The sequence below is a fragment of the Neoarius graeffei genome, chromosome 17, assembly GCF_027579695.1.
Source record: "Neoarius graeffei isolate fNeoGra1 chromosome 17, fNeoGra1.pri, whole genome shotgun sequence".
Lineage (NCBI taxonomy): Eukaryota > Metazoa > Chordata > Actinopteri > Siluriformes > Ariidae > Neoarius > Neoarius graeffei.
This window is the reverse complement of record NC_083585.1, coordinates 66,892,801-67,036,979: the sequence shown is the minus strand read 5'-3', so window position 1 is coordinate 67,036,979 and position 144,179 is coordinate 66,892,801. Positions and strand designations below refer to the sequence as shown.

The following is a 144,179-nucleotide window of genomic DNA, read 5'->3' as shown; positions in this document are numbered from 1 at the left end:
TCATTCCCCAGTGCCCCACACTGAATCAGGCTTTGATGAATGGAGGTCTAATTACAACCCAAATCCACCAAAGCCTGATTTGTACCCTCTTGAACACTCACTGGTATGCGGTACGTTCCAGCTTGATTGGGGGCGGCTTCTGGTGCGTTGGGGACCCGAGACAGTGCCCCAACCTCCATCACCTGGCACTGGTCCTGGATGTGCCCCGGCTCCCCGCAGTGCCAGCACACCAGCCCAGGCCTCACCTCTGCACTGCTGGGGCATGGAGAACTCACCTGCAGGGAAGATGCAGAAACACACAGGGAGAAGGGGAACCACAGGCTCAGGGAGCTGGCTATGGGGGAATTGGCCCCCACTTCTGTGGTGTGGGGAGGGGACAGGAAGGAGGGGAGAAACAAGAGGAAGGGGGCACAGAACAGGGGAGAGACAGAGAGAGAAAGAAAGAGAAGTTGGATGTCTGCCTGCCACTGGAACTGCTGCTAGATGATTCTCCACCAGCTCAATGGCCTGATCCAGCGATGCCGGGCGGTGGCACTGGACCCATTGTGGCATCCCCCTCGGCAGCCAAGCAATGAATTGCTCCAGTGCCACTGCGTCAATGAGTTCCTCGACGTTGCGGTTCTTTGCTCTCAGCCACTGCCGGCAAGTGTCCCACAGCTGCTGGTCATAAGGGAAAGGTTGGCCATTCTCCTCCAGGGTCAGGTCCCGGAAGCACTGCCAGTGTTGCTCTGGGGAGCAACTGACTTGCTGGAGGATCACATGCTTCAGGTTGGTGTACACCAGCCAGTTCTCTGCTGGCAGTTGCTGGGTAGCAAGTGGTGCTTTGCCAGTCAATAGTGGCAACAAGTGGGCCACTCGCTGCTCATCTGGCCACCCCATGCCTCTGCGGACCACTTGAAGAGATCCAGAAATGCCTCCGAATTGTCGTGTGGCCCCATCTTGGTGAGGGTGATGTGTGGGAATCCTGTAGGCTCCATGGCTGGTGCATATGTGGGGTTAATGAGACACAGGAGTGCCTGTCAATTGTCCTGTTGGGCCTGCAGCAGTGTCTCAAAGCACCGCTGCTGCTCAGATCTCATAGCAACCAGTGCCTGGTGCTGGTTCTGCTGGGTGGCGGTGAGGGCAGGGATGAGCTCACTGAATGGTGAGGACTCCATAGCAATGGCTCTTTTTCCAGGGTCATGGGTTTTGGCACCAGTGTAAGGATTTCCCCTAATGCAGTGGACACTGGAACAGGCAGGCAGTATTACAGTCATGTTTGTTTTATTTTCAAGTGAAAAAACAAACCAAAACACGCTTTTCAGCAGTTACACAAATTCAATCTGTGCCACAGCATGGATGTCAGTTAAGGGAAGACACCCCCATACTCTGCTGCTCTCCCCTTTTATCTCCTCCTTCTTGCTGCACACAAACACACACAGACAGCACATTAATTAATAACAGGTGCTTCCACTTTCCCCCTCACCTTCCTGGCCTCGCTCTCCATTCACAAACCCGCTTGACCGCGCCCCCGCTGCCATAGTTACCTAATATTTTATCTTTTATTTTAATTTTACTAGCTTCTCCATCAATCCTAAAATTAATAAAATAAATAATATAAATCTTTGCAAGCTTAAAAAAAAAATATATAAAAAATATATATATATATATATATATATATATATATATATATATATATATATATATATATATACACACACACACTCATTTACATGCAACAAAGAATATTTTCATTACCTTAGCAAACAGTAAAAATAATACATGGTAAAATCACATAATATTTTATTTTTTATTTTAATTTTATTAGCTTCACCATCAATCCTAAAATTAATAAAAAATATAAATCTTTACAAGTAAAAAAAAATTATATATGTATGGCAGGGGACCACAACAGCATTAGCCAATTACTATGGGCCCACACTATAATATAATATAATATAATATAATATAATATAATATAATATAATATAATATAATATAATATAATATAATATAATATAATATAGGGCGGTACGGTGGTGTAGTGGTTAGCGCTGTCGCCTCACAGCAAGAAGGTCCTGGGTTCGAGCCCCGTGGCCGGCGAGGGCCTTTCTGTGTGGAGTTTGCATGTTCTCCCCGTGTCCACGTGGGTTTCCTCCGGGTGCTCCGGTTTCCCCCACAGTCCAAAGACATGCAGGTTAGGTTAACTGGTGACTCTAAATTGACCGTAGGTGTGAATGTGAGTGTGAATGGTTGTCTGTGTCTATGTGTCAGCCCTGTGATGACCTGGCGACTTGTCCAGGGTGTACCCCGCCTTTCGCCCGTAGTCAGCTGGGATAGGCTCCAGCTTGCCTGCGACCCTGTAGAAGGATAAAGCGGCTAGAGATAATGAGATGAGATAATATAATATAATATAATATAATATAATATAATATAATATAATATAATATAATATAATATAATATAATGCTGCTACTAGCAATGCACACGATAGTACAAGTAAGCATATAGCCCAAGTCTAGAACGGGCAAAAACAGGCAATGCCTGAATAGCCCAATCACTGATGATGATGATGATGATGATGATGATGAAAATTAATGCATTTAGACTGGATAATATTTTAATTAGATCAAAGACAGTTGTGTAACTATGAAGAAGAAAGAGTTCTAAAATCCTACTGTGGTATCTGACCAGGTGGGTGGAGTACAGAAGCATGACAGGCTAGAACTGAGATCACAAAACTCTTTTTATTTTTTCGCTTTTCAGCTTTCCACACTCTCCCAGCCACACACGCACACACACATGTGTTCTGGTTGGGGAGAGAGCTCCCTTTCTCTGCTCTCTCTCTCTCTCCTTTTAAAGGGCACAGTCACTGGGGAAGACACACAAACACAGGTTAATTCCCATCAGGTGCAATGATTCCACCACTTACTTTCCCTGACTCCGCCCTCCATTCACAGACCGACGCTTGGCCACACCCCCACTGCCACATACCCCCACCACCCGACTCAGGCCAGGGAGCTGTCCGGCCTGTAGCCGACTCCCCCCCCCCCGATGGGAGAGGAAATCTGCCACAACCACCTGTGCCCCCGGCCTGTGGACCACCTGGAATTTAAACGGCTGGAGTGCCAGATCCCAACGGGTGATCCGTGAGTTGGCATCCTTCATGCGGTGGAGCCACTGCAAGGGCGCGTGGTCCGAACAGAGGGTGAAAGGACCCCCCAGCAGGTAGTAGTGGAGGGCAAGGACCACCCACTTGATGGCGAGGCACTCCTTTTCAATTGTGCTGTACCTGCCCTCCCACACCGACAGCTTCCAACTGATGTACAGCACTGGACGGTCCTCCCCCTCCACCTCCTGGGACAGAACAGCCCCCAGCCCTCTGTCCGACACGTCCGTCTGCAAAATAAAAGGGAGAGAAAAATCAGGGGAGTGTAACAGTGGCCTCCCACACAGTGCAGCCTTTACCTCCGAGAAAGCCCGCTGGCATTACTCCGTCCACTGGACCGGATCTGGTGCTCCCTTTTTAGTGAGATCAGTCAGCGGGCTGGTGACGTCCGAATAATTAGGTATAAACCTACGATAGTAGCCAACCAGCCCCAGTTACTGTCTCACCCCCTTTTTGGTCTTGGGCCTCGGGCAGGCCACAATCGCTGCTGTCTTATTAATTTGGGGACGCACCTGCCCATTGCCCAAGTGGAACCCCAGATACCGTATTTCCACCCACCCAATCGCACACTTCTTCGGGTTGGCTGTGAGACCCGCTCGCCTCAGAGACCTAAGGACGGCCCTTAGGTGTTCCAATTGCTGCGGCCAGTCATTACTGTAAATAATAATGTTGTCCAAGTAGGCAGCCGTGTAGGTGGCATGGGGCGGAGGACCCTATCCAAGAGCCGCTGGAACGTAGCGGGTGCCCCAAACAGCCCAAAAGGAAGTGTGACTAACTGGTGTAAGCCAAACGGTGTGGAAAAGGCCATTTTCTCTCGGGATAGTGGAGTCAAGGGGATCTGACAATATCCCTTTGTCAAATCTAGTGTCAAATAAAAATGAGCTGTGCCTAGTCGATTGAGCAACTCATCAATACGAGGCATTGGGTATGCATCGAATTTAGACACCACATTGACTTTTCTATAGTCCACACAGAACCAGACCGACCTGTCGGCCTTGGGAACCAAGACCACCGGGCTGCTCCAGTTACTGTAGGACTCCTCGATGATGCCCATTTCGAGCATGGCCTCGAGTTCTTCCCAAACCATCTTTTTTTGTGTGTTCGGGCAGTCTGTAAGGGTGGCTGCACACTACTATCCCTGGGGGCAGCTCAATGTGGTGTTCTATGAGGTGGGTGCGGCCGGGCAGCGGCGAGAACACATCAGAAAATTCTGTTTGCAACTGGGCAACCTCTGTGAGCTGGGTCGGGGAGACATGGTCTCCACAGGGGACCGGAGCGGTGGGTGATGTCAATTTTCTTTTTTGAACCTCCGGCCCCAACTCCGCCTTCTCCGGAACCACCAACACCAACGCCACAGGGACCTCCTCATTCCAAAGTTTTAGTAGATTGAGGTGGTATATCGGTAATGCCCCACCCCTGTCTGTTCGCCTCAACTCATAGTCGATGTCCCCGACTCGCCGTGTGATGTCAAAGGGTCCTTGCCACCTGGCGATCAATTTGGAGCTCAACGTGGGCAACAACACGAGTACTTTATCTCCCGGCATGAATTCCCTAAGGTGCATGCCCCTGTCGTACAGATGGACTTGACATTCTTGGGCCTGCTGCAAATTCTCCTGGGTTAGGTGCGTGAGTGTGTGGAGTTTGGCACGCAGGTCGATAATGTATTGAATTTCATTTTTACTGGTCGAAGGTCCCTCCTCTCAATTTTCCCGTAGCACATCCAGAATGCCACGCGGCTTACACCCGTATAATAATTCAAATGGGGAGAACCCCATGGAGGCTTGTGGGACCTCTCGCACTGCGAATAACAGGGGCTCGAGCCATTTATCCCAGTTGCATGCATCTTCGCTTACAAATTTTCTAATTATGTTTTTGAGGGTGCGATTAAACCATTCGACTAAACCATCCGCTGGTGCGGATAGGCTTAATTCCCAGTAACCCATACAGTTCATGCAGTGTGCATGACATAAACATAGTGCCTTGATCAGTCAGAATCTCTTTGGGGATTCCGACTCGGGAGATGATGCGGAAGAGTGCTTCTGCAATACTACGTGCTGAAATATTGCGAAGAGGCACTGCTTCCGGATATCACATTGCATAGTCCACCAGAACTAAAATAAAGCGATATCCTCGTGTTGACTGATCTAATGGCCCGACGAGATCCATCCCAATTCTTTCAAACGGGGTCTCGATTAATGGCAGAGGGCACAAAGGTGCTTTTGGAATGGCCGTGGGATTTACTAACTGGCATTCGCAGCATGCCATACACCACCTATGGACATCGCTGCGAATCCCTGGCCAAAAGAACAGGGCCATTATTCAGGCTAGTGTCTTATCCTGCCCCAAGTGTCCAGCCATGTGATTAAAGTGAGCAGCCTGGAATATAAATTCCCGGCGGCTCTTTAGGATTAAAAGCTGTATTATTTGTTCCTTAGTTTGAGTGTCCTGCGTCACTTGGTATAATCTATCCTTAATAATGGAGAAATAGGGAAAGGACAGGGTGGTGTTTAGCTGGAGAGTTTGACCATCGATTACTCTCACTTGGTCAAACACATGCCGCAGAGTCTCGCCTCGCAACTGCTCTAATGGGAAATCCACGAGGGATTCCCCAAGAGAGGGAGGAGGAGCCTGCTGCTCCTCACTCTGACGCGGTGATGATGTGGACGGCTCTGTGACAGCTGCTCCCACCAATGCCACTCCAGGACCTCCCCCCACTGAACTATGGCAGGCCCCACTCTTCACTAAATGCATCATTAATTCCTGAAATCCCAGCCAATCAGTCCCCAAAATTATCGAGTGGGTAAGGCGAGGATTAACCACTGCCTTTACTGTAAATTTTTCCCCTCGAAATAGAATGTGGACCGACACTAAAAGGTAGTTGTGAACATCCCCGTGCACACACAACACCTTCACCAATTGTGCGCTTCCCAATGCCTCGTCTTGCACCAGGCTTTGGTGGATTGAGGTCTGATTACAGCCGGAGTCCACCAAAGCCTGATAGGTATCCCCTTGGATACTCACCAGTATGTGATACACTCCAGCCTGATCGAGGGCGGTCCCTGGCACATCGGGGATCCGGACCACCGCGCCCACCTCCATCGCCGAGCATTGATGCTGGAGGTGCCCCGGTTCCCCGCAGCGCCAGCATACCGGCCCAGGCTCTCTCTCTGCACCAGTGTTCTGGAGATCACTCACTTGAGTGGGGGAAGACACAGACAAGGAAGTAGGAAACGGTAGGGCACCAAGGGTGCGGCGGGCTGGCTGGGGTGGAGCCAGCCCCCGCCTCCACGGTGGGGGAATGGAGCGAGGACAAGGAACAGAGGGAGAGGGAGAGAAGAGAGGAGAGAAGGGGAGACACGCTGTCCTGCCATCAGAATGGCCGCCATATGGTCCTCCGCCAGCTCGATGGCCTGATCCAGCGACGCCGGGCGATGACACTTCACTGTTCCTTCCGGAAGTCAGGCGACGAATTGTTCCAGCGCCACCAGATCGATGATTCCCTCGGCGTCACAGTTGTCGGCCATCAGCCACCGCCAGCAGGCATCCCGCAGTTGCTGGCCAAACGTGAATGGCCGGCCGACCTCCTCCAGGAGCAGCACGCGGAAGCACTGCCGTTGTTGTTCTGGGGTGTGCCCCACGCATTGGAGGACGGCCCTGCGGAGGTCCGCGTAGACCAGCTGGCTGTCGGCAGGGAGCTGTAGCGCAACCAGCTGCGCCTCGCCCATTAGCAGGGGGAGGAGGCGTGCCGTGCACTGTTCCACCGGCCAACCCCACACCTCTGCTGCCTGCTCAAAAAGAGCAAGGAAGGCTTTGGGGTCGTCAGGCGGACCCATCTTCGTTAGGGTGAAGTGGGGAGGGTCCGTGGTGGTGGTGGACCCCGCCGACGCGAGCAGGTGCTGGAACTCCTGGCGAGCTTCCTGTTGCGCCAGCACCAGGGCTTCGAACCGTTGTTCCTGCTCCTTCCGGAGGGCGATCAGAGCCTGGTGCTGGCTCTGTTTGGCCGTGGCGAGGGCATGGACCAGGTCCTTGAAGGGGGAGGACTCCATGTGGCCGTTCCCTTCTGCACTCCTCCCAGGTTTCAGCACCACTGTGGTATCTGACCAGGTGGGTGGAGCACAGAAGCACGGTAGGCTGGAACTGAGATCACAAAACTCTTTTTATTTTTCACTTTTCAGCTTTCCACACTCTCCCAGCCACACACATACACACACACACACACACACACACACACACACACACACACACACACACACACACACACACAAGTGTTCTGGTTGGGGAGAGAGCTCCCTTTCTCTGCTCTCTCTCTCTCCTTTTAAAGGGCGCAGTCACTGGGGAAGACACACAAACACAGGTTAATTCCCATCAGGTGCAATGATTCCACCACTTACCTCCCCTGACTCCGCCCTCCATTCACAGACCAATGCTTGGCCATGCCCCCGTTGCCACACCTACATAATCTTACACTTAAGTGTGTGTATATTTATTTATTTATTTATTTAAATTTACATTTGAACAATTGATAATCAACCAGCAAGGAAAGCTGGACATGTTTCTATAATGATCCAGCAGAAAGCGTCCTTATCTTCTTCTCATTATAAAAATTTTCCTCATGAGGGAATAAAAGAGATTTTCACAGCAGCTGTGTTTATATGAACTCCTGTTCGGCTGTAGTAAAATAAATAAATTAACACAGTTTACTGACACAGATATTGACATTGGTGTGTTTTTACAGAGGACGAGTTCTGTTAAGCTACACATGAAGATTGGAGTGAAGCTCGAAGCTTCTGTTACAGGAAGCAGTTACAGCTAATACCTTTAATAACTTTAAATCTAGCATATGTCAAAATCCTTTGAATTATCCAGCAGGGTGAGGGTCATTCGTAACGTCTGGCAAATAAATGAATGAATGAATGAATGTAAGCTGAGGTTCAGTCTTCTGAGAAGTAGAGCTCCAGACTTCAGGGAATATGGTGAAGTATCGATCTGATGTTTGATGGCTTTTGCGACTGTATGATGACAGTACATCTGAACTATATCCAGCACCATCACAGGGAACCTACTCATATGTGCAAGGCAGCATATCTCATAAACACTTGACCACCGGACAACGAAATTCGTATCATTATTTCCATAACATAGATAGGTTTTTATCCAGAGCTTATTTTTAATTTGCTTTTTAAAAAATAACCTGGTGTTATTTATTAACCCTGTACCAGCCCTTGGCATTAAGAACAACAGCGGAGAGTCTCTGATGGGTGCAGATGCATTATAGTCTTCTTGAAGAGGAGTATAGCATCAAACAAATAAATGTATTTATCACCAGTGAGCAAGCCTGTGGTGATGGTGATGAGGAAAAACTCTTCAAACATGAGGAAGAAACCTCAAGAGGAACCAGGCTCAAAAGGGAACCCACCCTTATCTGGGTGATCACAGATAGCATGATTATAAATAACTCAGTTCTATAAGTGTGTCCTATAGAGTCACAAAATATAACTGTGTAGCCATGAAATTCATGATAGTTTTAGCATGAAGTCTGTTTTGTTGAAGTTATCAACTATTCAAGTGAAGTGAAGAAACATCAGATCATGTGATTGGTCTAAGGAGTCATTTGAGTGAATCAAAAACTCAATTCAAATGTCACTTGTCATACTGTTGCTTTGTTGTTAGCTCATCTGTCCATAAGGCCAATGAGCTGTTGCCATGGCATGGCGTCCATCATCCATAATTCAGTTAAACTGTATCTCCTCCTTCAGTTCTCCACGGATTTACATTCCAATTGTTTTGTCTGAAAGAACTCCGCACAAAACTTGGTTGTTGTTTTGTCAATTTTTTTTTGCTAATGAGTTAGTAATTAGGTCACCTTAATGAAATTTCCAGGCCTCTCATTAGAAGTTTATCTCCTCTCTCATTTCTCATCCAATTTCAGTTCTGATCGATGTTTTGGGTCGATCTTCCCTGAGGGAACCAAATTTACTTCTTTGTTGATTTTCCTCTTTTAAACAGGTTGTCATGGAGGTTGGTCCTCTCTCACAGTGTCACATTTCAGTTCTGTTTGATGTTTTGGTCGTCATGGTTGTTTTGATGGTAGCCCAGATGAGCTACTACATCCTTGATGCTCCAGTTTGTCTTTCACACACACATTGTACTATGACACTGATAACCTACCGTATAATACATTCGTCCACAGTGTGTTATTCATGAAGACTCCATATCTACTGGAATAGTTACATTACTGTACTGAACTGATTTTGTTGTTATTGTTGCAACCCCGATTCCAAAAAATTTGTGACAAAGTACAAATTGTAAATAAAAACGGAATGCAATGATGTGGAAGTTTTAAAATTCCATATTTTATTCAGAATAGAACATAGATGACATATCAAATGTTTAAACTGAGAAAATGTATCATTTAAAGAGAAAAATTAGGTGATTTTAAATTTCATGACAACACATCTCAAAAACGTTGGGACAAGGCCATGTTTACCACTGTGAGACATCCCCTTTTCTCTTTACAACAGTCTGTAAACGTCTGGGGACTGAGGAGACAAGTTGCTCAAGTTTAGGGATAGGAATGTTAACCCATTCTTGTCTAATGTAGGATTCTAGTTGCTCAACTGTTTTAGGTCTTTTTTGTCATATTTTCTGTTTTATGATGCGCCAAATGTTTTCTATGGATGAAAGATCTGGACTGCAGGCTGGCCAGTTCAGTACCCGGACCCTTCTTCTACGCAGCCATGATGCTGTAATTGATGCAGTATGTGGTTTGGCATTGTCATGTTGGAAAATGCAAGGTCTTCCCTGAAAGATACGTCATCTGGATGGGAGCATATGTTGCTCTAGAACCTGGATATACGTGTACCGGTACCTTTCAGCATTGATGGTGTCTTTCCAAATGTGTAAGCTGCCCATGCCACACGCACTAATGCAACCCCATACCATCAGAGATGCAGGCTTCTGAACTGAGCACTGATAACAACTTGGGTCGTCCTTCTCCTCCTTAGTCCGAATGACACGGCGTCCCTGATTTCCATAAAGAACTTCAAATTTTGATTCGTCTGACCACAGAACAGTTTTCCACTTTGCCACAGTCCATTTTAAATGAGCCTTGGCCCAGAAAAGACGTCTGCCCTTCTGGATCATGTTTAGATACGGCTTCTTCTTTGAACTATAGAGTTCTAGCTGGCAACAGCGGATGGCACGGTGAATTGTGTTCACAGATAATGTTCTCTGGAAATATTCCTGAGCCCATTTTGTGATTTCCAATACAGAAGCATGCCTGTATGTGATGCAGTGCCGTCTAAGGGCCCAAAGATCACGGGCACCCAGTATGGTTTTCCGGCCTTGACCCTTACACACAGAGAGTCTTCCAGATTCTCTGAATCTTTTGATGATATTATGCACTGTAGATGATGATATGTTCAAACTCTTTGCAATTTTACACTGTCGAACTCCTTTCTGATATTGCTCCACTATTTGTCGGTGCAGAATTAGGGGGATTGGTGATCCTCTTCCCATCTTTACTTCTGAGAGCCGCTGCCACTCCAAGATGCTCTTTTTATACCCAGTCATGTTAATGACCTATTGCCAATTGACCTAATGAGTTGCAATTTGGTCCTCCAGCTGTGCCTTTTTTGTACCTTTAACTTTTCCAGCCTCTTATTGCCCCTGTCCCAACTTTTTTGAGATGTGTTACTGTCATGAAATTTCAAATGAGCCAATATTTGGCATGAAATTTCAAAATGTCTCACTTTTGACATTTGATATGTTGTCTATGTTCTATTGTGAATACAATATCAGTTTTTGAGATTTGTAAATTATTGCATTCTGTTTTTATTTACAATTTGTACTTTGTCCCAACTTTTTTGGAATCGGAGTTGTATATAGCATCTAATAAGGAAGTTCCAAACCCAGTTTTGTTGGACTTATGCAGTGACAATCAAGATATTCTATTTGGTGCTTAAATCCCTGCTTGCTGGAGTCCCTGCTTGTAATCAGAGCAAAATGTATATTGTTCCTACTTATTCAGGTGACATTGGGCATACCTAACAACCTGTGGGTTTTTTTCACTCTCTCCCCCCCCCCCCATCTGTCCCTCTGAGTTACATGTCAATCCTGAGATCGAGATGCTGACCTCTTCTGCTCCTCAGACCTGCCTGATCCATCCTGGTGCCCTGTGTCTGGTTGGAGTCTCATCACATTGCTCCTGTGGAGGACAGCCCCATATGGACAGTTGAAAGTCACACTTGGAAGATGTTCTGGACTTTTACAGTAATGCTTTTATGGCTGAGGACTACAGTTGACTTGCTAACTTTAGGACTGCAGTTGTCATGAACAGTTTTGCACTCAAGTTTCCATCAATGAAGAGTTTATAACATCAACGAAACTGACTTCATGTTAAAACTGTTAATGTTATCGTCATGTTGTCTGTTGTTGCCCAAATGAGGATGGGTTCCCTTCTGAGTCTGGTTCCTCTCGAGGTTTCTTCCTCATGTCGTCTGAGGGAGTTTTTCCTTGCTACTGCTGCCACAGGCTTGCTCAATGGGGATAGATTAGGGCTAAAATTAGCTCATGTTTTAAGTCGTTCAAATTCTGTAAAGCTGCTTTGCGTCAGTGTTTATTGTTAAAAGCGCTATACAAATAAACTTGACTTGACGTGACTTGAAATCGCAACTCAGTGTCGTGTATGGGGGGAAAATGAATGATTAACAAAAGATAAAGCAATGAAGAATGCAAAAAGGGTAACACTTCATCATTTTGCCTTTATCTAGCACTTATGTGTCACACATATGCACATAGCGGCATATTTTGCTTCAGTAGGGAGCAAGTATGCACCACTGCTTCCTCTTCATAACAATGAAACATCAGCATGGGGTCAGAGCTCAAATAAACACAATAAGATATCTGTCTCTTACAAAATTAGAGCCAGTGTGACATTTATTTGATAAAACTGAAGCTCAGTTGCACGTACTAACTCCACCCTCGCTCTAACCCTGACCAGTAATATCCTTTCATAAAAAGTGGATCAGGCAAATACTCAGGAATTTGCACTCGGGACTCCTCGTTGGACAGGAATGTTTTGTGAAGGCAAACAAACTGGCAAAGTGTGGGAACATGTGGAGGAATGTCAGGGTCACGGCCCATAACACATTACAGGAAGCGCAGACAACGTGGATGAGTGTTTTCAGAACGAAACACTCTCAAAGTCCATGAGAGGACATGGTTCACCAAGTGTCCAAGCTGATAATGTGGACATGAACTCGTTTCAGGGTTGAAGATGAGCCAGTGCATGACCCAGAGATCCCATGATGCCTTGCACTACTCAGAAGTTCTTTCTGCTCTCAAGGTCTCAGTGGAAGTACATGGGTCATCACTTTTTAACAAGGTCCCTCTTAGAAAGAGTTTCAGAGAAGCTCTTAAAGGTTCTCCCAGAGAACCAAACTGAAGAACCCCTTGGGGTGCTATCTAACCATTTTTTCTAAAAGTGTTGACTAGTTTAATTACTGGTTATTTAATTTTGATTGGTTGAGTGTTGGTTGATGGTTCAGTTATTTTAGTAAGTTTTGAAAGCTGAACCAGAGTAAATAAATAAATAAATAAAATAAAATAAAAAAACCCCCACCAAATTTCAACATCCATTGTCAAGCTGCTGAGTATTTTTGCATTTGTCTCACAATAATAATCCAGTAATAAATCTATGTTAATTAGTTAAATGAATTATTATCTGTAGTAATTAGACTAGAACAGGGTGAGCTGGCAGCTAAAGCTCAGTCACTTTAATGTTAAAACCACGCATGAGGTTTCCGTTTGTTTTCTTCAGAGCTGTAGTGTCTTTTTATAGACAAGTGCTGAAGGAGGCTGCATACCGACACACTCTTGGCTCTGCAGCTATAAGGAAAACAAACAGAGGGAAACATGAGGAACCTCACACCCGAGCCAAACTCCGTCCTTGAGAACTGGTGAAATATATCTGGGATGTAATCAGGTAATCTGCACTGAGGTGGTGGTTATTGTTTTTACAGAACACTGTTGTGTGTAAACCAATCCCCAGATACACACACACACACACACACACACACACACACACACACACACACACACACACACACAATTAGAGTGCGTTATTTCTCCCAAATACAAACCCTGGGGTTGATTCCAGAAGGATTTACATACTGTAATTTAACTTTGATCCAAAACAGATTACTGTGGATCCCTCCATCCATCTTTCCATCCAGCCCCTCCATCCCTCCATCTCTCCATCCATCCCTACATCCATCCATTTCTTCATCTCTCCATCCATCCCTTCATCTCTCATCCATTCCTTCATCCCTCCATCCATCCCTCAATCTCTTCATCCATTCCTCAAGCTCTCCATCTATCCCTCTATCTCTTCATCCATCCCTCAAGCTCTCCATCTATCCCTCTATCTCTTCATCCATCCCTCAAGCTCTCCATCTATCCCATCATCTCTCCATCCATCCATTCCTTCATCCTTACATCCATCCATTCCTTCATCTCTCCATCCATCCCTCCAGCCATCTCTCCATCCATCCCTCCATCCATTCATCCCTCCATGTCTCCATCCATCCATTCCTCCATCTCTCAATCCATCCCTCCATCCATTCATCCCTCCATCTCTCCATCCATCCATTCCTCCATCTCTCCATCCATCCCTTCATCCAGCCATTTCTTCATCCAGCCATTCCTTCATCTCTCCATCCATCCCTCCATCTCTCCATTCATCTCTCCATCCATTCATCCCTCCATTCCTTCATTTCTCCATCCATCCCTCCATCCAGCCATTCCTTCATCTCTCCATCCATCCCTCCATCTCTCCATCCATCCATTCCTCCATCTCTCCATCCATCACTCCATTCATTCCTTCATCTCTCCATCCATCCTTCTATCTGTCCATCCATCCCTCCATCTCTCCATCTATCTCTCCATCCATCCATCCCTCCATCTATTCCTTCATCTCTTCATCTATCCCTCTATCCTCTCAATCCATCCTTTCATCTCTGCATCCATCCCTCTATCTCCCCACCCATCCCCTCCATCCCTTCATCTCTCCATCCAAAGAAGCTTAGGGTTTTGTTCAGGACAAAATCACATTTTCTGAATATTTTTCTTCTTCAGTTTCTGCTTGAAAAAAGGACCCCCCCACACACATCAGTGATTGCACTGCTTTAAAAATATTTTGACAATATATTATAGTCAAATGTCTAGTATTACAGATAAATTAGTTTTACAATAAACCACAGATATGATTATAAATCCTATTTCTAGAGAGTTGACTAATTAGTATTTATTTCTAGAAGGAAGCAAAATTAATTAACAAAATCTAAAGCATGAAATGTTTAAATACATCTGTGGCAGTGGGGGCGTGGTCAAGCGTCGGTCTGTGACCAGAGGGCGGAGTCAGGAAAGGTAAGTGGCAGAATCACTACACCTGATGTGAATTAACCTGTGTTTGTGTGTCTTCCCAGCAACCACACCCTAAATAAGGAGAGAGAGGGCAGAGGAAGGGAGCTCTCTCCTGCACCAGATGACTTGTGTGTGTGTGTGCGTGCGACTGGGAGAGTGTGAAAAGTTAAAGCTGAAAAGCAAAAATAAAAGAGTTTTGGAACTCAGTTCTGGCCTGCCATACTTCTGTGCTCCACCCACCCACTCTGACTTCTACAGTGGTGCTGAAACCCGGGACCGAGCACAGAAGAGAACAGCCCCATGGAGTCCTCCTCCTTCGCAGACCTGATCCACGCCCTCACCAATGCCCAACAGAGCCAGCACCAGGCGCTGCTCACCCTCCAAAAGGAGCAAGAACAATGGTTCGAGGCCCTGGTGCTGGCACAACAGGAAGATCATCAGGCGTTCCGGCACCTCCTCGCGTCAGCGGGGGACACCATCTCCACCACTGTGGGCCCACTCCACCTCACCCTGACTAAGATGGGCCCGCACGATGACCCTGAGGCCTTCCTCACGCTATTTGAACAAGCAGCAGAAGCCTCGGGGTGGCCGGTGGAACAGCGTGTGGCGCACCTCCTCCCCCTGCTAATGGGCGAGGCGCAGCTGGCTGCGCTACAGCTCCCTGCCAACAGCCGGCTGGTCTACACAGACCTGCCATCCTCCAGCGTGTGGGGCGCACCCCCGAACAACATCGTCAGCGCTTCCGCGCTCTGCGCCTAGAGGAGGTCGGCCGCCCATTTGCGTTTGGCCAGCAACTCCGGGACGCCTGCAGGCGGTGGCTGAGGGCTGACAACCGTGATGCCGAGGGAGTCATCGACCTGGTGGCACTGAAGCAGTTCATCGCACAACTTCCCAAAGGAACGGCAGAGTGGGTCCAATGCCATCGCCCGGCGTCGCTGGATCAGGCCATCGAGTTGGCACAGGATCATTTGGCAGCTGTTCCCGCGGCAGGATCACAGATCCCCTCTTCACTTCTCTCCTCTCTCTCTCTCTCTCGCTCTCTCTCTCTCCCCCTCCCTTTCTGTGTCTCGTCCTCGCCCCGTTCCCCCACCGCAGAGGCGGGGGCCAGCTCCCTCACAGCCGGTCCATCGCACCCGCGGTGTCCTCCCGTTTCCCACTTCCGTGTCTGTCTCTCCCCCCCCTCAGGTGAGTGAGCCCGAGAGTACCGGTGCAGAGAGAAAGCCCGGGCTGGTTTGCTGGCGCTGCGGGGAGCCAAGCCACCTCCAACAGCAGTGCTTGGTGATGGAAGTGGGCGTGGTGGTTCGGATCCCCGACGCGCCAGGAGCCGTCCTCGATCGGGCCGGAGCGTATCGCATACCGGTGAGTATCCAAGGGGATACATATCAGGCTTTGGTGGACTCTGGCTGTAATCAAAACTCAATCCACCAAAGCCTGGTGCAAGGCGAGGCATTGGGGGGAGCACAGGGGGTGAAGGTGTTGTGTGTGCACGGGGATGTTCACAGCTACCCTTTAGTGTCAGTCCACATTTTTTTCAGAGGGGAAAAATTTAGAGGAAAGACAGCGGTTAATCCTCGCCTCACCCACTTGATAATTTTGGGGACTGATTGGCCGGGATTTGGGGAGTTAATGAGTCATTTAGTAAAGAGTGGGTCCTGCCGTATTTCAGCAAGGGGAGGTCCCGGTGTCGCTTTGGCAGGAGCAGCTGTCACAGAGCCGTCTACATCATCTCCGCATCAGAGTGAGGAGCCGCCGGCTCCTCCTCCCTCTCTTGGGGAATCCCTCGCAGATTTCCCGTTAGAGCAGTCGCGAGACGAGACTCTGCGGCATGCGTTTGACCAAATGAGAGTAATCGATGGTCAAACGCTCCAGCCAAACGCCACCCCATCCTTCCCTTATTTTTCTATTATGGATAGGTTATACCAAGTGACGCAGGACACTCAGACTAAAGAACAAATCACGCAGGTCTTGATTCCAAAAAGCCACCAAGAATTGGTATTCCAGGCGGCTCACTTTAATCCCATGGCTGGACACTGAGGGCAAGATAAAACACTAGCCCAAATAATGGCCTGGTTCTATTGGCCAGGAATTAGCGACGATGTCCATAGGTGGTGTACGGCGTGCCGCGAATGCCAGTTAGTAAATCCAGCGGCCATTCCATTAATGCCCTCTACCATTAATCGAGACCCCGTTCGAAAGAATTGGGATGGATCTCGTCAGGCCATTAGATCGGTCAACACGAGGGTACCGCTTTATATTAGTTCTGGTGGACTATGCAACGCGATACCCGGAAGCAGTGCCTCTTCGCAATATCTCAGCACGCAGTATTGTGGAAGCGCTCTTCCGCGTCATCTCCTGAGTTGGAATCCCGAAAGAGATTCTGACTGATCAAGGCACCTCATTTATGTCACGAACACTGAACGAACTGTATGGGTTATTAGGTATTAAGCCGATCCACACCAGCATTTATCACCCACAAACAGACGGTTTAGTCGAAAGATTCAATCGCACCCTCAAAAATATAATTAAGAAATTCTTAAGCGAGGACACATGTAATTGGTATAAATGGCTCGAACCCTTGTTGTTTGCAGTGCGAGAGGTCCCACAAGCCTCCACGGGGTTCTCCCCGTTCGAATTGTTATATGGGCGTAAGCCGCGCGGCATTTTAGACGTGCTGCGAGAAAATTAGGAGGAGGGACCTTCACCAAGTAAAAATGAAATTCAATACGTTATTGACCTGCACGCAAAACTCCACACACTCATGCACCTAACCCAGGAGAATTTGCGGCAGGCCCAAGAATGGCAAACCCGCCTGTATGACAAGGGTACGTGCCTCAGGGAGTTCGCACCAGGAGATAAAGTACTCGTACTGTTGCCCACATCGAGCTCCAAATCAATCGCCAAGTGGCAAGGACCCTTTGAGGTCACACGGCGAGTCGGGGACGTCGACTACAAGGTGAGGTGAATGGACAGGGGTGGGGCGTTACAGATTTACCACCTCAGTCTGTTAAAACTTTGGAATAAGGAGATCCCCATGGCATTGGTGTCGGTGGTTCCGGAGGAGGCGGAGCTGGGGCCGGAGGTTCAAAAGGGAGTATTGGCATCGCGTACCTCTCCGGTCCCCTGTGGAGACCACCTCTCCCCGACACAACTCGTGGAGGTTGCCCAGTTGCAGACCAAATTTTCGGATGTGTTCTCGCCCCTGCCTGGCCGCACTGACCTCATAGAGCACCACATTGAGACGCCCCCGGGGGTGGTAGTGCGTAGCCACCCTTACAGGCTATCCGAACACAAGAAAAAAGTGGTTCGGGAAGAACTTGAGGCAATGCTCGAAATGGGCATCGTCGAGGAGTCCCACAGCGACTGGAGCAGCCCGGTGGTCTTGGTACCCAAGGCCGACAGGTCGGTCCGGTTCTGTGTAGACTATAGAAAAGTCAACACAGTGTCTAAATTCGATGCGTACCCAATGCCTCGTATTGATGAGTTGCTCGATCGACTAGGCATGGCTCGCTTTTACTCGATACTGGATTTGACAAAGGGTTATTGGCAGATCCTCTTGACTCCATTATCCCGAGAAAAAACGGCCTTTTCCACACCGTTCGGCTTACACCAGTTTGTCACACTTCCTTTTGGGTTGTTTGGGGCGCCTGCTACGTTTCAGTGGCTGATGGATAGGGTCCTCCGCCCCCACACCACCTATGCTGCCGCGTACCTTGATGACATCATTATTTATAGTAATGACTGGCTGAGGCACCTACAACACCTGAGGGCCGTCTTTAGGTCACTGAGGTGGGCAGGTCTCACAGCCAAGCCGAAGAAGTGTGCGATTGGGTGGGTGGAAGTACGGTATCTGGGCTTCCACTTGGGCAATGGGCAGGTGCGTCCCCAAATTAACAAGACCACAGCGATTGCGGCCTGCCCGAGGCCCAAGACCAAAAAGGGGGTGAGACAGTTCCTGGGGCTGGCTGGCTATTATTGTAGGTTTATACCTAATTATTCGGACGTCACCAGCCCGCTGACTGATCTCACTAAAAAGGGGGCACCAGATCCGGTCCAGTGGATGGAGCAATGCCAGCGGGCTTTTTCTGAGGTAAAGGCTGCACTGTGTGGGGGGCCACTGTTACACTCCCCTGACTTTTCTCTCCCTTTTATATTGCAGACGGATGCGTCGGACAGAGGGCTGGGGGCTGTTTTGTCCCAGGAGGTGGAGGGGGAGGATCGCCCAGTGCTGTACATTAGTCAGAAGCTGTCAGTGCGTGAGGGGCGCTACAGCACCATAGAGAAGGAGTGCCTGGCCATCAAGTGGGCGGTCCTTGCCCTCTGCTACTACCTGCTGGGACGCCCTTTCACCCTCTGTTCGGACCACGCGCCCATCCAGTGGCTCCACCGCATGAAGGATGCCAATGCGCGGATCACCCATTGGTATCTGGCACTCCAACCCTTTAACTTCAAGGTGGTCCACAGACCAGGGGCGCAGATGGTTGTGGCGGACTTTCTCTCACATCAAGGGGGGGGGAGTCGGCTGTGGGCTGGACAGCTGCCCGGCCTGAGTCAGGCGGTGGGGGTATGTGGCAGTGGGGGCGTGGTCAAGCATCGGTCTGTGACCGGAGGGCGGAGTCAGGGAAGGTAAGTGGCAGAATCACTACACCTGATGTGAATTAACCTGTGTTTGTGTGTCTTCCCAGCAACCACGCCCTATATAAGGAGAGAGAGGGCAGAGGAAGGGAGCGCTCTCCCGCACCAGATGACTTGTGTGTGTGTGCGTGTGACTGGGAGAGTGTGAAAAGTTAAAGCTGAAAAGCAAAAATAAAAGAGTTTTGGAACTCAGTTCTGGCCTGCCGTACTTCTGTGCTCCACCCACTCTGACTTCTACAACATCAAAACAGGCTGAATAAGCTTGAATAATAAGAAGATTCGATTATAACTTGATAAATCTGTGAGTGTTTAAGACATTTTCTCCACTTGGATGGTTTTGTGTAGCTGCTGTTGATCAGCATGAACAGGAACTAATACACACACTGACACATTTATGGGCCGAGGAACCATTGATTAGAGTTTGATGTAAATCTGGATATGTATGTGGACCCAGGATGTTCATTTTTCCTCTTCCCAACAACGTAACTCAAGAAGTAGTGAACAGATTTGGATGAAATTTGGTGGACAGCTTTAGTATTATCCTTGGTTCAAGTAATTTGATTTTGATGTTGATAGCATGTGGCTTGGTGGAGATATGCACTCTAGTCTACCAAGTGCCCTTCTAGTTTATGCATGAACTGCATTTTATGTATGAATGGTGTGATACAAACAAACAAACAATCAAACAAACAAAGGATTATTTTTCTTCAATGAAAATAAAATTAAACCAGATTGCTGTATCATGCTCTGTTTGTGTCATCAAAGCCAGCATTGTACTATAACTGCTGTATTATTTTAACCTGCACAGATGTTTTAAGTTTCATTATTTTTAAATCAGAAACATTTGGCCTCATTTCTCAAACAGGATACAAAGTAATTTAGTTGTAAATTGTTCATGGGCGCATTTACACAAGAAATGTGGTGTGCAGGAAAATCTAGTTAGATGGGGAAAACATTTGTTTTCTACATAAGGACCCAAGTTCCTGTAATTTTCCATAAATCGTGATTAAACAAACAAACAAACAAACAACTCCCAGCTGCTAGAACACAGCCCGAGCTGGTTGAAACTGGTTGCCTTTCACTGCCAGCTGGCTGAAGGAAGCAGTTACTTAGTTCGTGGTAACAATGCTACATCAATCCAAATGAAGTTGTTTGGAAGAAAATAACACAACATCAAAACATCCATCCATCCATTATCTGTAGCCGCTTATCCTGTCCAACAGGGTCGCAGGCAAGCTGGAGCCTATCCCAGCTGACTACGGGCGAAAGGCGGGGTACACCCTGGACAAGTCACCAGGTCATCACAGGGCTGACACATAGACACAGACAACCATTCCCACTCACATTCACACCTACGGTCAATTTAGAGCCACCAATTTTCCTAACCTGCATGCCTTTGGACTGTGGGGGAAACTGGCGCACCTGGAGGAAACCCACACAGACACGGGGAGAACATGCAAACTCCACACAGAAAGGCATAACACAACAGCAAAACATGACTGATAAAATCTCAAACGTGATCAATTTAGACAAGTAATAAGGAAGCTGGAATCAGGAAATGTTGCTGCTTTCCACCTGTTTGACCAGCTCAGCCTGTATGAATGATTCCTGATGGGGTTTCATACATTTGTGTTTATTTCCTGCTTCCAAACACTTCAGAAGCACCATTAATTTACACAACCCACCTCACCAGTCGCTGTCTCACAATATTCTCTGCTGAAAGGTTTAGGAGGTGAAAATTTAAAACATCACAAATCAAAGCCCAACTCTCTTAACGTCTCTTTTTCATTATTTCCAGCAGTCGGTTTGTTCTTCACACATCAGAGACGAAAGAATGCTCGTGCTTACAGGATGAACTATTTCTCTCAGGCATGTTGAAAGCAGATATGTTTTATTTGACATCTGAGCTGGAGCTGAGGCTTTTCATTTTGTAGGTCATGAAATCCATGCTAACTGAAAATTCTTTTACAACGATGTCATCAGCACCTGGTTTCTCCAAGTTAGACTCGCGATTTTATACTCCACTGACATTCTCACACTGATTTCTGGCATCATGCTAACAGCTGACTTTCATTTTCTAAAATCTGGAGAGTAAAAATTATCATTTTCCACTCTTTCCCATAAAATAAATGGCTTCTTGCAACATGATCATTTTTGTATTGTGTAACTTGCTAACTGCTCATTTTTTTTTAGACAATCCCAAATCAGCAAATGTTGGGACGGTATGTTGAAATTCAAATTAAAACTAAAAACAATGATTTGTAAATAATCTTTGACCTGAATTGCACTCAAAACAATACAACAGCACATACCGTATGTGTTTTACTCATGAATTTTGATTCTTGCAACACATTTAAAAAAAAAAAAACTTGGGACAGTAAAGCATTTCCCACTTTATAATGTTCCAGTTCCTTCTCCTAACATTTAAAAGATGTTTATGGACTGAAGACTCCAAGTGATGAAGTGTTCAGGTGTTATTTTTGTCCCATTCTTCCTGTAAACAGGTGTTAAGGTGTGGAACAGTTTGGGGTCGTCACTGTCATATTTTTCATTTCTAAATTCTCCACACATTCTCTATTGGGGACAGAGGGGACACGCCCTCTTCTTCCACAGCCACGCCTTTGTAATGTGAGCAGAATGTGGTTTTGCATTGTCTTGTTGAAATCTCCCTGGAAAAGACGCCGCCCTGAAGGCAGCAGATGTTGCTCCAAAATCTCAGTGTACTTTTCTGCATTAATGCGCCATCACAGAAGTGCAAGTTACCTTTGCCAAGGGCACTGACCCAACACCATACCATGGCACACCCTGGCTTTTGGACTTCTTCCTGCTAACAGTCTGGATGGTCCTTTTTGTCTTCAGAGCACACGACGTCCATTTCTTCCAAAAAAGACCTGGAATACTGATTCGTCTGACCACAATACATGTTTCCACTGTGTGATGGTCCATCCCAGACACCTCCAAGCCCAGAGAAGTTGACAGCGCTTCTGGACACAGTTAACATAAGGCTTCCTTAGATTAGATTAGATTAGATTAGATTAGATTAGATTAGATTAGATTAGATTAGATTAGATAAAACTTTATTGATCCCTTTGGGAGGGTTCCCTCAGGGAAATTAAGATTCCAGCAGCATCATTACAGATAAACAGAGAAAAGAAATAGAGAAAACTTCTAGATAAATTAAAATAAATTAAGTATTTACATATACAATAATTTATATATACAATATACATATACAATATACATATACAATATATATATATACAATAACAAATGCAATAATTTACTAATCTCAAAAACTGATATTGTATTCACAATAGAACATAGACAACATATCAAATGTCGAAAGTGAGACATTTTGAAATTTCATGCCAAATATTGGCTCATTTGAAATTTCATGACAGCAACACATCTCAAAAAAGTTGGGACGGGGTAATAAGAGGCTGGAAAAGTTAAAGGTACAAAAAAGGAACAGCTGGAGGACCAAATTGCAACTCATTAGGTCAATTGGCAATAGGTCATTAACATGACTGGGTATAAAAAGAGCATCTTGGAGTGGCAGCGGCTCTCAGAAGTAAAGATGGGAAGAGGATCACCAATCCCCCTAATTCTGCACCGACAAATAGTGGAGCAATATCAGAAAGGAGTTCGACAGTGTAAAATTGCAAAGAGTTTGAACATATCATCATCTACAGTGCATAATATCATCAAAAGATTCAGAGAATCTGGAAGAATCTCTGTGCGTAAGGGTCAAGGCTGGAAAACCATACTGGGTGCCCGTGATCTTTGGGCCCTTAGATGACACTGCATCACATACAAGAATGCTTCTGTATTGGAAATCACAAAATGGCTCAGGAATATTTCCAGAGAACATTATCTGTGAACACAATTCACCGTGCCATCCGCTGTTGCCAGCTAAAACTCTATAGTTCAAAGAAGAAGCCGTATCTAAACATGATCCAGAAGCGCAGACGTCTTCTCTGGGCCAAGGCTCATTTAAAATGGACTGTGGCAAAGTGGAAAACTGTTCTGTGGTCAGATGAATCAAAATTTGAAGTTCTTTATGGAAATCAGGGACGCCGTGTCATTCGGACTAAAGAGGAGAAGGATGACCCAAGTTGTTATCAGCGCTCAGTTCAGAAGCCTGCATCTCTGATGGTATGGGGTTGCATTAGTGCGTGTGGCATGGGCAGCTTACACATCTGGAAAGACACCATCAATGCTAAAAGGTATATCCAGGTTCTAGAGCAACATATGCTCCCATCCAGACGCCATCTCTTTCAGGGAAGACCTTGCATTTTCCAACATGACAATGCCAAACCACATACTGTATCAATTACAGCATCATGGCTGCGTAGAAGAAGAGTCCAGGTACTGAACTGGCCAGCCTGCAGTCCAGATCTTTCACCCATAGAAAACATTTGGCGCATCATAAAATGGAAGATACGACAAAAAAGACCTAAGACAGTTGAGCAACTAGAATCCTACATTAGACAAGAATGGGTTAACATTCCTATCCCTAAACTTGAGCAACTTGTCTCCTCAGTCCCCAGAAGTTTACAGACTGTTGTAAAGAGAAAAGGGGATGTCTCACAGTGGTAAACATGGCCTTGTCCCAACTTTTTTGAGATGTGTTGTTGTCATGAAATTTAAAATCACCTAATTTTTCTCTTTAAATGATACATTTTCTCAGTTTAAACATTTGATATGTCATCTATGTTCTATTCTGAATAAAATATGGAATTTTGAAACTTCCACATCATTGCATTCCGTTTTTATTTACAATTTGTACTTTGTCCCAACTTTTTTGGAATCAGGGTTGTATAAAAGAATAAGATATGGGGAAGAGGGGAAGGGGGGAGGGGGAAGTGGGGTTAAGGGAAGTGTGTGTGTGTGGGGGCAGCAGGAAAGATATTGCGCTTTATATTGCACTTTATATTGCACATTGTCCAATATTGCTTATTGTTAGGCTAGGCTACTGCTCCTTCCTGTCCTCTGTCTTCCTGTTACCCCTCCTCCCCCCCAGAGAGGAGTTGTACAGTCTGATGGCGTGAGGGACAAAGGAGTTTTTGAGTCTGTTCGTCCTGCACTTGGGAAGGAGCATTCTGTCACTGAACAGGATCCTCTGGTTGCTGATGATGGTGTGCAGAGGGTGACTGGCATCGTCCATGATGTTCAATAGTTTATCCATAGACCTCTTCTCTGACACCATCACCAGAGAGTCCAGCTTCATGTCTAGCACAGAGCCGGCCCACCTGATCAGTTTGTCCTTTTTGCACATTAAAGTTTTAACTGGTGTTTGTGGATGTAACTCTGTACTCTAGCTTGATAAAGAGTTGGGTCATTCCATGCCAAATCAACAAGAGGTTATGCTCGACCATCTCAGATTTCAATGAAATTTGGAGGGCTCAGAGACACTATTAAAAGAGGTTAATCCCCAAAACTTGAGCTTCCTATCACCAATAGTTGTAGTAATGTAGAAGCACTGTACAAATACATTTACCTCACTTGAAACCAGTTTTGGTTGGTTGCTGCTACAGGCCTCCCAGCACAAATTCTCAGTATTTTAATGGTGTGTGAGATATGATTGACAGGGTTGCTGACTCAAAGACTGAAATCTATCTGCTTGGGGATATGAATATTGACTGGCTAGATAGTAATTGTTCTTTGAAGAAAAGGTTATCATCGCTGGCTAATGCATGTAATTTGTCACAAATTGTTACTATGCCAACCAGAGTAGTCACTAATTTTGTGGGACATACTTCATTTACTTGCATAGATCATATTTACACCAATTCCCCGGAGTTGTGCTCAAAGCCGATTTCTCTACCTGTAGGCTTCAGTGATCATAATATTATAGCTACAGCAAGAAAATTAAAGGTACCAAAAACAGGCCCTAAGGTCATATACAAAAGGTCATATAAGGGGTTCATTGGAAATAATTTCTTAGTTGATGTTGGAAGAATTGATTGGAAAGGTGTGTACTCAGCTGATGATCCAGACATCTCTTTAAATGAATTTATGAACACTTTTATGAAAATTGTGAACTTACATACTCCTATGAAGAAATTTACAGTGAAGTGTAGAGCCGCCCCTTGGATCGATGAGGGGATGAAACGGTTAATGAAAGAAAGGGATGAAGCTAAAAGAGTGTGGGTTACATCTCGCTCTGCTGAGGACAGACTAACATACTGCACACTGAGAAACAGAGTGACTAAGTTGAACAAAGCTAAGAAGAAGGAACATTACAAACAGTGAATAAGTAATGTAAAACATGATGGTAAACAGCTTTGGAATACTTTAAATGAAATCATGGGAAGAAACAAAAATGGGTGTGCCCCTTTTGTAGAGGCCAATGGTGAGTTTATAACAAAGCCTGTAGATATTGCTAATTATTTTAATAACTTTTTTACAAGTAAAGTTCACAAATTAAGGCAGAGTATGTACTGCACTAATTCCAACACTTTTAACTTAATTACTAGTGAAATTATGAAGGATAAGAAGTGTAGTTTTAAATTTCAATGTGTTAATGTAGAGGAGGTCAAGAGGCTGTTAGAGTCCCTCCCTGCCTATGGTTCAGCAGGCACTGACAACCTTGATAGCAAGTTACTGAAGCTGGCTGCTAATCACATTTCAGGGCCTATATGTCATATATTAAATAGATGTTTTTTAACTGGAAAGTGTCCTGGTCAGTGGAAGGAGGGTAAGATTATTCCACTGCCTAAGGACAGCAGATCAACGTTCAGTGGACCCAACAGTCGCCCTATAAGTATACTTCCTGTGCTGAGTAAAATTATGGAAAGGATCATTTATGTTCAGATACAGGATTACTTTATTTCCAATAGATTAACCACCAAATACCAGAATGCATATAGGAAAGGATACTCAACTTGTACTGCTCTGACTCAGATGACAGATGATTGGTTAAGGGAGATCGATAACTCTAAGGTAGTGGCTGCTGTTATGTTAGACTTCAGTGCTGCTTTTGATGTAATTGATCATGAGTTGTTGATTGGAAAGCTTATATCCTATGGCTTCACACAAAATGCCAATTCCTTGATTAGGAGCTATCTCTGTGCTAGAACACAGAGAGTTTGCTACAATGGCAGCTTATCTAATATCAATAACATAACTTGTGGTGTGCCTCAAGGAAGTTGTCTTGGACCGTTACTCTTCTCTATATTTACTAATGATTTGCCCTCTGCAGTAAAAAATGCTACTATGGTAATGTATGCTGATGATTCTACAATGTATTGTGCAGCTAATACTTATAAAGAACTTAGTGAAATGATATCGCAAGAACTGGAAACTGTGTATGCATGGATTACATTGAACAAGCTTGTTTTGAATATATCCAAAACTAAGAGTATTTTATTTGGGTCTAGACACAAACTGGCTACTAAGCCAAAGTTGGAGCTATATGTGGCCAAATACCCCATAGAACAAGTGGAAAAGGTGAAATTGCTGGGCATGGTCATTGACAACCATCTGTCATGGTCAGAACATATAGATAGAATCATTCAAAAAATGGGCAGTGGTATTCACTATATAAGACAATGTGCACCATATGTGCCATTTAAAATCCTGGAGCAAGTCTGCAAATCTTTAATTTTATCTCATCTGGATTACTGCTCAGTGATCTGGGCCTCGGCCTCAAAAAAGGATCTGGCAAAACTACAAGTTGTTCAGAACAGAGCTTGTCCTAGGATGTTCATCTAGAACTAGCATCCATAAGATGCAGACTACGCTGTCATGGCTCAGCGTTGAGAAGAGGCTGGCCCTAAGCACAGTGACATTTCTTAGTGAAACAATGAAAACGCATAGACGTGAGTTTATGATACATCAAGTAGTGTTTTGTAATACAGTTCACAAACATGACACCAGGAAAGCGGGTAAGGGTGACATTGTACAACCAAATCCAATAACTAATTTACTGAAAAGAACTGTGCTTTATAGAGCAATTAAGATATGGAATGAATTGCCACATGATATTCGTCAAGACAAATGCAAAAGATCCTTTAAAAAGAGACTAAAAGTGTATCTTTTGAATGGTTAATATAGGTGTCGGCTTAAGCTTTATAGTTTGTATTTTTATATTGTTTTATTAGGTGTTCAAAGGAGTACTTTAGCAATGTACAGGTGGTAGCATTGCATTTTACTTTTTAAAAATTGAGGTGCATTTTATAACTGTTTGATACAATTGTTCCTGAACTTTTTAGTATAAGTATTTTTGTCATGCATTTTGCTATATTAGAACTTTTGAACTTTTAACTTGCACTTAGCATTTTGCAATGCATGTATATCTGTATGTTTCTTAACTGTTGAAATGATGTGATATGTTTTTAATTGGGGACCCCAGGAAGACTAGCGAACTGCTATGGCACAAGCTAATGGGGATCCTTTAATAAAAATAAATAAATAAATAAATAGTTTCAGAGATACAGGCATTTGAATTTTTCGATTTTTTTGTTTTTTGCTCAAAACATACATATTTCAAAGTGCAATATAATCTTTATTATGCAAGATAGAAACCTAAAATTTTGCACAGAGAGACTCAATGTCTTGTACTACAAGCTTCAACTTAGAATTTCAATGGTCATTGTATATTAGATGGTGATTTTAACAAGGAAATTAAAAAGACAAATTTGCATTTTTTTGCATTTTTAACTCATTCTGGAAGCTTGCCTGTGGCAGTAATGCTTAAACTAAGAATGTTATTCAAATCTACACAGAAATATCTACCAATTTCAGTTTTACCAAGTCTCCACTATTCCTAGTTTGTAGGGTTTTGAAATAGGGTTTTGAAATTCGCCGATTTCTAAAACATGCCATTTTCAGTAGCAAGAAATCCAGTGTGGGATAGCAGTTAGGAACTTGTAAATTGTTTTCAGTAATCCCCAAGACCCATATTTTATATTTCCAAATTTTTGTTCTGTATCTCTCAAGTATTTTTAAACTACAGGGGTTTAAAAAATCCATTTTCACCAAATTCGAATTTTTTATATATTTTCATATAACTGATATTTGAGGGTTAATAAATGCTTCAATAAGGCTCAAGTAGGTTAGGAGACACGTTTCTTCCTCAATTTTAAACAAAATTTCAATTAATGCTCAGTATTAATTATTTGTAAATTGATTTTAATTTAAGACTGTGTAACATTAGCAATCAATGACCAGCTATTGTGTACCAGTCAACAGCCAGCCTTATCAATATCAACACAGCACAATAGGTGACCTTTGATACCAGAACAGGTGGCTCATATCTTATAGTTTTAGAGTCTGTAAACTGCATACTTGTTCAGATAACATTATACCGTATTGCTTGGATTATATTAAATACATTGTAATACAGAGCACTGAGAAAATTTACCAATGTTATTAACTGAATGTGTTTCTTTGCAAGGATTGGATATTTTGAATAGTTGACTAGGGAATTTAATTGTAGTTGCTTTCAATTTGAGATCAGTATAAATGAGTTTGTTCTTAGACATCTAGAAATGGCTGAACTTCCTCCCTGTTCTATAGGAATTGGACTAAAGAAAGATTCTGACTGCCATAAACTAACATACAACAGAAATTGTAAGTTAAATACACTCTCTCAGTATAGTTTGGAGCAAATTTCATTAATTAAACAGAGAACTGAACTTGAGAACATTTCAAGCACAGACACAGTATGTCTGCATCATGAGAAACTGTTTCTGATGAAATATGAAGAGCTACAGAAAAGTTGTTGTGATCCATATGAAAGGCACAAGAAAAAAGTTAAAACAGAATTACGTTCAATTCTTCATGAAACAGCAGATTCACTTTCAAAACTGATAAATAAAAATATTAAACCTGGACAAAAATTGTGTTCTAAATGTTCACAGAGAGTGAAAGAACATTTAAGCCAAGCAGATTCAGCAGGTTCTACGGAATCAGAACAAGAGAGCATGTGTATAGATGTGGATCCAACATACACTGGTGAGGTAGCTGAATCACTTGACAAAAGCCTTGTGTCAATTGGTTGCTCTCCACTGAAAATTGCCAAGTATAGCCACAAACAGAAAGCTGCATATGGCAAAGCAAAGCTGCAATGAGTAGAAGAAACTTTACGTTCTAAAATGAAATTTTATTAATTAATGAAATTTGCTCCAAACTATACTGAGAGAGTGTATTTAACTTACAATTTCTGTTGTATGTTAGTTTATGGCAGAATCTTTCTTTAGTCCAATTCCTATAGAACAGGGAGGAAGTTCAGCCATTTCTAGATGCCTAAGAACAAACTCATTTATACTGATCTCAAATTGAAAGCAACTACAATTAAATTCCCTAGTCAACTATTCAAAATATCCAATCCTTGCAAAGAAACACATTCAGTTAATAACATTGGTAAATTTTCTCAGTGCTCTGTATTACAATGTATTTAATATAATCCAAGCAATACGGTATAATGTTATCTGAACAAGTATGCAGTTTACAAACTCTAAAACTATAAGATATGAGCCACCTGTTCTGGTATCAAAGGTCACCTATTGTGCTGTGTTGATATTGATAAGGCTGGCTGTTGACTGGTACACAATAGCTGGTCATTGATTGCTAATGTTACACAGTCTTAGATTAAAATCAATTTACAAATAATTAATACTGAGCATTAATTGAAATTTTATTTAAAATTGAGGAAGAAACATGTCTCCTAACCTACTTGAGCCTTATTGAAGCATTTATTAACCCTCAAATATCAGTTATATGAAGATATATAAAAAATTCGAATTTGGTGAAAATGGATTTTTTAAACCCCTGTAGTTTAAAAATACTTGAGAGATACAGAACAAACAATTGGAAATATAAAATATGGGTCTTGGGGATTACTGAAAACAATTTACAAGTTCCTAACTGCTATCCCACACTGGATTTCTTGCTACTGAAAATGGCATGTTTTAGAAATCGGCGAATTTCAAAACCCTATTACAGACAAACTAGGAATAGTGGAGACTTGGTAAAACTGAAATTGGTAGATATTTCTGTGTAGATTTGAATAACATTCTTAGTTTAAGCATTACTGCCACAGGCAAGCTTCCAGAATGAGTTAAAAATGCAAAAAATGCAAATTTGTCTTTTTAATTTCCTTGTTAAAATCACCATCTAATATACAATGACCATTGAAATTCTAAGTTGAAGCTTGTAGTACAAGACATTGAGTCTCTCTGTGCAAAATTTTAGGTTTCTATCTTGCATAATAAAGATTATATTACACTTTGAAATATGTATGTTTTGAGCAAAATGCAAAAAAATCGAAAAATTCAAATGCCTGTATCTCTGAAACCGTTGGAGATAGGAAGCTCAAATTTTGGGGATTAACTTCTTTTAATAGTATCTCTGAGCCCTCCAAATTTCATTGAAATCTGAGATGGTCGAGCATAAATTTGTCAGATATTTGTTGATTTGGCATGGAATGACCCAGTTGCCAAAGTAATCCCAAGCCCATGTGGTTCTATCAGCTGTAGATGAATGATGGTTTTTGATGCAGTGAGGGATCAGCAATCAAGGGGGTTCAGATTAGGCTTGAGCCCTTGCCCTTTATGCACCGAAACTCCTCCAGATTCCTTGAATTTTTTAATGATATTATGCACCGTAGAGGGTGAAATATCCAAATCTCTTCCCATTTTTCTTTGAGGAACATTGTTTTTAAACATTTCAATAATTTTCTCATGGATTTGTTGACAAACTGGAGATCCTCAGCCCATCTTTACTCCTCAAACACTCGGCCTTTCCTGGATACTGATATTGTCCCAAATCACGATTACAGTCACGTGTTGATGTCCTCTTTTTCAAATCACATCATTATTTAATTGTTTTACCTCATTACTTGCCCCAAATTTTTTGTTTTACAAAATTACTCGCCTCATAACAACTTTTTTTAGAATGTGTTGCAGAACTAAAACACAGGACTGGATGTATATTAACAAATGAAATGAAATTGACCAATAAAACATGAAATATCTTGGGTTCATTCTGTCTAGAATTTAGAAATCACTGCTTTCTTTTTTTATTTACAGTTTCTAAACTGTCCCAGCTTTTTCTGATTTCGGGTTATATTTTCCATCATCCTAGGTGTCCTTTTTTATGTCCTGTACATTCTAGCAGCAATCAATTTTCTCCTTTCACAAAGCAATTAAATTATAGAGCTAGCAGTGAATGCAATGAAGTCATTTTTGACAGTAATGAGGTAGCTATAGAACAAACAAAAGTTAAAAAGGGGCCAGAGAATAGATAATATAAATTAACCTTATATATATATATATATATAAAATCAGTTTTATTCTATTCAAAGATCCTCTATGAATCAGGCTCAGTGGGATCAATGCATCTATTCATGAAACATAGAGGCTGAGCTTGAGCGCAAATGGAATTTTGTAGTTTTAAATAATTCATATCTCATTATTAGCTGATCCTCGCTATTAAGAATGATCGATTGACAGATGAAATATGAAATGAAATAAAAGTGGCAAGAAAACAACAGCAATGCAAATAAAAAACAGAAAATAAATTACTATTAACGATATATCATCCTTATCCCAACTGTGAAGCATGGTGGTGGGTGCATCATGGTTTGGACTTGCTTTACTTTAGAATGAACTCAAAACTGTATCAAAAATAGAGTCAGTGTACCAACATATCACCAAATTTTAATAAAAGCTTCATGAAACAACAGGACTATGTCCCCGAATATGTCTTGCAGATAAACGTATTTCATTTTTGTCCACTATACTTTGGTCCACCATTTGCTTTAAGCTGGTGCAATTCTGCATTTTTCCCCCCACACTGCATGGCTTTAACCCTCATTTATTGCATCTAAAACTACAACTGAGCACATTTGGCTCAAAAACCCAGACTTTCCTGATCCTCTTTTTATCAATCATGACATCTCTATATATCTCTTCAACAGCACATCTTGTAATCCTTAACAGTGTTTTAGCTCCTGCAGGGAAGAAAACAGAACCAGGAACACTGACATTTTAATTCCTGGTGATCTACACTGACTGCTTTGCCAAAAAAAAAAAATACCCCACACACATCTGGTCACATGAAAACATTTTCCTTCATGCTCCATTGGAAGTTAACGACTAGCACAGAATTCCTCATGGTGTATTTGTTGGGTCTTAAAATTTTTTGGTAGCCATGGTGACTGTTCAAAAATATATATATATCTGGCCCCTTTTCTGACACAACACCTGGAGAGTGAAAGAAAAATACCTCAAATCCCTGAAAGAGAAATGAGAGACATCAACACAAATCCAACTGATGGATCAGCAGTTTCCCATCTGTCTTTTTCATCCAAAAGCTGCAGATATTTGGCCATCAGGCTCTGACTGGAAATGCAAAATTCCCAAATCTCACATGGTTGTCATTAACATTCCACATGTGCTCTTTTTCTCTTTCTCTCTCTAGGAGCTTGACAGATTTGGCTCTAGACCATAAAGTGTCCTTGAGAGAACTTTGACTAAGCTTCTTAGAAATACCACGTACACTAGGGAACCTTCAGGATGAAGAGAATCCATTTATAATCATACCAAGGAGATAAACATTAACAGACATCATAAAGCTTGAAGTTTACCATCATTCCTTTTTGTCATCATGTCTTTATTAACACTGCAGCAGGGAGAGCTGTATTTTTATTTATGAGTCAAATCAAGTCCAAGCTCGACATGCAAACAGATATTTGAGGAATTTTAATTTTCTATCAAATGTAAATCAAATTGAAAGCATCTGTGATTGTCTCATGTCTTTATAATCCAAGGGAAATAACAGTCAAACCAAGAAAAGCTGGATACATCAGTGCTTAGTTTGGTTACAAATATTTAATTACCATGAATAGAATTCCTATTAAATATTCAATTTTGCAATAAAAGAAAGCCTTAAAATCTGTTTTGATTTGTTTTGTTTTTTTTGCTTAAAAGTGTATCATACACTACATAGACTACATTTCTAATCGTGTCATCCTACATTATTTTACATTACCCCTTTTACATTATCACTTAAAAATGTTGCATAATGTAGAAAGATTAATTGGATGTTGAGAAAATGTCTCCTAAATTACTGGGAAAGTTAAAAGGCAGAACGTTTGGTTAAGTTTTCGAAAGTGAGAACAGTGAGTTCACTGTGACACAATGTATTGTCTGTGAAACATCGCCAGAGGGTCTGCATTGTTGTTTTTGTTTCGTTACAGCGCTGGAAATGACAGTCCATGATCATCATGGTTAGAGCAGAGTGGCGCTCCAGACTGATGCAGATATTGACATTGGTGTGTTTTTACAGAGGACGAGTTCTGTTAAGCTACAGATGAAGATTGGCGTGAAGTTCGAAGGTTCTGTTACAGGAAGCGGTTACAGCTAATACCTTTAATAGCTTTAAGTCTAGCATATGTTAAAATCCTTTGAATTATCCAGCAGGGTGAGGGTCATTCGTAATGTCTGGCAAATGAATGAATGAATGTAAGCTGAGGTTCAGTCTTCAGAGAAGCAGAGCTCCAGACTTCAGGGAATATGGTGAAGCATTGATCTGATGTTTGATGGCTTTTGAGACCGTATGACGACCGTACATATGAACTACATCCGAGTCCCACCACAGGGAACCTAATCATAAGTGCAAGGCAACATATCTCATAAACACTTGACCATCAGACAATGAAATTTGTCTCTTTATTTCCATAAGATACATGGGTTTTAATCCAGCACTTATTTTTAATTTGCTTTTTAAAAATAATGCTTGATTATTTACACATTTTACGGAAAATATTCACAACAGTTTCATATAAAATGAGTTAAAACAGTTTTATTAGTCCATTCGCTTGTTGGACAGTTAATGGTTGGAACCAGACGACTGTTTGACATCAAGTTTGAAATAAAGATCGCAGCTCGAACCCTTGGAGCTCAGACGCTGCATTCGGTTGAGAAGGATGTTTTCCAGTAGCTTTTTTTTCCCTTGAAGCTTTTTATCCCACAGATTTTTTTCATAGTGGGAAACATACAGTATCTTTACACTGTCTGCTTTTTTACCTGAACAATTTCTTACTCTGCAACTCATGTAAACATAATTATTGTACAGTTCAATAATGATGATGAGCATCTTTCGTTAGTGTTCAATAATCTAAACCTACCGTGGATCGATACTGATTAGTTCTTATGTGTGATAATATTGGATGGTAACTCTACAGTAGTGCTGTAAAGTGAAAGTGCTGGTTCACTGCTGTCCCCCAGGCACCCAGCAGAGTCACACCATAATAAATGGCTGGTGTTGTTTCTGACGCATGGCATGCGGCGTCAAAGAAAGGAATAAATATGTATCGTAACTGTGATGTGTATCTCATTATTGGTCTCACTGTCACAAGACAATGCAGTGATTTAGTGAGGTGAAAAACACAACACAATTCAATGGTTCCTTCATGGTGCTGTAATATTGTTATTCTATTCTGGGGGATTTTGTGTCCTTGTGAATATTTTACACATAAACTCATCAAGACTTCCACTTACAGACACTATCTATCTATCTATCTATCTATCTATCTATCTATCTATCTATCTATCTATCTATCTATCTATTTTCTAATTGCTACAGTGTTAACTGATTGCTTAAATTGAGTTTAAAGTTAGACGGCCTTTGGTGAAATTTAGTTCCCTCTGAAATGTGGTGATTGTGATATCTGTTTATTTCTGTAATATCTCACAAAATATCAGGCCATTCTGTGGCTGGGAAGTTATTTAATTTGAGGGGATTAAAGCAAATAATGTGCATGAAATTGCTCGCTTCGTGCAGTCAAGCAGACAGAGGAAGTCCGTGTGCGCATGCGCAGGTTTACCTTCTTCTTCTTTTGGGTTTTACAGCAGCTGGCATCCACAGTGTTGCATTACTGCCATCTACAGGTTTCCCTTTGAGCGTGCACTGACAGTTCCATCATTCTGTCACTAAACAAACAGCTGATCACACCGAGGTGCTCGCTGAGCGCCTATATTTATTAGTTTGGTCCTGCGTTTCCTTTCCTTCGTATATAACATAAGGTCTTTTCTTCTCGCATTCTGTTACTGTAGTCAGTCTTTCATGTTTCTTTCACACACTCACGTCCTCCATTTTTCTCTCCTGTTTCAAATTTGTATCCCACAATGCCTTGCATGAATAGGGAAAGCCCACACTGCAAAAAATGATAGCTTAGCAAGTGAAAATATCTTGAAAATAGTTGGAACAATCTAGCATTTCCTATTAGAAGAATGCAAGACACCAATTCTGAGATTATTAAACCTAGTTCCAGATTGCAGCCAACTTATTCTAAGATGTCTTATCAAGTAAAAAATATCTGTCCACACAGCAAGATAATTTCACTACTATTAAGTAATTTTCTCCTCAAATTCAGTTTTCAATTTTTTGCAGTGCACCACGTGATGCATGACGTAGTATCTTGAATTGGGTCATGGTGAAGCAGGAAAAAAAAATAGTGGAGAATTTAGGTCCATGTGGCTCTAAATTCATTAATTGTTCTATTAAAAATAAAACTAATAAAATTGGAAGTTTATGATTTGAATTCTGTAGCTTTCGGCCACTAAACAGAAATAATTGGGTGTCAGGGAAAAAATTTTTTATGACAAACACTTGAAAAATCTGAAAGGCAGTCTACTTTTAAAACAACTCAAAAAATTGTAGACCTATAAATAATGTCAATTTGATTCTCCTGAAAATTTTTATTAAAATGTGTTATTAAAGTGTGAGCTTCAGGAATAAAAGAAGATAAATAGGCAAAATATTTTTGTACACATTTAAATAATATTTGAATTGTCAAAAATAAAAAAATAAACCTGGGCTGAAGTGGTTTGTGGCATTTTGTTTTTAAAAACAATAAAGGATTCTGTAGCTGCAAAAGATTTGAGAAATGCTGAAATGACCATGTAGTAAAACTGTCCTTGTCACAATTTTGAAATTATTATTCAATGCTTTGAAGCTTTGGAAACAGCAAAGCAGCTCCAAACTCGGATGGATGAGGTTTTGTTGTTGGTATGCAGTGCCTTTTTTCTTTCAGATCATAGAATTATTCATTATTGCTGCTACTTTTGTCTGTTGTAGAACATCCAAGGTGTCTTTGCTAACTTGAAATGTGCAGCAAAGTGTTTTGGAAAGCAGTGATTTCATTCATGATGCCAAACCAAACTCCATATCCTCAACTGTGAAGCATGGTGGTGGGTACATCATGGTTTGGAATTGCTTTCTTTGATTAAATTGCAATCAGTAAATTAAAAATTCTATAAAATATGCAAGTAAATCCGCAACAGAGTCCATGCTGTAGTGTGACCTGAAGAAGGCTGCCCATGGAAAAAAAAAATATTGAAGATGTGGGTCTAAACTTCTTTCTCACTGTTGTGTAAGTCTGATCAGCAGCCACAAGACACTTTGTGTGGAGATAAATGAAGGTCTCCTCATTATTAAACAGTTTTCACATAGAACTATGGTAAATCCGCAGTGTTTCCCCTTCACCATACAGAAATATAATGAGGATTCTAATGAATACATGGTTACAGGAGATTTATATTTACATAAAAGTTTTATATTTAAGAGGAGAAGTTGAGAAGTGCAGACACATGCTCTGGAACCTTACACATCACCATATGCGATTATTATTATTTACCTGCCATCACAAAAACCCAAATTTCCATGTACACACAAAAATATTTACAGCAGGAATCTTCAAACCAGTGTCTTGATCCTCTAACATAAAAGCCTCAGGATTGCAGAACTGAGCATGTGTGTGTACGTGTCTTGCATTTCCTGTGCTGTAGATCATTAGGTTTTATGGGCATTGTGGAGTCACTGGAAGTAGCCCTGAGACTCGGAGAGGGGCCGAGAAATGTTGTGAAAAGCCCACTGTAGGATCCCATCGATGGAAGCCTGGAAGAACCCAAGAACCCTAGATGTTACACACCAGATTTCATACCCTGTTTGCAGTCATTCCAAATCCTAATTCTATAAACCAACTACATGCTCACTGCTGGGTTTCATACTTTACAGGTAAAATGTTTGTTTGTCCTTAAAATGAATGTTGTTAAAAATTAGTTCATACATGGTTCTTATACACTATTCATATACAATAATAGGGACATGTGTTTTTGTTGAAAATAATTATTTCTTGATGAGGGATTTGTTCAGTTAAAGATTGGATTTTTAAATTTTTTTTCAGTGCAAGATAAAGCAACTTCACCAAATGATAGATTTTTTTCTAACCCTTTTTATTAATTTTTACAAGGGGTGCCAATAATTGTGGAGGGCACTGTATAAGTCCACAAAAAACTTAATTTATTTCAGTTAAAAAAAAGGTTAATGTTGGTCTCATAATTTTCAGTGCAAAATGTTTTTCCAATTTCTACACTAACCTCACTCACCACAATTTCTTTCCTTCTGATGTAAAGTGGACAGGACTAATCTAGAGTAAAGCTTGCATTTGTTTTACTACCAATTAAATATCTGATGCCATTTGTCTCTTCTATACAGCTTTTATCAAAACTATGCTGTTTCAGTTGCAACTTATTAACTAAAAGTAAATTAACAAGTGAAAGTTAATGTGAGAAAAATCTAATCTAACAAAGTAAACTCCTGAATTATAGTTTTTGATTTCGCTGAGCTTAGATATTTTGAAACCCAACTGCATTTCTGAATGCTGGGATAAATCTCATCTCATCTCATTATCTCTAGCCGCTTTATCCTGTTCTACAGGGTCGCAGGCAAGCTGGAGCCTATCCCAGATGACTACGGGCGAAAGGCGGGGTACACCCTGGACAAGTCGCCAGGTCATCACAGGGCTGACACATAGACACAGACAACCATTCACACTCACATTCACACCTACGGTCAATTTAGAGTCAGCAGGTAACCTAACCTGCATGTCTTTAGAGATAATGAGATGAGGTAATGAGATGAGACTAACATATTTCATGCACAATCTGTGGCAAGCGGCAAGTCATTTACTACTTTAACCAGTGCTGAATCTCTACTCTTCCACTCTTCCATTCTACTCTACTAAAAAAAAAAAAGTTCTCAGTCCTGTGGGTGGGTGAATGAGGGAAGCTGTTCCAGGGCTTAGTAGTCACATGACATGCAGAATAAACCCATGTGAAATATGTCTATTTGATCAAATAATGAAGGTCAAAAATGTAGGATTGACAGCACTGTGGTGTGTAGGTTTCCTATGGAATGTGTGCATAATTGCAGAAAATTATAAATGTGTGTGTGTGTGTGTGTGTGTGTGTGCGCGCACCCTCACCTCCCCCACATAGGAGTCCAGTTCATCTTTGTTAAGAATCTGCTGTTCAGAGTGAGCTGATCCCTGATCCGTACAACGCTGAGCCACCTGAGGATGAGATAAGAGACAGACATAACATTGCACATTTAAAAATAATAATAAAGCAGTCTTAACTCTATGTAGTTTTCCAGAAATCAAGGTCCTAAAATGGTCTAAATAAACCAGTTCACTGACACACAACAAACACATTCATGCAGTAAAAGTAACTTAAAATTTTAACTGAATTCTGGATAAGTTATTGTTTCTTTAGTAACAGCTCATCCACATGTATGGATTTGTATGGCGCTGAAGTTTCCTGTAAGGACAAATGTGCTTTTTTAACATTAATGGAAGGAGTCTCCAGTGTCAGCGCTTTGTATCAGTCAGAGATAAAACTGTAACTCTTAGCGGTTTCTTAGTAAGATAACAAGTTCCGTTTTTTTTTGTCTTATTAACTTGAACAAAGTGGAGAAAGCGAGGATAGTGAAGAAATGACTGTTTATAACTGCTATAACATAATAAGAAAAAACAGGAAATAACTTGTTTCATGAATGTTCCATGACATTAAATATAAATGTAAATGGATGAAAGGTATGACATGTCCTTTAATAAAACAAAAATTGTCATCATTGAAAAATTGCTGAGGTACAAAAGGAATAAAATTAATTAAAGAATGGGGTGTCAACAATCACTCCATTTCATCACACCATCCCATCACTGATTATTTTATTACAACAGAACCACACACTGTGTTTTATTCCTTACTTTACATTGATCTCTTTCTTACTGACATGATAAATATTTTGCATTCAAAATTTTCAGCCATTAAACCACAGACAAAAGAAATCAGGAGTTGTCCAAAAACAATGGTGGAAAAACCATTGACCTGGCAACCTTGTTTTCCCTCTTCTTTTTCTTCTTCTTCTTTGTTTTAAATTGTAGTATATTTGGTATTGTATCACTGTTTACTGGCAGATCTCTGCCATGTGTGTATGTGTGTGTGTACCTGCACAGCTCTGGATGCTGCCTCCGTCTCTGTTGACACCCAAGATCTCGAACATGTCCTGCATCTCGCTCTCCCACTGGGAAAATAAAATTATTCACCTAATAACTCACATAAGGACTCGTAATGTGATAGTGACATTCTGTCTATAATCTCTCGCCATCTTTAGTCTCACTTACAAGAAACCCAAAGGGTAATGCGAAAATAAATAAATAAAACAAAACAAAACACTATTTTTCTGAGTCTGAATTCATACACTATTTACTTTTTTGGTTTTGTGTAATGCAAGTTGGTGAATAAACAATTTCTATACTCAATTTTACTATTTTAACTGTAAAAAAAAATCCATACTCATTTTATATCACTGTTAAGATGTTCCAAATAAATATAAAGAAATATAAAGAAATAATTGGCTATCAATGAGTGTTTTTAGTGTGTTATACCATTATTGGCCACTAGGGGCAGTTTTTTCCCTCCTAAGACTTTGTGAGCATCAAATGTGTGGAATAACGTTCAGGAGAGAGAAAGAGATCATTATAAGTCATTAACTTGACATTAGTATGTCATACCAGTTTCAACCACAAGGGGCAGGTGGTTCATGAAAAAGATCTCACAGCATAATAGCTAGTAGGTCTAGCTATCACAAAAAAAACACAAAGTGGATGAACGTAGCCGCCGTTTATGCCTTTTATGTGTTGATTTTTTCATATGTCACACTGTGAGCTTCAACAGTGGAAAAAAATCAAGCACAGAAAATAAATTTTACAGCCAAAATGGTCAAATTAACGCTGGAATTTTTTTTCCTTATTTAAAACATAAGTGGAAATTTGACTCAGGAACAAGCATTAATTATTTTCTACCCTTCAAGGTTTCCATATTTTCCATTTTAAGATTCCGAAGTAACATTAATGTTTAACATGAATGTTGTGTTACTTGGGGAAATTGCAGTGGGTGTGGAAGCTCTGCAGACACTCAGGGCAGACGACCAGCTCTCCTCGGCTCAGGTGGCAAATCCCACACCACTTCCTGATGCCCACCAGCTCTGAGTCCGGGTTCTAAGAACAGGAATATAACCACAAAATTTCCTGAAAGTTCTGTACTATTCTCACAAAATTTCCTGAAAGTTCTGTACTATTCTCACAACTTCTCAGTACAGTTAGGTTTTTTTCTTAAAGTGACAGCTTGGCAAAATGAAAAGTATGAAAAGTACACCAGGTCCCTCTTTGTCAAATCTAAGCTAATCAATCAGCAGTGACACGGTCAAGGTTCGAAGAAAAAAAATCAAGATGGATCACTTTATTTCTTGCTCATCAAACACACCCTTTAAAAAAGTTTCTTTAAAGGTTCATTGGATAATTATGGCATCTTCATTGCCAAGAACCTTTTCTTTGTAGAACCTTTTTTCTGAAAATCTCTGTTGTAAGGTTCTACATAAAACCTTTCAAGGATTCCTTTAAAGGAACAACTGAAGAAGCCTTAAAGGTTCTAGATTTTCTTGCACATGGCATGAGTCTGTCAATAAGGAAAGAAAGAACTCTAAAATAGTTCTTCTAGGACTCCTTTCTGACTGGGCCATACTCTGGTTCTACATAAAACTGAAAAATTCTTCAGGATTTTTCCCTTTCTAAGAGGTAACACCTCTCCTGTAGAGTTCTGCACATGACCTTTAATGGTTCTTCCTGAGAGCCAAAAATCAATAAGGGTTTTTAACTTTCTAAAGGGGTAATTCTTTTCTGAATAGGGAGCTCCCTTACAGTCAGAACCAAAGGATCAATGAGTATTTTTTAACTTCCTAAAAGGGTGTTCATTAGTACCCTTTCTGATAAAGAAACCCTCTTTTGTATGGCTCAATAAAGAAGCTGTAAGGGTTCCTACACAGGAACAACTACTGTGAGCTGGCATAGTGGTTAGCATGTCCGCCTCTTAACTGGGAGCTCGCAAGTTCTACTTGCGGTCGGGTCATACCAAAGACCATCATAAAAATGGTACCTACTGCCATCTGGCAAGGCATGTTGCAATACAGATGTGAGTGGGGAGTCAAACTCTCACAGTTACCAGAGGCCTAGCCTCCTACTGTAACCCTAGCTGTATAGTAGGTGAGAGGCCAAGGGCTATAGAAGTGGAGATCGGCACTGCCCGATGTGCCTTAAGGGCCTGGTTAGTACTGGGTTGGAAGACTGCCTGGGAAAACCAGGTCCTGGCATGGAAGGAACTTTGACTTTTGACACAGGTTAAGGTTTCTTCTGGGAAACTTTCTGATATGGAAACACTTTGGTATAAGGTTGGGCGGCATGGTGGTGTAGTGGTTAGTGCTGTCGCCTCACAGCAAGAAGGTCCAGGTCTGAGCCCTGTGGCCGGTGAGGACCTTTCTGTGTGGAGTTTGCATGTTCTCCCTGTGTCCGCGTGGGTTTCCTCCAGGTGCTCCGGTTTCCCCCACAGTCCAAAGACATGCAGGTTAGGTTAACTGGTGACTCTAAATTGACCGTAGGTGTGAATGTGAGTGTGAATGGTTGTCTGTGTCTATGTGTCAGCCCTGTGATGACCTGGCGACTTGTCCAGGGTGTACCCCGCCTTTCGCCCGTAGTCAGCTGGGATAGGCTCCAGCTTGCCTGCGACCCTGTAGAACAGGATAAAGTGGCTAGAGATAATGAGATGAGATGGTATAAGGTTCTACCATTGAGTCTTTAAGGGTTTCCCCACGAGAGACAACCGAAGGAGGTTTCAGGGCTCAAAGTTTCTTAAAATGGTTCTACTTGGAACTGTTTCTCATAAGGAAACATTTGGTTCAACATTGAGCTTTTAAGGGTTCCTCTACAGCAGTGGTTCTCAACCGGGGGGGCGCGCCCCCCTGGTGGGGCGCGGAGGTACTCCAGGGGGGTCGCGAGTAGGCTTCATGTATGGAGGAAAAAAAAAATCTGGGGCTAACAGGCTATAGTAGCTAAGCAGATGCAACACATTTACCCATGTCAAAATGCAGGACATTGGACTATTACATACAAATCAATACTATTATAAAATCTATCATCAATCTATCATAAAATCTTGTGTGTAGGTTATTTTAAGCCCGTGACGCGAACATGACGCAACGTCACGTGAGTGAGTCTGCATACCGTGGCCACCGTGTGAGTGCTTGCCACACACACACTAGTCTGGTTTCTTGCCGAGTTAACTCGTGCCGACTCTCGCTAGTCTACTATCATCAATCCATCGATACAGCGCAAAACCCAAACAGTCTTTTTAAAGACTACTACCCCACACTGTATTTTTGCTTTCCCCATTTCAGCTCTACCCAAATAATTTGTTGTTTTTGTAGTTTTCTTACTGCTAGTCTACTATGGATAATGCTACTACTGCTGCTACTGCTACTACTACTACTACTACTAATAATAATAATAATAATAATAATAATCTAGCCCAGGGCTATCTATCTATCTATCTATCTATCTATCTATCTATCTATCTATCTATCTATCTATCTATCTATCTATCGGTCGATATAAGGTGCTGTAGGTTGGGTGGCGTCACTGCGGGTGAGTGTGTTTGGGGGGGGATGGGGGCGGGACGAGAAGAGGGGCCCCCAACTGCAATGAACCAGCTTTGGTGGGGCCCAGGTTGCAAAAGGTTGAGAACCCCTGCTCTACAGGGACAAACAAAGAATTGTTAAGAGTTCTTAGGTTTCTAAAAGGGTATTATTGGACCCCTATATGACAGGGACCGAGTCTGTAGTTTTAGGGTTCTACATAGACCCTTGAAGGTTCCACCCCCAGAGAGACAACGAAATGATCCTTGAGGGTTTGTAGGTTTATAAACAGGTCCTTCTTGGAACCTGTACTGATAACACTCTGTTGTAGAAGTTTTGAGGTTTCCCCCAGAGAGACAACTGAAGAAAGCTTAGGAGCTCTTAGGTTTCTAAAAGGGTTCTTTACTGACAGGAAACCAACGTTGTAGAACCTTTAATGATTCCCCTCGTAGGACAACCCGAGAATTGGTACAGTAAGAGTTCTTTCTAAGAAAGTTTTCTGAGAACATAGATTGGTGTCATTTTGCATTAGCATCAGTCTCAGGTAGTAGGCATGACAAAGTCTGACGCTGGAGATTGGCTTTATTGAATTAGACAGTGCGGTGCGCATGATGCTAAACTTGTTAGCTCCATTAGCTTCATAGCTCAAGTGCACATCTGAGCTGATTGTCTACATTTGGGGTGTGAGAGGATCTTTGTGTACATTTCATTATGAGTTTATTTTGCAGTAGAACTAAAGCTGGAACCTGGAATGCTGCGGGCTGTGTGCTTGAGCTGCTTGTGAGCGTGGAAAGTGAGGAGGAGGAGAAGAAGGGGAAATCCACCGTGGAGTTGGAGCTGCTCTCTGTTACAGGAGCAGGAGGAGGAGGAGAAGACTGTGACACAATGACACCATGTTTATATTCAGCGATGCGTAATGTGATGTAGTTCAGTTATGAAATATTAGAATAGCGTTTGCTTGTTTGTTGATGCACCTGCAGAGACGTGTAGGTGTTTTCAGCTGTCACTCTGCCACCATTACACAACCTACAGCGCCATGAACCGCTAAAACAAACAAACAAACAAACAAATAGTCAACAATGTATTCATCAGTGTTGCTGTGTTGCTATGGGAACATCTCACACTGTTTGTGTTGCTTTGAATTTGACAATTTTTCCATTTTTTAGACAGAAAAGTGTGTATATAGGTCTGGCCTAGACCATTATTGATGATCGTTGTCATGGTTACAGTCCAAGAAAATTACAGCATCTCAGTATTATTGTTTCAAAATCTTATTAATGCAATATTATACATTTAATAATAATAATAATAATAATAATCTCATCTCATCTCATTATCTCTAGCCGCTTTATCCTTCTACAGGGTCGCAGGGAAGCTGGAGCCTATCCCAGCTGACTACGGGCGAAAGGCGGGGTACACCCTGGACAAGTCGCCAGGTCATCACAGGGCTGACACATAGACACAGACAACCATTCACACTCACATTCACACCTACGCTCAATTTAGAGTCACCAGTTAACCTAACCTGCATGTCTTTGGACTGTGGGGGAAACCGGAGCACCTGGAGGAAACCCACGCGGACACGGGGAAAACATGCAAACTCCACACAGAAAGGCCCTCGCCAGCCACGGGGCTCGAACCCAGGACCTTCTTGCTGTGAGGCGACAGCGCTAACCACTACACCACCGTGCCGCCCCTATAATAATAATAATAATAATAATAATAATAATAATAATAATGGGCAGCATGGTGGTGTAGTGGTTAGCACTATCACCTCACAGCAAGAAGGTCCAGGTTCGAGCCCCGTGGCCAGCGAGGGCCTTTCTGTGTGTAGTTTGCATGTTCTCCCCGTGTCCGCGTGGGTTTCCTCCGGGTGCTCCGGTTTCCCCCACAGTCCAAAGACATGCAGGTTAGGTTAACTGGTGACTCTAAATTGAGCGTAGGTGTGAATGTGAGTGTGAATGGTTGTCTGTGTCTATGTGTCAGCCCTGTGATGACCTGGCGACTTGTCCAGGGTGTACCCCGCCTTTCGCCCGTAGTCAGCTGGGATAGGCTCCAGCTCGCCTGCGACCCTGTAGAACAGGATAAAGCGGCTAGAGATAATGAGATGAGATAATAATAATAATAATAATAATAATAATAATAATAATAATAATGTGTATGAAGTTTGTTTGTGTGTGTGTGTGTGTGTGTGTGTGTGTGTGTGTGTGTGTGTGTGTGTGTGTGTGTGTGTGTGATAGAGACCTGGGTATGGAAGAAAGTGGAGGCGCCAGGCAGGTGAGGTGAAAAGCTCGAGGACATCCATCACAGCAAATCAGCTCACCACCATCCTTACATACTGCACACTCATCATCATTAGACTCCACCTGAACACACGCACACCAAAATGATGCTGATTAAACAAAGCTGATTAAAGCTAAAGCTCTCTCTGTCTCATTTTCTCTCTGTCTGTCTCTATCTATCTATCTATCTATCTATCTATCTATCTATCTATCTATCTATCTATCTATCTATCTGTCTGTCTGTCTGTCTGTCTGTCTGTCTGTCTGTCTGTCTGTCTGTCTGTCTATCTATCTATCTATCTATCTACCCCCCACCGATGTCTATGACATTTTCAGACGAAGATGTGTCTGTGTGAAGGAATGATATGATGATCCTGAGTAAAGGTGGACAGTGTAAATTTAAAATGCTGCAGTGAAATAAAACCTGAAACGTTATGAACAGAGGGTCATGGATTACAGTGCCAGCCTGCTCTACCTACGTCCATCACTCGGGTGTGTGTCTCCCCCTGCTGGTGACTGTGACTTTGTCCTGTCTGGGTCATGTGACTGCTCGCTGTCTCCTCTAGTGTAGAGGAGGAATAAAACTCTCCCCCGACTTTGATGCACTTCTTGGCTCCTCCTGCGAAAGGAAAGCAGAATTTCAGTGGTTTAAAAGTGATGAGGTGTTGAGCTCAAATCCCAGGCGTGTCAGAGAGCCACTGGAAAGATGTGTAAATGTGGAGGACAGAGAGCTGCACTCATCCACACTCTTCATTATAACAATGATGAGAAAGAAATGAGTAAAAAGGTTTGGGGTCTGTCTATCCATCCATCCATCCATCCATCCATCCTTCCATTCCACTCACCGCTCTCGATGACTTGTTGGATGAGAATCTCCTCCACAGGAAGTTCTCCAGCAGACAGAGTGACAGCGTGCTGCACTGACGTGGACACCGACTGCACACCTGCATAGACACACGCCACACACTGCATGGGATTTACTGTAATATTCACTAAACAACACACACTGAATTCTTTACAAACAGCAACAAAAATGAGAAGAAGATGTTTACCGCTGCTTACTGAAACCTGAGAGAGAGACGCGCTGTCTGGCTTCCTCAGGGGCTTTCCTTTGCCTCCTGGAACATGACAAATTTGCCCAAGTCAAATGATCAGATAATTATCAAACCCTGAGCCTTGTTATGTCTGTTAGAGCAAAATCAGACTCTGGATCATCCATCCTGTGCAGTCAGATGATGATCATGATGATGATGGTGGTACCTGAGCGGATGTGTAACGCTTTCTTGCCATAATTCTGAGGTCGAAGTGCCAGTTCTTTCTCCCCAATTCCCCTCTTCCTGCTGGGATGAGTCCGATTCTGTAACTCAGGTCTCGGACTTCTACCAGGCCTGCTTCCCAACCTCAGACCTGCCACACGTCAAAACAAACTCAGGCAACAAACCTGCTATTTAGCAGATGCTCTTATCCAGAACGACATACAACAAAACATACCCAGAGCAGCCTGGGGTTAGGTGCCTTGCTCAAAGGCACTTCAGCCATTCCTGCTGGTCCAGGGAATTGAACCAGTGACCATTTGATCCCAAAGCTGCTTCTCTAACCTTTAGACCATGGCTTCCCCAAATAATCAAATAACACAAGGCTCCAATACTTACCATTTTTTAATTTCTTAAAAAACAACATGCCAAGCTTTTTAACAATTTATAGTTACATTTAACGTAAATCAAACAAGTTAGTGCCTTTTCACACTTACGTTACAGCAGCTATAAACAGTCATTCCCTAACCAGCCTCTCTTTATTTTCACTCTTGAAGATAATAAGAGAAAAAGAGCAGCTTGTCACATTAAACATCTCTGTTCTGAAGATGTCGGAAGACTTCAACTTACAGCTTTACCTCTGACTGTGACAAAGTCCTGACACTGGAGACTCCTTCCAGAAATGTTCCATAAATAAACATCTCTTTACGCCATATCATTGACTAGTGTTATAGTCAAGACCAACTAAACCGAGACCAAGTCATGACCAAGACTCTGAGGGATTGAAATCCAGTCAAGACCAAGACCAAGGCAGGGTGAGACCAAGTCAAGATCAGAACCAGACCAGTGTGTGTGAAGGGGATGGGGGAGGGGTGACAGCCATTAACAGGAAGAAAAATTTCACATTAGCAATGAATCACATTATTGGTCACATTTGAAGCAGGAAGTTTTAGATCCAATCACAGTAACAATGTTACAGGCAGTTTAGTGAAATCCCCACAGTTGTGCTCTTGACCGGTCTTGAAATAAAATCCCAAATCCCCTGTGTCTGAGACTGAGACAAGACTGAGTAAAAATGAGGTCAATTCCAAGACAAGACTGAGACCTTCAAAAAGTGGTCTTAGGACCGGTCTCGAGTTCTACAACACTATCAAGGACTACACACATTTTTAATAGGTCAGTGTGGTGCATCTACCATACAAGTCCCTGTACATGAGTTGTTACTATGGAAACATTAATCTATTAGAATAAGTGCATTAATATAAACCTGTGATTTATTTATGCTACACTGTCAGAAATACGGCTACAGTAGGAGTCCATTTCTGTCCCCCAAGGTACAATCTACACTAATGTACCCCCTAGGGTTTATTATTGGAGCTCAAGGTAACTATGTGGATCTTTTTAGGACCAAAAAGATACATCTATGTTCCCAAGTAGTATATAAAGAGTACAAATAAGTATCATAGAGGGTACTGATCCAGTGACAAGCCATTGTACCCCTAAAGGTACAATACTGGACTTTATTTTCTGAGAGTGTGTAGCTGGATAAACTGTCAGAACTGATGTTATAGAAAATTAAAAAAAAATTAATCAACACCTTGTGATTCAAGAATTCAAGAAGTGCTGCTGTATAAAGCATCAGATCAGCTAGCTTTTCATATTTAGTTTCTATATATATTATCAGTACCTTTTGGTAAATTAGCAAAGAGGTTTTGCAGTTTGGGGTAACTCTCCTGATTGTACTCTTTGGACAGATTGCTCCAGAAGGCCTGAAGGACGGACGAGTCCTGCTCCAGCAGCCATGTTAAGAGGGAATACACCGCCTTATGGATCCCATCCTTCTGCTTTCTCTCCAGAGTTTCCTTAGAAATACATAGAACACAGATGTACAGCATAATATTTCTTAGAAATGCAAAGAGTTGTGCAATATATTGTACAGTGAGATACTAAGAATACATCTCATCTCATTATCTCTAGCCGCTTTATCCTTCTACAGGGTCGCAGGCAAGCTGGAGCCTATCCCAGCTGACTACGGGCAAAAGGCGGGGTACACCCTGGACAAGTCGCCAGGTCATCGCAGGGCTGACACATAGACACAGACAACCATTCACACTCACATTCACACCTACGCTCAATTTAGAGTCACCAGTTAACCTAACCTGCATGTCTTTGGACTGTGGGGGAAACCGGAGCACCCAGAGAAAACCCACGCGGACACAGGGAGAACATGCAAACTCTGCACAGAAAGGCCCTCGCCGGCCACCGGGCTCGAACCCGGACCTTCTTGCTGTGAGGCGACAGCGCTAACCACTACACCACCGTGCCGCCCTAAGAATACATGTTGTATTTATATCTTTCTTTTGTACCTCAGTTTGCATCTTTTTCCTGAGAAGGTGCATGGGCTTTAGGTATGTCATTGGATCAGCTAGTGAATTAGTCTTATCCCTTTGGAGGTACCTTTACTCTAGTTGTACCTTAGTGAATAAAAAATTACAGGTACCCATTTTCTCTGACAAAGTAGACTTTAGTAATCAAAATCAGAATAGAATTGGACCCAGAATTGAGCCTTGTGGGACACCTTTAGTAAAAATGAAGGCACAATCTTTTTTAGCCTCACCCTGAGAAGTCGGTCTGAGATGATGTCATGATCCACCAAACCATACAGCAGTGGGAAAGGGTCGTGGATGGCCATGGCGATTTCTGTCCTGGATGCTCGGAGCTGAGATCGAAGCTCGGACTCTTCAAAAGTCTCCACTTGCGCCATGCTGCCTGGAAGGTGTAGAAAAGAAAAAGGCTCAGAGATCTGGATTTTCTCCAAAGTTCAACAGAAATGTAACAGGTTCCATATGGCTTGTGCTCCAGTGAGTAACCATTTGTTCGGAAGGTGTAAGTTGACATACCTGGGTCACAGGTGACGAGAAGTGATGAGATGGCTTTTTACCTTCTCCATCATTGCTATTTATTTCCCACTGTGTATTCTGACCAGTGGGAATCTCTTTGCTGACCTTTGGCCTTTAAGTCTCAGCCCTTCAGGGAGCCAGTAATGTGGGCGGTGCATGAGAAAATTGTTCTGGAATGCGCCGTCTGAAATCCTGTGGGAGGCATTTTACCACACCAATGCTTGGGCAAAGTCCATCACAGTTAGCTGAGATCATTTCTGGGTGTAGTTTTGGAAAGTCCACAGTTGGGCAATAAGACACTTGTACTTTTATCTACACAAAAGTCTTGATGTTTCCTTCTGTCTTTACTGCCCACCTGTTCCTCTACAGGACTAACTGAAGTGTGTGTTCTGGTCAGGGGAACCCCACACATACTCCGCAGCACTCTCACACACTTAGTGTCAAAGGATATGGATAAACAGTTTGGTTTCGGTCAATAGAAACTAAAGGTCAGGGGCAAAAATATAATGAAGGTAAATACGCCGCATGCAACATCTCTGTGTGTGTGGTTGGCATCTTTTTTTTTTTTTTAAATAATATTAACAAATAAAAATGATCCGATAACCAGGTAGCTGGTTTTGGCAGGAATCGCTGCATTTTTTTTTTCAAAATAATAAAGTCATCTACATGGATGTAAATAATAATAATAATAATAATAATAATAATAATAATAATAGTTTAATATCAGAGTTTCCGTAAATGCGGCTTTTCACCTGATATAAAAGCTAAATATACATACTCTACTAATATTAAAAATCCTAAATATAAAATATAAGAAAATTTTCTAGCCTGAGATACAAAAAAACAAACAAAAAAAAAACAAAACAAAAAAAACCAACCCTTTACTTATAATACTAAATATTGGAGGTATATGAAAAATAAGTCACGTTTAAAATTTAAATATTGTTTGCAGATGTGTTACAGAACTGTGTGGAGTTTGAGGTTTATTTTATGCCAAAAGTTTAAAACAAATTCACAAGCAAGATATTACCATAATTTAAAAAAAATGTATACTGCAAACAATGAAATCAAATATAATAAAAGATAATAAGCATAATTAAAAGATCTAATAAAATAACTCTCTTTACTTCTTTTGCAAATTGTTGGGTAGTTAGGGGTCAGATGACTTCTTGCTCCAAATAACAGAGTTTTGAAGCCTTTCAGAAAAAAAAAGGCTAATACTTGCTGTGAGACAAATCTGTCATTACATACACTTTTACTGCACGTAGGCTGAAGTAATATCGATCACTCACAGCAATTTCATCATAACAGAAAGTTCTCTTTTATGCCTGAATATAAATTTATGGATGTGTGTTTGCATAATGATAGACAGCTGTATCTCCATAGCAACGTGAATAAAGTGCTAGTGCTAGAAAAGAGTGCAGGGATGACAAAGCAGAAGATTCTTTTCACTTTATTTATTTATTTTTACTTCTGAGCCATGAATGTTGCATGGTGTTGGTGTATTTTGTACACTTGTACATTCAGATGTACAGTGAAATTATCCAGCTTTCTGATGGCACATGTGTGAACTTTGGCACTGATTGAGGCTCTTTTGTCATCCTGAAGGAAATGTTTTATATGTTTATTATAGATGGCCTTTCGAACAGTGGACTTGTCCACAAAAAAGGAGTTAAAACCTCAAACTTTGAAGATTTCTACATAAAACCTTAAAACAGCGTTTTCCCTTCAGACATGTTCCGAAGAGAAGAACTTTAGGAAGCTAGAAATCCTTCACCATCCAAAGAACCAATGAGGAACCTTCAGATTTAACAAATTAAAGCTCAGAAAACTTCTGAACTTGGCACAGTGGTCCGTCCGTCCTTCCTTCTTTATTTATTTATTTATTTATTTATTTACAGGATGCTGTTTCACCAAAGTGATTCAAGAAGGTCCTGTTTTACAAGATTGAGAAAGCTCTCATCTCATCTCATTATCTCTAGCCGCTTTATCCTGTTCTACAGGGTCGCAGGCAAGCTGGATCCTATCCCAGCTGACTACGGGCGAAAGGCGGGGTTCACCCTGGACAAGTCGCCAGGTCATCACAGGGCTGACACATAGACACAGACAACCATTCACACTCACATTCACACCTACGCTCAATTTAGAGTCAGCAGTTAACCTAACCTGCATGTCTTTGGACTGTGGGGGAAACCGGAGCACCCGGAGGAAACCCACACGAACACGGGGAGAACATGCAAACTCCGCACAGAAAGGCCCTCGCCGGCCACGGGGCTCGAACCCGGACCTTCTTGCTGTGAGGTGACAGTGCTAACCACTACACCACCGTGCCGCCCTGATTGAGAAAGCTGAAAAACAAAATTTTTAAACTAACTGAAACAAATTGGTACGAAATTAACATTATAATAATGCAAGAATATAAAAATTTGAATCATCTGCACTGAAAGACTTTAAAAGGATTTATATTTAAGCTGGGAAATCTTAGAGCACTGTTTAATATCACGTAGATTGTTACATTCTTTGATGGCTTGATACGGTATCCTTTATTTTCCCCGATTTGTTTTTGCAGCTTGTGGATGAAACTCGCTTCCACGTCTTGTGTCATAACCACGTTGATAGCCAGTGTTCCTGATCTGTTCATACAAGCAATAAAAAGTCACTCAACATGTTGCTTTAAGTTCCTCGTTGGTGGACGTGTAGAGATCTAAAGATCTCTCTAGGCAGTTCCTAAAGTGAAAGTGGAACTGATGAAACATCTGGCTACATGCATCATAGAATTATTCCAAGGAATCGTTCGAGCCAATCATTTGGATTTGTCACATTTCCACATCATATCCAATTTGCAGAATATTAAGAATATCATTTCAAACTGAAATTGAAATATCACTTGTTATGCTGTTGCTGAAATCACAGTTCCATATCACACAAGTACATAAACAAATACTCATCTGTTGGTTTCTCGCTTCTTAGCATGACTGTAGCAGATCATTGGTTTATGTCCAAATAACAATTTAACTAATATAGCTAAATGTTTTCAGAACATAATGAGTCTTGAGTCTTTCCATTTTCTTTCAACACACAAGGAAATTTAATTTCTGATCAGTTTTAAATAAGATCATTATATTGTCCTTCGGGCGGCACGGTGGTGTAGTGGTTAGCGCTGTCGCCTCACAGCAAGAAGGTCCTGGGTTCGAGCCCCGGGGCCGGCGAGGGCCTTTCTGTGCGGAGTTTGCATGTTCTCCCCGTGTCCGCGTGGGTTTCCTCCGGGTGCTCCGGTTTCCCCCACAGTCCAAAGACATGCAGGTTAGGTTAACTGGTGACTCTAAATTGACCGTAGGTGTGAATGTGAGTGTGAATGGTTGTCTGTGTCTATGTGTCAGCCCTGTGATGACCTGGCGACTTGTCCAGGGTGTACCCCGCCTTTCGCCCGTAGTCAGCTGGGATAGGCTCCAGCTTGCCTGCGACCCTGTAGAAGGATAAAGCGGCTAGAGATAATGTGATGTGTGATGTGATATTGTCCTTCAACTCAGTTTAATTAAAGGCTACATTACACTTGGTTCAATATATTTAAAAAAAAAAGTCAGTTTAGTGACCTGACTTCACTGATCAGTGTTTATGCTAAAGGTACATTCTGAATTCACAAACAGATTTCATGAACACAAAACTGATAAACAGATGGCAATTAATTACTAAAGAAGCCCTCAAATTTCCAAATTACTTCCCCAAAACTTTCATGCAGTTTGTATTATTTCAAGTTATGAGTAAATAGAATTAATTTGGATTATATAGCATGAATCTCGTTCAAATAATAAAATAAAATAGTCCCTAATGTGGATAGGAGGGGAAAAATAAAATAGTTTGCAAAATTATTGATAAATAATAAGCATAAAAGTTGTGACTGCATAAATATTATGATCCCCCCCTCTCCCTGCCCACACACTGCCCCTGTCCACCACCGAAAGCACCTACAATGGGCACTTGAGCATCAGAACAGGACCATGAAGCAATGGAAGAACGTGACCTGGTCTGATGAATCATGTTTTGTTTTACATCATGTTTACAGTCAGGCGTGTGTGAGTCACTTCCCTGGGGAAAAGATGACACCAGGATGCACTATGGGAAGAAAGTAAGCCGGCGAAGGCAATGTCATGTTCTGAGCAATGTTCTGCTGGGAAACCTTGGGTCCTGGTGTTCATGTGGAAGTTAATTTGACATGTACCACCTACCTGAACATTGTTTCAGACCAAGTTCACTTCTTCATGACAATAATCAATCAATCATTACATTACATTAACGACATTTAGCAGATGCTCTTATCCAGAACGACATACAACATACCCAGAGCAGCCTGGGGAGCATTTGGGGTTAGGTGCCTTGCTCAAGGGCACTTCAGCCATTCCCACTGGTCCAGGGAATTGAACCGGTGACCTTTTGGCCCCAAAACTGCATCTCTAACCATTAGGCCTTGGCTTCCCCAATCAATCAATCGAAGGTTTGTTTCTCTTCCGAAGGAGGAACCTCTCCCCAGCAAGCCTCCAGCCATCCCGATCACAGGCCAACCTAGTCCATAGTGATCCTGGAAGAATGCCCCTCCATCTCATCTCTTTTTTGGTCTCCCTCTTGGTCTTGTCCACCTCCTTGGTGTCCATTCTGTCACTCTAGCAGTCCACCTGTTATCTGGCAGTCTGGCTACATGTCCTGCCCAGTGATGTAATGATTTTCCAATGACATCAATAATGTCCACCACTCCTGGTTAGTGTCTTATCCAAGGGTTACATTTCTTCTACCTTGTGGAAGGTGGAATGTGTCTATCTCTGCATGTGAACATTGGACCTGGCAGATTGAACAGAGGAGGCCAACAAAGGCCCAATGGTCATGAAGGTGGTGACAGCATAGCATTGTGGAGCGCTTAGAGCATGGCAAAACACTACAGGTGTTGTGGTCATCTACTGCAGCTAAAGAAGTCTCCGGTCGTAATGGCTCTTTTGTACCACTGGAACCTGACTTCCTAGGCCAAGAGAGTGGGACTGCCCCTGTGCACTGACTTTCCCACTATAATCACTTCCCACACAGGTTTCTCTGTGCAGTCTCTCATGCAGCTGCTCATTGCTTTGCTTGTCTCTCGGCGTTATCCCAAACATAATGCGTTCCATCTTTCTTTGTGCTACTGTCAGCATCTCCATTTGAGCATTTGTTTGGGCCCAAGTTTTGCTACCATAGGTCATCACAGGTAGGATGTCCAAATGTTCATTCAAAACTTTTCTTTTTATGGCAACAGTATCCCCTAATGGCAGTGGCCTCTTTCAGCAGGATAATGTGTCCTGCCACACTGCAGAAATTGTTCAGGATTGGTTTGAGGAACACAACAAAGAATTCAAGGTGTTGACTCGGCTTCCAAAGATTTCAATCTCATTGAGCCTCTGGAGAAACAAGTCCGATCCATGGAGGAGGTTTCATCTCACAACTTAAAGGATCTACTGAACATCTTGGTGCCAGATTAGGCAGCACACCTTCAGAGGTCTTGTGGAGTCCAGGCCTTGATGATCAGAGCTGTTTTGGTTCACACTATATGAAGGAGGTGGATTTAACGTTGTAGCTGTTTGGTGTAAACTTTGTACAAACTCTGCCACTTGGGATATGTGTGTGTGTGTGTGTGTGTGTGTGTGTGTGTGTGTGTGTGTGTGTGTTAATATGTGATAAGGGAATAAGGTTAAATCAAACCAGTGAGTCAGGATCAGTGTGTGGTTTTAACACAGAGTTTATTGATCTTTTCAGACAGACGTCATGCTCATAAATGGCTTTACAGAATGAACTGTAGTGTTCAGCTTGACCCCACGCCGACAGGTCCAAGAACGGCCCTGCACTGACTGGACATAAAAAAAACCTTCTAATCTGAAATGCCTCTTCACCTTGTCGGTGCGTCATGAAAATACACGTTCACGTCACAAATACATCAATGTGGCTTCAGAAATGACAATCGCTCATCGTGTGTCTTACACTGCGTTCAGATGGAGTCGTGTCTTCACCCACCGTGTTTATGAATGGCTCCCTCTTGTGGTATTCATAACACATTGAATTTGGTTTAGCAGGCAATGCTAAGTCTAAATACTGCCTAATTTCATTCCGACAAAATATTTTCTTAGGAATTTAACAACACATCTGACAGAAATGTTACTTTTCCGGATAGTTTGGTGTGATTTCCGTATTTACATCATCTTTATAAATGATGTAACGACTATGTGGTGGAACGCACAATTGCGACTCTCGGTTGTTAGCTAACTCACACTAAGCAGGATCGTTTTCACAGCTTCCATTTGAACGCATCGTATTTAGATCATCGTACATTTGAATTTTGGTGTTAGATTAACAGAAGGCACACTAGTGTCACAGAAAAGTGGAAGGTGATAAAGGAAAAGCGCACGCTTCAGGTTAAATATTGAAAAATGAACAGGTGAGAGACGAAACATTATGTAAGAAGTTAATTTACATTCTACTTCAGTGGCTTTCAGCGGCTTTCCTTAAATGTCTGCTGCATTCATAGATAAAATATTAGAGATTTCCTAATAATTCCTGATGACCATCATTACAGCAGCCATTTTGAAAACACTAATATCTTATCTATTAGTAGACTGACTACACACACACTTGCCGGCCACTTTATTAGGAACACCCACCCGTCCACCTGCTATTTTATGCCATTCTGTAATCAGCCGATCCCTTGACAGCAGCACGATGCATAAAATCATGCAGATACAAATCAAGAGCTTCAGTTAATGTTCACAATGTTCACACATCAGAACGGGAAAAATTGTGATCTCAAAGTGTGACTTTCTTTCACTGTGGCATGGGTGTTGGTTTGAGTATTCCAGAACCTGCTGATCTCCTGGGGTTTTCACACACAACAGTCTCTAGAGTTTACACAGAATGGTGCGAAAAACAAAAAACACTGAGTGAGTGAGTGACAGTTCTGTGGGTGGAAACAAACGCCTTGTTGATAAGAGAGGGTCAGAGGGAAATGGACAGATTGGTTTGAGCTTTTTTTTTTTGCCAGGAAGGATATAGTAACGCATATAATCACTCTTTACAACCGTGGTGAGCAGAAAAGCATCTCAGCAACAGCAGAAGAACACATCGGGTTCCACTCCTGCAGCCAAGAACAGGGATCTTAGAATCAAGAACGAGTTCCTATTAAAGTGGCCGGTGAGTGTATATATTATAGATTTTTATATATATAATGCCAGTGCATAAGTGTCAGGTAAACATAGGACACATAACATTATGATAAAATATTAAAGATACTATTACCACTGTAGTAAGTAAACATTTCACATTCCTTTAACATATCGGTGCAACGACCTGAATATTACAGCGTGGATGCGAGCCACGACGTTTCTGTACATTCTCCATGATCATAAGAACCATAACATTCATCTTAACCTTATGACACTGAAACAAACTGCAACATAAAAACAATCATTCATTGTGTGAATGAACGTAAATGAAAGAAAACATAGTTCAAAAAGCTTTAAATCATCTTTCCCAGGCACACCGTAGCTCATGCTAACCTGAGGTAAATGTTGCTGTCGGAGACTGTACAGTTAGCCATGTTTGTCTCAAACTCTTTTTTTTTTTTAAAGACTAGGGATATTTTTCAATAAAACAATACACATAAAAACATCAGACTCATCATTGGTTTTTGCAATTTTTCATCTTTTGTACTCAGCTAACTGACATTGATGTTTCTGCTTGCGAAAATGACCTCATCTCCTGACGAATGGTTTAATTAGCATGCTAACTTGTTTCTCTCTTCACTCCTGATGAATGTTTCAATAAAATGCTAACTTTAATGCTAGCTCCCAATCAAAGTTCCTATTAGGTATTGTTTGTATTGTATATTTAAGTTGTTTCTATTCCTTACCTGTTTTACTTTCCCAGAATTATATAAATACGCTGTTTCGCTAAAATAAAACTAGCGAAAACTCGCCTCGTCCACCATCACTATGCTGTTGCAATGAATTTTGGGTCTTGTTTGTGTGTGTGTACGTATTAGCCTTTAGCTTAAGTACTAGCAGCTTCAAGTTCACAATGCGTAACTAGCTCACTAGCTACAGTTACCACAGGACATTCATTATTGCTAGCTAAACAGAACAACATGAGACATATTCAGTGACTGTCTTCCCAAAAGCTTGTCTTAATTTCTGTAGAAACTGATTCGACTGAACTGTTTAGCTAAACTAGCTTTAAAAAAAATCTACTTCTCCTCATGCGTAAGTCATAAAACCAGACATCATCAGCGTTTGAGTTAATTTTGTTCAGTCAGTTTGAGCAACTTTCAGCTTCTCAATCAATGATGTGTTACAATGCTAACTAACATAGCAAACTCTTGAAAGTTTCATGAAGTAATTAGCTAGATGGCTAATTTAATCAAACATAAAAAGTGAACGTTTTTACTAAATGGACAAATAAAATATTTAATGAGAGTCACTAATCAATGCATCCTCATTATATGAGTAGGATTAAAAACAAGCGGCATGTTGATAGCTACCTAGCGACCTTAGCTAGCCTTCTTTTGCCAGAACTTGGACTAAACATGCATGTTAGGTTACACCTAACCACCCCGATCATACCTCTCAAGTTGCATACCACAAGGAGGCGCCCTGTGAAAGCCTGACTCATGATAACATCACAGTTGGAAAAATATATTACTTAAAATCAAATCTTGGAGGCTATAATCAACACTTTATTCCACTAGATAGAAATGGCGCAAATATTTAACAACTCCCTCTTTTACCCCGACTGTTTCCAAATCAAATTCTGACACACCGTTTAGTTAAAATAAATAAACAGAAATGTAGCTACGAGTCTCCTTGTCTATCATCACCATTTTATTGCAGTGGATTATTGTAGAGATTATAATTACACTCTTCACCTTAATCACTGACTGATTTATTCTTGGGCGTGATAGAGAACACTTTTGAGAATTTTAAATGTCCTTTTAGATGTCTATGTTTTCAGTATTGGAGCTGACATGGAGCTAAAATAGAAGAAAACATCATGAAGAACGTTAGCGGTGTGGGCAAGAATGAAACGGAGTGAAGCCCTTATTAGATCGGAAAGGAATTTTACACGCACATCACGTCGAATGATGGGTGTTCATGATAATAGAAATACTATTTACAATACAGTACAGCGTGGCAGACCTCAGCATGGACACTTGGCTAACACGAACACTAACGGGTCTTTTCAAACAGCGCTATTGTATTTTGATTTACGAAAGCAGACAAGACATGCGAAAGATTATTCCTTTACTGGCTGAAATAAATAATTAAATTGGTGCAAGGTGATTTATCGTTGCGTCGGTAAGATTAGCGCGGCCGTTTGAGGTCTTTTGATGAGATGCAGGGGATGCGATTGACTCCAGAACTCAGCCTACATGCACTGTAAGAATAAAGAAATGACCCTACGCACTTCTGCTACTTCCTGTTCCAAATCCCTCTGATGTAGAAAACTACAAAACATAACAGAACTTAATGTTTCTCAAACCGTGATAATTGCGTCACGTCGTTGTTGTCTTTTGTCGCCCTAACAGCTCGTCTTTGTTTTAATTATTTACATCGTGTTGGTGTTGGATTGACAGGATGGATGTGAGGGTTTTTTTTTGAGAGCTTTAATCACTTTCAGTTCAGTCAGATGTAGGAAGCCTGTGTCCAGTTGGGACGCTGAGCCACAGAAAGCAACAGAACGAGCAGGTGTCAGGTATGTGAGTGGAGGTGTCCATGAGTGGGCGTTGTACTAACACGAGCATCTGCTCTCATTGGCCGGAGGCTCCTGGGCTTTATCCAGCTTAATGTCAATCACTGAGAGGGTCGGCGTTAAAGGAAATGGACAATATGTTTTTTTAGACACTGGCAGGCACAGAGGCCATGCCTCTTTCACTAGGACTGACAGGCACAGAGGCCACGCCTCCTTCACTGCACTGAACAGACACGCCTCTACTCCTTTACTGTGAATGATGTACACAAAGTGCACTAGAAATTACAGTGTAAATGCTTTATGTTTTATAATAAATATATATATATTATTATTATTATTATTATTATTATTATTATAATATGTCAGTATGAGCTGTGTGAAAGGATACTGCCCTCTTTATTCGTCTCATCAAGATTCTCCATCCCGGGAAGAGCAGCAGCCACTCGCCGAAACAACTGAGAGAGAAAAAAAGAGACAGACAGACAGACAAACAGAGACAGGCAGAGAGAAAGAGAGAGAGAGCGACAAATAGGCAGACATAGACAGAGAGAGAGAGAGAGAGAGAGAGAAAGAAAAAGGCAAACGGACAGAGTGAGAGAGACAGAGACCCATGATATACCAATTTAAGTTAAAACTGTGTTGATTCTTTCGCAAAATCAATTCTCACATCTGTACAACAACAATAATAATAATAATCTCATCTCTAGCCGCGTTATCCTGTTCTACAGGGTCGCAGGCAAGCTGGAGCCTATCCCAGCTGACTACGGGCGAAAGGCGGGGTTCACCCTGGACAAGTCGCCAGGTCATCACAGGGCCGACACATAGACACAGACAACCATTCACACTCACACCTACGGTCAATTTAGAGTCACCAGTTAACCTAACCTGCATGTCTTTGGACTGTGGGGGAAACCGGAGCACCCGGAGGAAACCCACGCGGACACGGGGAGAACATGCAAATTCCGCACAGAAAGGCCCTCGCCAGCCACGGGGCTCGAACCCGGACCTTCTTGCTGTGAGGCGACAGCGCTAACCATTACACCACCGTGCCGCCTAATAATAATAATAATAATAATAATAATAATTTATCAATCAGTTTTTATTGAATTAAATAAAATTCCATATATCCCTCAACCGGAGCTGGAGCACCCTGAGGACTTCCCGCATCTACTTCCACCAGATGACCTACCTACAATCGATATGTCCTTGCCCAGCCCCAGAGAAGCTGAAAACAGCATGAAAAGATTAAAGAACAGCAAATGTCAAGGCACTGATAAATTGTACTCGGAACAACTGAAATACTCAACATCTGCTATGCTGTTAGGATGCGTTGTACTACTGGTTGGAATGATATGGTCTTACCTTCAAGTTCCCACAAAGTGGCTGACGGCATCTATCACTTGTCTGTATAAGAGAGCTTTGAAATCACTACCAGAAAACTATAGAGGCCTGAGCATAATTGCAACCCTCTCAAAGGTGCTGTCAGGGATCATAGTTGAAAGATTTCGGGAGACCTATGAACTTGTACTGTTACCATCTCAGTTTGGTTTCTGGGCAAATAAGTCGACATGTGATGCCATCTTTATCCTCCTCCAGATTCTCAAGACATCAAAGAAGTCCAAAAAAACCTGTCTACGTAGCCTTTATCGATCTAAAGGCTGCATATGATTGGATCCCAAGAGATGCTTTATTCCAATGCGTTGAGATTTGATTAAGATGTCCGCACCTCATAGCAATTTTGCGTACCTTATATACCGATACAAAAGCATGCATTAAAGGATCGAGCAACTTATTTGAAACTCTTGTAGGATGCTGACAGGGTGCCCTGGAGTCCCCTATGATCTACAATGTCTACATGGACTTTGTTGTAAGAGTGGCCAGAAATTAAATATTGAAATCAAACCCTAAAGCAGGTTTCAAGATTACCTCCTGTGTACCCAATGAAGTGTTTCCTCGAGAACTTCGAAAGAAAGCTCCAGCATATGGACATTTACAAGTCACCGAGCTACTGTATACTGACGATCAGGTTATATTTGCCAATTCACAAGAGGAATTACAGAACATGCTCACTATCTATGATGACACCTTTAGACGGTTTGGGATGCAGATCTCATATACCAAAACTGAAACAACGGTCTTCAATGTGGACGAACATCTGATGGAGCTGCCGAGTCTGGTTAACATTGGCTCAAACAAGCTAAAGAACGTCAGGAGTTCCAAGTATTTAGGATACACCATTACCAACTCTGAATGTACCATACAATCTTTACACACTAGAATCGGCGCAGCATACCAGAAATGGAATGAACTAAAACATATTCTGACTGACAGACGGATACGGCTAGCAACTAGAATGAAATTCCTAACCACCTGTATACGATCAAGGCTTTTGTACAGCATACAAGCATGGGAACTAACAGAGAATGAGCTGAACAAGGTTGAAGCCATCTGGCATAGCTTCTTGAGAAAAATAGTTCGGGGAGGATATAAACGAAAAAATGCACCGGATCAGGCAGAATGTGAAGGAACGGAAGTTGATTGGAGTTTCAGAATATCAAATGAGAGAATACGTGCCCTCACAGACACTCCACCCATCCGTGATTTTTGTGTGATGCAGCATATGAAATATCTTGCACATGTGTGTAGACTGGATAATAACAACCTCCAGAAACAGGTGCTATTTGATGTTCTGGCTCCAAGGAAAGCGTGGAATAGAGTGAAGAAGCTGCTTGCTGTCGATGTACAGCAGGCAAGGAAAATGATGATGGTCAAGACTGACTTCCTGCGACTACTGGATGCACGATTCCAGCAGAAGCACCCCAAGGCTGTTCCCGATGCCACGGGGGAACGATGATGATGACGATGAAAAGCGTTACTTAAAATTGAAAATTTAAGAGAGTAACACACTCAGTAAAATAAAATAATGCACTAATGGAGCAGGTTTGTATTCAGTGATCTGAGAGAATCAGCTGATCCACATCACACTCTGGTGTGTTTTATTACACACTCCACATTACTCTGTTCTCAACTCGTGTACACACACACACACACACACACACACACACACACACACACACACACACATACAGTACCAGTCAGAAGTTTGAACACACCTTCTGTCTAATTCAGTGTTTTTTCTTTTTTGTTTCTAATTAAAAGTCACTTCCTGTCTTAAAGTAATGATGGATGTCGTTTCTCTTTCTTCAGTTGTTCGGTTCTTGATATAATACTGTATGGATTACTACAGTTGTGGAATAGGGGTATTTACATATAGTATTGTTATTATTTACTATTTACTGTTTGATCTCAAATGCATTAAGAAGGTAAGAAACTCGTCCACTAATGACCTTTTGACGAGACACAGCAGTTAATTGAAAAGCGTTCCAGGTGACTCCCTCATGAAGCTGGTTAAGAGAATGACAACAGTGTGGAAAAAGTCATCAAGGGAAACGCTGGATATGCTGAAGAATCTAAAATATCAAATGTATTTTGTTTATTAACACTTTTTTTTAATTTAACACACAATTCCATATATGTGTCAGATGTTATTTAATAGTGTTTGATGTCTTCAGATTTGTTCTACAATGTAGAGAATGGTCAATATACAAAAAAAATAAAAAAAAAAATTTTTTAAATGAATGCGTAGAGTAGGGGTGCACAAACTTTTGACTGGTACTGTAAACACATAGTGTATTTGAGTACTGAGTGGAATAAAGCTGTTTATTATGAACTCGTCACCGGAGTGAGAATAAAGACGCAGTGATCAGATGAACGTATAAAGCGTCTCACCTGTTTCACGTTGCTGCCACTTTTCGCGCTTGTCTCAATGAACATCACGTTCAGCTCTTTAGCTCTCTGCTCTCCTTCCTCAATTAAGATTTGTCTGAGATTAAAAAAAAAAAAATCCCATCAGGAAACACAGACATCACTGAAACACCTCTGTACAGTTCAACAGTGATGAAGAAATAATAATAATAATAATAATAATAATAATAATAATAATAATTTAGAATAAGAAGCAGAACTGGACAGATTGAAGGCTCTAATGTACTAATCTCGCAGATAATAAGATGAACGTGTGTGTGGAGATAATGTATTACAGCTGGTTTATACTCTGCCCACTATTTTGCACTTTGTGGCAGCAGGGGCGTGGTCAAGCATCGGTCTGTGACCGGAGGGCGGAGTCAGGGAAGGTAAGTGGCAGAATCACTACACCTGATGTCAATTAACCTGTGTTTGTGTGTCTTCCCAGCGACCACACCCGATATAAGGAGAGAGAGAGCAGAGGAAGAGAGCTCTCTCCCCAACCAGATGACTTGTGTGTGTGTGTATGCGTGTGGCTGGGAGAGTGTGTTTGCGACTGAAAAGTTCAAATAAAGAGTTTTTGGAAACTCAGTTCTGGCCTGCCATACTTCTGTGCTCCACCCACCCGCGCAAAGTTCTACAGTGGTGCTGAAACCCAGGAGCGGAGCACAGAGAAGAACAGCCCCATGGAGTCCTCCCCCTTTGTAGACCTGATCCACGCCCTCGCCACGGCCCAACAGAGCCAGCACCAGGCGCTGCTCACCCTCCGAAAGGAGCAAGAACAGCGGTTCGAGGCCCTGGTGCTGGCGCAACAGGAAGATCGTCAGGCGTTCCGGCACCTCCTCGCGTCGGCGGGGTCCACCACCTCCACCGCCACGGGCCCACCCCACCTCACCCTAACGAAGATGGGCCCGCACGACGACCCCGAGGCCTTCCTCACACTATTCGAACAAGCAGCAGAGGCCTCGGGCTGGCCGGTGGAACAACGCGCAGCGCGCCTCCTCCCCCTGCTAACGGGCGAGGCGCAGCTGGCCGCGCTACAGCTCCCTGCCGACAGCCGGCTGGTCTGCGCGGACCTGTGCCGGGCCGTCCTCCAGCATGTGGGGCGCACCCCTGAACAACAACGCCAGCGCTTTCACGCTCTACGCCTAGAGGAGGTCGGCTGGCCGTTTGCTTTTGGCCAGCAACTCCGGGACGCCTGCCGGCGGTGGCTGAGGGCTGACAACCGCGACGCCGAGGGAATCATTGATCTGGTGGCACTGGAGCAGTTCATCGTCCGGCTTCCCGAAGGAACAGTGGAGTGGGTCCAGTGCCATCGCCCGGCGTCGCTGGATCAGGCCATCGAGTTGGCGGAGGATCATTTGGCGGCTGTTCCCACAGCAGGACAGCAGATCTCCTCTTCTCCTCTCTCCTCTCTCTCTCTTTCCCCCTCCCCTTCTGTGTCTCGTCCTCACCCCGTTCCCCCACCGCGGAAGCGGGGGCCGGCTCCACCCCAGCCAGCCCTCCGCACCTGCGGTGCCCTCCCATTTCCTGCTTCTGTGTCTGTCTCCCCCCCTCAGGTGAGTGAGCCCCAGAGCGCCGGTGCAGAGAGAAAGCCCGGGCCGGTTTGCTGGCGCTGTGGGGAGCCAGGGCACCTCCAGCATCAGTGCTCGGTAATGGAGGTGGGCGCGGTGGTCCAGATCCCCGACGCGCCAGGAGCCGCCCTCGATCAGGCCGGAGCGTATCGCATACTGGTGAGTGTCCAAGGGGATACGTATCAGGCTTTGGTGGATTCTGGCTGTAATCAGACCTCAATCCACCAAAGCCTGGTGCAAGACGAGGCATTGGGGGGAGCCCAATTGGTGAAAGTGTTGTATGTTGTGTGTGCACAGGGATGTTCACAACTACCCTTTAGTGTCGGTCCACATTCTATTTCAAGGGGAGAAATCTAGTGTAAAGGCGGCGGTTAATCCTCGCCTTACCCCCTCGATAATTTTGGGGACTGATTGGCCGGGATTTCAGGAATTAATGACTCATTTAGTAAAGAGTGGGTCCTGCCATAGTTCAGCAGGGGGAGGTCCCGGAGTGGCATTGGAGGGAGCAGCTGTTCCAGAGCTGTCTACGTCATCTTCGCGTCAGAGTGAGGAGCCGCCGGGTCCTCCTCCCTCTCTCGGGTAATACCTTGCGGATTTCCCATTAGAGCAGTCGCGAGACGAGACTCTGTGGCATGTGTTTGACCAAGTGAGAGTAATCGATGGTCAAATGCTCCAGCCAAACGCCACCCCGTCCTTCCCTTATTTCTCCATTATGAGAGATAGATTATACCGAGTGACGCAGGACACTCAGACTAAGGAGACGGTCTCACAACTTTTGATCCCAAAGAGCCCCTGGGAATTGGTATTCCAGGTGGCTCACTTTAATCCCATGGCTGGACACTTGGGGCAGGATAAGACACTAGCCCGAATAATGGCCCAGTTCTATTGGCCAGGGATTCACAGCGATGTCCGTAGGTGGTGTACGGCATGTCGCAAATGCCAGTTAGTAAATCCAGCGGCCATTCCAAAAGCGCCTTTGCGCCCTCTACCATTAATCAAGACCCCATTCGAAAGAATTGGGATGGATCTCGTCGGGCCATTAGATCGGTCAACACGAGGGTATCGCTTTATTTTAGTCCTGGTGGACTATGCAACGCAATACCCGGAAGCAGTGCCTCTTCGCAATATTGCAAAGCACACAATATTGTGGAAGCACTCTTCCATGTCATCTCCCGAGTCGGAATCCCCAAAGAGATTCTGACTGATCAAGGCACTTCGTTTATGTCACGCACTCTGCGCAAACTGTATGGGTTATTGGGAATTAAGCCGATCCGCACCAGCGTTTATCACCCACAAATGGACGGTTTAGTCGAACGGTTCAACCGCACCCTCAAGAATATAATTAAAAAATTCATAAGTGAGGACGCACACAATTGGGATAATTGGCTCGAGCCCCTGTTATTCGCAGTGCGAGAGGTCCCACAAGCCTCCACGGAGTTCTCCCCGTTCTAATTATTATATAGGCGTAAGCCGCATGGCATCCTAGATGTACTGCGGGAAAATTGGGAGGAGGGACCTTCACCGAGCAAAAACGAAATTCAATACGTTATTGACCTGCACGCAAAACTCCATACACTCACACACCTAACCCAGGAGAATTTGCAGCAGGCTCAAGAACGGCAAATCCACCTGTACGACAGGGGTACGCGCCTTAGGGAGTTCGCACCGGGAGATAAAGTACTCGTACTGTTGCCCACGTCGAGCTCCAAATTGATCGCCAAGTGGCAAGGGCCCTTTGAGGTCACATGGTGAGTCGGGGACATTGACTATGAGGTGAGGCGAACGGACAGGGGTGGGGCGCTACAGATTTACCACCTCAATCTGCTTAAACTCTGGAATGAGGAGGTCCCCGTGGTGTTGGTGTCGGTGGTTCCAGAGAAGGCGGAGCTGGGGCCGGAGGTTCAAAAAGGAGCATTGACATCGCTTACCTCTCCGGTCCCCTGTGGAGACCACCTCTCCCCGACCCAACTCACAGAGGTTACCCAGTTGCAGACCGAATTTTCGGATGTGTTCTCGCCCCTGCCCGGCCGCACCGACCTCATAGAGCACCACATTGAGCTGCCCCCGGGGGTGGTAGTGCGCAGCCGCCCTTACAGGCTACCCAAACACAAGAAAAAGGTGGTTCGGGAAGAACTCGAGGCCATGCTCGAAATGGGCATCGTCGAGGAGTCCCACAGTGACTGGAGCAACCCGGTGGTCTTGGTTCCCAAGGCTGACAGGTCGGTCTGGTTCTGTGTGGACTATAGAAAAGTCAACGTGGTGTCTAAATTCGACGCGTACCCAATGCCTTGCATTGACGAGTTGCTGGATCGACTAGGCACGGCTCGCTTTTATTCGACACTGGATTTGACAAAGGGTTATTGGCAGATCCCATTGACTCCATTATCCCGAGAAAAAATGGCCTTTTCCACACCATTTGGCTTACACCAATTTGTCACTCTTCCTTTTGGGCTGTTTGGGGCGCCCGCTACGTTCCAGCGGGTCATGGACAGGGTCCTCCACCCCCATGCCACCTACGCAGCCGCATACTTGGACGACATAATAATCTATAGTAATGACTGGCCGCGGCATCTGCAGCACCTGAGGGCCGTCCTTGGGTCGCTGAGGCGAAAGGGTCTCACAGCCAACCTGAACAAGTGTGCGATTGGGCAGGTGGAAGTACGGTATCTGGGCTTCCACTTGGGCAATGGGCAGGTGCGTCCCCAAATTAATAAGACAGCAGCGATTGTGGCCTGCCCGAGGCCCAAGATCAAAAAGGGGGTGAGACAGTTCCTGGGGCTGGCTGGCTATTATCGTAGGTTTATACCTAATTATTCGGACGTCACCAGCCCACTGACTGATCTCACTAAAAAGGGGGCACCAGATCCGGTCCAGTGGACGGAGCAATGCCAGCGGGCTTTCTCTGAGGTGAAGGCTGCACTGTGTGGGGGGCCACTTTTACACTCCCCTGACTTTTCTCTCCCCTTTATGTTGCAGACGGATGCATCAGACAGAGGGCTGGGGGCTGTTTTGTCCCAGGAGGTGGAGGATCGCCCCGTGCTGTATATCAGCAGGAAGCTGTCAGTGCATGAGGGGCACTACAGCACAATCAAGAAGGAGTACCTAGCCATCAAGTGGGTGGTCCTCGCCCTCCGCTACTACCTGCTGGGACGCCCTTTCACTCTCTGTTCGGACCACGCGCCCCTCCAGTGGCTCCACCGCATGAAGGATGCCAGCGCATGGCTCACCCGTTGGTATCTGGCACTCCAGCCCTTTAACTTCAAGGTGAAGCTGGGGGCACAGATGGTTGTGGCGGACTTCCTCTCCTGTCGGGGGGGGAGTTGGCTGCAGGCCAAACGGCTGCCCGGCCTGAGTTGGGCGGTGGGGGTATGTGGCAGCGGGGGCATGGTCAAGCGTCAGTCTGTGACCGGAGGGCGGAGTCAGGTAAGGTAAGTGGCAGAATCACTACACTTGATGTCAGTTAGCCTGTGTTTGTGTGTCTTCCCAGCGACCATACCCAATATAAGGAGAGAGAGAGCAGAGGAAGAGAGCTCTCTCCCCAACCAGATGACTTTTTGTGTGTGTGTGTGTGTGTGTGTGTGTGTGTGTGTGTATGCGTGTGGCTGGGAGAGTGTGTTTGCGACTGAAAAGTGCAAATAAAGAGTTTTTGGAAACTCAGTTCTGGCCTGCCGTACTTCTGTGCTCCACCCACCCGCGCAAAGTTCTACACACTTATTTGGTCGAAGCATCCGAATTCACACATTCATTCAGAAAAATGTACAGACAGACAGACAGACACACGGCGAATTCGGTCACGTGAAAGACTCAAATCCGCTGTAAACCATGTTCGTAAATAAAACCAGCTGTATTTTCAATTCACTAAAGTAAATCTACAAGCTGAACCTCTTCTCCTCCAAGTCTGTCTTGTTGCCAACCAGCATGATGATGACGTCACTTCCTCTCTCCGTCCTGACATCATCGATCCATTTGGAGGTCAGCTGGAAGGAATTCACGTCTGGAAACAAGAGAAGCAACAACGTCAAGGTCACGCTAACAGGGAACACAGTCAGGGGACAGTTCAGAAAACCTGCAGGAATAATGTAGCGCTCGACAGAATATCACTTTTAAAATGTATAAAACATCACCGTTTTGTAAAACAGCCAGTGTTGACAAAAAGAAACCTCACCAGACGTCACTACTGACCCTCTGAAATGTCACTAAAATTCGCTAGACTGTGTGATGATGTCACACAATACGTAACCATGTCTAATTTGGATACGTCATGTACACTGTTGCAAAAAAATCTCACCAGAAATCACTACTGACTGAAATGTTGCTAGATTGTGTCATTCACAAATCAGTTAACCCTTTGGTGCCTGCCCAGAATTCCTCCATTTTCCCTAATGCCTATTCAAACAAAAATAGCTTGAGGTTGGACTTCAGGATCCCCATCATGCTAAATACCATTTTAAAGCTTAATAAATAAGCAAAGACCATTGCACTGTGTTTGGTCGTATTTATAGATATTTATTAATATTATAACACCTCGGTCCAAATCAAACTCTTCTCCACTTGAAAGTCCACCAGTTTCACTATCTATGCTCCTTTCGTTACAACGACCATCATTCACAAGAATTTCTGCCACTTGTTATGCTGTAAATCATGGGTGTGGTCACTCGAAGACACCATTTTGAATCTAACTAAGGTCATTGCATTACTTCCAAATACAAGGCAGTAAAAGGCAACCAATCAAAAGAAAGGATTCATTTTTACCAGAATCTGATTGGCTATGGTAAAATACGTAGGTCATAGCAACCATTATGTCACCATTCCTGGAGGAACGATATTTAAACGGTCCGACACCAAAGGGTTAAAAAAGTGATTTTTGATGTTGCTGGACAACAAGAATTATGGTTGCGAAAGATGTGAGAAATAGCCAAATGTGTCACTAGTTGATAGATAAGATTTTTATTTGCTAGGAAAGATAAAAAATTCACAAATTCTAGCAATAAAGCTAGAAGCATCATACATTTTCAATGGGAGGCAGGCAAGCCAGTTTAGCACCTGCACTCTTTTACTACAAACCCATGCTGTTGAAACATCAACAACACTGAAAACAGCAGCAGATTTCTATTTCACTTCCTCCTTTCAAACATTAGTAGGTGGAGCAACACTCAATTACACGAGTAAAAGAGTGATCCAACTGTTCGATATGATGGCCCCGGAAATATAGTTCCATTATTCAGTAACATGTTTATACAACCCTAATTCCAACAAAGTTGTAAATCATAAACAAAAACAAAATGCGATAATTTGCAAATTCTTTTCAACCTACAGAATATTCAGTCGGGTACAATACAAAGACAAGATACTTAATGTTCAAGCTGATCAATGTTATTGTGTTTTTGTAAATTTTCACTCATTCTGAATTTGGTGCCTGCAGCATGTTCCAAAAAAGTTAGGACAGGGGCCTGTTTACTGCTGTGTTGCATCCCCTTTTCCTTTAACCACACTCAGTAAGTGTTTGGGAACTGAGAACACTAATTATTAAAGTTTTGAAAGAGAAATTATTTCCCTTTCTTGCTTGATACATGACTTTAGTTGCTCAACAGTTTGGGGTCTCAACTGTCATATTTTGCACTTCATAAAGCACCATACATTTTCAATGGGAGGCAGACAGGCCAGTTTAGCACCTGCACTCTTTTACTATAAACCCATGCCGTTGAAACATGTACAGAATGTAGCTTGGCATTGTCTTGCTGGAATAAGCAAGGAAGTCCTTGAAAAAGACGTTGTCTGGATGGCGGCATATGTTGCTCCAAAATCTGTATGAATCTTTTAGCATTAATGGAGCCTTTGCAGATGCGCAAGTTACCCCTGCCATGGGCACTAAGCTGGATTTTGAACTTCAAGCTGGATTTTGAACTTCTGGCTCTGGTAACAATCTGGATGGTCCTTTTCCTCTTTAGCCCGGAGGACACAATGTCCATGATTTCCAAAAACAATTACAAATGTGGACTCGCCAGACCACAGCACACTTTTGTATTTTGTGTTCGTCCATCTCAGATGAGCTCGGGCCAGGAGAATTCACTGGCGTTTCTGGATGTTGTTGATATTTGGCTTTTTCTTTGCATGTTACATGCAACGACAAACTGTGTTTACTGATAACAATTTTCCAAAGTGTTCCCGAGCCCATGTAGTGATATCCTTTATATAATCATGTCAGTTTTTAATGCAGTACCACCTGAGGGGTCGAAGGTCAAAGGTGTTCAGTGTTGGTTTTCGGCCTTGCCCCTTACACGCAGATATTTATCTGGATTTTCAGAATATTTTGATGATATAATGGATTGTCAGTGCTGAAATCCCTAAAGTCAAGTCAAGTCAACTTTATTGTCAAATATGCTATACATGCTCGACATACAGCACAGATGAAATTACAGTCCTCTCTGACCCACGGTGCAAGCAGGCAATGCAATAAGTAAAAAATATAATAATTGAAATAAACAATACAAAAACAGTATAACCACTCTAGATAAGAACTGGACATAGACTAAACACTCATAAATAAAAAATAGAATAATTGAAATAAACACAAACAGTATAAACACTCGATAAGAACTAGACAGACTAACACTCAAATAAAAATAGAATAATTGAAATAAACAAAACAGTATAAACGCTCTAGATAAGAACTAGACATAGACTAAACACTCATATGTATACACACACACACACACACACACACACACACACACACACACATACATACACACATAAATTGAAGCAAATAACCAGTCAAGGGCACTTGAGGTATAGCAGGTAAACATGAGATACGTAAGCAGAATAAACAATAAACTAATAGCTGTTAAGGTAAATTCCTTGCACATTGAGAAACGTTGTTCTTAAACTTACACTTTTGTTTTTTGTTTTTTTATATCTTCTTTACTGTTCGGAATAAAACAATCAATCAATCAATCAATCAATAAAACTGTTGGACTATTTGCCCATCCAGTTGTGAACCTCACCCCATCCTTGCTTGTGAATCGCTGAGCCTTTCCAATTACCAGTGAACCTGTTCACCTGTAGAATGTTCCAAACAGGTGTTCTTTGAGCATTCCACACCTTTCCCAGTCTTTTATTGCCCCTGTCCCAACATTTTTGGAACATGTTACAGGCATCAGATTCAGAATGAGTGTATAGTTACAAAACACAATAACATTTATCAGTTTTGAGAGTAAATATCTTGCTTTTGTATTGGATTTAACTGAATATAGGCTGAAAAGGATTTGAAAATCATTGCCTTGTGTTTTTATTTGCGTTTTACACAACGTCCCAACTTTTTTGGAGTCAGGGTTGTAGATAACAGGAAGTGTCACTGTGTCCTAAACCACATCAGCATCACTGAGGAACATCAGTTTCATGTTGTGGTCTATTGTTCAACTGTGTGTGTGTCTCACTTGTGATGTCGTACACCACCACGGCCACAGTCGAGTCCCGTATGTAGCTGGGGATGAGGCTCCTGAAGCGCTCCTGACCCGCTGTGTCCCACAGCTGTAACCTCACCTGCAGCACGAAATAACATTCAGACAAATGTTTATCAAAACAGAGCTTCGGTCCACATCAACATCTGGATTCCACACATCTATATGTATCAGTAGTCATGTAGTGATATTCAAAATTTCACACTTGGTAACTGAATAAACTTCTATTAAGGTTTACAATTTTATCACAGTATGGTAACTCTGTGGCACTGGGCGGCATTTCTGCCATAAATGAACATTTTCACAAGCACTCAGTGGGCATCATTTAAAACACTTTTATTTTAGAAGACTAACCAATGTAAACCTCGACTTGATCAGTTTCTGAGTTTTTATCGTAAATTTGTGACTTTTTAATCTCAATTGTTTAAGGGTTTTTTTCTTGCAAATTTGTGCATTTTTAATCTAGGAACTTCTGAGTTTTTCTTCTCATAAATTTGTGAATTTTTAATCTCAGAATTTCTGAGGTTTTTCTCAGAAATTTGTGACTTTTTAATCTTGGAATTTTTCAGGGAGTTTTTTTCTTGTAAATTTGTGACTTTTTAATCCTGGAATTTGAGTTTTTTTATCGTAAATTTGTGACTTCTAAATCTCAGAATTTTTGAGTATTTTCTGATAAATTTGTGAGCTTTTAATCTCAGAATTTCCTAGGGTTTTTTTCTTGTAAATTTGTGACTTTTTAATCTCAGAATTTTTTGTTTTTTTTCCTCGTAAATTTGTGACTTTTTAATACCAGAATTTCAGAGTTTTCCTTGTAAAGTTGTGACTTTGTAATTTCAGAATTTCTGATTTTTTTCTCATAAATTTGTGACTTTTAATCTCAAATTATTTTTTTAGGGGGTTTTTTTCTTGTAAATTTGTGCCTTTTTAATCTCAGAATTTCTGAGTTTTTTTTATCATAAATTTGTGCCTTTTTAATCTTGGAATTTCTGAGTTCTTTATCGTAAATTTGTGACTTCTTAATCTCAGAATTTTTGAGTATTTTCTGATAAATTTGTAAGCTTTTAATCTTGGAATTTCTGAGTTTTTTTCTCATAAATTTGTGACTTTTTAATACCGGAACTTTTCAGTTTCTTTCTTGTAAATTTGTGACTTCAATCTCAGAATTTTTTTTAGTTTTTTCTCTTGTAAATCTGTGCCTTTTTAATCTCAGGATGTCAGTTTTTTTTTCTTGTAGCTTTGTGCCCTTTTAATCTCAGAATTTGAGTTTTTATCGTAAATTTGTGACTTTTCAATCTCTGAATTTTTGAGTTTCTTCTCATAAATTTGCAACTTTTAATCTCAGAATTTCTGAGTTTTTTCCTCATAAATTTGTGGCTTTTTAATCTCTGAATTTCAGAGTTTTTTCTCGTAAATTTATGACTGTTTAATCTCTGATTTTTTCAGGGTTTTTTTTTTTTATTTGTGCCTTTTTAATCTCAGAACTTTTGAGTTTCTTCTCATAAATTTGTGACTTTTTAATCTCAGAATTTCTGAGTTTTTTTCTTGTAAATTTGTGACATTTTAATCTCGGAATTTCTGAGGGTTTTTTTTTTTTTGTTCTTACAAATTTGTGACTTTTTAACCTCAGAGAATATCTGAGGGGTTTTTTTTATAATAAATTTCCAGCTTCAATCTCAGAAATTCAGTCTTTTTTTCTCAGAATATTTCCCCTCCCCTCAGTTCTGTATTTTTTTAACCTGTATTGGCCCTAATCCACTGTTATAATAAACTGCTGTGGTAATAAAACATTTAGGAAAATAATTAACTTCACCTACTTCAGCCCTGCTGTTGATTATTTATCTACAACAGCATGACATTCAGTGTTTTATTCCTTAGTTAATCGCTGGAACAAATGTTAAATGTCTACAGACGCAAATATGATCATTATATAAAATAAATAAAGCTATGAGATCCACAATTAGCCATTTACTGAATGAAAGCAAAGCTACTGGCTCTATTTGTATATAACAGGGGTCACCAAACTACGGCCCGCGGGCCAGATCCGGCCCACCACCCCCCTTTGACCGGCCCCCCAGCCCCTCTGCCCCCCATCACTTGAACCGGCCCTATGAGGCAATCCCCAAAAGTGGTCATGGCCTATTTTTTTTAATTGCTTTTTGGCAAATAATAGCATGTCTGCATCTTGTATTTTGTTGATTTTATCAATTAAAATTGATATTTAGTTATAAAATTAACTATTCATATTTTCCGAATTTTCGTCATATGCTCGCGATCAAGCAGTGACAGGCAGCGCATACGCAGAGAACTGTCAGTGTTCAGGACAGCAAAATGGCTAGCGGTCAGCGAAAAGCTGACAGAGAGTGCAGAGTTTTTAAAGAACAGTGGACCACCGATTATTTTTTCGTTCAGTGTAAGGACCGTGCAGTTTATCTTGTATGTAAAGAAAGTGTGCCGGTTTTCAAAGAATATAATCTGCGTCGTCACTATGAAACCCGCCACAAAGAGTATGCTAGTTTGCGAGGGCAAACAAGAGAAGACAGGATTCGGAGGATGAAATGTGGACTGGCTGCACAACAGAATGTATTCCTTCACCAAACCCAGATCAACCAGGCTGCTGTCCGAGCTAGCTACAGTGGTGCTTGAAAGTTTGTGAACCCTTTAGAATTTTCTATATTTCTGCATAAATATGACCTAAAACATCATCAGATTTTCACACAAGTCCTAAAAGTAGATAAAGAGAACCCAGTTAAACAAATGAGACAAAAATATTATACTTGGTCATTTATTTATTGAGGAAAATGATCCAATATTACATATCTGTGAGTGGCAAAAGTATGTGAACCTTTGCTTTCAGTATCTGGTGTGACCCCCTTGTGCAGCAATAACTGCAACTAAACATTTGTGGTAACTGTTGATCAGTCCTGCACACCGGCTTGGAGGAATTTTAGCCCGTTCCTCCGTACAGAACAGCTTCAACTCTGGGATGTTGGTGGGTTTCCTCACATGAACTGCTCACTTCAGGTCCTTCCACAACATTTCGATTGGATTAAGGTCAGGACTTTGACTTGGCCATTCCAAAACATTAACTTTATTCTTCTTTAACCATTCTTTGGTAGAACGACTTGTATGCTTAGGGTCGTTGTCTTGCTGCATGACCCACCTTCTCTTGAGATTCAGTTCATGGACAGATGTCCTGACATTTTCCTTTAGAATTTGCTGGTATAATTCAGAATTCATTGTTCCAACAGTGATGGCAAACCATCCTGGCCCAGACGCAGCAAAACAGGCCCAAACCATGATACTACCACCACCATGTTTCACAGAAGGGATAAGGTTCTTATGTTGGAATGCAGTGCTTTCCTTTCTCCAAACATAAGGCTTCTCATTGAAACCAAAAAGTTCTATTTTGATCTCATTTGTCCACAAAACATTTTTCCAATAGCCTTCTGGCTTGTCCACATGATCTTTAGCAAACTGCAGATGAGCAGCAATGTTCTTTTTGGAGAGCAGTGGCTTTCTCCTTGCAACCCTGCCATGCACACCATTGTTGTTCAGTGTTCTCCTGATGGTGGACTCATGAACATTGGCTAATGTTAATGTGAGAGAGGTCTTCAGTTGCTTAGAAGTTACCTTGGGGTCCTTTGTGACCTCGCCGACTATTACACGCCTTGCTCATGGAGTGATCTTTGTTGGTCGACCACTCCTGGGGAGGGTAACAATGGTCTTGAATTTCCTCCATTTGTACACAATCTGTCTGACTGTGGATTGGTGGAGTCCAAACTCTTTAGAGATGATTTTGTAACCTTTTCCAGCCTGATGAGCATCAACAACGCTTTTTCTGAGGTCCTCAGAAATCTCCTTTGTTCGTGTCATGATACACTTCCACAAACATGTGTTGTGAAGATCAGACTTTGATAGATCCCTGTTCTTTAAATAAAACAGGGTGCCCACTCACACCTGATTGTCTTCCCACTGAATGAAAACACCTGACTTTAATTTCACCTTCAAATTAACTGTTAATCCTAGAGGTTCACATACTTTTGCCACTCACAGATATGTAATATTGGATCATTTTCCTCAATAAATAAATGACCAAGTATAATATTTTTGTCTCATTTGTTTAACTGGGTTCTCTTTATCTACTTTTAGGGCTTGTGTGAAAATATGATGTTGTTTTAGGTCATATTTATGCAGAAATATAGGAAATTCTAAAGGGTTCACAAACTTTCAAGCACCACTGTATAAGGTAGCTCACCTACTAGCTACCCATGGAAAGCCGTTTACTGATGGGGACTTTGTTAAAGTATGCATGCTTGCTGTGGCCGAGGAGGCGTGTCCTGACAAGAAGGATGCGCTCAATGCGGTGAGTCTCTCCGCACCTACTATGACCAGGCGAACCGAAGATTTGGGGGACAACGTGTATGACCAGCTGAATGAGAAAGCGTCAGAATTCGAGTTTTTTGCTTTGGCTATGGATGAGAGCAATGACGTGCAGGACACAGCACAACTGCTGTGATCTATTGATCTATTGCTCATATTATTATAATTTCACTGTTTTTTAAAATGTATTTATTTTATAGGCCTATTTATTTGACCTTTATTAAGTGCTGCATACAATTATTATTTATATTATTAATAATATCAACAGGCCTACCTACAATTTATAATTTTCCACTCACCTTTGCCAGTGTCAATCACCTCAAATAGGCAGATGTTTCTTACCTTGACAGCTTTGATATTATTTTTATTAGAAAATAAATAAATGGAATATCAGTGGTATTTCAAATTAAAACAAAGTGTGAAGACTCGATTACTACTTTTGCAAACCACTAGTAAAGATAAACAAATATGTGCCAGGAATCAAGTGTTGATATAGTAGTATGGATATAGTAGTGAGGATATAGTAGTGGGGATATAGTAGTGGGGATATAGTAGTGGGGATATAGTAGTATGGATATAGTAGTGGGGATGTAGTAGTGGGGATATAGTAGTGGGGATATAGTAGTGGGGATATAGTAGTGGGGATATAGTAGTATGGATATAGTAGTGAGGATATAGTAGTGGGGATATAGTAGTGGGGATATAGTAGTGGGGATATAGTAGTATGGATATAGTAGTGGGGATATAGTAGTGGGGATATAGTAGTGGGGATGTAGTAGTGGGGATGTAGTAGTGGGGATATAGTAGTGGGGATGGCCGTGTCAGGCTAGTAATCTCTACTACACAATGAGGCCTGTTGGTGGTCATATTTGTCTGGGTCATACAATTCTATGTGATATAGCTGACCCGACCCCGGCCCCCATCACAGTCAGGAACGACAATGTGGCCCCCAGAGAAAAAAGTTTGGTGACCCCTGATATATAAGGTCGCTCGGTCACCTTTGTGTGTGTTTCCTGTTTGTTTTCCCCCATGAGTCCTGCTTAATGATGGCATTAGCGACTAATCATTAGGCTGAATATCACACTGTGTCATTAAATCCAGCAGACAGATCTGCTAGCAGACATTTGGATATTGTGGAATGAATATTGAGTATCGATAAATCATATGAATATTGTGGTGTATCGTATAATCGATTACATCGGCACATTCCTACTGTACATACTGAAACAATCTCACTGAACTATGGAGCTATAAAGATCTCTTACTGTTCGATCTTCCAGGTACATGGTTTTTGATAAGAAGTCAATTCCAATAGTCGCCTACAGACAGAAAGACAGCATGTCAGTGATGTCCGGGGCAGATATCTGGAAAGCAGAGTGGGTTTTATAGAGTACCTGGTAAGTGTTGTCGAAACTGTCATACATGAACCGTGTGATCAGGGAGGTTTTTCCGACTGAAACATAAAACAAGAGAAAATATTATTGATACTGTGTATTCATAAAGATTCTCAGGGACTCAGAACCAATCAGACGTGTGTGTGTGTGTGTGTGTGTGTGTGTGTGTGTGTGTGTGTGTGTGTGTGTTTGCATGTGTTAAATAACCATGAAATTAATATGAGTGTTACCAATACAATATGATGGATAAAATATATTTCAATATATATATTTTTTGTTTTAATCTTTTAGTTTGAAAATAACAAACTTTTTTGAAAATAAACTTTTTTGACTAGGCTTGTGTTCATCCAATTAAATGCTCCTTAGAAAGTATCTGCCCCACCCCCAGGTGTGTCTTGCTCTAAAGTGGTAGCTCAAAATGTTTCATCAGTTTATTTTTCCCCCTGTGCATCTTCCTGCATGCTATTCCCTTTTCCAAACATCACTTAGTGTACAATACATGGTTGGATTTTTTTTTTTTTGTAAACTCTTTATTTATTCATTTCTCAATTAATATTTGTACGAACAAGACAAACACGACAACCAAAAAGAAAAGAAAATGCATACACTTGACACTAAAAAATGCGCACAATTGAAATTGGGGGAGCACTACACACTTCACCGTTTTATTAATCTGATCTTCTAACAGCTGAGAACTCGACCCATCCTTCATCTTGTACGCAGTCCATTTAGACCAGAGTTTTGTATGGGTCCCTGCTTTCGTCCTTAGAGAATGAGTCAGTTTTTCCATGGCGTGTATTTCCTCTACGATGTCCCACCACTGATCTGGACTTGGAGGATCACATTTCAACCAGTTCCTTGTAGCTGCCTTTTTGCATGCAGGTATCAAAATTTTGAAGCGATAGATGTCCTTGGTTTGAAACATGGCACCAAGTATCAATCCTAGGAGCACAAGTCTGGGGTTCTTGGGAATCTTGAAACCAAATATATCCTCAAGAATTTGAAGGACTCTGTCCCAAAATGGTTGCAGTTTTGTGCATGATCAAAACATGTGCGAGTGATTGGCGAATGTCCCCATGTTGTCTCCAGCATTGCTGCTACACTCCTAATTGTTTACTTTTAATGTGAGGTGTAATAAAAAATTTAATTAAGTTCTTCCATCCAAATTCCCTCCATCAGATAAGTTAACATTACCGTATCTGAAGTCCTTTCAGCATAAAAAATGTTTTACCATAATTTTGCCAAATAAACAATGTAGAAATCTTTCTTTTCTAGTAGCGTTAGCTACCCAATATGATTTCGAGTTTGAAAAGTGTTTGCTAGCATGTCAGGTGGAGCTTCACTGACTAGCTAGCTTAATGTTAAACCACCATGATGCACAGCATGCGTTCATTTTGTGAATTCACAAAATAATCCAGTCAGTTGCTTCAAAGGCATGAGGTATTGTAAGCGTTGTGGCAATAATACAACAATGCATTGACAGAAAATGTACTTTTAATACTTAAGTATTTTTAAAAGCAAGTACTTCAGTACTTTAAGTAAAAATTTGACTGGACAACTTTCAGTAACATTTGACTAGTGGGATCTGTACTTTGACTTAAGTAATGAAGTAGGGTACTTTGTCCACCTCTGGGGGTATGTTTGTATGCAGCTGTCAACACATCAATCAACTCATTACCTCCTGCTGAAAGTCCTTTTTTAATTTCTGTATTATATAAATTATAGTCCTGGGTATGATTTAAACTGCAACCAGTGGTGAGTCTCAGGTCCGGGAGGACTTGAGTATTGGAGAAAGTGGAGTTACCCCTTAATCACCATTTCTCCCAGGTCTGCTCTGACCCAGAGTGGTAGCACCTGCCTGGGTTCCAGCTATGGGTTACATAGTACATCACCAATAAGGCGCTGGCGGCAGGGCGCTTTTCGGTGCAATGTGGCAGATGAATCCAACAGGGTCAATGGCCAACAGATGGCATCACTCGGCAAGTCAGCTGTCACTGCGGGGGCAACTTCCATCCCTGTCAGGTCTGTGGCACTTTTGTGCACTACTTGGCATCAGGTCTGGAGGTCCAGAGAGTCAACACAATGGGGGCACAACATCATTTGTCTTACCTTACTCTGCAAGGCGCTTCATTAGGAGAGGAGAATAGTATGCAAGAGCTCACGAGGCCAGGCATTCCATGGCAGCTCAGCCGGGCCATTTGTGGCGCCACTGCGGGTGACTCTGTCGCTCTGGTGCAGGCCTCGTGGTCCATCTGCATTTCTGCACATCCTAATGAAACAGTCATCATTGCTAGCGATGGACAGATGACGGCAATCATAGAAATGTCTCAGCTGCTGATACCTGAACAGGTCCCCATTCTCTAAACCAAATTCTCTTTTTAGTTTTTCAAAAGTTTTGAAGGTTTTTCCCTTTATAAGTGTACTTACAGCTGTTAACATGTTTGGAGTTTATTCATTTGGAAGAGAAATTTGGAGTTTGTGTGAGTTGATGTTTATGTGACTTTTCAATATGGCATTTAACCAACTTGGGTCTGTTCAATGCCAGAATGCTGCAACCTCAGACTGATGGAATTCCTTCCTTACAAATTGGTGAGGCTTCTCCATCAGTAAGAGTTAGTAATATCACTTTATTTACCACTCAGATGTCTCAGATGTCTTTCGTTGACAACGACGCATCTCTCCATCACCACCCACATCGCTGACCTTTGACCTCGGTTCAAATATGTACAACACAACTGCAAAAACACACGGCATCCAGTTATCTAGGATAATGTCCTGGACAGGCTTGGGTGTCCAGGACATGGACAGGCTTGGGTGAGATCCTCCACAGTTGAAAAGCTCCTCCGCTCTTGTTAAGCTCTTCTAAGCTACTCTGCTAAGCTACTAGTTGAACGCCATCATCAAGTTCACAGATCTTGTAACAGTCATGGGCTTGATCTCTCACAACAATGAGTCAGCATACAGGGATGAGGAGCGAAACCCAACAGCCTGGTGTTCTCTCAACAATCTCATTCTTAACAACAAGAAGACTGTGATGGACTTCAGGAGGATGAGGAGAACAGATCCTAGATCAGTATACATTGAGGTGAGGTAGTTGAGAGAGTCTTCAGTTTTAAATTCCTGAGGAATTCTGCTAGGCCATAAACACCTCCACTGTCTTCAGGAAGGCACAATAATGCCTCAACTTTCCAAAAAACCTGAGGAGAGCCGAGTGCCGCAGAACCTTCTCGTGAACTTTTACAGGTACACAGTGGAGAGTATCTTGACGTACTGCATCAGGAAGGACCAGAAAGCTCTGCAGAGGGTCATCAAGATGGCACAAAACATCAGTTGAGGATATCTACCAGGGAAGATGTCAGGGCAGAACCTCCAACGTGACCCAACCCACCCTGCCCACCACCTCTTCAAAGTACACCATCTGGCAGGAGATACAGGACAACACATTCGCACACTACAAGACTGATAAATAGATTCTTATGCAAAGCTGTCAAATTGTTGAACATGGCCTGATACGCCCACCCACACCTCCTCCCACACCCACATAAACAGATTAGATTTGGCAGAGAATTTGGCCTATCTTGAAAATTGCATAAAATCAGTCAACCACTTCATCACAACATGCCATCACTCTGGACTTCCTGTTTCAAAAGGAAAAATTCCATATCACCAAAAGTTTGTGGGCACCTGATCATCACACCCACGTCCTTGTTGAAATGTCCCATTCCAAATTTATTCCCTCTTTGTCATTATGTTACAATGAGCTCCACGCTTCTCTTGTCTTCTGCGAAGGCTTGCCACTAGATTTTGGGGTGTGGCTGTGAGGATTTGTGTTCATTCAGTTCAGCATTAGTGAGATCAAGTCCTGATGTTGAGGTTGAGGAGGCTTCAGTTCCAGTTCATCCCAAAGGTGTTCCATGAAGTTGAGTTCAGTCAGGGTTCTTTACAGGGCACTTGAGTTCTTCACCCCACCCTTCACCTACACACACCATGTTTTAACCCTTTCTGCTCCAGGGCTGCTGTATCACGGCTGACCCTGTACTCTGACCCCAGCTTCCAACAAGCTGGAGTATATGAAGACACAACAGTCAATGTTCTGTACTGTACTGAATGGGTCATTCTAGAATTCAGGGTACATTTCGCATCTCCAAGATAAACCTTTTGTTATTTTCCACAAAAGAAATCTTTATTGAGTCAGTTTTGAACAATAATCCAAATTATGACAAACTTTCATCAATAGCGATGCTTGATATCCATTTTTGACCCAATTTATCCATAAAACATTAACTAAATGACTCCCACGCCTCCCCCCACATTATTGGCTGTCTTCAACTCCTGATTCATCCATTCAACTCCAATAAACAGGAAGTGATTCAGTCTAACAGTCTGTTTGTTGGGGGCTTATTCTATTAACTGTTATAAAATCAATTGCACAGAAAGTCTATTTTCTGTTTTATGTGAAATTTCAGTAATTTTTTTAATCCATCCCAATGTTCTTGTCAACTCTGTTAGCTCTGTTGAAAAACCACATAAAATCCACAAAGACTTTTAATGATACGTATGACACCTGCACCAAGTGATGTCACTTCCTCTGGCGGAAAACTTCAGAAAGGCAGTGAGGTATGTTCTGTTTCTTCTCTCATTAATTTGAACAAAATATTGAGGATTTTACACCAACAGTAGACGAACTGTTCGTCAACTCTCTTACTGTGATATTAGTGTGAATCTCGCTCGTTTAAAAAAAAACAATAATATGATTAAAATGCATAAAATTCTGTTTTTACACATGCCATGTGGTAGGTAGTTTGAGGTTCACGTGTGGAGTTAAGACACAAAATGGTGGGAAATGTCAACTCTGTTGTCGTCAATACTGTTAATGGATTGCCCAGTTTGATGTTAACAGAGTTGATGATGACTAACAGAGTCAACACTTGAAATGTACCCGCAATTATAGAACGGGCCATATATCACATTAGATGCTGTCTTCTAAAAAGTGGTCACAACCACCAGTTTTGTTCAGTGTTTTAATCCAAACTGTTACTTTTGGTTTCGCAAATAAACCAAACCACAAGTTGGCTGAGAGACATGTCAGGCTGAAAACCTCCTCAAACAAACTCTTTCATTCATTTCATGCAGAAATACAGCAATATATAAGTCTGTGAAGATTCTCATTCATCCAGGTCATAGTAAACTGTGGGTGGTAGAAATGGGCAACTGGACTTGCTTGAAGATTCTTGAAAACGTTTCACCTCTCGTCCAAAAGGCTTCCTCAGTTCTGTCTGACTAATCGGGAGTATCAGGTATTTATCCTCTCCTGGCTCAGAATCAGAATTCTGATGACCAGCTCATCTAAGGTGTCATTGAGGCATCATGTTGGTGCGGGTCGCTGGAGGCTGGGTGTTGATCACCCTAATGATTTGCCATTCACACCCAGCCTCCAGCGACCCACACCAACATGATGCCTCAATGACACTTTAGATGAGCTGGTCATCAGAATTCTGATTCTGATTCTGATCCAGGAGAGGATAAATATCTGATCCTTCCTATTAGTCAGACAGAACTGAGGAAGCCTTTTGGACGAGAGGTGAAACGTTTTCAAGAATCTTCAAGCAAGTCCAGTTGCCCATTTCTACCACCCACAGCAATATATAAGGAGAAACACAGCAAGGTTCCATTCAAACAGATTAAACGCTGCAGATGTTTTATGAAGATCAGTAACTTATTAGTCATGATGAAAAAATATAACATTATCAGTCCAGAGTGAGGTTTACACACTGCTGGGAAACATGAGCAGATTATTTTAAGAATTTTCTTAGGATTGTCACCATGAAAGGACACTCCTACGGTCCTGAATGACATTCTCACACACACACACAGGGCGTGTTCACGTTATGCAGGTCAGGCCTGTTCCTCAAACCAGCTTCAGAAAAACAAAAACACACAGAGACATGACACACACTCGAGGACTGTCTTTGATATACTTCAATGGAGAAAATGACAATATTGCAATACTATGGACACTTACAGGAGGAAAGGATAGAGGGCAGAGAGAAAACAAGGCGGAGCTTGAGTTCAATGTGCCCTCCAATCTTGAACAAATGACATCAGAAAAATCTAAAAAGCTGATTTTTAGTCAATTTCAGTACATTTCAGGTCAGCTTCCTTTGTCAATGGGGTTTCATTTTCATATCAGGAAAATGATCAAATCCCAAGCAATCCTGAGTTTGAGGACTTGGACAGCAGTGCCATTTTTAACATCCTTAAAGTGAACATCTTAAACTGAACCCAGTATTGCTCCTTCAGGAACATCTCAGCGTTTGTCCAAACCATAAACAGACTTTATTCGATCAGTAGGACAACCCATACTCAGAGACAATCCTTTATATTTCATTTTGACTTCCATGCTAGGTTTCATACTAGTGTCGCTAGTGGAATGGATTAGCAAACTGAGAAACTAACGATCCTGCTACTTCACCTCAAACTTTATTTGTCCTCGTAATGTCTCTATATACATTTATACATTTAATGACTGGTCGTATAAGACAACATGATAACATGAAACCACGGTTATATGTTTTCCAAAGTGCAGGTAGTAACTAGGGTTAGTAGTGAGCAGGGAACTGAAGAAACATTGGATCACACGCACCACACTGACAGTCTGAGGAACCATTTCAGACAACTGTTTGGATTTGTAACTTTACTGTTCAGAGCAAATTTGGATCGAATTGAGAAAATGTTCAACATGTTGTTGAGATCGTGGCTCTGTGTTGTGCACGTTTGGAGAGAACGAGTGATCTGTTGCGTGTTACATTCGTCATATTTAACCGTATACACTGATCAGCCATAACACTAAACCCACTGACAGGTGAAGAAGTGAATAACATTGATTATCTCATTACAGTGGCACCTGTCGAGAGGTGGGATATATTAGGCAGCAAGCAAGAGAACAGTCAGTTCTTGTAGTTGATGTGTTGGAAGCAGGAAAAATGGGCGAGCGTAAGGATCTGAACGACTTTGACAAGGGCCAGATTGTGATGGTGAGATGACTGGGTCTGAGCATCTACATCATGGCACATATTGTGGGGTGTCCCCGGTATGCAGGGATTAGTACCAAACAAAAGTGGTCCAAGGATCCAAAGGACAACCGGTGAACTGGCGACAGGGTCATGGGTGTCGAAGCCTCATTGATTCGCATGGGACATGAAGGTTAGGCCATATGGTCCAATCCCACAGAAGAGCTACTGTAGCACAAACTGCTGAAAAAGTTAATGCTGGCTAAAACAGAAAGGTGTCGGCTTTAAATTTTTCAGCAGATTATGATACAGTAGCTCTTCTGTGAAGTCACTCAGATCCTTACACTTGCCCATTTTTCCTGCTTCCAACACATCAACTTCGATTAGCTACTACAACTAATAATAATAATCATCATCATGATTATTATTATTATTATTATTAGTTTAATAAGGTAATAAAATGTGATAAAAGCAACATGATTCTTTACTCCCAACACTATCTATCTATCTATCTATCTATCTATCTATCTATCTATCTAGTAATTATATACCATGTTATAGATTAATCTTTGTTCAGATGTTTAATTTTGCATTTTAAAATATACATCAGTATAAATTAAAAACACATTGAACATATTTAACAGCTTTTTGTCTGAGCTCAAACTGTTATTATATTATATTATATTATATTATATTATATTATATTATATTATATTATATTATATTATATTATATCGATGTATTATGGGTGCCGTGTGTAGAGGGTGAGGTGAGGGTTGCCAGGTTGCTGAATGCTACTCTACCAGTCTGGGTGTGTCTCTCTCTCTCTCTCTCTCTTTCCTTTGCTGCCCATTTTATAATACAAAACACAGAATTCTGCCTTGTATTGAAGCCTGGATTTATATTAATGCACATTTTTCAATGTGTGTGTATGTGTGTGTGTGTGTGTGAGAGAGAGAGAGAGAGAGAGAGAGAGAGAGAGAGAGATTTATTCTCTAGGTTCCACTGCACCAGAAACCACAACAACAACAGAAACAGCAGCAGGTTTATTGTATGATGTCTGATGTCATGGTAAAGGAAAAGTAAAGCGTTTATAAAAGGATTTAAATAAATGTGGAGTAAAAAAAAATTGATCATTATCAGGTAAGGTGTGTTGATGATGATGATGATGATGATGATGATATTATTATTATTATTATTATTATTATGAATGCTGGGTCATTGCTAGTGATGTACATGACTAATCAATAATAATAATAATAATAATAATAATAATAATACCGGTAATAATAATAATAATAATAATAATAATAATAATAATTGACTGATATGAAGAGAGAAGGGTCTAACATCAGGGCAGATGTGTCTTGACATATGTGGAGATTGATGAAGTGTGTGTGTGTGTGTGTGTGTGTGTGTGTGTGTGTGTGTGTGTGTGTGTTTTAAAGGACTCACCGCTCTGTTCTCCTAAAAAAACAAGTTTAAATTTCCGTAACGGGTTCCCGAAGTCGTTCCCCACAGACATGGCGCTGACCGCACTGCCCCTGTGCTGCTGATGAATCAGGACCCGCTGCTGTGGGCCGAACCGAACCGCCGAACCCCGCAGATGGACTCAGGCTCAGGATGACTCTCTGGATGTTGCAGCACTGCTGTGCGATGTCAGTCCTGCGTCCCAGTGCGCATGCGCGACTTCCGCCTCACATCACGCCCGCCTGCGGTCCCACCTGCGCGCGCCGTCATTCCCTCCTTCCGCCATGATTGCTGTTGGTTCAGTTGATGGAGCAGCAGCATTCCTGACATTCCCAGAATTCCTTTAAAGGGGAATTTCCTCCAGAAATAAACTCTATACCACTTTAATACTTTTCCCAAATCTAATCTCCTCAGGCTACACTCTGTCCTCCACTCAGGTTTGGTGTCTGGAGTTTCCTTCTGAGTCCATGATGGCCCACCTTTTGATCGACTGATTCATTGATTCATTATTAAAATGACATTGTATAAAAATGATACAATAACATAATAATAACTGGATAACAAAATAAACTGCAAGTGCTTATTTCCATTGTGGTCCAAAAGGAGTTCCGTGATCAACATGGGAAGAAAAGTTAGAGTATACGATAACAAGTGGGGTTAAAATTATATAGTCAACAAAATAAAAATAAAAAGTACAATAAGTAAATTGTTTAATACCAAATAAAAATGGAAGACTCTGAGGAAGATCTCAACCCTTTTATTATGTCATAATCATGTCATTGGGCGGCACGGTGGTGTAGTGGTTAGCGCTGTCGCCTCACAGCAAGAAGGTCTGGGTTCGAACCCAGCGGCCGGTGAGGGCCTTTCTGTGTGGAGTTTGCATGTTCTCCCCGTGTCTGCGTGGGTTTCCTCCGGGTGCTCCGGTTTCCCCCACAGTCCAAAGACATGCAAGTTACAGTAGGTTAATATGGGACGGCCTTGGGCTGAGGTGCCCTTGAGTGCGGCACCGAACTCCCAGCTGCTCCCCGGGCGCTGTTAGCATGGCTGCCCACTGCTCTGGGTATGTGTGTGCGCTCGTTGCTCGTGTGTGTGTGTGTTCACTGCTTCAGATGGGTTAAATGCAGAGAGGAAATTTCACAAGTGTGTGATGAATAAAGTTGTGCTTTCTTTTCTTCTTAATCTAACTAGTCCTCTGTTTTTATATTGTCTTTGTCCTGTTAATTTTTACATATGTATTTTTTACTAGTATTTTGCCCTAAGTACTTTTGTACAGTATTATCTTTTCATACTTATATTCATATCTATTTATACTACTCATGTTTGTTAGCAACACACACACAATATATATATATATATATATATATACACACCATATGTTTCTTCATATTAATTTTACATTCTGTATTTTCCTTCATTTTGTCATTTCATTTTATGGACCACAATGGAAATAAGTGTTTTCACTTTCTTGTGTCATCCATTATTTTTAATGCATTTACAATATTGTATGTGTTTACACTGAATTTACTAAATAAAACCAATTAATCAACCAAGACTCCTGAGAACAGTAACTATTGAATAAAAATTATTTAACCTGAGATTTAAGGCCAAGTCCCACAATACCAATAACTATAATAACTATAACAATAACTATAAATTAATGGGTCCCCTGGAGTTGCTGTGGTTGGGGGTCACACCAGACCTATAATGATACCTATAGCCCAGGCCTGGACCTGATCCGATAAAACTTCTGACCAATCAGGTCATTGTTTACATGTGACGTTGTCTGAGCGCATGCTATTTTTCCCAAACATCTTTGTACATCCTTGTTGCATCATGAAATAACGGAATATAGATTCACAGAAAATAAAAAATACAACACAAAGCATGGCTCTTTTATTCACGGATATGTGAATTTCCATTAAATATCAATAGTAAATTTATAAAGTAAACATATAAATGCAGGTAAGATATTTTAATTATGAGCTTTGGCAGTCCAAACATTTAATTGTTTTAGACTTCTTAAGTTTTTATCTATGATGATTCATCCGTAAGAAATCGGTAACCAATCTGTAATATACTGAAAGTTTCATGACCAATCAGTAAATTATTAGCATCTGTGTTGCATCCGAATTAAAATCCATAACCACTCCGTATTTTGTATCTTTTTTATTATTTCCGTAGTCCATGATCTATCCGTATTTTAACAACCACCGGAGTGTGTGCATGGGTTGTTTTGAAGTCCAAGCTGTACAGTATGGCCCAGAATAATGTGCTACTACTTGGAAAAAACTTCCATAACTATTCCTAAGTTACATGCGTTTATTTCCCTGAATGTCAGGACCAAGTGATATTATTGTGGGGATTATAGTTATGGTGCTTCTACTCCAGACTGGAACTAAACTCAGGCCGAGGGAGAGTCAGAGTTGTAGTTATAGGTATGGTTATAGCTATCAGTGTTGTGGGACCGGGCCCTTACCGTGGCACTTCACTGAGAGTATCTGGAGAGATGTGCTACTGGACCTTGTTCCAATTGAATGCCGATTATGTTTAGGTTGAACATGAGCTGAGAAATAATTTGGAGCTTTACCATTGACAATATTATGAACAAGATTTAATTTGAGTTGGATAACACGTAATTCGACAGACAACATACCAACCGACTCAAAATAAATTATACTGTTTTATTTTTAAATAATTTTTCAGCAACTATTCATTCAAGATACAGTGGTGCTTGAAAGTTTGTGAACCCTTTAGAATTTTCTATATTTCTGCATAAATATGACTTAAAACATCATCAGATTTTCGCACAAGTCCTAGAAGTAGATAAAGAGAACCCAGTTGAACAAATGAGACAAAAATATTATACTTGGTCATTTATTTATTGAGGAAAATGATCCAGTATTACATATCTGTGAGTGGCAAAAGTATGTGAACCTCTAGGATTAGCAGTTAATTTGAAGGTGAAATTAGAGTCAGGTGTTTTCAATCAATGGGACGACAATCAGGTGTGAGTGGGCACCCTGTTTTATTTAAAGAACATGGATCTATCAAAGTCTGATCTTCACAACACATGTTTGTGGAAGTGTATCATGGCACGAACAAAGGAGATTTCTGAGGACCTCAGAAAAAGCATTGTTGATGCCCATCAGGCTGGAAAAGGTTACAAAACCATCTCTAAAGAGTTTGGACTCCACCAATCCACAGTCAGACAGATTGTGTACAAATGGAGGAAATTCCAGACCATTGTTACCCTCCCCAGGAGTGGTCGACCAACAAAGGTCACTCCAAGAGCAAGGCGTGTAATAGTCAGTGAGGTCACAAAGGACCCCAGGGTAACTTCTAAGCAACTGAAGGCCTCTCTCACATTGGCTAATGTTAATGTTCATGAGTCCACCATCAGGAGAACACTGAACAACAATGGTGTGCATGACAGGGTTGCAAGGAGAAAGCCACTGTTCTCCAAAAAAAACATTGCTGCTCATCTTCAGTTTGCTAAAGATCATGTGGACAAGCCAAAAGGCTACTGGAAAAATGTTTTGTGGACGGATGACACAAAAATAGAACTTTTTGGTTGAAATGAGAAGCGTTATGTTTGGAGAAAGGAAAACACTGCATTCCAGCATAAGAACCTTATCTCATCTGTGAAACATGGTGGTGGTAGCATCATGGTTTGGGCCTGTTTTGCTGCATCTGGGCCAGAACGGCTTGCCATCATTGATGGAACAATGGATTCTGAATTATACCAGCGAATTCTAAAGGAAAATGTCAGGACATCTGTCCATGAACTGAATCTCAAGAGAAGGTGGGTCATGCAGCAAGACAACGACCCTAAGCACACAAGTCGTTCTACCAAAGAATGGTTAAAGAAGAATAAAGTTAATGTTTTGGAATGGCCAAGTCAAAGTCCTGACCTTAATGTAATCGAAATGTTCTGTATGGAGGAATGGGCTAAAATTCCTCCAAGCCGGTGTGCAGGACTGATCAACAGTTACTGGAAACATTTAGTTGCAGTTATTGCTGCACAAGGGGGTCACACCAGATACTGAAAGCAAAGGTTCACATACTTTTGCCACTCACAGATATGTAATATTGGATAATTTTCCTCAATAAATAAATGACCAAGTATAATATTTGTGTCTCATTTGTTTAACTGGGTTCTCTTTATCTACTTTTACGACTTGTGTGAAAATCTGATGATGTTTTAGGTCATATTTATGCAGAAATATAGAAAATTCTAAAGGGTTCACAAACTTTCAAGCACCACTGTACATGATATGTCCAAAAGTTTGTGGACACTTCACCTACACACCCTTCTCCAAACTGTTGCCGCAAATTTGGAAGCACACAATTGTAGGGGAGAGCAGGGAGACATTGGACAGGGAGACTTGGGACAGTTTGTATTCACATCAATTAATTTCAACCAATCAGGTTTTAGATGACATCAGAAGCTAGATGTAGCCCCTTAGAGTAATCTGCTTCATACTTGCCACCAACCCACTGAGAATCAAAAATGATAGAGCAGATTATGCGATGCACTCGGGCCCTTCTAGGAGGGTCCAAGGGGCCCCCAGAAAATTTTTTAAAGGGTGTAAAATGGTGCATTCTCCTGCATATTTGGAAAAGTGCCATATTTGGAAAAATTGATCAAGAAATCAGACTGATGTACTTCACAAAATGCTGCGTCTCACCTTGCCTCGATGCTTTGATGCTGGAAGATCTGATGACCAAGTCGCCTTGAACTTGCTGACATAGTGAATCTTTTTTTTTCTTCAGAGTTTTCATTGTTCATGATCACCAGAGCATGTTTGTTTTTACAAATATTGGCACAATTTGTTGTAGTATATGAGCTCATTGCTGATTAGCTAGAACCATAACGAGAACCAGTAGAATGGCGTGATAGGATAGAGTGATACAATTTAGATTCAACATCATTATCATTATCGTACCGTTCCACTGGCTCTCAGCTTCACTTAATAGAACTGTCACTCACTCAGTGTTTTTCTGTTTTTCGCACCATTCTGTGTAAACTCTAGAAAGTGTTGTGTGTGAAAACCCCAGGAGATGAGCAGTTTCTGAAATACTCAAACCAACACCCATGCCACAGTGAAAGTCACACTTTGAGATCACAGTTTTTCCCATTCTGATGTTTGAACACTGTGAATATTAACTGAAGCTCTTGATTTGTATCTGTGTTGTGCTGCTGTCAAGGGATTGGCCGATTAGAGAACTGCATGAAACAGCAAGTGGATGGACGGCTGTTCCTGATAAAGTGGCCGGTGAGTGTATGTCTATAATCAGTATGGTAGTAACGAATCAGTGAAGCCAAGTCATTACCTACCAGTAGGAATTAGACTGCGCTTTATTCTACTGGCCACAACGTGGAGCTGCAGTTTATGATAAGAGCTTATATTTCTGATGTATTATAAACCCCGTACATATAAACACAGCAAGGCTACTGATAGTGAATTGGTGACAATTTTAATATTTCAAACCAAATTTATTAAAGACATCAATCTGATTACATTAAGACAGATGTGTATGATGGTCCAGGTTATGTTTCACTCACATCCTTTTCTAACTAGCCACATGATCTCTGTATTGTTCTCATCTCATCTCATTATCTCTAGCCGCTTTATCCTGTTCTACAGGGTCGCAGGCAAGCTGGAGCCTATCCCAGCTGACTACGGGTGAAAGGCGGGGTACACCCTGGACAAGTCGCCAGGTCATCACAGGGCTGACACATAGACACAGACAACCATTCACACTCACATTCACACCCTCTGTATTGTTATTATTTTTAAAACAAATTAAGGATGTAAGGATGCAAGGACAGGATGTGAGGACAGACAATTTGATGTATTCCAGATGAGACATTCTTTTTCACTGAAACATCACTTTGAAGCAGTGTCACTTACTGATAACTCATTGCTTGGTATCATCTGTCATTGCTCTTACACGAACAGGACACGATGTGATTACAACATCAATTAATATTTATCAAAACCTCTTCTCTCCTTACTCCTTAAAGACGACCTGAAATCAAAGCTGATCTTTACCTTGTTAGCTCGGTTCCATGATCAGATTTTGTATGATTCATTTATCAAAGTCAAAGTCCTTCCCATGCCAGGACCTGCTCTTCCCAGGTGGTCTTCCCAGGCAGTCTCCCATCCCAGTACCAAGCAGGCCCTTAAGGCACATTGGGCAGCGCCAATCTCCATTTCTATAGCCCTTGGCCTCTCGCCTACTATACAGCTAGGGTTACAGTGGGGGGCTGGTTCTCTGGTAACCATGAGAGTTTGACTCCCCACTTGCATCTGTATTGCAGTGTGCCTTGCCAGACCAACATTTTTATGATGGTCTTTGGTATGACCTGACCGATCACAAGTAGAACTCACGATCTCCCGGTTGAAAGGCGGACACGCTAACCACTAGGTCAGCTTGTGGTGATTCACTTATACTAAAGACTTAAAACCTTTCTGAACATGTTATTTCATTTGGAAATGTGTCCTGTTGCATAAAAATGCTTTCAAATATCAGTTCCATGTCTGTGAAGGTTCTCAGTCATCCAGGTCATCGTAATCCGCAAGTGCTAGAGAAGGCAACTGGACTTGCTTGAAATCCTTGAAGACATTTGACCTCTCATCTCAGCTGACTACAATGACTCACATGATGGCAGAGAGAGCCAACAACCCACAGATCACCATAACGACCATCTAGGCTGCTAACGCCATTTACACCCAGCCTCCAGGGCCCCTAACACCGATAGACCCTTCCCACTGACGTCACCGGAAACCGGAAGTAAACAGACCTTGCGCCATATTGGAAGACCAACAAACTCGTGATCAGGGGGAAATAACGGCAGCGCGCGGAATTTAAACCCACGAGGCACTTGATTCATCATAAACCTACAATGGTAAACTTTTGTGCTGTGTTAGGGTGTTCCAACAAAGCTGATGGGAAAGGTGAAAAGAAGTCGTTCTTCAGAATACCAGCTGTGATTGAGACACAAGGGGAGCAAACTAAGGAGCTTTCTGCCAGGAGACAGAGAATAAGTGCATTACTGAGTGTCTGTGAGCAAAGGAGAGCCTGAACGTTGCAACCTCCCTATTGGCTGTTTATTGGCTGTTTGTAAAAATGTATCAATTGTTGCCCTTCATCGCGGACTCGAGAGACGAGACCTGACGAGTTAGTTCGTTGGTAGCAGAACAAAATGTCTGGACACAAATCGGGTTTTCAGAAAAGGAAAGAAAATAAACGCAGGGTCAAAAATACAAAAAAGGAAGCAGAAAATGCAAAACGAGTTTTAAGGTAGGACAAATGGTTACTTTTCTGAGGCAGCCCGCCGTGGCTGCAGGCTTTCAGTTGTGTCATTGAATGGTTACTTTTCTGAGGCAGCCCGCCGTGGCTGCCTGCAGGCTTATTTATTATAGCCCATTTAGTTAAAATAGTTGATCTAAAATGTTTATAGTTATAGTTATGTGATGGTTGTCCTCAGTGTTCGAACTATGCCGATATTTTCGGGGGGTCCCTTTTTTTCCCTGGGGGGTGCTTGCGCTTGTCTCGGAGCGCGGATCTCCAAACACATGAGAAGCCTATCTTACGCACATATCACGCGGACTCCACACCTCCACACACGCATCGCATCTGAAGTCATAACTCATCAGGGGAAATCGTGGCATGTTCAAAAAACAACCTCGCGTCAACAATGATACCACATGCAAGAAAAAAAACAGTCAGGCTACTCAACAACCAACCTGGCAGCAGCAGTCGTTGTCATATCGGTTTATTTTATCTTTGATGTAAACACAACACTTCGGATATGAAAATGCTTCCCGTTACACACGATTGCTGTCAATAAACATCATTTTGCCAATATTTTAGAGACCCCCCAACATTTCCCAAATCATGTTTTCAAGGGATCTCATGTCTGTTTCAGGGGATCTCAGATCCCCCGAGTACCCCCGTAGTTCGAACACTGGTTGTCCTGATTTAGACTGGTGTGGTTTTTTTTTTTTGGGGGGGGGGGGGGGGGGGGGGGGGAGTTGCGCGATGTTGCACCCGGGTCCAGATTAGGGCAGAACCAGCCCTGGCTACATTTCAGGTGTAGTTTGTTTTATGCATGTATGTACTTGCATAGACGTGTACTTGGTCTTCCAATATGGTGACTACCGAAATCTCGCAGCGCGGTGACATCATGCGGGATCCCTCTATAGGTTGACTGAGAGGGTTAGAGGGTTAATGACCCATGTGACCTCAATGACTCTCCTTAGGGGTTGCTTTTGGTCCACTAGAGGATACAGTGGTGCTTGAAAGTTTGTGAACCCTTTAGAATTTTCTATATTTCTGCATAAATATGACCTAAAACATCATCCGATTTTCACACAAGTCCTAAAAGTAGATAAAGAGAACCCAGTTAAACAAATGAGACAAAAATATTATACTTGGTCATTTATTTATTGAGCAAAATGATCCAATATTACATATCTGTGAGTGGCAAAAGTATGTGAACCTCTAGGATTAGCAGTTAATTTGAAGGTGAAATTAGAGTCAGGTGTTTTCAATCAATGGGACGACAATCAGGTGTGAGTGGGCACCCTGTTTTATTTAAAGAACAGGGATCTATCAAAGTCTGATCTTCACAACACATGTTTGTGGAAGTGTATCATGGTACGAACAAAGGAGATTTCTGAGGACCTCAGAAAAAGCGTTGTTGATGCTCATCAGGCTGGAAAAGGTTACAAAACCATCTCTAAAGAGTTTGGACTCCACCAATCCACAGTCAGACAGATTGTGTACAAATGGAGGAAATTCAAGACCATTGCTACCCTCCCCAGGAGTGGTCGACCAACAAAGATCACTCCAAGGGCAAGGCGGGTAATAGTCGGCGAGGTCACAAAGGACCCCAGGGTAACTTCTAAGCAACTGAAGGCCTCTCTCACATTGGCTAATGTTAATGTTCATGAGTCCACCATCAGGAGAACACGGAACAACAGTAATGTGCATGGCAGGGTTGCAAGGAGAAAGCCACTGCTCTCCAAAAAAACCACTGCTGCTCGTTTGCAGTTTGCTAAAGATCATGTGGACAAGCCAGAAGGCTATTGGAAAAATGGTTTGTGGACAGATGAGACCAAAATAGAACTTTTTGGTTGAAATGAGAAGTGTTATGTTTGGAGAAAGGAAAACACTGCATTCCAGCATAAGAACCTTATCCCATCTGTGAAACATGCTGGTGGTAGTGTCATGGTTTGGGCCTGTTTTGCTGCATCTGGGCCAGGATGGCTTGCCATTATTGATGGAACAATGAATTCTGAATTATACCAGCAAATTCTAAAGGAAAATGTCAGGACATCTGTCCATGAACTGAATCTCAAGAGAAGGTGGGTCATGCAGCAAGACAACGACCCTAAGCACACAAGTCATTCTACCAAAGAATGGTTAAAGAAGAATAAAGTGAATGTTTTGGAATGGCCAAGTCAAAGTCCTGACCATAATCCAATCGAAATGTTGTGGAAGGACCTGAAGCGAGCAGTTCATGTGAGGAAACCCACCAACATCCCAGAGTTGAAGCTGTTCTGTACGGAGGAATGGGCTAAAATTCCTCCAAGCCAGTGTGCAGGACTGATCAACAGTTACCGCAAACATTTAGTTGCAGTTATTGGTGCACAAGGGGGTCACACCAGATACTGAAAGCAAAGGTTCACATACTTTTGCCACTCACAGATATGTAATATTGGATCATTTTCCTCAATAAATAAATGACCAAGTATAATTTTTTTGTCTCATTTGTTTAACTGGGTTCTCTTTATCTACTTTTAGGACTTGTGTGAAAATCTGATGATGTTTTAGATCATATTTATGCAGAAATATAGAAAATTATAAAGGGTTCACAAACTTTCAAGCACCACTGTAAATACCTGGAACTCCCCACTAGTCAGACAGAACTGAAAAAGCCTTTCGGATGAGAGGTGAAACATCTTCAAGAATTTCAAGCAAGTCCAGTTGCCTTCTTTAGCACCTATGGTATCAGTTCCATGTTGTCTTTATTATCTCTAGGCAGGAATTATTCAATATGGCCTTAATGATGGAAGACATGATGGAATCTGTTCTTCAGTTCATGGTTTGAAAAATGTAGCATTGAGTAGGCAAGGAATTATCACGTACAATATTTAGAAGCAATCTACATTACAAGCTTGTCAAAGGTTACTGTGTTCTTTGCATCATGTTCTTGTCATATCAAAAACATTTAGGCTGCTGAAAGAGTTGTGGCATTTCAGTCATTTCAAGCAAATGTGAAAAGATTATCTTATTACAGACTTAATACACTGCAACCCCACTATAACAAACTCCTTGGGAGACGTCCAAATAGTTCGTTATACTGAAAAGTTTGTAACACTGAAATGGGCCCACTTGTCACACCAAACACTCACTCTTACGTAAAACAAGACCAGCTGTGTTTAGTTTGTATTTACACTTAATTAATTTATATATTTATGAAGTCAAGGAAATAAGTCACACTCACCGCTGTTTGCTTGCTGCAGCTTCTTTCTTTTCAGACCATCATATTGATTGCAGTTATGGATGAAGTCTCAGAGCTTTTTTTCTTTTGCTTTAAAAGTTGAAATTTAATTTTATGGGATACCGTATTCTGTAGACAAATTGGTTGCTTTCTCACCACACTTTAGACACTCCAGGATATGAAGTTTGTCTTCAATAGTGTCACATCCGCACACAGTAGCGCGCCTCGAACTGCTACTCACGTGCACGCATGCAGCACCATTAGGATTAATTACCATGCACCTGTTCTGGATTAGAGCGCAATCACAGCGCGTACTTATAAGCATTCTTTAAACACACAGACTTTGTGAAGTATACATGCTGTACCTTGTTTCTCACATTACCAAGCCTTCTGTAGCACTGTGTTGATATTCTGGTTTCCGACTCTGTTTCATATTTTAGATTTTGCCCTTTGTCTCTGCCTTTGATATTGTGTCTGTGCCTCGCCTGACCATTGCCTGTTCCTCAACTCTGATTTTTGATCACGGACTTAGATGTATTTGCCAACATGTTTTTAAGTAAAACTCTTCCAGTGATTACAACTGTCTTTCGCCTGCATTTTCTGACATACAAAGAATATCTTACATTTACGAGTAGTCATGACAACAATGCTTACAGAGTAAATACTCAAGCAAAACTGATTTTAGTTCATAAAATAAATTCCTTTTAAGGGATTTTTTAAAGTCAAGGATTGCCATTCTCGATAATTGTTAGTGATCAACACCTAAGTGAGGCTCATTAAGCCTTTATGGCGTTAACACATATTGTTAACTTGACTGCGGACTTGATTACTTATTGTTTGTCTCTGGTGAGAAGACGAACACATGGCACAGTGATTTTTTTGTAGACTCCAACTCATTGTCATTAAAGGTGGGGGACATGAACTTTGTTATATGCGAAAGTTCGTAGTAAAAGAGCTCATTACAGCAAGGTTGCAGTGTACAAGTCTAAATACAAACAACAATACAAGCATACAATTCTGCTGCAGTTATTAATTAGAAACATTAATAACAGAACAATCTAAACCAAGCACTAATGTTCAAAGTCAAACAACTCGGCTTCTTTCTCCTTCCAGAAAACAAAGCTACGGTCGATGTATTTACAGATTTCATCATTAGTAAAACATGACCAGTCTGTGCCCCCATCCACTCTTTGGCTTCCTACATCTTGCACAACATCCTCAACAATGACTGTAGGAACTGTCCTAACCTCAGAGTCCTTCAAAGACCTCCTGGCTGGAGCCTTTGTTTTTGTCCCAAAGAAACGGGCCTTGATGTCTTCAAATCCATCTTTCCATTGCCGTTTCCCATTCTCTATGTCTCCCAGGACAGCCTGATGGAAATCTCTAACTGTCTCCCATGGGAAGTCCCTGACATGGTCGAATACTTCAAAGCAAAGCAGGTGTCTCATTTTGCGTTCTTCAGCAGGCAGGTCTTGCTCCAGGATGCGGAAGTACCCCAGCATGAACAAGTCAAGGGTCAAGCTTTCATAAGGCACAGGTGCACCATCTACTCGAGGGAGGAAGTGCTCAGGAGAATAAGTGACCGTTTTTCTCTGGAGGTTCCGGATCTGGCGTGAGGGAACCCCTGAATTGATGGCCCTCCAGTTCCGAATCATTTTGTCTATCGCTGTTCTTTGTCTGTAGAGATGATACAAGGAGCCATCAGTCAACTGAGGGACTGGAGTCGGATCACTGTGACCTTTGATGTAAGTCTCAGCTGATCTCTGTGTGTCCAGTTCTTCTTTCATTTTAGCCCTCTTTGAGATTGCATAGGCAGACTTTTTCCAGTGTCCCAAGAACAAGACAACAATTCTCTCTTTACGCAAGCTGATGGTCTCCAGAACCTTAGCTGATTCTTCACTGGTGGTATGTTGGCAATTTAGGTTGCAATCATTCACAAGATTGAGGTCTTGATTGAGGACAACCACTGTTTTTGAAGGATTTGGGACATTCTGCTGCTTAGGATTGGACTTAGACACGTTTAACATCCCTGAAAATGGATAGATGTTCCCAATCTGACCTTCAAAGGTGGACCTTAGATTCCGTACAGAAACTCCTGACAGCTGGATCTCCATTTCCATCTTCTCTCGCTTGCCCTTATGCCTTCCTGGCTGGGTTGAGAACATTGACGCCAGTTCTTCATTGGGCATTTTGCAGATACCTTCCTCTATGTTTTTGTCTGAGATGTTGTTCAGAAGCAAGGACATGCTCTTCACAATGCCTGAGATACGGTTGCACCAGACGGGAAGTGCAAGGGTGTCCACCACCTCTGGCTTCTGCTGGAACTGAGTGTTGATGGTGATGTTAACAATGGGAGCAGGTAGGAGAGTTTGGAGTTGCTCAGCCAGACGTCTTAACTCCAGCTCATAGGCCTGACACTTTTTCTGCAGGGAAACAGTTTCGATCTGTCCCTCCAAGTAGACCAAGTCATCCTCTGTTAGCAACTCACCAAAGGGGCCCAAAATAGCATTGTGAACCTTGGAGTATCTCCAGCCATCCATAGCATTGTCATCCTGTCAAGAATGAGAGACTAACAAATGACTATCTATAAGAGATTGTGAGTAATTATTCGATTTGCAAATCTGATATTGGAATGAGTAAACCACATTTCAAGAGTGCACAGAGAGGATGATAATGGACATGGGTATATTTGTCTGAGGCCATCAAACAATTGAAAAGAAGCACTTCTGATCAAGTGAAGTACAAAACCCTGTTAATAACAGTTAAGTGTTGGATTTTGTTAAGTATACATTTTAGTGTGTGTGTGTGTGTGTGTGTGTGTGTGTGTGTGTGTGTGTGTGTGTGTCAGTGTCAGGGGTTGGGGGTTTGATAAATTAATTAAGAATAACAAGCTGATAATATTGGGTCAAATGGAGAACTGGAGCTGATGCCTACCTTTCTCCATTGGTCTTCATCATCTTGAAGCCTTGCTTGAAGTTTACGCACCATCACTTGCCTCTTCCACTCTGCAATAGGTCTGCCATGTTCATCATGTGTCGGAACCAATGAGTCTATATCAGCGAGATTCACCTCCTCTGCTGGGAGTGCAACCATTCCATTGTCATGTTTCTACAAAAAACAAAAATGAGAATAAAAATTATAATAACCCATTTGTTCTGTTTGGATCACCTACTGATCACAAATGTAACTGACCAACCAAGACATATTCACTTCTCTTTTCCATCCATCCATTATCTGTAACTGCTTATCCTGTGCAGGGTTGCAGGCAAGCTGGAGCCTATCCCAGCTGACTTTGGGCAAGAGGTGGGGTAGACCCTGGACAAGTTGCCAGGTCATTGCAGGGCTGACACATAGAGACAAACAACCATTCACACTCAGTCAATTTAGAGCTACCAATTAGCCTGCATGTCTTTGGACTGTGGGGGAAACCGGAGCACCTGGAGGAAACCCACACAGACATGGGGAGAACATGCAAACTCCACACAGAAAGGCCCCCATCAGCCACTGGGCTTGAACCCAGAACCTTCTTGCTGTGAGGCGACCGTGCTAACCACTACACCACTGTGCCGTTTCGCTTTTGTATTTTCATAAACATATGCCTATGACTGTGTTGTAAAATGCCAAATGCATGACAACCAATTAACCACTTGGTGATCATTTGCTGACTTTGAGTGAAAAAAAAATTATTATCTCATCCATCTGACATGCTGATGAGTTTATGCCATCATGTGTTGGCCATCAGCTATTGGGCGTGGTCCACATTTCACGAAAATCACTTCTCTCTCAATTCTTCACCAACTTTTATTCTTTTTGGCAAGAAGGTGGGTCTGCCTGGGGTGTATATAGCTTCTACTCAAATTTACATAATTGCAATTAATAATGAAGATATGGAGTAATTAAGCCCTAACAAGCAGTTTCCACACAAATTGCTTCTTCTACCTCAGTTCTTCACTGATTTTGATTCTTTTTGGCATGAAGGTAGGGGTACCTAGGGTGCATATAAGCTTTACTCAGATTTGCTTGATTACAATTATTAATTAAGTTATGGACTAATTAAGCCTCGACGACCTGATCCCCGGACACAGCGGCTGGCTGTTGGGACATGGAATGTCACTTTGCTGGGGGGGAAAGAGCCTGAGCTTGTGCGGGAGGTTGAGAGGTACCGGCTAGAGATAGTCGGGCTCACCTTCACGCACAGCTTGGGCTCTGGAACCCAGCTCCTTGAGAGGGGCTGGACTTTCCACTTCTCTGGAGTCGCCCGTGGTGAGCGGCGGCGGGCTGGTGTGGGCTTGCTTATAGCTCCCCAGCTCAGCCGCCATGTGTTGGAGTTTACCCCAGTGAACGAGAGGGTCGCCTCTCTGCGCCTTCGGATTGGGGAGAGGGCTCTTGCTGTTGTTTGTGCCTACGGGCCAAATAGCAGTATAGAGTATCCGGCCTTCTTGGAGTCCCTGGGAGAGGTACTGAGGGGTGCTCAGACTGGGGACTCCATTGTGCTACTGGGGGACTTCAATGCTCATGTGGGTGACGACAGTGACACCTGGAGGGGCGTGGTTGGGAGGCACGGCCTCCCCGATCTGAACCAGAGTGATGTTTTGTTATTGGACTTCTGTGCTAGTCACGGTTTGTCCATAACGAACACCATGTTCGAGCATAGGGGTGTCCATAAGTGTACGTGGCACCAGGACACCTTAGGTCGGAGGTCGATGATCGACTTTGTAGTCGTTTCATCTGATCTCCGGCCCTATGTCTTGGACACTCGGGTGAAGAGAGGGGCTGAGCTGTCAACTGATCACCACCTGGTGGTGAGTTGGATCCGCTGGCGGAGGAGGAAGCTGGACAGACCTGGCAGGCCCAAACGTATGGTGAGGGTCTGCTGGGAACGTCTGGCCGAGCACTCTGTTGGGGAGGTCTTTAACTCCCACCTCTGGGAGAGCTTTTCCCAGCTTCCGAGGGAGGCGGGGGACATTGAGTCTGAGTGGACCATGTTCTCTACCTCCATTGTGGACGCAGCTGTTCGGAGCTGTGGCCACAAGGTCTCCGGTGCCTGTCGTGGCGGCAATCCCTGAACCCGGTGGTGGACACCGGAAGTAAGGGATGCCGTCAAGCTGAAGAAGGAGTCCTATCGGGCCATGTTAACCTCCGGGACTCCTGAGGCAGCCGATGGGTATCGGCAGGCCAGGCGTGCTGCAGCTCGGGCAGTTGCGGAGGCAAAAACTCGGAACTGGGAGGAGTTCGGGGAGGCCATGGAGAAGGACTATTGGTCGGCCTCGAAGAAATTCTGGCAAACCGTCTGGCGCCTCAGGAGGGGGAAGCAGTACTCTGCCAACACTGTTTACAGTGCGGGTGGGGAGCTGTTGACCTCGACTGGGGACATTGTCGGGCGGTGGAAGGAATACTTTGAGGATCTCCTCAATCCCACCGTCATGTCTTCCACTGAGGAGACTGAGGCTGATGACTCAGAGGTGGACTCGTCCATTACCCAAGCCGAAGTCACTGAGGTGGTTTGCAAGCTCCTCGGTGGCAAGGCACCGGGGGTGGATGAGATCCGCCCTGAGTATCTCAAGTCTCTGGATGTTGTGGGGCTGTCTTGATTGACACGCCTCTGCAACATCGCGTGGCGGTCGGGGACAGTGCCTCTGGAGTGGCAGACTGGGGTGGTGGTCCCTCTTTTTAAGAAAGGGGACCGGAGAGTGTGCTCCAATTATAGGGGAATCACACTTCTCAGCCTCCCAGGGAAAGTTTACTCCAGGGTACTGGAGAGGAGAATTCGACCAATAGTCGAACCTCGGATCCAGGAGGAACAATGCAGTTTTCGTCCTGGTCGCGGAACACTGGACCAGCTCTATACCCTTCATAGGGTGCTCGAGGGTTCATGGGAGTTTGCCCAACCAGTCCACATGTGCTTTGTGGATCTGGAGAAGGCATTCGACCGTGTCCCCCGTGGTATTCTGTGGGGGGTGCTTCGGGAGTATGAGGTTCGGGGCTCTTTGCTAAGGGCTGTCCGGTCCCTGTACGAATGGAGCAGGAGTCTGGTTCGCATTGCCGGCAGTAAGTCAGACCTGTTCCCAGTGCATGTTGGACTCCGGCAGGGCTGCCCTTTGTCACTGGTTCTGTTCATAATTTTTATGGACAGAATTTCTAGGCGCAGCCAGGGGCCGGAAGGAATCCTGGCTTCTTCAAACCAGGACCTTCAGCATGCACTGGGGCGGTTTGCAGTCGAGTGTGAAGCGGCTGGGATGAGAATCAGCACCTCCAAGTCCGAGGCCATGGTTCTCGACCGGAAAAGGGTGGCTTGCCCTCTCCCGGTTGGTGGAGAAGTCCTGCCTCAAGTGGAGGAGTTTAGGTATCTCAGGATCTTGTTCACAAGTGAGGGAAGGATGGAGCGTGAAATCGACAGGCGGATCGGTGCAGCCTCTGCAGTGATGCGGTCGCTTTACCGGTCCATTGTGGTGAAGAAGGAGCTGAGTCAAAAGGCGAAGCTCTCAATTTACCGGTCGATCTACGTTCCGACTCTCACCTATGGTTATGAGCTTTGGGCAATGACAGAAAGAACAAGATCGTGGATACAAGCGGCTGAAATGAGTTTCCTTCGCAGGGTGGCTGGGCGCTCCCTTAGAGATAGGGTGAGAAGCACAGTCACTCGGGAGGAGCTCGGAGTAGAGCCGCTGCTCCTCCACATCGAGAGGAACCAGCTGAGGTGGCTCAGGCATCTTTTTCGGATGCCTCCTGGACGCCTCCCTGGGGAGGTGTTCCAGGCATGTCCCCCTGGGAGGAGGCCCCGGGGAAGACCCAGGACACGCTGGAGGGACTATGTCTCTCGGCTGGCCTGGGAACGCCTCGGTGTTCTTCCCGAGGAGCTGGCCGAGGTGTCTGGGGAAAGGGAAGTTTGGGCTTCCATGCTTAGACTGCTGCCTCCGCGACCCGGTCCCGGATAAGCGGAAGAAGATGAGACGAGACAAGACTAATTAAGCCTTAATGAGCAGTTCAATAAAAATAACTTCTCGGTCAATTCCTCGCCGTTTTGGATTCTTTCTGGCAAATAGGTCGGTATTCCTAGGGTGGATATAGCTTCTATATATAGCTTGTATATAGTGTATATAGCTTGCAAGATTTATTGTGCAAGGTGGCCCACTTTAGATCGTTCTTTCTGGTCTAGACAGGGCTGGAGTGAGCTATGCTGTCATTGATGGTCTCGTTGTGGCTGTCTAAGAATGTTGACCCATCACATTCCAGCATTGAGGTACATGGTAATATTTTGACCGCTATCGTTGACAGGAATTCTGACTGTGAACTAAACTCCATCAACAAGTCTTTATTACATCAATCTAAAACTGCATGTGATTTGAGGCTGAATTTTACAGAAATGATTGTGCATCAGATAGATTTCTTTTACTCATTATCTCAATTTACCTTGCAGCTCCAGTGCATGTCATACATGAAGTAAAGGAAATATCTGATTTTTGATGAAGCATTTCATTTGATAACGGCAGTCAAACATATTTACCACATGTCTAGTAAAGACTGCTGTTATTCCTGCATGTCTCCAGGATCTTATGGACTTCTTTTGAGGCGCCGGTGTCTCTCTTTCCTCTGAGTACTTTCTCATGGTGGACACAACTGCATGAGCAAACACAGGGAATCAGAATCCATTTTATAGACAGAATATTTAAAACAAAAATGTTTAAATGATACAATAATGTTCCAGTGGTGACAAATTCAAGTATATGGCCAAAAGTATGTAGAAACCTGAGAACTCCACATCCCATTCCAAAACCATGGGCCAAAATCATTAGTACTGAGTTGGTTTTCCCTTTGCTGTTATAAGCTCCACTCTTTTGCAAAGGCTTTCCACTAGATTTTGTGGTGTGACTGTGGGGATTTGTGTTCATTCAGATACAAGAGCATTAGTGAGATCAGGTCCTGGTGTTGGGATGTTCAGGAGGCTCCAGTTCCAGTTCATCCCAAAGATTTTCAGTGGGGTTGACTTCAGTCAGGGTTCTGTGCAGGACATTCGAGTTCTTCACTCCAAACTTAATACACCACATCTTCATGGAGCTCGCTTTATGCACAGAAGCACTGTCATGCTGGAACAGGTTTGGGCCTCATAGTTCCAGTGAAGGGAAAATATAATGCTAAAGCAAACAAAGAAGCCATGGCCTAATGGTTACAGAAGTAGCTTTGGGAACAAAAGGTCACCGGTTCTATTCCCTGGACCAGCAGGAATGGCTGAAGTGCCCTTGAGCAAGCCACCTACCCTCTAACTGCTGCCCAGGCTGTTCTGGGTTTGTTGTATGTCACTCCAGGTAAGAGCATCTGCTAAATGTCATTAATGTAAAGACATTCTATATGATTGTGTGGTTACAACTTTGTGGCAACAGTTTGGGGGAAGAACCAAATATGGGTGCAGGGACAGACTGAAACAATAATTTAGGCTGGGAATTTTACTCCATCCTAAGCCTCCCTGTTTGTGCAAACCACCAGACCACTAATTTTGTAGGCTAACTATGGGTTACTGGGTTTGTGTAGGGCCTTTTTAATACTAAAAGGTTAAAATACGCTAAAAACAAACGGCAAAAGTGTGTCTCTGTCAGTCCTTGGCCAGCAGATACATTACTCTGCAGGGAGAAAACATCAAGGTTTTCAAGGTTTGTTATGCTTGTACCCTTAAATACTCAACAGGAATACACCAATCACAGTGCATACAAGTGTTCCATCCATCCATTATCCATAACCGCTTATCCTGTGCAGGGTCGTGGGCAAGCTGGAGCCTATCCCAGCTGACTATGGGCAAGAGGCAGGGTACATACTGTACAAGTCGCCAGATCATTGCAGGGCTGACACAGAGAGACAAACAACCATTCACTCTCACATTCTCACCTACGGTCAATTTAGAGACACCAATTATCCTAACCTGCATGTCTTTGGACTGTGGGGGAAACCAGAGCACCTGGAGGAAACCCACACAGACACAGGGAGAACATGCAAACTCCACACAGAAAGGCCCCCATTGGCCACTGGGCTCAAACCCAGAACTTTCTAGCTGTGAGGCAACAGTGCTAACCCCTACACCACCGTGCCACCCGTACAAGTGTACAAGGCTCGATATACAAAGCAAGTAGCTTGCAATTTTTTTTAAAGATAATGAGATACAGAGTTAGCTTAAATGTTCAAATCTTTATATTGATACATCAAGCTTATCAAGAGTATGCAAAAACGTCACACTCATTCACTGAAATAGAACATAAGCTACTGTACAATGATGTAAGTATCATTGTACAAAAATACAGACATCTATACACTGAGTCAATGAAATTGAACATTGGTCACATAACTGCAAGAGTAGTACGAAAGTCCAAAAACACTCGCAAGTCCATAGTCTCGGTTTACTATTTTACTAGTTGAAACATATTGCCTTCGATCTCATATGATCACTATGTTACACTCATTGCTATGATATAATTCCTCCATAAAGACAAAAGATGTATAAACCATGTAGCCTACAGACTGATGTCACAGTGTTATTAGCTACTTAGCTAGTCAGGTCCCGGACTGGCAAACATGGCAATGTGCGATTTTGCAGTTGACTGTTCACGGCAGACCAAACTGACCCTTAGGTCACCATCAAATGTCCTGGTGATGCCAACGAGCTGTCCATGTGTATATGGGTGTGATGGTCAGGTGTTCACATACTGTACTTCTGGTCATATGCTGTATCCTGACTCGTGATGCTCCTCTGGAGTATGTTACTGTAAATGTATGATAACTTCACATTGATTTATGGCTTAAATGAGAGCTCTGACCTGCTGATGCCACTTGGACATGTTGAATGGAGTTCATTCCAGTTCTAGTGGATTGTGAGGTTGAAGAATCAGGGTTGAATGGATAGAGGTGAGGCTGAGGATGAACCTCCTTCACCGGCTGCTAGGAACACAGCGCAGACACAGGAATTAAGAGACTGTGTGCTGAGTGTTAAAAAGCTACAAGACTTTCCAGCTACAAGCCTAAGGCACATGTACAGCCTTGAGTTTACTATCATGGAAATATCAAAAAACTGGGATAAAGTGTTTATTATTGATATCAGGACATGCCTACTTAGGAATGCTCTTCCTTTTAGAGGTGAGGTAATACGAGATGAGTCTGGTGTTTATTACCTTGCTGTTTTCCATAGCAGTGTTACAATTTTGCTCACTGGACTGTTCAGGAACATTGAGATGATGACCTTCTGTCCCAAACGGTGTCCTTTCCTCTTCTATCAGAATGCTCTTTGGTGGAAGAAGATGGTCCTCTGAGTCATAAAGCTATAGAACATGACATAGCTAGCAGATATAAAATTTCTCTCCAGAAAATAATTCTTAACAGCATATTCAGGTATTCAGATGCTGTAGAATGTATATTCAGTGTATTTATAGCAGGTTTGATCCAACATCCATGGACAAAGTCTTTGGCAAAGATCAAATAAAAGCCAGAATTCTGTGGCAATGTGCTAATTTTAAACTCAAATCAAGTTTAATTTTTGTGATTTATCAAATGTGTTCAGCTGAATTAACGGATAGACCAATTAGAAAACGCTCATAAGCACATGATCTCAAAAAACAGGCAACAGGCAGGCGATCAGCAAACATCAATAATGGGGCAAAATCTGAAATTACAAACAAGATGCAAAACAAAGTGAAAACCAGAATAAGAATACATGGGAATAAAAGCAGATACACACACTGGGCTTTACTTCACAAAGTGGATGTGGAAATAGAACCTCACAAAGTCCATGTGTGTTGGGAATTGTAGTCCATGGCAGCCATATTTGTAGGCCGTGCATGGTGTGTTCTGGGAAATGGTGTTTCTTGTCAATTCCAGTGTTGACTTGACATAAACTATGAGTTTGTAATATAATGTGAGGTGCCAATACTTCCAGAAGAGACTCTAATAATGTTGTCTGGAAGACAACAGCAAGTTCTTTTATCATTTTCCTAGAGATCTTCAAAGAAGGAATCAGTGGACTCACCTGCAGCTCTTTGAGTTCGTTCATTCGTTCATTCATTGCGGCTTTAGGAATTATTTATTCTACCTGTTGTATCATTAATTATTCATGAAATCTTTAGATTGAAACCTTTAGTCCTGGATATGACTTTAAACTGCACCCGGTGGTGAGTCTCAGGTCCAGGAGGACTTGAGTATTGGGGAAAGTGGAGTTACCCCTTAATCCCCATTGCTCCCAGGTCCACTCTGACCCAGAGTGGTAGCACCTGCCTGGGTTCCAGCTATGGGTTAAATAGTACATCACCAATAAGGTGCTGGCAGCATGGTGCTTTTTGGTGCAATGTGGCAGATGAACCCAACAGGGTCAATGGCACACCACCAGATGGCATGTGGAAGAGCTACTCAAATAGCCAATGGATGGCATCACTCGGCAAGTCAGTTGTCCCTGTGGGGCAACTTCCATACCCGTCAGGTCTGTGGCACTTTTGTGCACCACTTGGCATCAGGTCTGGAGGTCCAGAGAGAGAACACGATGGGGGAATGACATCGTTTGTTTTACCTTACTGTGCAAGGTGCTTCGCTAGGAGAGGAGAATAGTATGTGAGAGCTCACAAGGCCAGACATTCCGTGGTGGCTTGGCCAGGCCGTTCGTGCCGCCACTACAGGCGACTCTGTCGCTCTGGTGCCAGCCTCGTGGCCCATCTGTGTTTCTGTACATCCTAACGAAGCAGTCATGATTGCTAGTGATGGACAGCTGATGAACACGAAACCTTTAGCTAGAACATGTGCACTGGAAATAAATTATGACTTAATAGTTTTAGAAAAAAAAGGCTGTTTACCTGCTCAACATTTAACCTAAATATTTTTACCGAAAAAAGGTAAAACTAACCAAGCTTACAGCTTTGAAATTCAATCATCACACACACTTACTTTCACAGGAACTAAGACTTTTGCACAGTACTCTGTGTATATATATATATATATATATATATATATATATATATATATATATATATATATATATATATATCAATCACACTATTGTAATAAAGAGCATGCAAAACATGTAGGACGCTCTTACTGTTTTCATACCATTATGGTATTATTTATATCTTTTTTTTTATACAGTATAAGTTCCCCACCACACACACACATCTTTCATTTGCATAACATACAATTCAGTATTCCTCAACTTATATTCAGGGAATAAAAAAGCTCCAGTAAATAACTACAGTACAAAATAACAAACCTTTAAACACAGTTTACTTTAACAAATGTATCAGTATACTGTCTCCTTTAATACAATAACCTTCACAAAGGTTTCCACACTGTAAAATATAATAAGTTGACTTTACTTAAAAAAATATGCAAAGTCGTTGCCTCAAAAAAAGTCATTTATGTTGATTTAGATAAATTAGATTGGGTTAACTTATTTTTTGTGAGTTTGCAGTACTCATCTTATATAATTTTGATTACATTAACTTATTTATTTTAAGTTTACAGTACTCAAATCAATGGAATTCATGAATATTAAGTTAAATTTATGAAAAAAGATATCTGAAAGCCATTGATTTGAGTACTGTAAACTTAAAATAAATAAGTTAATGTAATCAAAATTATATAAGATGAGTACTGCAAACTCACAATAAATAAGTTAATGTAATCAAATTAATATAAGTTTATGTGAGTACTGCAAACTCAAAATAAATAAGTTAATGTAATCAAACTAATCTAAGTTAATTTGAGTACTGCAAACTCACAAAAAATAAGTTAACCCAATCTAATTTATCTAAATCAACATAAATGACTTTTTTTGAGGCAACGACTTTGCATATTTTTTTTTAAGTAAAGTCAACTTATTATATTTTACAGTGCAAAGTAACCCTTAAAAAATAATATAGAAATGCCACAGAATTCGGACCAGATGCTAAACGAAACCGGAGTTAATAAGCTAATTATACAGCGTGACTGGGAAACCCATAGACATGTTCCTGAGCTGTTTCATGAGAAATTAGATCTACCTTACTTCAAATATGTCAGATATAACACAGTAATAACACCCGAATAAGGACATTTTCAGGCCTACATTTTTTATTTTTAAGATATATATTTACGCACATTGTTTATAAGATAATAATCATCGAACTGTGAGCAGTATGTAATAATATCCAGTTTATTTTAGAAAACAGCAAGACTCGTACTAGTACTTAATACAAGAAATGATGCAAGGGCAGGTACTGTACTCATATTGATTTGTATAAAATTATACAGAATGCAGATGTAATATAAATGTAAATGTTATAACTTACAGTAATAATTTGCAGTAATGGCACTCGGGGTTCAGATGGACTCCGGTGAAGGAGCAGAAGGAAGTCTGTCGAGCTCACATCAGCAGTGCCCTGATTATCACGTGTCTGAAAGCCTCAGCATCTCCGCTCTATTATGAGTAGGCCTTCGTAACGAGGTGTTATTGAATAATTAAATGTGTGGGGTTGAGTGTCCCGCTGTTTCTCAAAATCACCAGGGATTTGATAACCATATACAGGATCTACAGCACTGTATGTACACAACACACCCTAAACACAGACAGGGTGAAAACCTGACCTACAACAACCCACAGCACTGTGCTATAGACCAGCACTTTTATATATCTATACATACACATATATACGTATGCATATGTATATAATATCCTGCTTTTGCTTTATTGACAGCTCACGAGGACTCCACAGGTTTGTGTAAAATCTAATCAAATCCATCGGTGTGTTGTCTGATCACATGCTTCAGTAGGATCTTTTGTATAATGGAGTTCTGGATAAGAGCATCTGCTAAATGCCAGTAATGTAAAATAATGTAATGTGATATCCAGTTCGTGTCTCGCCTGACCCTTGCCTGTGTATTGACTGATTTTGCTTTACGATTTGTTTGCCAGCTTGTCTTTAATAAACTTTCTGCCACGTTTCCATCCGTCTGTCTCCTGCATTCCTGACATCCACTTTTCAATAGTAGTCTTCTGAAAAACTTAGTCATTGTGATATATGTTCATTTCTGTAATATCTCACAAAATATCAGGCCGTTCTGTGGCTGGGAAGTTATTTAATTTGAGGGGATTAAAGCAAATAATGTGCATGTAATCGCTTGCTTTGCGCAGTCAAGCAGACAGAGGAAGTCCGTGTGCGCATGCGCAGGTTTACCTTCTTCTTCTTCTTCTTCTTTTGGGTTTTACAGCAGCTGGCATCCACAGTGTTGCATTACTGCCATCTACAGGTTTCCCTTTGAGCGTGCACTGACAGTTCCATCATTCTGTCGCTAAACGAACAGCTGATCACACCGAGGTGCTCGCTGAGCGCCCATATTTATTAGTTTGGTCCTGCGTTTCCTTTCCTTCATATATAACATAACGTCTTTTCTTCTCGCTTTCTTTCCGTTACTGTACTCGCTCTTTCACGTTTCATTCTCACGCTCACGTCCTCCATTTTTCTCTCCTGTTTCAAATTTGTATCCCACAATGCCTTGCGTGAACGGGAAAACCCACCACATGATGCATGACGTAGTATCTTGAACTGGGTCATGGTGAAGCAGGATAAAATAGCGGAGAATTTAGGGCCATGTGGAGATAAATTCATTAATTGTTCTATGTTTTTAAAAAAAAACAAATAAAATTGGAAGTCTGTGATTGAAATTCAGTAGCTTTCAGTCACTAAACAGAAATAATTGGGTGTTGGGAAAATTATTTTTATGACCTACACTTGAAAAATCTGAAAGGCAGTCCAGCTTTAAGCAGCTACTATACTACTTTTTTTCCCCCTCACAGTTATTCACCCACAGCGTGTCCAACATCGTTCCAAAGCCTCTATCTGTGTAACCAAGAACCAAATCACAATATAAACGAGAGGTCATGATATACAGCTACCTGCCATCCTCCTGACGGATGAAGAATGGCAATCTGGCTCACGTTTGAGGCTCTGAAATGTGATACAGAGAAGCTCGAATAACGTTTCTCCTCTACAGCTCCGGAGATGGAGGGATGATAGCTGATATCCACCGGACAGAACCGTCGGTTCTTATCGTTACACATGATCTACTTTTAACATGTATCGCTGTTATAGTGACAAGCCAGGAATTACAGTGGCTAGTTTTCCACTCCATTTATACGGCGTCGTGTCCCATGACACTCTACAGGATTTAAATCAACTGTACATGTTGGTGTTCGACGTGAACAAGAGACTGGATAACAATACAAGATCATCAAGCTGTATGCCTTTACTTAATCATAAGACAAATAACTTTTTATTAGGAAACTAAGTCTTATATATCTTAAATACACTCGCTGGCCACTTTATTAGGAACACCCATCTTAGACTCAAGAGCAAGTTTCTACTATTAAAGTGGCCAGTGAGTGTAGTACTGTTCACTACTTACTTGTATAATTTACTTGTAATATAGAGGCCCTTTATTTTCCCTTTGTTCCATCAGTTCTTTCATCTGTCCTCATTAATCTTTCTTTAATCATATTCAGAGCTGAGTTACGGGTACAGAAAGGGTTAAATACAGAAATTACACACCTCAGGATTCAGACTACAAACTACTGACTTCAGTGCTGTTTAGAAGTTCTGCAGGAATTACAGAAAAACGGGGTGGAGTCTCAGTAAAAAAGAGGTGTGTCTCCATTACATGCAGTTCTAAACTGTGTTTAGTGTTGAGTGTTTAAAGGCAGTGGTCGAGAAAAACCCTGTCTCATGTGATTCTACTCACAAAAAATTTTTTTTTTCTTAATTAAAAAACAGATAATTTTACGGGCGGCACGGTGGTGTAGTGGTTAGCGCTGTCGCCTCACAGCAAGAAGGTCCTGGGTTCGAGCCCCGTGGCCGGCGAGGGCCTTTCTGTGCGGAGTTTGCATGTTCTCCCCGTGTCCGCGTGGGTTTCCTCCGGGTGCTCCGGTTTCCCCCACAGTCCAAAGACATGCAGGTTAGGTTAACTGGTGACTCTAAATTGACCGTAGGTGTGAATGTGAGTGTGAATGGTTGTCTGTGTCTATGTGTCAGCCCTGTGATGACCTGGCGACTTGTCCAGGGTGAACCCCGCCTTTCGCCCGTAGTCAGCTGGGATAGGATCCAGCTCGCCTGCGACCCTGTAGAACAGGATAAAGCGGCTACAGATAATGAGATGAGATAATTTTATTTGCTTCATTGAGTGATGCTCCCAGAAAATCGACTGAAGCAGCTACAGTGAGGTCCAAAACTCTGAGACCACACTGAAAATGTGGATTTAAAAAAAAATGGAATTTTTCAAAAAATTTAAATAATAAAATAAAATAATAAAAATAAAAAAGCGGAAATCTTCAATATCTTGAACCTTTGAAAGTCTCCACTATATTTAAACTTGCATACAAAAGATCAGATTTTCCTGTTGAAGCACGTGATCAGACGACATACTGTATACAGTTCAATATACAGTTGTGGTCAGAAGTTTACATACAGTGACATGAATGTCATCTTGGATCTGAATGTCATGACAATATTTGGGCTTTCAGTCATTTATTTGAACTGTTCTTTTTCTGTAGCAGAATGATTGTACAGCATACAGCTTTAATTAAAAAAAACACTACAATTTGGTGCACAAGTTTTAATTTTCTTTGGGTCTTTCTGAAATCAACATAGGGTCAAAAATTATACATACAGCACACCTAATATCTCTCTAGCCGCTTTATCCTGTTCTACAGGGTCGCAGGCAAGCTGGAGCCTATCCCAGCTGACTACGGGCGAAAGGCAGGGTACACCCTGGACAAGTCGCCAGGTCATCACAGGGCTGACACATAGACACAGACAACCATTCCTTTCAGCTGAGGGTGACAGTTTGGGTTTTCTTGAAGCAAAGTGGCTTGGCAAAGTGACTACACCTCACAATAACTTGGATACAATTGTTTGAATTGATCTTGGAATTTGCAGTTGTTTAGAAATGGCTGGCATTCTGGAGTTGTGTACTTCTGTGATCCTCTTTCTCAGATCTGCAGTGAGCTCCTTGGACTTTCCCATTTTACTGTGTGTTAGTCAATCCAATGAGTGCTGGAAACAAACCCTTTTTATGAAGGCACAGAGCAGCTACCAGCTGTAGTCAATCATGATCACTATGTAGTGGAAGTTCATTATGTCTATCTATTATAGATATTTTAAGTTCGTTTCTTAGACAAGGATTTTTTAAACTTGTTACCTTGTTAACAGTTTCGGCGAGAATCTTCCGCCTTCTTCCGTAACTGTTTCTGAAGAAGGCGGAAGATTCTCGCCAAAACTGTTAACACGGTAACAAGTTTAAAAAATCCTTGTCTAAGAAACGAACTTAAAATAGCTATAATCATGATCACTAACAGGAAGTTAAGAGACCTCGGCCTTGGCAAGATAAGAGACATTTTGGAAGTTTCAGCACCTCTGAATTAATAATCTGAGTGTATGTACATTTTTGACCCTGTATGTACAATTTTGACCCTATGTTGATTTCAGAAAAACCCAAAGAAAATTAAAACTTGTGCACCAAATTCTAGTGTTTTTTTTAATTAAAGCTGTACGCTGTACAATCATTCTGCCACAGAAAAAGAACAGTTCAAAGAAATTACTGAAAGCCCAAATATCGCCATGACATTCATATCCAAGATGACATTCATGTCACTGTATGTAAACTTCTGACCATAACTGTACACACAGTACCGGTCAGAAGTTTGGACACCCCTTCTATCTAATTCAGTGGTTTTTTCTTTATTTTCTAATTAAAAGTCACTTCATGTCTTAAAGTAATGATGGATGTCGTTTCTCTTTCCTTAATTGTTCAGTTCTTGATATAATACTGTATGGATTACTACAGTTGTGGATGGAATAGGGCTATTTATTTATTTACAGTATTGTTATTATTTACTATTTGATCTCAAACGCATTAAGAAGGTAAGAAATTCGTCCACTAATGACCTTTTGACGAGACACAGCTGTTAATTGAAAAGCGTTCCAGGTGACTCCCTCATGAAGCTGCTTAAGAGAATGACAATAGTGTGGAAAAAGTCATCAAGGGAAACGCTGGATACGCTGAAGAATCTAAAATATCAAACATTTTGTTTTATAAACACTTTTTTAAATTTACTACATAATTCCAGATATGTTCCAGATGTTATTTCATAGCGTTTCAGTTTCTTTCGATAATGTAGATAATACAAAATACAGAAACACCTATAGTAATGAATGAGTAGAGTAGGGGTGTACAAACTTTTGACTGGTGCTGGTACTGATACAAACCATTGTGGTTAATTCATGAACTATTACTGAAGTACTAGTTACTAGTTAGTGAGCCACTAAATACAAGACACACTGATCATTTAGTTTATTACAGTTTACACTGATATCTCCTCATTCTCATTAAAGCTGGACTGCCTTTCAGATTTTTCAAGTGTAAGTCATAAAAAGAATTTTCCCCGACAACCAATTATTTTTGTTTAGTGACCAAAAGCTACTGAATTCGAATCACAGACTTCCAATTTTATTAGCTTTTTTTATTTTAATAGGACAATTAATGATGAACAATTTAGAGCCACGTGGCCTTAAATTCTCCGCTATTTTTTCCTGCTTCACCATGGCGCAATACAAGATACTTGTCACAGTCCAGTCCAGTCCATCCATGCCTTAGATTGTGGGACTTCCATGCCGGCTCCAGGACAAGAATTCAGTCCTGCCTTGCTGAAGGCCATTTCCTGAAGCAGCACTCCCACACCTGCTCCCATCAGCCAGGGCTTTTTAAGAACTGTTTGGAGCGACTCCATTTGCCAGACTGTCTCTTGTAGACTTTCTTCACCTCACTACAGCTCATTGGTATTGTGTCTTCTTGATTCCCCCTGCCTGAATTTTTCCTTGTTTTTTGTCAAGTTTTTCTGTCCAGTTTTTTGTCCGTTTTTACCTGCCTGTTCTTTTGAATTGTGTCTTTTACTACCTGCACCTAGATTTCCCTTGTCCCAGTGTTCATCAGTTTCTGTGAAGATTTTTCTGTCCTGTTTTTTGTCCCTGATCGTGTCTACCTGCTCCTGTGTTTTTGACCTCCTGGCCTGTTTTTTGACTACCGATTTTTGCCTGAGCCCTACTGTACTGGCCTTTCTGCCATCTACTTCATTAAAGAAGTTTTCTCCTTACACTGCCTGCTTTCTGAGTCTGCTCTTGGGTCCTCACTTCACCTCAGCTCGCCACGCCTGACAATACTGCATCACGTGGTGGGCTTTCCCCGTTCATACAAGGCATTGTGGGATACAAATTTGAAACAGGAGAGAAAAATGGAGAATGTGAGCGTGAGAATGAAACGTGAAAGAGCGACTACAGTAACGGAAAGAAAGCGAGAAGAAAAGACGTTATGTTATATATGAAGGAAAGGAAACGCAGGACCAAACTAATAAATATGGGCGCTCAGCGAGCACCTCGGTGTGATCAGCTGTTCGTTTAGCGACAGAATGATGGAACTGTCAGTGCACGCTCAAAGGGAAACCTGTAGATGGCAGTAATGCAACACTGTGGATGCCAGCTGCTGTAAAACCCAAAAGAAGAAGAAGAAGGTAAACCTGCGCATGCGCACACGGACTTCCTCTGTCTGCTTGACTGCGTGAAGCGAGCGATTTCATGCACATTATTTGCTTTAATCCCCTCAAATTAAATAACTTCCCAGCCACAGAATGGCCTGATATTTTGTGAGATATTACAGAAATGAACAGATATCACAATCACCACATTTCAGACGGAACTAAATTTCACTGAGTTTATGAAATCGAAAGGCCGTCTAGCTTTAAATTAGGTGCTGAATTATTTGGCCTTTTTGGTTTATTATTTTAAAAAAATACAATGAATACACAGGTGAGTTACTTTCTTAATGTTCTTTATGGTGATTGTTTGTTCACTTTCACTAATGTGTTAATAAAGTCAAGTCCAGTTACTGTTTGTGTAAAGTTACACACTGTGTTCATCCAGCAAGTGGCAGTGTTGAGTCACTGGTGCTAATAATGTAAAATATTACCATGTCGTGAGTGAGTGCTTCATTTTGGGGTTGGTATTTCTCACACACACACACACACACAGGTTCTGAACCCACCTGAGGTGCTTGGAGGAGAGCGGCACATTCACGGTGGCCGTTATATTCTGCCAGATCCACTGCACTGAACCCATCCACGTCCTTCTCCAGTGGACTGACGTGATGCTCCATCAGGATCCGACAACACTGATGGAATATTATTTTATATTAATTCATAGTGGAGTTAGTTACAGGAGGGTAGGACACGTATAACACACATACACACACACCTGCCTACACACACAACATACACATTAATATAACTACCCCAGCACAAATTAATATTTATACTGTTCTTAATTCTACAACCCAAATTTTTATTTTTGTGCTTATTTAAAATTCCCTACTGTCTTAAATCTTAAATATATTCCCATCATACAAACCTGTATTTGGAAATAGGATAAAAAAAATCTGTAAAGGATGGAGAATTAGGAAATAGTGAACAGTAAAATAAATAAATAAATAAATAAATAAATAAATATACAGTGGTGCTTGAAAGTTTGTGAACCCTTTAGAATTTTCTATATTTCTGCATAAATATGACCTAAAACATCATCAGATTTCCACACAAGCCCTAAAAGTAGATAAAGAGAACCCAGTTAAACAAATGAGACAAAAATATTATACTTGGTCATTTATTTATTGAGGAAAATGATCCAATATTACATATCTGTGAGTGGCAAAAGTATGTGAGCCTTTGCTTTCAGTATCTGGTGTGACCCCCTTGTGCAGCAATAACTGCAGCTAAACATTTCCAGTAACTGTTGATCAGTCCTGCACACCGGCTTGGAGGGATTTTAGCCCATTCCTCCGTACAGAACAGCTTCAACTCTGGGATGTTGGTGGGTTTCCTCACATGAACTGCTCGCTTCAGGTCCTTCCACAACATTTCCATTGGATTAAGGTCAGGACTTTGACTTGGCCATTCCAAAACATTAACTTTATTCTTCTTTAACCATTCTTTGGTAGAATGACTTGTGTGCTTAGGGTCGTTGTCTTGCTGCATGACCCACCTTCTCTTGAGATTCAGTTCATGGACAGATGTCCTGACATTTTCCTTTAGAATTCGCTGGTATAATTCAGAATTCATTGTGATGGCAAGCCGTCCTGGCCCAGATGCAGCAAAACAGGCCCAAACCATGATACTACCACCACCATGTTTCACAGATGGGATAAGGTTCTTATGCTGGAATGCAGTGTTTTCCTTTCTCCAAACATAACGCTTCTCATTTAAACCAAAAAAGTTCTATTTTGGTCTCATCTGTCCACAAAACATTTTTCCAATAACCTTCTGGCTTGTCCACATGATCTTTAGCAAACTGCAGACAAGCAGCAATGTTCTTTTTGGAGAACAGCAGCTTTCTCCTTGCAACCCTGCCATGCACACCATTGTTGTTCAGTGTTCTCCTGATGGTGGACTCATGAACATTAACATTAGCTAATGTGAGAGAGACCTTCAGTTGCTTAGAAGTTATCCTGGGGTCCTTTGACCTTGCCGAGTATTACACGCCTTGCTCTTGGAGTGATCTTTGTTGGTCGACCACTCCTGGGGAGGGTAACAATGGTCTTGAATTTCCTCCATTTGTACACAATCTGTCTGACTGTGGATTGGTGGAGTCCAAACTCTTTAGAGATGGTTTTGTAACCTTTTCCAGCCTGATGAGCATCAACAACGCTTTTTCTGAGGTCCTCAGAAATCTCCTTGGTTTGTGCCATGATACACTTCCACAAACATGTGTTGTGAAGATCAGACTTTGATAGATCCCTGTTCTTTAAATAAAACAGGGTGCCCACTCACACCTGATTGTCATCCCATTGATTGAAAACACCTGACTCTAATTTCACCTTCAAATTAACTGTTAATCCTAGAGGTTCACATACTTTTGCCACTCACAGATATGTAATATTGGATCATTTTCCTCAATAAATAAATGACCAAGTATAATATTTTTGTCTCATTTGTTTAACTGGGTTCTCTTTATCTACTTTTAGGACTTGTGTGAAAATCTGATGATGTTTTAGGTCATATTTATACAGAAATATAGAAAATTCTAAAGGGTTCACAAACTTTCAAGCACCACTGTAATAGATTAAATTAAATTTAAATATTTCATCATTTTTTAAATCAACAATTGGGACTCAATATTTGATTAGAATAGAGTAAACTAGTGCTTATATTAATTACTGATATAGTTGTTAATTACCTGACTTGGATGATTCCTCATAATATCCAGGTGTTTGATTACAACATTAACGATGGGATTAACACTTACTGCTGATTTGTTTCCAGTCTGCAGTAAATGGGTTCGTTACACTTCCTCTGTACGTTCAGTCTGTCACCGGTTACAGTGTTTAATTACGAACAATAAAACTACAATATTTATTTTTACATGTAATTATTGAGAGCTTAAAATACTGAAAATGATTCAGTAATTATCGCATTTATTCAGTAATGTGTAATTACAGGATCAGTAGTTAAAGTGCTTAGTTTGTTACTTAGAGAATGTGGTTGTATTTTGGTATTTATTTAGCTGTAGTTAGTGTTAAAATACGAGTCACAATGCATTACAGTAGCTCAAAGTAGTAGCTTAATTTAACGTTTAACTTATTTGCTTGTTTAGTTGGAGTTGTGGAAGCCCTGAACATTACTGTGACATGATATTTAGTTATTTTTGTTGTTGCCTTGTTGTTTTGTTTTTGTGACTCCATAACTCATTACTAAGTGACGAAACTAGAGTTACTAAATAAAAAAAGATATCTTGAAATAATGAGTAAGTTAAAATAACTAGTTATTAAACTAAAAAACTTAGATAATATCTTGAAATAATGAGTTAGTAAGTGAAAATTACTAGAGTTAATAAATTTTTAAAAATGAGATACCATAATATCTGTAAATAATGAATTATTAAGTCTAAATTACTAGAGGTATCAAATTTTAAAAACGAGATCATATCTTAAAATAATGAGTTAGTAAGTCTCAATTACTAAACTAGAGTTACTAAATTAAAAAAATTGAGATATCTTAAAATAATGAATTAGTAAATCTAAATTACTAAATGAGAGTTACTAAATTATAAAATGAGATAATATCTTGAAATAATGAGTTAGTAAGATTAAATTACTAGAGTTACTACATAATGAGATAATATCTTGAAATAATGAGTTAGTAAGTGAAAATTACTAAACTAGAGTTACTAAATTTAAAAAAAAATGAGATAATATCTTAAAATAATGAGTTAGTAAGTCTAAATTACTAGAGTTTAGTAATTTTTTAAAAACTGAGATATCTTAAAATAATTAGTTACTAAGATTAAGTTACTAAACTGGGCGGCACGGTGGTGTAGTGGTTAGCACTGTCGCCTCACAGCAAGAAGGTCCGGGTTCGAGCCCCGTGGCCGGCGAGGGCCTTTCTGTGTGGAGTTTGCATGTTCTCCCCGTGTCCGCGTGGGTTTCCTCCGGGTGCTCCGGTTTCCCCCACAGTCCAAAGACATGCAGGTTAGGTTAACTGGTGACTCTAAATTGAGCGTAGGTGTGAATGTGAGTGTGAATGGTTGTCTGTGTCTATGTGCAGCCCTGTGATGACCTGGCGACTTGTCCAGGGTGTACCCCGCCTTTCGCCCGTAGTTAGCTGGGATAGGCTCCAGCTCGCCTGCGACCCTGTAGAACAGGATAAAGCGGCTAGAGATAATGAGATGAGATGAAGTTACTAAACTAGAGTTAATAAATAAAAAATGAGATAATATCTTGAAATAAGGAGTTACTAAGATTAAATTACTAAACTAGAGTTATTAAATTTAAAAAATTGAGATATCTTAAAATAATGAGTTAGCAAGTCTAAATTACTAAACTAGAGTTACTACATTAAAAAATGAGAATATCTTGGAATAATGAGTTAGTAAGTTAAAATAACGAGTTACTAAACTAAAAAAAAAAATTAGATAATGTCTTGGAATAGCCTTGTGATGACCTGGTGACTTGTCCAGGGTGTACCTCGCCTCTCGCCCATAGTCAGCTGGGATAGGTTCCAGCTTGCCCACGACCCTGCACAGGATAAGCGGCTACAGATAATGGATGGATGAATGGATGTCTTGGAATAATGAGTTAGTGAGTCTAAATTACTAGAGTTACTAAATTAAAAAAATATGAGATAATATCTTGAAATAATGAATTAGTAAGTTAAAATAACTAGTTACTAAATTAAAAAAATCAGATAAAATCTTGGAATAATGAGCTAGCAAGTGAATTATTAAACTAGAATTACTAAATTTTAAAAATTGAGATATCTTAAAATAATGAGTAAGTCTAAATTACTAGAGTTACTACATTAAAAAATGAGATATCTTGGAATAATGTGTTAGTAAATGAAAAGTGCGAGAGATACTAAATTAAAAAAAAAATGAGATAATATCTTGGAATAATGAGTTAGTAAGTTAAAATAACTAGAGTTATTAAATAAAAAATGAGATAATATCTTGGAAGAATGCAGTAAGTCAAATTAACGAGATCTTGAAAGCAAATTACTAAGTCAAAATACTGAGTTACTAAATCAAAAAATGAGATATCTTTAAATAACAATTTACTAAAACAAAATAACAAAATAATATCTTGAAATAATGAGTTACTAAGTCAAAATAGTGAATTATTAAATAAAAGTAACTACAATATTATGAATGAGTTAGTAAGTCAAAATGAGTTACTCAGTAAAAAACGAGATATCTTGAAATTAAAAGTTACTAACTCAAAATAACAAGATATCTTGAAACGAGTTAGTGATTCAAAAATAAGTTACTAAATAAAAAAGAAGACAATCCCTGTATCTTGAAATAATGAGCTAGTAAGTCAAAATAATGAGTTACTCAATAAAAAATGAGATAATATCTCAAAAAAATGAAATACTAAGTCAAAATAATAAATAGCAAAAAAAAACTTCACTTGCGGTATTCAATTATGTCGTGAAATTTTTGTTTAGTTTATCAGCTGTTCATCTTTAAATTATGTGTTTATTTATAATTAATTATTAATTATGTAAATGTACACTATGCATAAACGAAGGAATCGTAGTGCATACATCAATCAGAGATGTAAGATTTCTTCACAGCGAGTTCAGTTTCAGCCGAGAGATCATCAGCTTATCATCATAAATATATACAAATAAATATATCGTTTTACTCGGATTGAGAAACTCTGGCAAAGTTTAAATTCAGACGAACCCACATGATTTGACTCGTGTAAAAGGTTATGATTGGTTAAGGCCAGGATGAGGGGCGGGGTTAGTAATGAAAGCTTTAATTACAGCTTTAAGAGCTCTAGGCCTGTTGATGTTGAACACATTCAGTGTGAAAGCAGGTTGAGGTTTTAGGGTGTGATGTTTTTAGGAGATGGTTTGGTTTGTAGCTCGGCACCTTGAGTTCTCCGTTCTCTGCAGCGTCATGCAGTGGTGTCCCGCCCCAGCGGTCTGTCAGGATTTGGGCGCCCATGAACAGCAGACGCTCCAGGATGCGATGGTGTCCCTCACTGGCAGCGAAGTGCAGCGCTGTGGCTCCGTTCACATCCTGACATGACAAGTCCACGTCTGTGAAGGACGCCTGAGGAGCACAAACATCATCACCACCACCAGACCCTGAGATTTAACAGAAGGTTCGAGGCATGAGTCGCATGAAGTCGCAGGCCATGACCCCATTAAACAAGCATTTAAAACAAAAGTCCATCGTTGGTTTGAGAATATTTTCAGTTCACACACTGACTCACCAGCCAGACCACCAGGGCATGGTGGCCCATGTGGGCGGCAGCATGCAGGGCGTTCATCCCGTCTCGGGCCTGCAGATGGACGTTTGCACTGCAGTCCTTCACCAGAAACTCTACCACATGCAGATGCCCCTCCTGACAGGCCAGGTAAAGGGGCGTGGCTCCGGTGTGCATCTGATGGTCCACACAGCTGCAGGGAACATTGTGTGTCTGTGTGTGACTGAGCAGGTCACAATCTCCAGGTGTGTTATTATCAATCCTGAACATCACGACCGCTTTATAACAAAGAAAATGTACAAAGTAACTGGAGAGAAACCACACCAGCACATTTATTATGGTGTGACTCTGCTAGTTGTCTGGGGGACAGCAATAAACCAGCACTTTCACTTTACAGCACTACTGTAGAGTTACCATCCGATACCACACTCCATACGTCACACAGCTGTCTGGTTTCATCTCTCACATCCACGCTCGAGCAGCACCATTATGACTAATTCCCATGCACCTGTTCCTGATTAGAGCTCAGTCACAGCGCAGACACAGATATAAGGACTCTGAGTAACACAGACTTTGTGAAAGCCTTGTATTTTGTGTCACTTTTCTGGTTTTGACCCTGTTTGTGTTTTTGGACTGTGAGTATTGTATTCTCTCTGATATCCTGTCTGTGTCTCACTCCACCACTGCCTGGTTTTCCACTCAGCCGTCATCTCTGTTTGGATCCGTTTGCTCGCATGTTTTCAGTAAAACTCTTCCTGCACTTACATCCGTCTGTCGCCTTTACACGACACAAACTGTCAACTGTCCAACAAGCGAGTGGACTAATAAAACTGTTTTAACTCGTTTTAGATGAAACTGTCATGAACAGTTTCTGTAAAATGTGTCAGTAAATAATCCCATGTTATTTTTTAAATAGCAAATTAAAAATAATTATGGAAATAAAGATACAGATGTCATTCTCTGGTGGTCAAGTGTTTATGAGATATGTTGCCTTGCACTTATGATCGGGTTCCCTGTGGTGGTACACAGACGTCGTTCGTTCATACAGTTGCAAAAGCCATCAAAGATCAGGTCGACGCTTTACCATATTCTCTTAAGTCTGGAGCGCCGCTATAAACATCTCCTTACAAAAAACTTCACCATATTAATGATTACACGTCCCTGTACACAGCAAACTCCCCAGTGTTGAATTAACACCCAGAGTGTTGATTTAACACCCTACTGTGTTTATATAGGTCCAAATGGACACAAATTAACTCTGAAAGTGTTAATTCAACACTGAGGAATTTGCTGTGTATCAATGAATGAGCTGTTACTATAGAAACAATAACATATTAATATAGAATGAAAACATTAATATAAATCTGTGATGTGCAGCTGCTGTTATAGAAAATTAATCAACACTTTCTGACCAATCAGAATCTAGAATTCAGCAGCACTGTGGGGTATAAACTGATGACTCTGGGGAGTTTGAGAGGTTAATGAGACCGTCTGTGTGTGTGTGTGTGTGTGTGTGTGTGTGTGTGTGTGTGTGTGTGTGTGTGTGTGTCTGTGTGTGTGTGTGTGTGAGGATGAGGAGGAGAAGGAACATATGGTAGATAAGAAGCTCCTGATGAATTATTGACTTCTAATCCATGAGCATGCGTTAAGCGTATGTCTCCTCCCAACCCCCCAAAACTCCACCTCCGATCCATCACTTATGAGCAGCTTCAGCGTCATAAACACCTGCTGCAGCCACTGGACATCTCTCTCTCTCTCTCTCTCTCTCTCTCTCCCCCAACTCTCTCTCTTTCTCTCTGTCTCCCCCTCCCCTCCTCTCTGTCTCTCTCTCTCTCTCTCTCTCTTTCCTCCCCCTCTGTCTCTCTTTCTCTCTCTCTCTCTCCCCCCTCTCTCCCCTCCCTCCATCTCTCCCTGTCTGTCTATCAGTCTCTCTCCCTTTGTCTGTTTCTCTGTCTGTCTATCAGTCTCTCTCTCTCTGTCTGTCTCTGTTTGTCTCTCTGTCTGTCTGTCTGTCTCTCTCTCTCTCTGAAACCTGAGTCAGAGCTGAATGAATGGTCGGTGTATATGCAATTGTTTTGGGATACTGTAGCCACGACTGTGTGTGTGTGTGTGTGTGTGTGTGTGTGTGTGTGTGTGTGTGTGTGTGTGTGTGTGTGTGTACCGTGGTGAATGGGACACGAGCAGTTTGAGGCAGGTGAGGTCTCCGCTTGCAGCGGCATAGTGAACAGGAAGAGCCCCAGAGTGGGTCTGGAGCTCAGCGCTGCCCCCTGCAGTCAGGAGCCACTGCAGAGCCTCAGCACGACCGAACCGAGTCGCCAAGTGCAGAGCTGTGGCTCCTTCACCATCCTGATCCTACACACACACACACACACACACACACACACACACACACATTTGTCTTACCATCCTTAGAAGGACATGCAGATAATTAATACTACTTATGTTACACCTAAATCTAATCTAACCCCAACCCTGCCCTCAGCACCCAAAAGGAAACGTTTCAGCTCAGTTTAGAAGCAGCAGGTACATGCATTCATCATCATCATCATCATCATATTATTATTATTATTATCTTGGTAAATTTGTGTTCATTAGAATCAGTTCATTGAGATGTTTATTACTATTAGTTTATTAATACTATAAATAAGTGTTTGTTTGTTTGTTTGTTTGTTGTTAGGTAACAGTTTTGGTTAGTGGAGGAGGGGTAGGGCGGTAAAACAAACAAAAAAAAAACAACATTGCGTGTTCTGTACTTTTATTTGCCAGTACTAATAAAACTGGCATTTAAAAACATAGCACTTATGCGTTGTAGGTAGTTGTCCATCCATCGATCCATCCATTATCTGTAGCCGCTTATCCTGTCCTACAGGGTCGCGGGCAAGCTGGAGCCTATCCCAGCTGACTATGGGTGAGAGGCGGGGTTCACCCTGGACAAGTTGCCAGGTCATCGCAGGGCTAGTCGTACAGAATATGTTTGTTATATCTAGAAGGACACATTCTACACATTTTTTTATCATATCCCCTTCTCACATTATGCCCTAAACACACCCGTTTCTGTTCCTCACCTCCAGACTGCACCCCCCGTGTACCAGCAGCCACTGCAGCTCCTGCACGTGCCCGGTGGCGGCGGCATCGTGGGCGGCCGTGGCTCCGTTTCTGGCGCGTGCGTTCCCTTTGAAGTTTGCCTCTTTCACCAGGAAGTGCAGACACTCTATCTGCCCTCCACGTGCAGCATGATGAACCACTGTGGCCCCCTGATCATCAGCGATGCCTGGTGTGAGAACCCCAGATGCCCGCAGGATCCTGAGAGCTTCCAGATCGCCCTCACGTGCCGCCTGGATCGCTTTGTGAAGCATCTCAATGCTGGAGCACTCACAGTGCATTTACAGCTCTGTGTACTCACTATTACACCACACCGCACCACACCCCCCTCCCTCCCACATCCCTCCATCCAGCCATCCTTCTCTTTCACAAATAATGATACCTGAGCCTCTGGAGTGAAGAGAGACAGCCTGAAGGCTGAACCGAAAGAGGAGAAGCGTGTTGACCTCAGGCAGCATAACAGGATTTACAACAGGATGTTCAGTGGATAGAAAAAAAGTCTACACACTAATCCAAGATAAATCATGTCAGAACTTTTTTTACCTTCAGTGTGAAATTACAACCCCATATCAGAAAAAACCTTGGGACAGTAAAGCGTTTCCCACTTTATAATGTTCCCGTTCCTTCTCCCAACACTTAAAAGATGTTTATGGACTGAAGACTCCAAGTGATGAAGTGTTCAGGTGTTATTTTTGTCCCGTTCTTCCTGTAAACAGGTGTTAAGGTGTGGAACAGTATGAGGTCTCATCTCATCTCATTATCTCTAGCCGCTTTATCCTGTTCTACAGGGTCGCAGGCGAGCTGGATCCTATCCCAGCTGACTACGGGTGAAAGGCGGGGTTCACCCTGGACAAGTCGCCAGGTCATCACAGGGCTGACACATAGACACAGACAACCATTCACACTCACATTCACACCTACGGTCAATTTAGAGTCACCAGTTAACCTAACCTGCATGTCTTTGGACTGTGGGGGAAACCAGAGCACCCGGAGGAAACCCACGCGGACACGGGGAGAACATGCAAACTCCACACAGAAAGGCCCTCGCGGGCCACGGGGCTCGAACCCAGACCTTCTTGCTGTGAGGTGACAGCGCTAACCACTACACCACCGTGCCGCCCCAGTACAAGGTCGTCACTGTTATATTTTTCATTTCTAAATTCTCCACACATTCTCTACTGGGGACAGAGGGGACATTTTTCCCTAAAATGTTTCAATTTGGGTTCAGAACAGGTTCTGACAAGATTTATCTTAGCTTCTTTCTTTTTTTCTTTTTTCCTCATTGTGTTTGTATGGTTTGATGTTTGTTCTCTGTTTGAATATTTTGCCCCTTTATCTGCTGGTTTGTGGTGTAGCTCCAGACCCAGTTTTGGGTGTCGGTTTCCCCAGGCCTTGGTCCACCAGGAGTGATGCATGTTCTGCTCGCTATGGACTGCAGTGTGCTTGCTGCTCTCTTCAACATTGGTGTTGCCCAGCACTTTCTGCCACGATGTTTCTGTGCTCATGTTGTGGATCTGTGGCATAGTGTTCCGAGCGCTGTTGCCTGGTGGCGTCATGGTGGCTGCGTAGGTGGCGTGGGACAGACCTTCACGTGCCTTTCGGTGGGACTATGAGCAGCTACATCACTGGAGTTACATCTTGACCTCTTTTGGTGGACTTTTTTTTTCTTGGGTGTGAGAAAGGTGCTATATAAGTTAAACTTATTATTATTATTATTATTACATAACATTACAGGTATTTAGCAGACGCTCTTATCCAGAGCAACGTACAACAGGAATCTGACATACTCACAGCAGTGGGCAACAGCCAGGGGTTAGATACCTTGATCAAGGGCACTTCAGCAATTTCTGCTGATCCAGGGAATCAAACCACCGATCTTTTTTATCCCAAAGCTGCTTTTCTAACTATTATGCCATGGCTTCCCCCTGGCCATTATTATTATTATTATTATTACAGTTTTATTTTTTATCACAAAAACCTGCCATTTTTAAGACAGATGTACAGCCTTTTTATATCCACTGTATTATTTATATGTTTTACAGTTATTCCACGAAATCAAGTCGTACATGAGCTGATAGCCAATGAGGCGCCTAGCACCAAGCTGTCTATAATCCATGTATGATGAGATTGAGTGGAATAGCTGTTTTATTTTATCCAGATTCACTGGATTTTGAGAAACAGAGCATTTTTATTTTTTGCAAATTCGATAAATAAAAACTTTATGTAAAACGTCCAATAAAATCATTTATGCTTAGAATGTAAACAAACTGGCGAAATAACAGTAGCAATTCGTGAAAAATGCAATAATAATTCTTGAAAAATAAAAAAGATATGTTCTTACCATCAAATACTTTTATTCCATATTTTGTTGCTTTTTTTTGTATTTTTGGGGGGTTTTGTTTTTGAGTAGAGTTTTTATTTCGTCCTCAGTTGGTTCAGTAATACACTCCACCATTTTCTTCTTCTACTTCTTCTTCTTCTTCTTTAGGGTTTTATGGCGATTGGCAAACCAACTTAAAGGTGCATTACCACCAACAACTGGGCTGGAGTGTGGAACAGGAGATACGGGGGGGGGGGGGGGGGAACTAATTATTTTATTGAGCTATTTCTGTTTCTTTTAAATACTTGATAACAAAGTGATCTATCTGATTTGACACGCACCGCCATTTTGTTTTTCTCTACTCACATTTTTTTTCCTCTACTCACCCCATACACTCTAATGAGCATGACATGTTCCCCCGCCAGAGGTATTACCCCTCCCTTACACCCCATACACCCTCTATAAGGCCGTAGTCCTTTCTTCACTCCTGTATGGGTGTGAAATGTGAACCCTCTACTGACGGCACATTAAGCAGCTGGAACGATCATGGGCATACGCTGGCAAGACAGAGTTACAAACCAAGAGGTGCTGTACAGAGCTGACTCAATAAGCATCAAGTCAATGTGATTGAAGGCTCAGCTACGCTGGACTGGTCACGTCATCAGAATGAACAACAACCGCATCCCCCCACAGCTGATGTACAGGGAGCTCAAGGAGGGCTCACGCAGACAGGGAAGGCCCAAACTGCGGTACAAAGACACCCTGAAGAGCAACCTCAAATGGTGTGGCATCCAACCACAAGAGCTTGAAGCCTTCACCACAGACAGGAAAGCCTGAAGGTCACTCATGTCCAGAGCAACAGCTGCCTTTGAAGAGGACCAACAACAACGTCTCGCTGCTGCAAGGGACAGACGTCGCAGAGCCGCATCCACCTCAGTCCAAACTTCAGAACACCGTTGTGACACCTGCAGGCACCTGTGCACTTCCAGCTTCGGGCTGCGGAGCCACATGCGCTCTCATGGCTGAATGCACAGACTACGTCATCCTCGGACCAACGGACTAACAAGACTCACGGTATATGAGCTGATAGCCAAGTAGTAGAGTAGCCAATCAGAGCGCGTGATTGCTCATATCCAGTGAATGTGGATAGAACAAATTTCAATGTCTAATATATATATATATATATATATATATATATATATATATATATATATATATATAAGAAATTCCAATATCCTGAAATTTCAGCTGTTTGCAGTGAGTCAGACTAATTGGCTCAGCTCATCGATAAGAACCGGCTCCTAAACAGCTTCCTGCAGTGTTCATGTTCATCAGTGAGCTGAGCATGTCAATGAAAACCTCTGGTACAGTGTCTTTGTGTGAGTGATACTGGCCTTACACAAATTTTCAATCTCAGAATAAAATCATGAGAGCTTTGCTCGAGTTGTGGCGCTCCCATCATCATGATCATTCGGTATAAGGGTATCAGGATCGCTGTCTTAAATCAGTCTTTGTCTCATCTTGACGTTCTGATGAAATAAGCTATGTTTAATATTATCTTTAGTCTTGGTTCATGCAAATAGTGCCCTTGTGAGATCTCCAGTCTTTGCCAAATCATACAGTAGATAATTACTTGAAAAATCGTTTGGTGTAAGACCTGCATAATTTTATGACTAATGACACATTGTTTTTCGATGAGAGTATTTTCAGTGTTCTAGTGTATGAATAGCTTATACACTGATCAGGCATAACATTAAACCCACTGACAGGTGAAGAAGTGAATAACATTGATTATCTCATTACAGTGGCACCTGTCGAGAGGTGGGATATACAGTATTAGACAGCAAGAAAGAGAACAGTCAGTTCTTGAAGCTGATGTGTTGGAAGCAGGAAAAATGGGCGAGCGTAAGGATCTGAGTGACTTTAACAAGGGCCAAATTGTGATGGTGAGATGACTGGGTCTGAGCATCTCCAAAATGGCACATCTTGTGGGGTGTCCCCAGTATGCAGGGGTTAGTACCAAACAAAGGTGGTCCAAGGATCCAAAGGACAACCGATGAACCAGAGACAGGATCATGGGTGTCAAAGGCTCATTGATTTGCATGGGGCATGAAAGCTCACCCATATGGTCCAATCCCACAGAAGAGCTACTGTAGCACAAACAAATGAGAAAGTTAACGGTGACACCTTTCTGTTTTCAGCAGTTTGTCTTACATGAGCCCTTCTGTGAAGTCACTCAGATCCTTACGCTTGCCCATTTTTCCTGCTTCCAACACATCAACTTCAAGAACTGACTGTTCTCTTTCTTGATCCCTGATATACCCCACCCATTGACAGGTGCCACTGTAATAAAATAATCAATGTTATTCACTTCTTCACCTGTTTTAATGCGATGGCTGATTAGTGTAATAACATGGTGTAAAATTTATTCTCAGTGATTCCTCATTCAGAAAGACAAAACACAAACGAGTGACGGCGTGTTGCACATTTATTTCACGTCCAGCAAGGTGTTAAGTGTCCACAGACATTAGAAGACACAAATCCAACACTTCTTGAGCACTAAGTACACTACGGCTTATCCATTAAGGGTACAAAGAGGGTACACCTGTGTGCCAGTTTTGGTTTATATACACAGCATGGAACAGAGAAACAGCTACAGGAGATGCACTGAAGACTCTGTCAGGGGTGAATGAATGAATGAATGAATGAATGAGAAGGAGAAGGTTAGGTTAGACATCAGTGTCTTCATTTTTGATCAAAATAATACAACTAGTATTATCGTGTAAATGCTACTGATATACTGTAGGCAGGTGAGTAATTATATACAGCATGCTGTCATACGTAGAATTAGCAAAGAGACAGGAAAGGGACGAACAGAACTCGAGCTGAGCACCGAGACGCACCGATGGAATCCTGCAAACCTGGGAATCCTTCGCTCACAATTTTTCCCTGGATTTATTTTATAGCTTACCATTTAAAAAAAAAAAAATCATACTTAAGTTGACTGATATCAATACACACATCATAGAGTCCTAACAGGAGCATCACAAACATTTCAGCCACTTTAAAACCTGCAAGTGTGTCTGCTTTTTGAGTTTTTAATTGTTTTGTGTGTGTGTGTGTGTGTGTGTGTGTGTGTGTGTGTGTGTGTGTGTGTGTGCGCGCTCTGTGGGTTGGCTGGCCCAAGGCACATTTTATAACACATTTTGTTGTTGTTGTTTGTTTGTTTGTTATAGTAACAGAGCCCGTTAAATACATCAGACTAAATAAGTGCTATGTTCTGAGTCTATAATATACCAAAAACTTTCATTTGATTAAAAGAAAAAGGCTCATTAAAACTAACAGGCTAGTCAAAAATATTAGCTAGTCATTAGCTAGTGCGCTGGCAAAACTCTGCAAGCTAGCTCACATTTAAAGAGCAATTATCAAGCTAAAGATCAGTGTATTGTTTTAAAACAACAACAATAATGAAAAAAAAACATGTACCTGGATACTTACACGCGAGATATCTCAGTATAAGAGTTTAATAAGTTGTTCTTCTTTAGCTAGCAAAAACGCTACTTACTTAGCAATGCTACTAGCCAGATTCACAAGCTAGATTTCATGCTAACTCATAGTGCTGTTCATTTTCACAACTTATATTGATTAAAGGAAGAAATATCAGAGAATTTACTGATCAGTCACGTTAGAAAAGGAAATGGGTGTATTCAAGCTAGACCCGGGTTTTAGCATGTGTGCTACAACGCTAGCTCATTTACAGAGGGAATTAGAACAGTGTGAGAGGAAAATTCACAGTTCAGAGAGTTCTGTGCTGGTTATGTCAGAGAAAATGACCACTAATTACTAAATTGCCACTAAAATTAGTGTCATTTTAACAAAAATTGTGAATGATGCTTGAGGACTGGCTCTGTTATAACACACAAAAACAAACACGACGAGGTGGTGAATGACTGGCTGATCATTTCACACCAACATCAACACCAACACGAGCAGGTTTTACTTCAACCAACATCCTCAACGTGCATCATTCCTGTGCTACGACGTCTCTGATGTGTAGCTACGTAAATAATTATGTTTTAGACAAACAAATAATTACATTTTTACATTTCAAACTCGAGAAACAGTCCAAATTCATCCACTTCCACTTTAAATGCTACTGGAACAAAATATTACAGTCCGTTTGGAAAATCTCTGCTGGTTTCCATTATGTAACAGGAATCGGCTTAAAGGTTTCCATCAGATTCCTAACAGCTTCCATTAGCTTTTTTTTTTTTTTAACATGTTAAAACATCTCCAGAATCCAACAGGACCCCATTGTAGTTAATATCAGGATAAGATTCCTAATGAACCATTAGCAATGATAAATTCCATTAAGCTACCATTACACACCACCAGAAACACATTTACACACATTAGAAATCTTTAAAAAAAAAAAAAATCAACATTGGGATTTTTAATAATTTTTGGTCTCGTTTCGATACCATCAAACGGAAACTGGATCTGGAAAAGAAGTGAATTTGTTGCATTTTATAAGCAGCTGTAATATTGTATGTGTCATAAATATATTTCTAATTATCTTGTTTAAACTTAACAGTTTTTTTATGTGCTCTGATATACACACTCTATATCACTGTGCCCATGATACACTCAGAGACAGCTCTAACGTTTCGCCAATTTCAGTGATTGATCTTAAACCTGTAACACTGATAACATCAAAGGTCCAGATTTCGCATTTAACATATTAATGGAAAAGGAAACGGGAAAAAAGAAAACTCTAGAAGAAACCAAATACATCAAGCTTAATAAAACGATCCGAACTCATCTTCAATGTGAAGTCCAACGTCAGTACGTAGGTAAATAACGTCATAAACAAATGATGCTGAGTAAATAAAACACGAGATTAAATGTTAAATTGTTTACGAGAACTCCGCTGATGCTCCAGACAATAATTAGCTGAAGGGACGTTTTCAATACCGGGCGTAGTTTTGGAGATTTTTCTCGTTCCCTTCTTAAATCGTTATCAAAAGTTTTGGCACTCAATTTTTATAGGATTTCTGACACAGGAATGTTTAGTGGTTTATCGTCGGCATGTTGTTCGTTTGATCGTGAGCCTTTTTTTTTTTCCAATCCAATCTTATCCGAGTTCGACTTAGACAGGATTACACTGACACGGCGATCTTTAGAAACTCCATCTTGTTTTTGTGGATCATTCCTGTGGTCATTTGCACGTGCTTTGGACTTCCTCATTATGAATCATATCATTTTGTCACACGCGACAATACCAATATCGTGCACTATTTGCTTGTCTACAAATAATTAAATTGCACTTGTATCGCTGTTAAATTCCTTAATCATCTAACATGAAATGAAATGAGACCACATGATCGCATGACCGTGTGTGACGCAATCATCCGAGTTTGCAGACAAAACACCCTGGAACTCGTCGCTCCTGCATGCGTTAATTTAAGACTGTAACAGAATTTATTACGCACATCAGCCAGAGTAACTCATCCTGTCCGAATAGGGCTGACGATCACGGGGCTTCACACGCAACCGTTTTGTGTCGTCGGTAATCCATGTTGTTTTTCTCATCACAGGTCTCAGATTAGGAATTCACACAATCGAATGCTTTTGACTGGGATTTCAGAGCCACGTCCAAACTAACTCTTGATAATATAGTCATTCTAACCCCGCCCCCTTTTGCTGCTGAGGTTTGCAAAGGAATTTCTAGTGTCCTAATTACAAATCCTATAAAACCTGAATGATATATTGTTTAAGTATTTACGAAGGGAATGAGGATTTTATATATATATATATATATATATATATATATATATATATATATATATATATATATATATATGAGTCCATATTTGAACAATTATTGGGTTAAATTGTCTCTGTAACCAAAAACACCCCCAGTGATCACAATAACTTGCTTTTTTACCGTCTCAGGGAACAACAGCACTTCACATTGAACCTAAAGAAGCACGCACACACACACACACACACACACACACACACACACACACACACACACACGCAGCACTGTGTTGCCTTTACAGCAACTAAACTCTTTACATTTTAAAATGGAGGCGTTTTGTATGGTGCTGATTTTTACCCTAATTATCACTAACAAGCGGGATTTTTAACGCGGTTACGGCGAGTTACAGTACTTAGGACTTTTGCTAATGCGGACCCGGCATACACACACATTCACACTCCTCATTCATTCACGCACACACACCCACACACACACACAGACAGGGGGCAGTAGACAGGGAGGCAGGCAGGCACAGGCTATTATTATCTTCACATCAGTATTTACACCACAGGAGTGTGTCGAGATTCTGAGCTTCATGTCAGATGGAGGATCGTCAGCGTTTCTTTTACATCCTCATCTGTACGGATTTCGTCCTGGAGAGTTTTGACCTGAGGAGGAGAGGACAGGTGATGAAACCGGTCTCATGCAGGATGTTATATTCCATGTTTTGTGACATAGATGTCATTTGTTCAGGAAAATTGCATCTGTAGCAAAGATTTCAGGAGGTGTGAACCTGTTTACTGTTATTTTAATGCTAATATTGTAGCACTAAACGTCAAACGTCACTAAAATACCCTATAAACACTCTACAATATAGAATTATATCATTTGGCTTTTTCTCAGCTTCTTTTCTTTTTCATTAATAACTCAAACCAGTGCTAAACCTTTTCAGACTCCTTTTGCAGCTTTGCCGTTATTTATTATGATTTTAAACACAAAAAAACAGAATGTAAACATCATAGCTAATAGGAAAAATGTGCACATCAGCACCACCTACAGGTCATTCACTTAAATAACATCAGTGTGTGTTCTTGTACCATCACGTGCTGTCCGTTGACCGTCTGTCGTCATCCACATTTCACGAAAATCACTTCTTCTCTCTGAATTCTTCATTGATTTTTATTCTTTTTGGCAGGAAGGTAGGTCTGCCTGGGGTGCATATAAATAGCTTCTACCCAACTTTGCATAATTGCAATTCATAATGAAGATATGGAGTCATTAATCAATCCCTAATGAGCAGTTTCCACACACATCACTTCTTCTCCCTCAATTCCTCACCAATTTTGATTCTTTCTGGCATGAAGGTAGGGGAACCTAGGGTGCATATAACTTCTACCCAGATTTGCTTCATTACAATTATTAATGATGTTATGGACTAATTAATTCTTAATGAGCAGTTCAACAAAAATTGCTTCTTCTCAGTCAATTCCTCATCGTTTTGGATTCTTTCTGGTAAATAGGTCGGTATTCCTAGGGTGGATATCGCGTCTATATAGAGCTTGTATATAGTGTATATAGCTTGCAACATTTATTGTGCAAGGTGGCCCACTTTAGATTGTTCCTTCTGGGCTAGACGGGACCGGAGTGAGCTACGCCATCATTGACGGTCTCGTTTTTCCATTGCATGACTTTCACTCATTTTTTGTTTTTTTCCAAAAAAAATTTAAGTGACAATTTTTTTTCCTAGGAAACAGTTGGAGTCCAAAATATCAGGTTTGGAAGTGATAATGTTAGGGATAAATTTATAAATCCATACGCATGTTTAAAATGTATATCTGGAATTTATATATTTCTCTAAAACTGCTTTTGCAACAATTCTGTTGTTAAAAGTGTGATACAAATAAAAACTGAAATGAATTGAATTGAATAATGTGTATAAAGGAAAGAAAAGTTTTATTTATTTATTTATTTATTTATTTATTAAGATTGTGGTGAAATGTTCTGTTTATTTCAACTATTTCCCAACAACAGGTCAAAACTTTCAGCACTGTGAAACCTTTTCCACCAACAGGGAATGGGTTCTATTCTGGTTTGCACGCCAAGTTCAGAGCATTTTGACCAAAAATATCAGAACCTGGAAAGTTGGTTCTCAGCTGGAACCAAAATATAGCTGTTTTTCCAGCATGACCCATGATGACATCAGTGGGCATGTCATTAGTTTGGAGAGGAAGCAGACGATAGCAATGGAGAACAAAACAGAAAAGGAAACATCTTCAGAAAACAATGGACCGAAAACAAATATCTGTAAAAACAGAACAAAAGCTCACAAGGAATCAGTGTGCACCGCCATCTTGCTTCTACTGTTTACTCCTGTTATGAATTGTGCCATGCCCTCTGTTCCTGATGCATCCTTGATTATAACAGTTCTGCTCAAAATTGATGAAAACAGGCTGGTTCGCTACCATGCACCAAGGTTCAAAGGATTCTGAACAGAACCGGTTCAAGAACCCATACCCTGTTGGTGTAAAAGGGGTACCTGAAGGTGCGGTTCTACCTGATGGTTCCAGCCAGCAGTGGGTTGAAGGCATAGAGCCAGTCGTGCATTTCTTTATCGTTGCTGGCCTGCAGGAGGATTCCACGATGCTCAGTGACCACCGCGAATGCATTTGGGGTCTGAAATAAAACACATAACACACTGGGAGCTCAGCAGGAAGACTTTCCACGGCTATTCAGTAATGCTGTTATAATCTAACTGCTCAGTATCAATAACATGCAAATATAATAACGGATAAACAGACAGACTGAAAGTTACACAATACTGTGCAAAAGTTTTAGCCCCCCCATATTTTTTTCCATACAAACTTTGTTATAGATTTCTGTTTGATGACTTCAACATCATCAAGTCAGTACAAAAACATTTTAGAGTCCAAATGTTCTTTTTTTTCCAGCACAAAATTAAATGTTACAGAAAAAAATGTTTGTATCTGAGCAGCATACAGTGGTGCTTGAAAGTTTGTGAACCCTTTAGAATTTTCTATATTTCTGCATAAATATGATCTAAAACATCATCAGATTTTCACATAAGTCCTAAAAGTAGATAAAGAGAACCCAGTTAAACAAATGAGACACAAATATTATACTTGCTCATTTATTTATTGAGGAAAATGATCCAATATTACATATCTTTCAGTGGCAAAAGTATGTGAACCTTTGCTTTCAGTATCTGGTGTGACCCCCTTGTGCAGCAATAACCAACTAAACGTTTGCGGTAACTGTTGATCAGTCCTGCACACCGGCTTGGAGGAATTTTAGCCCGTTCCTCCGTACAGAACAGCTTCAACTCTGGGATGTTGGTGGGTTTCCTCACATGAACTGCTCGCTTCAGGTCCTTCCACAACATTTCCATTGGATTAAGGTCAGGACTTTGACTTGGCCATTCCAAAACATTAACTTTATTCTTCTTTAACCATTCTTTGGTAGAACGACTTGTGTGCTTAGGGTTGTTGTCGTGCTGCATGACCCACCTTCTCTTGAGATTCAGTTCATGGACAGATGTCCTGACATTTTCCTTTAGAATCCGCTGGTATAATTCAGAATTCATTGTTCCATCAATGATAGCCAGCTGTCCTGGCCCAGATGCAACAAAACGGGCCCAAACCATGATACTACAGATGGGATAAGGTTCTTATGCTGGAATGCAGTGTTTTCCTTTCTCCAAACATAACGCTTCTCATTTAAACCAAAAAGTTCTATTTTGGGGCGGCACGGTGGTGTAGTGGTTAGCGCTGTCGCCTCACAGCAAGAAGGTCCGGGTTCGAGCCCCGGGGCCGGCAAGGGCCTTTCTGTGTGGAGTTTGCATGTTGTCCGCGTGGGTGTGCTCCGGTTTCCCCCACAGTCCAAAGACATGCAGGTTAGGTTAACTGGTGACTCTAAATTGACCGTAGGTGTGAATGGTTGTCTGTGTCTATGTGTCAGCCCTGTGATGACCTGGCAACTTGTCCAGGGTGTACCCTGCCTTTCGCCCGTAGTCAGCTGGGATAGGCTCCAGCTTGCCTGCGACCCTGTAGAAGGATAAAGCGGCTAGAGATAATGAGATGAGAAGTTCTATTTTGGTCTCATCCGTCCACAAAACATTTTTCCAATAGCCTTCTGGCTTGTCCACGTGATCTTTAGCAAACTGCAGATGAGCAGCAATGTTCTTTTTGGAGAGCAGTGGCTTTCTCCTTGCAACCCTGCCATGCACACCATTGTTGTTCAGTGTTCTCCTGATGGTGGACTCATGAACATTAACATTAGCCAATGTGAGAGAGGCCTTCAGTTGCTTAGAAGTTACCCTGGGGTCCTTTGTGACCTCGCTGACTATTACACGCCTTGCTCTTGGAGTGATCTTTGTTGGTCAACCGCTCCTGGGGAGAGTAACAATGGTCTGGAATTTCCTCCATTTGTACAGTCTGTCTATATAGATATATAGATAATACTGGATCATTTTCCTCAATAAATAAATGACCAAGTATAATATTTTTGTCTCATTTGTTTAACTGGGTTCTCTTTATCTACTTTTAGGACTTGTGTGAAAATCTGATGATGTTTTAGGTCATATTTATGCAGAAATATAAAAAATTCTAAAGGGTTCACAAACTTTCAAGCACCACTGTAAGAGAACATGTTTCAGATTAAAAAAGAAAGCATAATGAAGGCTGCTGGGTTTTGGTGTAAAATGAAGAAGTGAGTGTGACAGTCAAAGTGTCCAGAAGAACTGGGACTGGTTCTGTAAGATGCTCAGGAAAACCTACAGATCATTTCCGCATAAAACTGCACTCACTGGACCTCAGACAGATATTTATTTATTTATTTATTTAAAGCAAAGGGTCGTCTCACACTAAATATTTACTTTGTTTCATTTATTATGGCTCACTGATTACTCTTTATTTTTTTTAAATGTTGAAACATTTCATTTCATTATTTTTAAGCCATTTTTAGTCAACAGCATTTCTTTACACATGCCTAAGATTTCTGCACAGAACTGTAGATATAGAGAGATAGATCTACAGACAGACAGACAGACAGACAGACAGACAGACAGACAGACAGGATTATTATATTTAATTTTAACTGAAATCTGTAAATATGATGAGGCATTATGAAAGACAGACATACAGATAAAGTCAGGTAGACAGACAGACAGACATAAATGTAGATATAAAAACAGTGAGGCAAATATAGAGATAGACAGAGAGCTATACACAGATAGATAGATAGATAGATAGATAGATAGATAGATAGATAGATAGATAGATAGATAGATAGATAGATAGATAGATAGATAGATAGATAGATAGATAGATAGATAGATAGGAGGATTATATTTAATTGTAACGGAACTCTTTGAATAAGATGAGGTATTATGACACACAGACAGACAGACAGACAGAAGGACATAAATGTACATATAAAAAACAGTGAGACACATATAGAGACAGACAGATATACACAGATAGATAAGTGGATATGTAATTAGATATTCAGAACAGACAGACAGACATAAAGACAGACAGAGATAGACAGACAGACAGACAGACAGACAGACAGACAGACAGACAGATAGGTAGGATTATTATATTGAATTGTAACTGAAATCTTTCAGTACGATGAGGCATTATGACAGACAGACAGATAGATAAAGACAGACAGCTGATGGATGGATGGATGGATGGATGGATGGATGGATGGATGGATGGATGGATGGATGGATGGATGTTAGACTGTCTCACCCTCAGGAGGCCGTGCTGCTCCTCGCTGTACTCCACCTGAGCAGAGGAAAGGTTAATGACGGCTCTCTCCACACTGTCTCTTTCACTGCGGTACAGGTAGACGTATGGACGCCGCACCACCACGTAACGCTTCACCCAGCCGCTGGTGTGGGGCTCCAGGAAGTGCAAGTAGCCTTTCTTTGACACTATGGGGCTGCAGGAACCAAAACAACAACAAAAAGTGACATTTCACCTCATGGCCATTTATTTTGACGAAGAAGAGCTACAATGTGTTCCAGGTCCTGTGTGTGTACCTGACACGGATCTCCTGGATGTTGGGAACGAAGGTGCAGGTTCGAGGTTTCCTCTCTTCAGGACTGAACGGGTCCAAATCTGGACTGGACGCTACAGAGTGAGTTTCTGCACCACTGTAGCACACACACACACACACACACACACACACACACACACACACACACACACACACACACACACACACCACACTGTGATTTTTCTGTGAGATTGAAGATGGAGGTCCATCAATGTGCCACACAATAAAATCACAAGTGGATAAACAGAAAAATAGACCATAAAAAGACCATAAAGACACAAACTGACCTGAAGTCGAGGTTTCCATAGTGACCGTCCACCAGAGAAGGACAGGTAGTGGATGGCGTGAGTGAGCTCAAAGCAGAGGAGGACGTGTCTCTCAGCAGAGATGCCGACATCTCCGACAGCTACACAAGCAAAGGAACATCGCATCATCAACAATCATATGTTCTCAATTCACACATTTGAGCTTACTGAAACGCACTAGGGCAAAAATCATGACAGGTCAGGACGAGCGTCCAGCAAGCATTCAGTCTTATTGACTAAAGGGTGGAAGGAGTACAGTGGAGGAGGACATGAAAGCTGCGAGGCAGCACGGCCTTCTTTCATTTTCAAATGAACACATAGATTCAAGAAATAGAGCGAATTGGAACAGCTCTGTCCAAATCAGAACATTTCTAACCCGCTCCACCCCTATAAGACAGAACAGGTTCAGGATTGTTTTAACTAAATAAGCAGAACAGGTTTTTGACTATCAAAATAAGATATAAAGCTTTAACTCTTTCTGACCACTCTAATATCATCAACATTATATAAGGAGTAAATATAGAACACATTTCTAACTTTTATCTAAATGAGGTGTAGATATAGAGCAGCTTATTTGGCTGCTCTGGCTGAAAGAGATGAGCTCATTTAAAACTCATTGCAGTACATAGAGAAGAATGTCGACTGCTCTGTGTATATTCACTAAAAACGTAGATTATGGCCATCAGAGGAGAAGAGGAAGAGGAGTAAGTTTATACACTGCTCTAAATGAAGTAGAAATGTGTAACTGCTTTAGATTTATGACTATTTTCTCGAAATTAGTTACAGCAGATTTATGACCGCGCTAAATAAATGAAGATGAGTAGATTTAAGACCACTTTATTTAAATGAGGTAGAGCAGGCTTGTTACTGCTCTATCTAAATTAGGGAGAACAGATTTATTATTTATCTATTTAAAGGAGGTAGAGCAGTTTTTACTGCTCTATCTAATTGAAGCAGAGCAGGTTTTTGACCACTCTACCTAACTGAGGTAGAGCAAGGGTGGTTGTTGTTGTTTTTACTGCACTATCTAAATGAGGTACAGCAGGGGGTTTTTACTGCTCTACCTAAATGAAATAAAGCAGGGTTTTTTACCACTCTATCTCAATGAGATGGAACAGATTTAAGACCACTTTTTTAAAATGAGGTAGAGCAGGGGGGGAGGGGTTGCCACTCTATCAAAATGAGGTAGAACAGATTTATGACTGATCTATTTAAAGGAGGTAAAGCAGGGTTTTTTACTGCTCTATTTAAATGAAGTAGAGCAGGTTTTTGACCACTCTACCTAACTGAGGTAGCACATGGGTTTGTTTGTTTGTTTGTTTGTTTGTTTGTTTGTTTGTTTGTTTGTTTTTTACTGTGCTATCTAAATGAGGTACTGCTCTACCTAAATGAAATAAAGCAAGAGGGTTTTTTTATTGCTCTATCTAAATGAGGTGGAACAGATTTATGAACACTGTATTAAATGAAGCACAGCACATGTTAGACCACCCTACCTAAATGGGGGAGAGCAGGGTTTTTTTTAACCTATCTAAACCAGGTAATACAGTTTTCTGACCATCCATCTATCCATTATCTATCTAAATGAAGCAGAGCAGGTTTTTGACCACTCTACCTGAATGAGGTTGAGCAGATCTGTGGCTACTTTATTTAAATGAAGCAGAGCATGTTTTTGACTGCTACACCTCAATGAGGTACAGCAGGTTTTTTACTGCTCTACCTAACTGAGATAGAGCAAGATTTTTAACCGCTCTATCTAAACCAGGTAAAGCAGGGTTTTGTTTTGTTGTTTTACTATTCTATAAAAATAAAGCAGAGCAGATTTTTGACTGATCTATCTAAATGAATTAAAGCAGTTTCTCAATACTCTACTACAATGAAGTAGAGCTTATTAATGACTGCTCTAGATTTATGACTTCTTACTATAAATAAGATAGAGCTATTGAGTGACTGATGTGGGTGTTCTCTGAAAATAAGGTAAAGCAGATTTATGATTAATTAAATTAGGTCCAGCCTATAAGACCACTCACTCTGAATGAGGTAAAGCTGATAGAGCTGGTTTATTAATGTAAGTTTCTGACGGCTCTAGATTTATAACTACCTCATCTAAATAAGTCAGAAATAGCTAGAGCTAGTTTCAGACTCATCTCTGTAAAAGAGGCAGAGTTAGATGAGGTTTATGATCGCTCTATATTCATGAAGTAGAGAGGCAGAGCAGACAGAGGGCCAGTCTGAATGAATGGAGTGAAGAGACGAGACCCGCGGGTGGGGAACCGAGGTGGTAAAGGCTCACCTTGCTCTCACTGGCACTGCTGCTCACCTGGCTGTACTGCCTGTCAAAGGTGTGCATGAGCAGTCGCAGACACTGAGGACCAGAGGAAGAGCATTACCATTAGACCACGAGTACCAGCTTTTTAAAAATTACAACCCCAATTCTAAAAAAGTTGTGACACTGTGTAAATAAAAACAGAATGTGATGATTTGTAATAAATCATGGAAACCCTGTATTTCATTGAAAATATTACAAAGGCAACATATCGAATATTGAAACTCAGAAATTTTATTGGTTTTTGAAAAATATATGCTCATTTTGAATTTAGTGCCAGCAAAACATTTCAAAAAAGTTGTGACGGGGCAACAAAAGCCTGAAAAAGCTGTGTAATGCTAAAAAACGAAACTAAATTGGTTAATTCTCAACAGGTCAGTAAGATGATTAGGTATAAAAAGGCCCTCCCAGAGAAGCGGAGTCTCTCAGAAGTAAAGATGGGGCAGGGTTCACTGCTCTGTGAAAGACTGCGTGGGCAAACAGTGCAACAATTTAAGAATAACGCTCCTCAATATAAAACTGCAAAGAATTTGTGGATCACATCATCTATGGTCCATAATATCACTAAAAGACTCAGAGAATCTGGAGAAATCTCTGTATACAAGAGACAAGGCTGAAAACTGACACTGGATGCCTGTGATCTTCAGGCCCTCAGGAGACACTGCATTAAAAGCAGACACGTGTCTGTAGTGGAAATCACTGCATGGGCTCAGGAACACTTCAGAAAACCATCGTCCATGAAAACACTTCATTACTGCATCCACAAATGCAAATTAAAACCAGATATAAACAATATCCAGAAACCCCGCCCCCTTCTCTGGGCCCGAGCTCTTTTACGATGGACTAAGGCGAAGTGGAAAATTGTCCCGAGGTCTCACAAATCAAAAGTAGAAATTCTTCTTAGAAATCATGGACACCACGTCCTCCAGGCTAAAGAGGAGAGGGATCATCCGGCTTGTTATCAGTGCACAGCTCAAAAGCGGCGTCTGTGATGGTATGAGGGGGCGTTAGTGCACATGACATGGGGAGCTTGTACATCTGGGAAGGCATCATTAATGCTGAATGATATAAACACATTTCAGAGCAATATGCTGCCATCCAGACTAAATCTTTTTCAGAGAAGGCCTTCCTTCTTTCAGCAAGATAATGACAAACTGCTTTCTGCAAATATTAAAACTGCATGGCTCTGTAGTAAAAGAGTTGAGGTGCTAAACTGGCCTGCCTGCAGTTCAGACCTGTTTCCCATTGAAAAATATTTGAAGCGCAAAATACGACAAAGGAGACCCTGTTGATCAACTGAAATTGTATATCAGGCACAAATGGGACAACATTTCTCTTTCAAAACTACAGCAATTGGTCTCCTCAGTTCCCAAACATTTACTGAGTGTTGTTAAAAGTAGAGGTGATGCAACACAGTGGTAAACACGCCCCTGTCCCAACTTTTTTGAAACATGTTGCTGGCATCAATATATATCATAAGCAATTATTTAAAAAAAAACAATAAAATTGCTCAGTTTCAACATTTGATATTTTGTCTTTGTACTATTTTCAATGAATTATAGGGTTTCCATTATTTGCAAATCATCACATTCAATTTTTATTTACGTTTTAGTCAGTGTCCCAACTTTTTTTGAATTGGGGTTTTATTAAATGTATGTATTAAT

General features: G+C 41.6%; 4 protein-coding genes across 5 annotated transcripts in view; all 4 read right to left on the bottom strand.

Annotated features, from left to right (window-relative positions):
* Positions 1-36,818: 36,818 nt before the first annotated feature.
* Positions 36,819-49,320, bottom strand: aire (autoimmune regulator). The gene is given in 13 exon segments (XM_060898233.1): positions 36,819-37,111; positions 38,481-38,558; positions 39,505-39,580; positions 40,435-40,556; positions 43,768-43,896; positions 43,996-44,065; positions 45,266-45,387; positions 45,735-45,922; positions 46,149-46,247; positions 46,356-46,421; positions 46,564-46,710; positions 48,244-48,418; positions 49,174-49,320. Coding segments are annotated over 13 exon segments (1,500 nt in total). The 3' UTR covers positions 36,819-37,030.
* Positions 49,321-55,190: 5,870 nt separating this feature from the next.
* rab6bb (RAB6B, member RAS oncogene family b) lies at positions 55,191-86,514 on the bottom strand. The gene is made up of 8 exons (XM_060897875.1): positions 86,287-86,514; positions 77,822-77,880; positions 77,693-77,746; positions 72,024-72,129; positions 68,470-68,581; positions 62,999-63,092; positions 59,598-59,664; positions 55,191-59,313 (listed from the first exon to the last, which is right to left on the bottom strand). Exons 1-8 carry the CDS (start codon positions 86,354-86,356, stop codon positions 59,249-59,251), a joined length of 627 nt encoding a protein of 208 aa, XP_060753858.1. The 5' UTR covers positions 86,357-86,514; the 3' UTR covers positions 55,191-59,248.
* An 11,373-nt stretch (positions 86,515-97,887) lies between these two features.
* espnlb (espin like b) lies at positions 97,888-125,976 on the bottom strand. Its single transcript, XM_060943587.1, is given in 10 exon segments — positions 97,888-99,369; positions 99,752-99,925; positions 104,322-104,434; positions 106,618-106,738; positions 116,881-116,922; positions 116,924-117,025; positions 122,281-122,463; positions 122,627-122,813; positions 124,782-124,972; positions 125,686-125,976. Coding segments are annotated over 10 exon segments (2,886 nt in total).
* Positions 125,977-134,042: 8,066 nt separating this feature from the next.
* Positions 134,043-144,179, bottom strand: part of kif1ab (kinesin family member 1Ab) — a 100,494-nt gene continuing 90,357 nt past the window's right edge. For both annotated transcript variants that reach the window (XM_060898232.1, XM_060898231.1), the window contains exons 41-46: positions 142,483-142,554; positions 140,175-140,293; positions 139,871-139,984; positions 139,578-139,770; positions 136,361-136,479; positions 134,043-134,474 (exon numbers count right to left, since the gene is read on the bottom strand). In XM_060898232.1, the coding sequence (XP_060754215.1) occupies positions 134,432-134,474; positions 136,361-136,479; positions 139,578-139,770; positions 139,871-139,984; positions 140,175-140,293; positions 142,483-142,554 (660 nt within the window). In that variant the 3' untranslated portion in view covers positions 134,043-134,431. The remainder of the gene's footprint in view (positions 134,475-136,360; positions 136,480-139,577; positions 139,771-139,870; positions 139,985-140,174; positions 140,294-142,482; positions 142,555-144,179) is intronic.

Coding starts and splice junctions, on each gene's coding strand:
- rab6bb (XM_060897875.1), bottom strand. CDS start 86,356: ATGTCTGTGGGGAACGACTTCGGGAACCCGTTACGGAAATTTAAACTT. Junction 77,881..86,286: donor TTTTTTAGGAGAACAGAGCG/GTGAGTCCTTTA, acceptor TTTATGTTTCAG/TCGGAAAAACCTCCCTGATC. Junction 63,093..68,469: donor ACAGACTTGGAGGAGAAGAG/GTTCAGCTTGTA, acceptor TTTTAATCTCAG/ACAAATCTTAATTGAGGAAG.